The sequence below is a fragment of the Thermobia domestica genome, chromosome 12 (genome assembly GCF_964235325.1).
Source record: "Thermobia domestica chromosome 12, izTheDome1.hap1.1, whole genome shotgun sequence".
Lineage (NCBI taxonomy): Eukaryota > Metazoa > Arthropoda > Insecta > Zygentoma > Lepismatidae > Thermobia > Thermobia domestica.
In genome coordinates this window covers 126030690-126170946 of record NC_137465.1, presented here as the reverse complement: position 1 = coordinate 126170946, position 140257 = coordinate 126030690, and the positions used below count along the sequence as shown (strand labels likewise).

At 36.4% G+C, this 140257-nt stretch overlaps 1 protein-coding gene across 2 annotated transcripts; it reads left to right on the top strand.

Annotated features, from left to right (window-relative positions):
* The first annotated feature begins 21571 nt into the window (after positions 1-21571).
* IntS3 (integrator complex subunit 3) lies at positions 21572-103984 on the top strand. 2 transcript variants are annotated; one of them, XM_081734068.1, is made up of 16 exons: positions 21572-21753; positions 30872-31039; positions 34165-34430; positions 40985-41256; positions 45466-45611; positions 49076-49307; positions 56648-56727; positions 62899-63091; positions 63760-63933; positions 65187-65322; positions 70815-70958; positions 71889-72053; positions 73435-73525; positions 81287-81654; positions 88136-88631; positions 103004-103984. In XM_081734068.1, the coding sequence occupies exons 1-16, from the start codon at positions 21679-21681 to the stop codon at positions 103076-103078; spliced, it is 3081 nt and encodes a 1026-aa protein (XP_081590194.1). In that variant the 5' UTR covers positions 21572-21678; the 3' UTR covers positions 103079-103984. The 2 variants fall into 2 exon arrangements, with proteins under 2 accessions (XP_081590194.1, XP_081590195.1); XM_081734069.1 differs by lacking the exon at positions 21572-21753 and adding an exon at positions 21845-21967.
* The last annotated feature ends 36273 nt before the right edge of the window (positions 103985-140257 follow it).

Here is a 140257-nt window from a genome sequence, read left to right as displayed (position 1 = left end):
TTAAACCACTTCTGGTTTGAATAGAGGGCTAAGCAAGAAGACAGAGCAGTAGTCCCTAGTTCATATCGACTTTGCCCCCATGGTCCCTGGCCCGGGTTCAATGACCTAGGAGTACCTAGGACCACTCCTTCTCCCAAACTTTAAGAGGAGTGCATCAATGTACGTAAGTTCTATGAAAAAGATTTGACCATGACTTAATCATATCACCATATATTATGTAAAGTCACATTTAAGAAGATAAATTGGTCAAAAACCTTCAAATTTTGAACTTTTGGCAATTATTTACCCATAGAAGGAGAAAAACAGAACCACCCAAATTTACATGAGTCCTAGGGAACGTTTACCAACTTTAAGAAGTGGTCCTACGTATACCACCCAAATTTTAAGAAGGAAGCATCAAATTACACATGTCCTCTATAAAAGAAAATAGATTTCTCTACTTAAACATATAATCATATAACGTGCTAAAGCCTCATCAAATAACATAAATTAGGTCAATAACACGAACCGAACACCTTCCACGTGATATGACGTATTGCTTAAGTCTATATTTGACATTTTTTTAATAGATAATCAAGACCCATGAAAATTACAGAACTGTATATTTGAGTCTTAGAAAACATTTACCAAATTTCATTTGATATTTCCGAAATTTGGGAGTGGTGTTCCTAGGTACACCTCTCAAAAATTTAAGAGGGAAGCATGAATGTACTCATGTCTTGAAGAAGATAATGGACCCTATACTCATCCATATAACCAAATAAGATAATAAAGTCCCATCTAAGAAGAAAAAATAGTTCAATAACTGACCACGTGACCGTATTAATATTTGGCAATTATTTACCCACAGAAAGGACCCACAAAGCTGAATCACACAACTTTACAATGGGACGTACAAAAAATTTATCAAATTTTGCTTTTTGACAATTCTCAAATTTAAGAGGTGAGCCAATGTACTCCTCCAAAAATTTAAGAAGAAGCCGCCAATGTACTATATAATCATATAATGTAATAAAGCCCTCATCAAAGTGTCTAAATTAGGTTAAAAAAATCTCCAAATTTTGAATTTTTATTCCCATAAAAGGAACAAAATGGACCTCCCAAATTTACAAGGATATATATTAGTGTCCTAGAGAATATTTACCAATTGTTGTTTTTTGACCATTTCCAAATTTAAGGAGTGGACCTAAGTACTCCTCCCAAATTTTAAGATAGGTATACCAATCTATCCATGCCTTGTGAAAGGTAATATCTCCCTGTACATACCCATATAACAGTATAAGAAAATAATACCTCATTAAAGAGGATAAATTAAGTCAAGGACCTCTGAAATTTATATTTTGGCAATTTTAAACCCATAAAAGGAAACGAAGTGGACCCCTAAAACTTGCAGTGATTCATATCACCTGTTCTATAGTAAGATATTAAATTTTTAAATTTAATAATTTAGAAAATTTAAAGGGGTGGTCCTAGATACCCTTTCCGAAATTTAGGAGGTGAGCCAAGATACCCATATCTTATGAAAGGGAATGGACCCCTGTTCACACCCATATATCCATATAAGGTAATAAGATCTCATTAAAAGGGATAAATTAGGTCAAAAACCTCCGCAATATGAATGTTTAGCAATTTTTTACTCATGAAAGGGAACGAGATGGACTCCAGAACTTACAGAGGTACATACCCTGGTCCTATACTACCATTCCAAATTTTTATATTTGGCAATTTCGAAAATATAACGGGGTGGTCCTGTCCTGGGTACCCCTAGGTCATTGAACCTGGGCCAGCGACTATGGGTCCTGAGGCAGGGACCATGGGGGCAACATCGGGCATAAACCAGGGACTACTATTGATAGAAAGTGCTCTTGGGAAGCTGAGTCGATTGAAAAAAAAAACAGCTTCTCAATATCTATTGCAGTTTTTGTTATGCAAATCAATATTAAAACCGAGAATAACAAATTTCAACCACTTCTGCTTTCGGTAGAGTTGTGATGATACATTCCCTTGAGACCTTAAATCGGTTGCGGAAAACCGCTTGTTACTATCCAAAACCATTTTTGTTCTATGGCGATAGATGTTGAAATTGAAAGTGGTTAATTTGAACCACTTCCGGTTTGAATAAAAGGTTATCGGAGAAGATAGAACTTTCCTTGGGAAGTAGAATCGGTTGCAAAAAACCACCAGTTTGAAAAGAAGATAAACGGAGAAGATGTACTCTATTTTTGATACGCAGAATCAATTAAAAAAAAAACTCATCTCGAAATCTCTTACAGCTTCTTACTATACAGAAATCAATATACCGAAAATAGTAATAAATTTCAATCACTTACAATTTTGGTAGAGTGTTTCGAGTTGTAATTATACGTTCTCTTGAGACCCTACATCGATTTTAGAAAACCGCATTTTGATATCTGTCATTTTTGTTCTATGACCATACGTGATACCAGAAATGAACCACTTATGGTTTCAATAGAGAGTTAATGGCGGAGATGGAATCTATCCAGTGGCGGCGTTTGGACGTTAAAAGTGGGGGGGCAAGATATGATCTGAATATGTGTATATCAATGTTACTGTTTCTGATTGTTTCTAACACTTTGTTTGACGAAAGGTTGTATAACTAATAGGATACTATCTTTTTCAGTTAAAATACCCTATATTGTGTTTCATAGTTAATTAGGTAAATTGACAAGAGCAACGCACATAGGTACTAACCCTTGATACCTTGCTCATGAACATCTTAAAATTCTGTCAGGAAAATTGTGTGATCAAATTATTTAATAACATAACATGTTATTTGTAAAACAAATAAATAGAAAGGATATTATTAATCATACTAATGAATAATCAGGCTTGTTTTGTAGAAGTTATATTGAAACTGGGGATTAATGAACAACTTACATTTTTAGTTCCAGACTTGCCATTAAATGTATGTTATTACTCTTAGAAAAGGAAAGACAGTAAATACTACAAGCACATGTTACGACGCAATTGTAATACTAATTCCTTTGAATTACAATTAAAACTCAATTCCTATAGCTGTCTTAACTCCACGGGAAGACAAATAACCAATACACACTTACGCAACGACAAATATTATATGGTATCATTTTTTTTTCTATGAACCAGTAATATATGCAAAAACTTTACATTTCCAAATAAAAACTATATTTATTAACCTTATAAATTATGGCTTTTTAAAGGTAAATTATTGAAATTCAGTCAATCAGCTACAGCATCATCCCTATTTATCCTAGGATCATGGTTAGAACCTCATTTTCTTCAGAACAGAACAACTTTCAAACGGTTCCATTTACGTTTTCCTATCGTGTCCCTAAGAAGGGGAAATTTTGAGGGAAATTTGGATTTTTTCAAACTTTGATCCCCTCTGGCTGGACCCCCTTTGTTAACCCACAGATCTCAAAATCAACAGAAAAATACGAAGGGGTGCAAGGGCGCCCATGTTGAGGTTTCCAAGGGGGAGGGGGGCAAGTATAAGCGACGTTTCAAAAATAGTTCCAATTTTGCTGTAACTAATGTAAAAATTCTATTCGATTTTCGATATTCTGAAGTACAATTTCCTCTAAGTGGGGGCGAGCACCCCACCTTGCCCCCTGATGGGCGCCCTTGAAGGGGGTGTACTAAATGTGTATAAACAATTTCAAGCTTCTATGTTGAAAACTAAGTGCGGGAAAATGTTTACCAATGAGCTAAGAACATTCCCACAATGCCCCAGATGACCCGGATGTAATATAATTTTTTCCTGAAATATCCCTATTTATCCTATGATCATTGTTCGTACATAGATACTTAATACTTTAGAATATAAAATACTTTCAAACGGTACCACTCACATGTCTCCATCGTGTACGTGAAGTGGGAAAATCATGAAAAAATGGATTATTTGTTTAAAAAATGTTCCTTCTTTGTACCTTTTTGCCCCTCTGTACCCCCTGTTTTAACGCAGAGATCTGAAACAAATCTGAAAAATAGTAAGGGGTGTTCTAAATGTGTGTGCAAAATTTCAATCTTCTAGGTGTAAAAGTAAGCCCGCCAAAAATAATATCTCTACAATACTCCGGATTCCCGTATAGAAAAGGATCTCAGGTAAAAAATTTCCTGAGACATTCCTATTTATACTAAAATCATGGTTCGTACATCATTCTTTTAAGAACAGAACAGTCTTTCAAACGGTATCATTCACATGTCTTCATCATGTATCTGAGGAGGGAAAATCGCGAAAAAGGGGATCTTAGTTAAAAAGATATGGTTTTTTAAATATTTTTGCTCCTCTGGAACCCCCTGTTTTATCGCAGAAATCTGAAAAGAATCTGGAAAATATTAAGGCGTGCACTGAATGTGTGTGCAAAATTTCAATCTTCTAGGTACAAAAGTAAGCAATGCAAAAAGTAATTAAAGTAAATAAAAAGTCATAACATAAAATATTTTTTTAGTTATGACGTCATCACACTCTACGTCTAGAAGCAGAAAGGCGTGAAAGCATATGTAACGTGTTCTACAAAGCCTCCGGGCTTGGGAAAAAAAGAAGTAAAAAGCTTTTTTGGTACTTTTTAAAATCGAATAATGAAGATTCTAGCCTATCACCGAAAAATAAATGATATAATTTAAAAGAGTTAAGTGGTCACTTCAAAAAAGTGGGGGGGCAACTGCCCCCTCTTGCCCCCCCTAATCGCCGCCCATGAATCTATCCTTGAGACATTGAGTCGATTGCAGAAAACCGCAACTCGATATGTCTTACCATTTTTACTCTGTGAAAACTAGGATTAAAACCGGAAAGAAATAGTAAATTTGAACAAGTTTTGGTTTTGGTAGAGTGTTACGAATAGTCATGGTATGTTGTGTTTAGACGCTGAATTGCTTAAAAAAAAAAAAAAAAAAAAAAAAAAAGGCTTGTCGCTAAGTGTTATTGTTTTCGTCTATGACTACAAACGTTGAAACCGGAAATGATTAATTTGAGCTACTTCCAGTTTAAAAAGAGGGCTAACGAAGGAGGCAGAATGTGTTCTTGGGACGCTAAAACGAATGCAAAATCGACATTTCTTACCATTTTCGCTATGTGGAAATCAGTATTGAAACCGGAAATAATAGTAAATTTTGAACAACTTCTGGTTTTAGTAGAGTATTGCAGATAGTCCTAGCATGTTGCCTTGAGACGTTGAATCGTTCATAAAAAACTGCTTCTCGCTTTCTAGGTATTAGTTGCTCGTTCTACGGCGATGAAATTTGAAATCGGAAATGCTTAATTTGAATCACATCCAGTTTGAAAAGAGGATTAACAGAAGAGAATGAACATACTCTTGGAAGGCTTAATCGATTGCAGAAAAAAAGTTTCTCGGTATTTCTTACCGTTTTGCTCTGATATCTGTCGATAGACAGGCGGACGGACAATGCTGTTCAATGAGAAATTAAATCTTTCAGTTTTATGTCCCACGCTTATGCCGTCTAGGCTAAAGAAGACGGTGCCGTTCTAAGACTTTCGACACTTACGTATTGCATAGTTTGAAGTCTAAGAATAATTAGCAGCAGCTGCTGCAGTAGTAGTAGTAGTAGTAGTAGTACCACTGGCCCAAATCCTGGGAGGATGAGAGGGACATGTCCCCTCCAATCTTGGAACTGGGGGGACTGTCCCAACAATAATCCGATTTGAAATGTGTTATTTGGGGGAAAAATGTGATGATTTGTGTCCGATTGCCACAAAGGAAAGTCAGATAAAATTGATGTCCCCCAGAATAAGCCTCAAATCTGCCCACCTCCCGATGTTGAAGACAACTCTGCTTCCTGATCCTCCACAGGACTGTTTTCAACTTCACAATTATTTTGAGCATTAGTTAACAAAAAAAAAAAAAGAAAAAGAAAAAGAAAAAAAGAAAAGAAAAAGAAAAAGAAAGAAAGAAACGGTCTTACCTTCTCCCCCCCCCAATGTTGAAGATAGATTTGCACCGCTGAGTAGTACAGAGTATTTCTTAGCTAAACTTATGTTGGACCCCCCTCCCCGAAAGAAAATCATGCATATGTCCCTGGATGTGACCATCCTGTTTATTACTAGGATGCAGCAAGAGCTATCTTCTCTGTTTAATCCATGAATGCACAATGACTTCACACTATATATCTAACAAAATTCCAAAGTTGTTATTAACATGTTACCAATTTCAAACGGAATTTGTAAAATGTTAATTACAAATTGTTATTAACAATGTCACTGTTCATAATTCGTATGTTTTCAAATTTCCTCATTAGAAGACAAATTTTTTTGTTAGTAACATTGTTATTAACATTTTGTTACTCACATAACATTCTTGTTGTTAACAATGTTTTCCCTATATTTTCGGTATAAATCCACCTTTATTGCGCACTTTTGTTTTCTTGTATATATTTACAAGAAAAATACACATGAGGTCAAAACGCACTTTTTGCTTACATCTGTGGTTTCAAAATCTAAAAGGGTGGGAGATCCGGTTTCGATTCCAGGTAGGAGCTCATATGGTTCGGATCCCACATTAAGCTGTAGATCCACGTCTCATATAGCCTGGCTGCTCAAAGGAACACTAAACTGAAAATCATATTAAAAGCTAAGAGCCTTACAGGCCCTATCGATAATCTACTTGTTAGACTTAAGTCTGATAACGATTTTTCTTGGTCAAGTTTGAAATATTCAGCAAGAAGTATCATTTCTCTATCACCATACAACATCTTTTCCATATCGATCATGTCAGTTGGTAATGTCGACCCATGTAGAACAGAAACTTCATCTACCTTGATAGGGAATCTTGTGAATAAATTATCAATTAAAGCCTGATAAACTGATGATTTCTTATTTGTTTATAAATTTAATTTTTGTAATTACACATGAAGGTTTGATACCATTACCAAGTTCCCTCCCCCGTCTAGAAAGCGAAAGGGAAAGAGGTTCCTGGAAAGTGTTCAGAGGTGAATGGGAATTTCCCTCCTTCTTCAACTTCAATTACCGCACTGCTGTTTGCCATGTGCCAAATTACGATGAATTTCAATTAAATTATCATAGTATAATTATTTCCTTGTTGAATTATCAATACTTTTCAGTGGGAAAAAGGATGAAATTTCAAAGTTCCAAATCAAAGTAAGTAGACCAACGTAAAGGGAGAAAAAGCGTAAAGTTTTCCATACAATTATGCGTACAATCCAAACTTAAAATTTCCGTGTAATTAAACTTACAATATAAATTTTATGCCTATTTTTCTCACAACTTTATGGGTTGATTGCCCTGTGCTGTAAGCGCTCCAAATAATAAACATAAGCTTCAGCAATTATTATAGCAGAAAGCAATGGATATATGAAGCCAAGCACTGTAATTTTTGTTTCTAATTTGTTTTCTTAAATAACATCGATCGTTTTCGATCATTTTTACAAACCAACTCACTACCAATTTTCCATATATAGAAAGTGCCCCCCACCCCATATAAAGGAGAATTTTTAAAAATGCTAGGAGACACTGTTTATTTTCAATAAAGAGTTAATACGCTGAATTTCAGCTACGTAAGTTTAACGGCTTGCGAGACACTCATTTTTTTTTCCGCAAAAATTCTGATCCTCACTACCTCCTTAGGATATTATGCATTATAATAAAAGTAATATAACATCCCAATTTGGATTACGGCCTAGGGACGAGAGGACTGACAAAGAGAGTGAATTGTTATGCATGCAAGAATTTTCAATTGTAACTTTATTTTTCATGTAACTAGGATTGCGTGCTACAGTGAAATTTAGAGCTGTGTCGGTGGTAGTTCACTACCAGAAGGGCCACCCCTACCGAATTGGTCTAAATGGAGTAGCCAGACGAAGAGTGTTGTGGGAGAAGGCAGCAGTTCTCCAGTAGCCAAGTTGGCGGAAATCATAGTGATTGGTACGGCAACTTGGACATTAGTCCCAGGCGTGGTCAGAGTGACTTTAACGGCTGGGATACTGCGGGGTGGAAGGCAACGGGAAACCACCACTCTATTTTCCCTGGTTTGCTGGCAGCAAAAAGAGAACATATGAACAATGGTCTTTCGCAGGTCAAAATGTAGTTCCGGAGGTAAAATATCCCCCCATTCGGATCTCCGGGAGGGGGATGGCTTGGGAAGGACTATTGGACGAGAAAGTAATAATGGGGGGAAGACAAACAGAGAAAGAAAGACAAGGAAGAGCAAAAGGTTTAGGATAGGGACATGGAACGTACGTACTATGTTACAGGGAGGAAAATTAGAAAATCTTAAAGAAGAAATGAAACAAAATAATTTAGATTTGGTAGGAGTTTGTGAAGTTAGATGGGAAGGTAATGGGGTATTGAACAGCGAAGGATATAGAATGTTTTACTCAGGTAATGAAAAGGGTGGTCATAATGGCGTAGGAATAATTCTTGGAAAGCGCTTAAAGGAGAAGGTAGTGAAAGTAGAATTTATTGATGATAGAGTTATGATGTTAAGACTTAAAGGAAAAACGAAGGATCTAGTGGTGATACAGACATATGCACCGACGACTTCGCATGCAAATGAAGAAGTAGAGGAAAATTATGAGAAAATAGAAGAAATTATAGATAGGGAGAAGAAGGGTGCATGCATAATTCTAATGGGAGATTTCAATGCAGTTGTGGGAGAAAAACAGGAAAGTAGTATCGTAGGCAAATATGGTTTAGGCGAAAGAAATGAAAGGGGAGAGGGACTGGTGAATTTCTGTAGACAGAATTCACTAGTAATTGGGAACACTTGGTTCAATCAGCACAAGAGAAGAAGATATACATGGAAATCACCAATAGACGGCGGAAGATATCAGATAGACTATGTTATGATTCAGGACAGGTATCGGAACAGCTTAAAGAACGCGAAGACCCTTCCCGGGGCTGATATTTTCTCTGATCATAATCTTGTGCTGGCCGAAGTAGATATTCAACTGAAAAATGTAGGCAGAAGAAAAGTAGGTAACAAAGTGTTGAATACTGAAAAGTTGAAAAACGAGGAAATAAGAAATATTTTCGCTGGAAAATTCGAAGAAAAATGTTCAAACGAGGAAAGGATAGGCGCAGGTAGTAACGCACGGTGGGAACATATTAAACGTTGCTTACAGCAGGCTGTAGAAGAAGCAGTAGGTTACCGCGAACACAAAACTGCTAAGAAACCATGGGTTACGGAGCAGATGTTGCAGAAAATGAGGGAGAGGAAGATGTGGAAACAGGTTGATACAGAAGAGGGCAGAAAGATGTACAGAAAGTTAAATAATGAATTACAAAGAGAAACAGACAAAGCGAGGGAAGAGTTTTACAAAAGAAAATGCGAGGACATAGAAGAATTAGAAAGAGTTGGGAAATATGAGGAAATGTACAAGGAGGTGAAATCTATGGAATTTCGGAGGAAACAAGGGAGTTTTATAATGACAGTAGAAAATAAGAATGGGAAGGTAGTCAGCGAGAGAAATGAGGTCATAGGAAGGTGGAAAGAATACGTTGAAGACTTATATGAGAGTAGGGATAGACCGTGTAGCCTAACTGTTGAAGTGGAAAATGAAGTAGGCGAGGATGATAAAGGATTTAGTATTCTTCGGGATGAATTTCAAAAGGCTATATCCGAGATTAGGAATGGAAAGGCAACAGGAATAGATAATATTCCAATTGAATTCATTAAAAATATAGGAGACAAGGGAAAGAAAGAATTGTGGCGACTATGCAGTGAAATATATGAAACAGGAGAATGGCCAAGAGACTTTCTGAAAACGATCATGATACCGATGGCTAAGAAATCGAACCCAAAGAGATGTGAGGATTATAGAACTATTAGTCTAATATCTCATGCAGATAAAATTCTGCTCCGAATACTGAACAGAAGGTTATATGGAAGAACAAATAAAGATGTTGAGGAAGAGCAGTTCGGGTTCAGAAGAGGCAAGGGCACAAGAGATGCTATTGGATTATTAAGGGTGATCGGTGAAAGGTTTATAGAAAAAGGGAAAAAGGTGTATGTTGTATTTATTGATCTAGAAAAGGCCTTTGACCGCGTGAATTGGGAATTGTTGTTGGGAGTTCTAACAAAGATAGGGTTGGAATGGAAAGATAGAAGACTCATAAGAAACTTATACATGAACCAACAAGTAAGTGTTAGGATAGGGGAAGAACTGACGGAAGAGAGTGCAATTGGAAGGGGAGTTCGACAAGGATGCTGCCTCTCGCCAACACTATTTAATGTCTATCTAGAAGAAATAGTGAAAAAGAGCCTACATGATGATGATGGCATTTCGGTAGGAGGTAGAATGATTAGATGTATAAGATTTGCAGACGATATGGCGCTTGTTGCAGAATCTGAAAAGAAAATAAATAAAATGTTAGAAAAAATTAGAAAGGGCTTTGAGGAATATGGGATGAAAATAAATGTTAGAAAGACAAAAGCCATGGTGATTGGAACGAAGGGATCTGTGTCAAATATAAAAGTAGGAGGGGAGAAAATAGAACAAGTGAATAGTTTTCGATACCTGGGTAGTGTTCTTAGTAATGACATGAAATGCGAACGTGAAATAAAAGCAAGGATAGGAATGGCGAAAGAAGCCTTTAAAAGAAAGAAAAGTCTGTTTTGTGGGACCTTGAACAAAGAGTTGAGAAAAAGACTCATAAAATGCTTCGTGTGGAGTGTTGTACTGTATGGGGCGGAAACGTGGACATTACGTAAAGGTGACGAAAATCGACTGGAAGCCTTCGAAATGTGGGTGTGGAGAAGAATGAAAAGAATTAGTTGGGTCGAGCGGAAAACGAATGAGAGAGTGTTAGAAATGGTGGGTGAGAAAAGAACACTTTTAGATATTATTAGGAAGAGGAAGAGAAACTGGTTGGGACATTTCCTAAGAAGAGATTGTATCATGAGGGACGTCCTAGAGGGTATGGTGGCGGGAAGGAGAGGGAGGGGCCGAAAGAGACTACAATTAATGGATGATATTAAAACAGAAAGATCATACGTGAAGACGAAAAGGTTAGCGGAGGACCGTGGAGCATGGAAGCTTCTCAGCTGCAGCAAGTGACCTGCCAATAAAGGCAGAATACCTATGATGATGCGTATTTAGACTTCTCAAAAGATGATCTTGTTTTTTGATCGACATTTCGATATGTTTTATATCTCGATTGATTATATTTCGATATCGATTTTCGATATTAAAATTTGGATGTCGCATAGCCCTAGATCAAAACTGTACCGAAAAAAGAAGCAGTTTATGTTGAACTTCATGGGAAACGAAATTTTGTACCTTTCGAGGATTGGATTAATTTTCCCTAGAAGTTCACTATTAGTTGTATCTGGTGCTCTCAACAGGTCGGGTCGGGTCGGGTTGAAGACCGACCCGACCCGACCCGTGATCCGATCCGATTGACCTGACCCGACAACCCGACTCGAGCTGACCCAATTGACCCGACCCGACAACACGACCCGAGCTGACCCGATTTACCCGACCCGACCGATCCGTAACCCGACCCGAGCTGACCTGACCCGAGTCGGGTCAACCCGACCCGTTTAAGAGCACTATGGTCACAACACTGGGTGAACGCCAAAATGCACTCCCATTGGGAATTAAATCCGGACCACGTGTACCGAAGTCTTACACGTTAACCACTAGCTAGATCAAGCGGGGGATTTGTATATGCATCTTAATGAATATTTGGCACTTTTGAGGTTTGGTTATTTCTTTTTATAACTGATACCAGTGTCCGACGTCGGAGAAATTTATTTTTTTCTTGCTTTAGTTCTATGTGACAAAATTTTTATTCAAGGTCAGTGTTCTCACCTGCTCGGACGGCAGGGGTTCTTCTTGGAAGGTAGCAACAAGAGTCTCTTGGCGGAAACAAAAGGAAATCGTTTAACTACAATGATAAGGGTTGAGGAAACGGGAGAACACCTGTGATTTTTCCAACCCTTCAACTTTCATTCCAAAATAGGTTCTTATGATTCCGGTACCCGCGCCACTTTGATTTTTCTTTCTCGGTAATTAAAACGTATTTTACAGTATATATAGTTGCAAGTAAGAAGATATATACTCTGAATTTTGTAAGTTAAAATTTAAAAATACGGTATGATAATTAATTATAAAGTACTAATTTTATTTAATCACTTTCAGCCCAACAAATGAAATTCAAACAATTCGCACCCTGGGTCTTGGTCATCAATACTGCGTCTTATTCTTTGTCTTGCACAGTCAAGTCTTGGTCCTGCATTTCGTAGTCTTGGTGGTCTTTCATGCTATACAAGAGCCAAGAATGCTCGCCTCATCGGTACAAATAAAGACCAAGTGTGATTTTGATTATGGTCTTTCATACTATATGGAAAGAAGAAAATATGCTCATCGCTACTTGGTGATCACCAAAACAAGGCCAAGAGCAAGATTACTATGCACTTCGTCTTGCATATCCAATCTATCTTATTCTTGTATCGATGTTGTTGGGCTTGGTGAAATAAAATGAAATATTCAGTTTAAGGTCCCTCGATTCTGCACCGAGGCTAAGGGATATGGTGACCATGAGAAATGAATGCAATGGTGGAATGAAGAAAGTGGGAGGAAACAGGAGAACCTCGAGAAAACCCACTACACGGCGTTTCTTCACCACAAAGCCCACTTAGCACAAGCTGGGATCGAACCATGGACACCATGCACCAGAGATGAATTCTCTACCACTGAGCTACCGTGGCCCTGCTTGGGCTTGGTCATCCATATCCAATCTTTCTTTTGGCCTTGCTTAAACAACTTCTAGTTTTGTTCTAAATCCAGACTCCATATTGGCGTAGATATTAATATTACAGTCGATTGGTAAAATCAATCTTCCACATTTAAAAATTAAAGTACACACAAGCACAAAAATAAGTATTTACCATAAAAACACTAGCTGCAAGTGTTCAAAATAGATTTATGGCTTCTATAAAACCATTGAAAATTGCTATTTTTAATTAGGCAGCTAGTGAAAAACAGCAGCTTTCGACTCCAGCCGAGTTTAAGCTCAACCTAAACTCAGTTGACCAAAGTGAACTGACCCGATTGACCCGACCCGACAACCCGATCCGAGTTGACCCGGCCCGACCCGTAACCCGACTGACCTGACCCGACCCGTTTGAGAGCACTAGTTGCACCCAAGAGCTTCAAGTTTTTTTTCTTGATTTTTACTTGAATCCATGTCATCATTTTTTTCTCATAGTAAATGGTAACATGAGATAATTAAATGGTCTCAGCCGAAATTTAATATTGAGTGATAAGAGAACCACTGTACAAAGCAAAATATGAGACGAAAAATATGTCACATAACGCATTTCGGTGCATAAAATTCTATTTTGAAGCACTTTATCGTGGGACGATTCAAGAAGTAGGCCGTAGCAGAGATGGAGTGGGTCAGTGGGTCAAGTTTTCTGAGTGGGTCAGTGGGTCGTGGGTCAACAGCATATGACCCACTGTGACCCACCACCCACCGTGACCCACTGCGACCCACCACCCACCATGACCCACTGTGACCCACCACCCACCGTGACCCACTGCGACCCACCACCCACCATGACCCACTGTGACCCACCACCCACCGTGACCCACTGCGACCCACCACCCACCATGACCCACTGCGACCAACCGACTCAGTATGATCTACCGACCATCTCTGCTCACTGCATTGTAGACAGTATCTTCTGAAGACTGGTAAATTTGTCTCCGTTTTACTTTCAAGACCTTCATTTCCCTTCCTTTTCCACTTGTTTCTGTCTACTTACCTGAGGTGAGTATATCTAACCAAGTGAAAAAAGAACTTCAGGCACTTTTGGATATTGATATTTTTAATTGTAATAATAGCAATAGGACTTACACTACAACTTGGCTTTCGAGGCCTGTGAGTTTTTAGAGCTGACTACTGGAAAAATACATTTTTGAATCACTGTAATATATAAATTATTATATAAAAAAATTGAATGTAACTATGTGTGCTGATCATCACGGTCAAATTGCAAAGTCAAATGAAATTACTTTTGGTATATAGTTAGACCTTAATCCAAATTGGGATGTTATATTGCTTTTATTATAATGCATAATATCCTAAGGAGGTAGTGAGTATCCGAATTTTTGCGAAAAAAAAAATGAGTGTCTCGCAAGCCGTTAAACTTACGGAGCTGAAATTCAGTGTATTAACTCTTTATTGAAAATAAACAGAATGTGTCCTAGCATTTTTTTAAAAATTCTCCTTTATGTGGGGGAGGGCACTTTCTATATATGGAAAATTGGTAGTGAGTTGGTTTGTAAAACTGATCGAAAACGATCGATGTTATCGAAAAAATCAGAAACAAAAAATACAGTGCTTGGCTTCATATATAATCATTACTTTCTGCTATAATAATTGCTGAAGCTTATGTTTATTATATGGAGCGCTTACAGCACAGGGCAATCAACCCATAAAGTTGTGAGAAAAATAGGCATAAAATTTGTACTGTAAGCTTAATTACACGGAAATTTTAAGTATGGATTGTACGCATAATTGTATGGAAAATTTTACACTTTTTTCCCTTTACTTTGACTTGGAACTTTCAAATTTCATCCTTTTTTCCACTGAAAAGTATTAATAATTCAACAAGGAAATAATTATACTATGATAATTTAATTCAAATTCATCGTAATTTGGCACATGGCAAACATCAGTGTGGTAATTGAAGTTGAAGAAGGAGGGAAATTCCCATTCACCTCTGAACACTTTCCAGGAACCTCGTTCCCTTTCGCTTTCTAGACGGGGGAGAGAACTTGGTAATGGTATCAAACCTTCATGTGTAAATACAAAAATTAAATTTATAAACAAATAAGAAATCATCAGTTTATCAGGCTTTAATTGATAATTTATTCACAAGATTCCCTATCAAAGGCGTGGTAGATGAAGTTTTTGTTCTACATGGGTTGACATTGCCAACTGACATGGTCGATATGGAAAAGATGTTGTATGGTGATAGAGAGATGATACTTCTTGCTGAGTATTTCAAACCTGACCAAGAAAAATTGTTATCAGACTTAAGTCTAACAAGTAGATTGTCGATGAGAAGTTGCAGAAATCGGGTAGAAGTATTATCAATTTCCATGACAGAGTGGGAATGGGGATTTCCCCTTATGAATTTACAGATGACTGATATTAGAAATAGATTAAGTGCTCAAACATTGTCTAACTTGTTGCTCATCAATGTTAATGGCCCACCGCTAGACAAGCTCAAAGTAGACGAGCTAGTTATTTCTTGGCTGAAGGATGGACATCATTCCACTGCAAATGATTTACCGTCAAAAAGTTACCAACAGGAAATAAATCCGATTTCAGATTTGTTTTAAGGTGGAAAATTACGAGTTACGGAAAATGTATACTTGTATTACTAATGGCTTATTTGTGTTATTCAACTTTGTACCTAATTTTAGTAAGTCTCTTCTTTGCTTTAGGTAAACTACTTTGAATAAATATTCATAATAATTGGAATTATGCATATTTGTAACTTAAATTTAACGTGATGTTTTAGTGATTACACAAATTACAATTATGAGCATACTTTATGGAAATGGTCTCACATAGCGTACCCGAACACCTTTATAACACTATGAGCAACTGATTTTTCAAGTCTTTTGTGAGAAAAATACAGTGAACTGAGAAACTATAACCTTTTCCATATTGTACAGGGGTATTTTCCTGCGAATAGAAGTTTCTTGTGGAATGCGTTCAGAAATTAACACTTGCAAGAATACTCTCTTAGTACAAGTATATTTTAGGCACACACTAATTTCCCCCCACCTCGAAATGTTTCAATTTCCTCACTGACAAACACTTTACCATTTTATATCATAAAGGTCAGATCCACCGTTATTGTAACAGAGTGGTGCTTGAGGGATTGACTAGAAATTCAAACTCCGATTAGTGACAATTTCACAGTCTTGTTTTATTACAAGTGTAAACTCTTGAGTCAGTTCAGAAGAGGCCGTGAATCGTGTTCAGAGTTGATGACGATTGGATTTTAGTGAGTCAGAGTAGGTCAAAGTGGATGAGAGTGGTTCACGGTGGGTGGTGGGTCACCGCGGGTGGTGGGTCAGAGTGGGTCACGGTGGGTGATGGGTCGTGGGTCAGAGTGGGTCATGGTGAGTCGTGGGTCACGGTGGGTGGTGGGTCAGTGGGTCGTAGGTCAAGTTTTCATTGACCCACGCCAACTCTGGGCCGTAGGCATATATATATATATATATATATATATATATATATATATTAACAAAAGAGACACTGACCAAAGCTTAAAACTTTACTTTATTTTAAAGTAAAGTTTTAAGCTTTGGTCAGTGTCTCTTTTGTTAAAACAATTAATCCAAAGCCATGAATAGTCTTAATATATATATATATATATATATATATATATATATATATATATATATATATATATATATATAGTAAACTAGGGAGGTTTGAGACAAGGGAGGAATGAGACAATGGTTATAATTCTGTTCACTTTGCAACACTGAAGTTGTTCTTCCTGCAGGATATAAGGGCCGTCGATAGTCATTTGCTGAGTTGGAATCAAAAGAGGTAGACGCTACAATTTAGAGCGAAGAGTGAAAAAACTGTTTTCAGGTAGGTCGAGTAAATGTAGGCTACTACTTAGTGAATGTATTCAACAAGTATTGAACTGGATTCTGTTTTATTACTATATGTACATTGAAAGACACGAATTCCAATGCTCTTTCGAAACACTCGGAATGTAATTTAAAACGAAGTAATTTACACGAAAAAGGAAAAACTGTGAAATGGCGGGAAAGGGAGAGTTGAGACACCTTTAGGAGGGAGGATTGAGACGTCTCAAGCCTCCCTACCAATGACTGTCCCAATTCTCCCATCATTTGTTGATTGATATGATTGTTATTTATTTTATTTTGCTAATAAGATAGTATTGAATTTAATGCAATCCTAGTAAACAGGGAGAGAAAATAAGAACGTGAGCCTTAGTTAGTAATTTGAAAAGTTCCCATTAGATACGAAAAGATAGAAAACGATTCCTCGTTTTATCATTTTCATAGGTCACTCGAGAGACAGACAACGAACCACCAAACATTGGCAGGTCAAAATTTCAGTTAGGTTATGTCGGGTTAAAGTAGCGAAGGGAAGGTAAGGTAAGGTTAGTTCAAGATAGACTCGTTTAGAAATATAACGTTCGCCTTCTCGGTGTTTTCCGTGTCGGAGTTTCGCTGACTGCTTTTTGAGTGTTTTTGGTTATAGATGTTTTGAACAGCACCCGAGATATTTCCTTTATTTACCGAAGGTGGAATTTCAGTCAAACTTTTGTGTTAACGTAAGTAGGCTAACAGGGCATAACTAGCATACATGTGAAAGCAATTAACAATTTTTGATTTGATGCAGTGAAACTGGGTGATTGGGATTGAAAATCAAGGATCTTTGCTTCATACTGAGCCCAGCACTTACTCATTCATATTATTGCAATATTAAAATTAAAGTCTTAAGTCTCTAATAGTCTTGTTCCAATCTAAAAGTTACAGGAGGGATCCTCAGGAAATTAAAATGATTTGTTTTATTTTCACAAGTTTACAGGGGAACTGGGAAGATATTTTATTCACCTTACTCATAAATCGTTCTCCAAATAGGTTAAAACAATAGTTTTAAAAGTCTTTCTCCATACAGGCTAAACAGTTGTTTAAATTAGTCCTTTAGCCTTAGTCAACGATTTTGACGCAATTTTGTATTTTTTCATTACAGGTAACGGTGTTAGGAACCTACTACAATGTCTTTTCGATGGAAGAAACGAACTGATCGCGTCACAGTCCCAGGACATATCATGGAAGTTGCTTTGCGTGAAGTAATTAATGGCAGAGGTCTACGATCAACCGTAAAAAGATTTGCAGTAGATAAGCAAACTTTTTCTCGTTATGTGAAGAAAGCAAAAGAAAGTGCACCCGATGAAACTATATCTTATGTTCTGAACAGGAAGTGTTCCCAGATTTTTTTTCTGATAGAGAAGAAGCACTTCTTGCTGCAGCAAAGACCCATTACGGACTTTGGTATTGGCTGTGCGTGAGCTGGCTTACGAATATGCTTTAGCTAATCCGAAGAAAATGCCGCCTCAATGGGAAGAAAGACGAAGAGCAGGTTATGGTTAGTATTTAGGGTTTATGCTTAGATATCCCAATCTATTGCTTAGAACTCCTCAAGCCACAAGCTTATCTCGAGCTACTAGCTTCAATAAAGCTAATGATTCATCCTTCTTTACGAATCTACAGCAAGTGTTGATGAAAGAAAAGACTGAGCCTCATCAAATATGGAATGTTGATTAAACTGCAGTTACAACATGCCACAAACCTCCAAAAATAATTGCAAAAAATGAGCTAAAGAAGTTAGTAAATCAACATCAGCTGAAAGAGGTTCACTAGTTACAATGTGTTGCCCAGTGAACGCACAAGAAACATCATTCCTCCGTTTTTTGTTTTCCATCGCGTTCCCTTTAAACGGGATATGTTGTCTGGTTCTCGAGCTGGAAGTTCAGGCGCCGCTAACGTATCTGGTTGGATGACAAAGGAAATTTTTACATATTTTTTGATCATTTCGTTAAACATTCAGGCTGTTCTCAGGAAAGAAAAGTTCTGCTACTATTAGATAACCACAAGAATCATATATCTATAGCTTTCATCCAGAAAGTCACGAATAAATATAAAATATTGCTATCGATTCCTCCACACACAAGTCACAGACTTCAGCCATTGGATGTGTCAGTGAGGAAATTGAAGTAATTCAAATGATGAAATAGAATCTGAAGATAGTGGTGAACACAACTACGGAATGGAAGTGAACTGTATGGATGATATTGAAGTTGGTGACTTCCTTGTCGTAAATTTTACAACTAAGAACACGTGCGTTCATTATGTTGGACATGGTTTCCCATGGTTATCAAGAATGTGAAATAAGTTTCTTACGCCATAAGGGGAGAAGCAAATTCAATTACCCTGATGTGCCAGATTTGGCAAATGCGCCCTTGTATGACATTTTGTATAAGCTGCCCCCTCCCTTGTGTTCTGGAGGAAATAAGAGAATGAAGAAATATGCCATTTTCTCAATTTCTTTCGGAAACGTTAATTTGCGATAATAATGAACATTAAAGACGCCCGTTTATAAGTAGGTCCTTGTACAGCAAGTAAGGTTCGGTTTCTTTCGTAGAATTGAGAATATTTGCGTTTGTTTCTGTGAATCACGTGAAAGCGCACAGATGGTCTCACTTGTGGAATTCATATCGATCCTATAGCTTTTGTCAGTTTTCGATGATTTCTTAAACAGGGCAAGGACCTGACTGGAAGTCGGAGTCTCATTAATGTTTCACATATGGGCTACAGGATTTCTTTTTTATCATTGTTTTTCTAGAATTTTTAATCATAGATATTATAGAGTATATTATCATACAAACATTATAATTTTGCTCTTTCTCTCTCTCACATCTACATTCTCTAACTGAAGATGGTCACATAGTTAATTTTGCATGTATAAAGGTCTAGATTATATTTGGTCTCGAAAGCACGTTCTAGTCCTAGTACAAAGAATTATCTTAATTATATTCTAAATCTAAAATGTTTGTTTTTTAAATGTCTGCTTGTCAATAAAGCCACATAATTTTGTCAATATATGCAAATTTGCTTACTGTCTCAATCCTCCCTTGCGCATGTCTCAGACCTCCCTAACTTAGGGAGTTTTGAGACATTTCGGACAGTGTCAGAAAAATGTGAATAATTTTCTTCGTAACGCAAAACGGAACTCAATAAAATTTACTTATATAGCTGAAACTTCAAACTAACACAAGGCAAAAATTTATGTAAGTATGGCTCATGGTTACAAAGGAAAAAAATCTTATGTGAATTTTGTCTCATACCTCCCTAGTCTCCCCTATATATATATATATATATATATATATATATATATATATATATATATATATATATATACACATTCTGTGGCTTGCATGACTGTTTTGTAGAATAGTCCTAAGTGTTCATTATAGGTAGATCCGGTGTGTGTGTGTGTGTATGTGTGTATCGAGAGAGAGAGATAATTCGATGCTAAGCGAAACGGTAATGATGATAATGAACGGAATGGTGAAATGAAGAAAGCGGGAGAAAACGGAAGAACTCCGAAAATACCAATGCACACAGCGTTTGTCCATCACAAACTCACATGTCCTGAGATCGAACCAGGGACCTCTCGCACTATAGATGGGTATTTTACAACAGTGACGATGCTAGCGTTAATTTCTTCGTAGAAAGCGGAGGAACAAAGAATTCTCTGATGATAGCTATATTTTATACCGAAAATAATAGTTTTTTACTTGACCTATTACAACATATCTGGGAGGGGGGGGGGAGAATACATCCAAGATGTGGGATTGAAATAAGTAGTTTTACATCCAATCAGAATGAAGCTGCAATACAATTTCAGATTTTGTAAAAAGGTGCACCAGATTATGTCCATTGACATCTGGGTTTCAGTTTTTTTTTTTTTATTATTAGTATTCAATTTATTAAAAAGCATGTTTCTCAAAATCTTTCAGTTCAACGTCCCATGTGTTTCTCAAATCAGGGGCAATCGTCTCCCTTTCCCCCTAAATGACGCCTTTGGAATTAAGTATTAAAATGTGTGATTTAGAGGAATACATGAATGTAGCCTTTGGGGTCGCCGTCACCACCCTCCCCGTGGATCCGCCAGTGATCCGGACCCTCAGATGTATAGCTGATGCGCACAATATCGTATGTTCCCTCGTTTGCAAAATACTTCGTATTTTAAGTAATAGCTAGGGAAGTAGGCACCTTTTTTTTTTTATTACCTCTTTACTAAGTAATATGTTCCTTGTTTTATTTATTTTTTAAGTCTATAATTTCATAACATTTGTCATTCAATTTCTAAATCTCTTTCTTTCCTTCACTTTTATCATATTATATTGTGATTAAAAACGTGGTTATGCTTACTCAGCCTTAATAAGTAAAGCTTTCTCATACTTGCACCGCTCATCATAGCTGAAATACAAAGCTCCCTTTGAACAGAATTTACGGGAGGTAAATTTCACACACATATTACCCGTAGAACAGTTCATCGCGGATGAATAGTACTATAAAGTGACTTTGTGGACTTCGTCATCGTCAATAGTTGTCTGCTACAGAATGCTCTCTCCCCTCCAAGCCCTGCCATTCAAACAAAAAAACAAAATAGATTCTCGCAATCTTGATATTGTTCGATGTGTAAATTTTGGAATCGATAAATAAAAATAGTTGTTTGACCACATGAGAATCACACGCAACTACTTTTATATACATTGAACAAATGTTGTCATCACTCATTAGCAATAAAAAAAAAAAAGTCTTCATTGTGTCTCATAGGTACCGTTATTTCCGTTTGTGTTTGATATTGTAAATGTTGCTTAACAATAATTATTGCATATTAAAATAGGTATCACACTATAAAGATGTCATTTGTACTACACTTTCTTTGGGTTTGTGCCAGGTAATGTTGAACTATTTGCTCTCACCGTTTTACACAAAATGTCACATCTTTGTATTCATCCGCTACCTTAGCAAGCATTTCGAGAAGAGGAGGATGCGGGAAAGGATGTGAGCCATTTAAAACTCGTGATTGTGTGAAACTCTTTGTCCCTTTGTAAAGGAATGGAGCAGGTGAAAACAACAAGTTCCAGACTATTTGTTACATCAATTGTTGAGAGTAGGGACGATCAAGATGAGGTAAAATAATCGTATAGTCCTATTGACTTTCAATGTATGGTGGCAGCCATAATGGCTCCGCTATTAGGATATATAGGATAATCGGTAGATGTCACTAGTGGGGTAGATGGAGGATGCTTTAAACTTTTATGGCATATACATGTGCCCATTCGTAACAACGACAGAGCAACTTGGATTGTAACCTTTTTTAGGCGCAAGATGTCGTTTATCAATTGTAAATAGATAAATTGTGAATGTTACAGTGTTTTAATTCAATTGGAAGTGAAATGTTACAAGAAATGCTAATAGTACCGGTTTTGAGTGTAGATTCCTATTGCACGGTGTTACAAATGTTTTTTTATAATAGTGCAAGGGAGTACATCCTTGCACTATTTTAAATATTTGTAACAGGAATATATAAAAACTATAGTTACCATGTTTCTATATTATTTTCGTTTTGAAACTTATATTTCGGGACATTTTCAGAAGTGCAAGGGCGTATTCTTATGGTGTATAAGTAATAATTGTAAGGAACGATAAACATCCGAAAGGGTAGATCATAAAAGAAAAGAGTATTTGAAACTTTATTTAGGTGACTGGAGTTCTTAAGATAGTATTCTACCAAGCGGAGTGTTCATTGGTATAGTGTTGGGCATTTGGATCGCCGAAAACCGAAGAAAGAAAAATACCATATTTCATGTGCAAGTGGTAATACAACACAGAGGAAACCCAGATCGTGTTATATTCACACTCCAATATAAACTGTAAATACAGCCTGATCTGCTTTTCTTCTGTGGTCTGTTACCACTTCTACATGAAATACCATAAATTTTCTACGTAATGCAATAGTAAGAAGTATCCATGTGCACAAGACATGTGATATGCGTTAAATAATAATAATAATAATAATAATAATAATTTTATTGTCCTTGAACCAATTATGGCAATAGACAACGTCAAAATATACATCAAAATTACAATGTTAACTTTCACATTTAATTTGCGTAAAGTATTCATCTAATGAATAAAACGGTCTTTCTATTAGCCAATTATATAATTTATGCTTAAACACATTCATGGGACTTGAAGATAATTCACTTGGCAACCCATTATACAATTTTATGCCTATTACATCATAGTTGTTCTTCGACTTATTGAGTCTCCTATATGGTACATCTATGAGTTTATTGTACCTTGTATTGTACGAATGCAAGTTGTATCTGCACTGTAATTCAGGTAGTCTGTTTTTCACGAACAAAATAGCTGTATATATATACAAATTTATCACAGTTAATATTCTCAAATTTCTAAATAAAGGTTTACAATGCGCTGTTTGATGTGAATTTGTCATAATTCTAATTACTTTTTTCTGTATTAATAGGATATCATTGATACGTGAAGCATTTCCCCAAAAGAGTATACCGTATGAGACAATACTTTGAAAGAATGCAAAATATACAGTTCTTACGTAACCATCCGACACATAGTGTTTCAGTCTTTTCAAAAGGTAGACAACTCTAGATAATTTACTAGCTATATACTGAATATGTGGTTCCCATGATAACCTACTATCGACATAAATACCCAGAAATTTTACACTATTTGTTATGTCAATATTTGGAACTTCTCTCAAGCTGAATAACATGTGTTGTGTTTTACTTCTATTGAGATGAAAACAATTAGCTTCAAACCACTTACTTGCTTCAGTTAGAACGCTATTTGCCAAATGTACAAGGTTATCTACATCGTGGTTTATGTTCACAAAAGTGGAGTCATCAGCATACAATATTGATTGAGCTTGTACACAACTTGGTAAATCATTGATCATTATGGTAAACAACAGTGGACCAAGCACCGACCCTTGAGGAACGCCACACTTTAGACTTTTCATTTGAGACTGTATACCGTTTGTAAAGACAACTTGCTTTCGGTCTTCCAAATATGTTTGAATTAAGGTCAGTCCAGTGCCATTTATACCGTAACTAGTTAATGAATAAAACGGTCTTCCCCACACACATAGTCATAGATAAAGTACAAGGGCACTACACATGCAGATATAAAGTACAAGGGCAAATGTGAGAAATGAAAGGTACGTTCTTTTTTATTTTCGCATCAGTCGATAAGTGAATAAAAGTCGCTTTGTTACCCCCTTTGTAAGTTCGTACATACTCAATGAATAATCCCTAAAAGTATGAGCGTCCTGCTCCTTCGGGAACTGATGCAGCTTCGTGTATACTATATCCAAATACCAAAATGTACTGCATTTGATTATAATACATTACGTTACTTAGGGTAGGTTAGGTTCAATTACAAGTCAGCTACCTTCAAAATAGGGGCATGTAAACTTTCACAATCTGGAATAAAAAATTACTATTTGCGTATAAATACGGTGTTAGTACGTATGGTAAAAACTAGTGTAAAAAGCACAAACCAACCTGTGCTAGGTGGTCACTAAAAAGCACGAATGCTGTCTGGGTCAGGACAGGGCGAAGCTTAATTTTCCGTGCGGGGGTACGTCCGAAGGGAGCAGGCAGTGATACGAGTTTCAATAGCGCTTGTCATGGTCGGTACTAGTAACGTTCCAATTGTTATTAGTACTAAGTGCCTTTCACTCGATTTTAACAACTGACGCTCGTCATTTTTGTGTAATTTCACAAAACTCATACACCGTATGTCACAATCTTGATTATGCTCTTCACTTTCGCACTACCTTTTCCGCCACTAAATCGTAAGTGTTCCTCTCTGCTTCCACATACAGTTCCGCTTACATGAAATACTGTACAACAACAACTTTTTTAACTTCAACCATTGCCCCTCACCTGACTTCTACTCACTCTTCCTCACAAACGAAAATTGGTTCCCCAATTCACCCGGTAAATTTCCACAAATTAGTCCGGCGATACATCACGTAATCCTAATTTTAGAATTTGGGCGGGGGGGGCAGTACTAAGTCAACCTAACCTAATCTAATCTGACCTAATTTGAACCAACAAAAAATATAGAAAATATACCAAGATAGAAATTTTAACTCAAAGAATTCGCCCCCTCCCCTCCCAAATCCAAAAATATGCCGATTTATTTTATTGAAAGTTCCTTTAAAAGAAGTCGAATAAGTTTATTTCTGTAACTTGCTCTTGCTTTTTCCGGTAATGAACTGCGTTTTTAATCAAAGATGTTTGGCTAGAATCAGTGTTTTTTGATGGTTTTCCCTGGATAATAGTATTGCGAAACTATTTAGAGTTGGCAAAAGCCATGGTTTTTATTGAAAAATACAAAAAACCGTTTTTTTTTTAATAATTTGCTCTATGTATTTATATTACATACGTACAAAAGTAAGTTTGTTTCGCCTTGCTGTTATTATGCAGCAACAGGGTTGTGCTGGAAGGGGTCATATAAGCTTAAAGCGGAATCCAAACGGCTTCCCGGCTTACATCCGAGAGAAATTGTTTTCCATTTGAACTCGAAGCCGGGACTATTTGGCCACAAATGCAATGAGTTTGCTGACTCACTCACGAAGGACTCCTGATGAAAATGCGTTGTACTGGTCTTTACATACTTGTTAATATAACTGTCAGAGTCATTTCAGGACAAAAAGATAAATAGTTGCACAAGTGAAACCATCATACAGAATTAATACAAATCGGAAAACTCCTACCTTAGCCATTGATAAAATCCTGTTATTACTTTAAATGCAAAGCAGATCCCGTTATTGCTTTGCATGTAAAATTTTACAGTCAACGTTTCATAATCAGTACTGGGGTATTAAATTCCAAATTTAGTATGTAGATATTCAATAAAATTAAGACGAAGTCCAATCCAAGCTAATGTTGGAAGCTACGTAGGCAGTCGATAAATTTTGCCAATGTCTATCAATATATTTAAGTAACCGTGGATTCTTTATAAAACAACAGACATTCAGGCAAGCAGAAATACACAGTTTGGCTTCGTTTCGTATGTTTACCCTTAACATCTTTATGTAATACCGAGGTTATCAAGAAGACTTTTGCTTTAAAGTGACATCCAAACCGCTACTTGGTTTATACATGAAAGAAGGGTTGTGGTTCAACTGAGAATTGAACATGGGGCACTTTGATTAAAAGGTGAAAAGTAGATAAAACTAATGCAGATGGTTTGATATGTGGAAACGTCACCATGAAGTTCACACAATTTAAAGCATTTTTTATTCTTTTTTCTTTTTGGTTTAAACTTAAAAAAAAAAAGCTGGTTTAAACCAGCCAACCCTGCAAATACCATTTTTATACCACTTACGGTTTGGGCGCGATTTTTCCGGTCGCCAGGTAGCGACCAAATATTTTTGTTTGGCGGTAGGCATTTCGTATTTACTTTTCCTTGAAAGTGGAGAAAAGAAATGGCAATTAAATATTTGTTTGGCCTTTGCTTTATTTACCTTGGAGTTGCAATGAAAAACTTACGATCAAACTGTTCTGGCTACTGGACTCAGACTTGAATTTTCGTGACCTGCCTTAACCCAGTATTTGGCCTTGTTGGTTACAAACAGCATCACTTTGTATTGTTATACGCCCGACGAAAGTTTTAGTAATAGTTTAATTGGCATTATTGCTTTCATACAATATTCACATGCCTGACTTGCGGATCATTGTTTACATAGTTTTAATCTTTGTTGTGTTAACTAATGGGTCATCAGAAGACAGTCAAATTCAGTATAGCAAGAGGTTTCTTGGTATGTTGAAAGATGTTTGGCTAAACTTAGCAATATCACATTTCAGCTGCGCATCAATAAATAGGGCGGATTAGCTTAGAGCTAGGGAAGTTTGTACCCATTTTGTTTAAAATTAATCGAGTGTAACTGCTTGTGTCTGCGTAATGATACCAGCTGTAGCGGGCATCGTAAATTTCACCCGGATATTTTAATGTAATTGCTGTTAATTACTCCATTTGAGAAGTATTCCTAATTATAATTGAGCATATTACGGACAACGTTGCTGACTACCAACACATGATTAGCTATATTAAAACCGATGTTGTTTGGAAATATACATTCTGGGTATTCAAAACCCAGAACCTCTTTAACAATTACGAAAGAAACGAACTAACCAGTTTTTACAGAAATATCTCAATGTTTGCCAATTAAAGGGGTAAATATTACTTTCGATGGGGGTGGTGTATTAGTTCCTGTCCGTTTTCTTACCTTTTCATTCAGTCCTGTAACTACGAGATAGAAAGCCAATAATTCAGTAACTATTGTTCATGAATATCTCGGTGAGCTGCTCGATTAAGTTTTGAAGAAGTCTATTTTTTGTCGTGCATTGATTTTTTTTTTTTTTTTTTTTCTTTCTTTGAAAGATCAAGGGCACTATACAATATCGTACGAGTTCAACCGAGCTCATCAGACATGAATCAAAATTGATATAGCGATACATCTTGACCTGCTCTACAAGCTTGTGAAATATTAAAGGCTTTTGATTCCTGAGTTACAGGCCATCAAAGTCGGTGGTTCATATTTTCAGACGCAAAAACATGAATTCAACCAAATTCATCCCATCTGGATCAAACGTGGCATGGTGGTATACCTTGTATTTTGTTTCGATTTACATATACGCATGCTGGGGTTTGTTTGTTTTATCGTACATACACAAAGGTAACTTCGAATGTAAGTTTTAATAGCTGTTCAATTTCTCTAGGTCTTTCTAAGTCCAAATTTGGATATTTCTGGCCAATTAATTTTTTTTTTTTTTTTTTTTTTCATTTCATTATTTCTGTCATCATTTTTAGTTCCCTATGTGTGTTTCCTTTAATGTATACATCAAAAAGTCTTTGATACGTATTTATGGTAAATAATTAATTTCTTTTTATGCTCTTTAATCAACTTTGAAGCTAAAGTGAGGTTACTTTTCGAATGTCTCAGGAACTTCATATCATAAGACCACCAGGTTTTGTAGGCCTATAAGAATAAATCTATTTTTCATCTTGCTTATTTCCTAGTTTTGTGTTCAGCAGTTGCCTTCAACTCTTATTTACACTACCTTTCTACTTATTTCTACTTGTATTTTTTCTATTTATTTATTTATGGAAATATATTTCAGTGTGTTTGTGATTATCTGAAAACGTAAATTCTTCCTTACATTACCTCAGAAAATCTAATTTCACCCCTTTTTTTCGTTGGTGTAATTCAGAATGACCATTAGGTGTGTTGAAGTAGATATTTTAGCAAGATAATAATAATAATAAAAAAAAATATGTTTGGTAGCAGGAATAAGGCTGTCCAGTGCTGTAGTATTGAAAGAGTGACAACTGGACCGGGAGTCGAACACGGGTCTCCGTATTACCATGCAGTTGCCCCAACCACTATGTTACCCAGTCCGCTTCTTGAACAGTCATACATTCTACCACTTTATTGACTTTTAATGGAAAACATATTCTACTTTTGCTAATGAAGACTGCCGCTAGTTCTTTGTAGCCTAGTTTTTCCTACATGACTCCAAGTACTCATATACGTTGATGAACATGAAGCAAATAATTTGTTTCAAAGATAAATTTTAAAAGCTACACAGAATAGATTAGAAGTACGTACTAACTGTGTATACTCTTCCCCACCCCCCAAAAATGAGCTATTTAAATTATTTCAACCCTCCCTGGAGTCGTCATCGGTAACTTTTTTCTCCGCTGCTGTCTTATTCTTGATAATTAACACACATGGGAGACGTACTTAAACCACCAAAATTAACAATATTAAGAAAAATCCAAAATGTTCGTATAGTTTTTAGAATCTCACACAACTTCGCCTTTAGGCTTTCGTTCTTGAAAAAGAATTATAAATATTCAAAACGCATATATACTATTTACATGGCATGCCCTAAAAACGGTATACATATGTTTTTACACAGGAACTAGAATATTTCTATCAATTTGTCTACGTCTGTAGCTATCTGTGGCTGTTTTTCGAAACTGAAACTATTGCAAGTTGTGTAAAATTTACAATGCTAAGAAGCTATTGCATTATTTAGCCAAATATTTGTACTTATACGAGAAGGTATAAAAAAGTTCGTGCAAACACCTGTAAGAAATCCACTCTTGAGAACTCTTGACACTATGATGGTATTAGTCCCTCTATACGTAGTCACCGTGCCTAATGACATCTTTTTGCCAGAGGTTTTCCACTTTCCGCAAGTCCGTTTTGTCAAAGGCTGCAGTTTGGCTTTGAAACCGCAGTTCAACTTCAGAAATGACGTCATCCTTATTGTCAAAATGGTGTCCTGTGAATGGACACTTCCTCTCTGCAAACAGAAGTAAGTCACTTGGTGCTAGGTCTGATGAGTATGGAGGGTTGGGGACTATTTCATATCCTAATTCCTCTGCCTTCATTATGGATGGATCGGCGAAATGAGCTGTTGCGTTGTCTGCCAAGAAAAAATGAAATGAAATCTTTAAGTTTTACGTCCCACGCTTATGCCAGCTAGGCTAAAGGAGACGATGATGATGATGGGAAATGAAAGAAATGGTGAAATAAATGCAATGGGAAGAAACAAGAGGACCCTGAGGAAACTCACGCACATGGTATATCTGCCAAGAGCAGCACCCCTTTTGTGAACAATCCATGACATTTCTTCTTCAGTTCCTCTCATCGACAGGAGATAGGAGTAATAGGTAGAGGTATTAGTAATACCTCTAGTTCGCACCTGTGGTAGGTAATCTGTCATGATAACCCCGTTACAGTATCAGAAAGCAGAAAGCATCGCCTTAGCGGCAGACTTCTGTACTCGTGCCTTTTTATGATAGCGAGAGGAGGGTTGTTTCCATTGTTTGCTCATTTCCTTTGTTTCCGGGTCATAAAGATAAACCCAATTTTCATCCACCTCACAGCGATGCGACATTTCTCTTGCATCGTCCTCCCGATTTCTCTTCTTGCGAAAGATGTGAGCAGTTCTGACACCCACGGTGTTGACACTTTCTGAAGATGAAGCTGGTTGTGAATGATATTCAGGCAGACCCATACCTATTCCACACATAGCACTTTCAGTAGTTATCCTCCTGTTTTCTATTATGATGTCGGCTTTCTCCATCCAGGCGGCATTAGTGAAAGATGCTTTTCCAGATCTAGAGGCGTTATGGTCGTCATATGTCCAGTTTGGAATTGCCGTTTCCACTTGGATACCATATCTTCATGGATCTGCTTTGTTGATTTCTCCTAAACATGGAGGAACTTAATGACACTCCATGCCTCAAGCTTGTAATCGTCGCACCTAAGAAAAAAATTCTAACGAGTCCGGAATTAGCATCGTTAACATACAAGGACCTAATTATAAAATGCATGTATGCATGTCCGAGGGGGTTTGTAGTTCATTTTCTAGGTAATTGCATGAACTTTTTGATATCTCCTTGTATATTTAATATTATATTAAATTGTTCAGTTCATATCATTTATATTTCTAAGCATATAAGGTTTATTTTCCAGTTTGTTTTGTGCCTCTTGTTGGCGAACATATACTTCAGATATGATGTGGAAGAACTGAACCTGAAATAAACATAGCAAATTTCTCCTGGAGAGAATAAACTTTTACAAATCTCGAACATTTTAGACTGATTTGTTTATAACTCAGTATGTACTTCAATTTCCCTGTTCAACACGAGGTTATATGAGACAAGAACATACGTCATAACATCGGATCCGAACCACATTTTCATAAACTAGCTATCGAACCCAGGTTTTTGTATCAGAGGCGATGACACTAATTTTAATGGCGAAGAAGTTTTTTAAATTTCACTACTTCAGCATTTATTGTTTGGATTGGCATTTATTCAAACTGTTATGTGCAGAGACATGAAGAATATTTTCTGCAGAATTGCCATATAAAATAATAAATAGTATTCTGATACTGTCCACTATTAAGCATGCCAGCGAAGTCAGTTTGAATGTCATAGGCTTAAGTTCCTCAACACTGAAGAGCATATTGTCAATATGTTATAAGTGATGTGCAAAGAATTTAAGTTTTGATATGTAAGAATTTTTATTTATGTATTTTCGTAGTGCGTGCATTGTTAATTAGTGGATCTTAAGTGTCATCATTAATCATAAACAAAAATCAGAAAATGGTGATACTCTATATTTTTTAGTTCCAAATGGCTTAAAATATTAATATTCTTTTCTCTCTATTTACAGAAATATGATAGATGTTACAACACGTTGCAGAATCTCATATCGGGATTGTCAGACAAAGAAGCCCATGATGCTCTTAATAATGCAGTGTGCAAAGATTCTCGCTCCCATGAGGAGATCTCTTTGGGTTTGCTAGTCGTAATTCTTACTGAACCAAATAATGCTGCAAAGGTGAGAAAGATTGCACTATAGTGTATCTTTAAATAATTCAGTAATGTTCAATATACTTTGAAGTAATTCAGTAATGTTCAGTGTTCAATAATTTTCATCTCATGTTGACCATGAAAGTGATAACTAATGTAACTTAACACATAACAACGCTCATCTTATTAGCCAGTCTGCAAAGGGTGACTTTTGTGTTTTGTTTAACAGGCGTCTATGTGTGGAAACTTACAGTCCTAAAACTTTCAGAGTGTACACGCTGTTTTGTGATTATCTATGATTGTCATAAAAGATATAGAAGGCATTTTTTAATGAAAACGCAGGTATTAATTCAATTGAAATATAAAGGATACATTACTGTTTTATAGTCTAAAAGTATTTCATGATATTTTCTTGATGACATTCCTTACTTAAATCACACCTAATAACATAAATAGGTGTAGGTATTATGAAGGAAAAACTCACTCCGAAAAGAAACAGAAAAGCTCGCGCCCGGAGACTTACGGAAATGTCATTCACTGATTTAAATGAAACTTTACATACTTGTAGAACATCGAAAAATAATCGACACGTTTTATTTATTTATTTATTTATTTATTTCGGCAATGGTACTAGTTTAAGGGTAGAAACCACCCTGTGAACGGTAGGGGTGGTTTCCAAGTATAGACAGAAAATCATCATTTAATACATAAGAAAACATACTGCCAGTGGGGTTTTTAGGACAGCTGATTCTGAATTTGACGTCAAAATTACAAAATTCAAAATGGCGGATCCAATATGGTGATTACAATTACTTAAAGTCTTCTAGTTGGAAATGCTCTGCAGTTAGCCAAGAACAAACGTGGTTGGCAGGAGTTACTGCGAGAAGGTTGAAGACCAAATTGAAACCCCTTTCTGTACTTGTTTTAACGGGATGCTTGATTATAGTGAGCCTCTGCACCTCTCACTACTTGGGGTGCTTATTGAAAATGAGTCCCCTCGCCTCTCACTATTCGGGGTACTTAGCCCAGCGTCAATTGCAAAGTCCATTTTGTCATTAGATTCGTGGAGTGGTCAGAATTCATCAACTTTTGAACCTATTTTAAGAAAAAAGAGTACCTCAAAATAGAAATCATTCCTGCAATAACAACTAGTAGGATTCAGCCTCTTCATGTGTTCTTCTTTAGGCCGTGGAAAAACTTCTTGGAGACATTTTTCTGTTTATTCTTCTCTACAACTATAACATAAATTTACATCAACGTAATAATATAATTAAGATCTAATCACTAACTCATAATCAGTTTTCTTCTCCCAGATTTGCAAATCTTATTAGGTATGTGTGGCACAAAAGCGGTTATTTGGAAGAAGAACCACCTGCGTTTGAAAATCCCGTAACATCTTATTTTAAAATTGTGCAGAATTTTGCCATTTGTGCACAATTATGGGTGGTGTGCATGATGTAAATAATGATTATGTATCGCACACACTTTTTTTTACGGAATATCATTGGTAAAACGTTATCTCAATAAATTCATAATTATAACAATTGAGGATATATGAAATTCTGGCATAGTGAGAGATGAGATCACTTTAAATAAGAACCCCGAATGGTGAGAGGCGAGGAGACTTACTTTCAATAAGCACCCCGCATAGTGAGAAATAAGTACAGAAAGCGGTTTCATATCGGTCTGCAACCATCTTGCAATAACCCCTAGCAACTATAGTTGTTCCTGGCTAACTGCAGAGCAATTCAAACCAGAAGACTTTAAGTAATTGTAATGATATTGGATCCGCCATTTTAAATTTCATAATTTTGACGTCAGATTCTGAATCAACTGTACTAACCTCCCCTCCCCCTGGCGGTATGTTTTCTTGTATATTAAATTATTGTTTTCTGTCTATACTTGGAGACCACCCCTAACGTTCAAAGGGCGGTTTCTGTCCTTAAATCTTCACCATTGCCAAAATAAAAAAATACGTGTCGATTATTTTTCGATGTTCTACAAGTATGCAGTTTCATTCAAATCGATGAATGACACTTCTGTAAGTCTCCTTGTTAGAAAAAAAATGGAGTTTTTTCTCATGAAAACCCCTGCTAACCCCTGAAATAACATGCAGGAATATTTGAACACCTGCTGTACCCTCGACTACAGCCCTGGAAACTTATTAGATCAAGTAACTTCAACCTTCTGATAGTTCTCGGGCAATTGATTTTCTAAGTGATCAGTAGAAATTACTAAATGAACTGATGGCATGTATATTTATTAATGAAATACTAAGCTTGAACTCCACTTAAACACCTGTATTATTAATTTATTCTTATACATTTTGATGACCGATGATAATTAGGGAATATTTACATTGATTCGAGGACTAACATAATCTAAAAAACTTACCCGATGTCAAATTACTGTAATAAAATAAAATATGGGATATACTACTTCCGGTTTTATGAGGATAAAACAGTCATCGAAACTAATACGAATAACTCAATAATACGGGTGCTTAAGTGGAGTTGAAGGCTAGTATTTCATTAGTGTTAACTAAGAATTTTTCTTATTTATTACGCAAAATTTATCAACTGTTTTTATCTAATGAGGCTTCATGTTGAAGGCTTTTTACATCGGCACACCCGGTATTTTGTGACACACAAGATGAAATGTGGAGACGGGATCTGAATATAAAAAAATTTAAATTATTTAAAATTGACGTGGAAATTTCTTGTCACAAATTACTTCTCTTCATGGAAAATAACGTGCTTGGCTAGTACCTGCACCGCACAGATGGAAAGTGTAGTGTTCCTCTTAGAATTGTAGCCTGCAAAATTATCTTTCCCAGTTTCTTAATATTATATTCGCTTCTTGTAATTTTAAAAATGTAGTATGCAGTTCCTTTCTTTCTTCGAGTGATTGTTACTCTTGAGGTGCAGAAGAGCAATTTAGATAAGTAGTTTAACAGATAATTCGTTGGACAGTACTTATTTTCTTATTTATTTTTTTTTTTCGTATTAATTACATGCACATTATCTCATTACGTGCTATGCTTAACACTCATTGGAATTCTCTACGTCCGTAAGGACACTATCATTGTAGTAGTTAACTATATTTCTTTTTTTAAATCTACCACTACTAATCTTTTATGCATCTGTTTTCCAGAGTTACCGAGACTTGACATTCATTACCCGGGATGGGTTAAATCTAGTGCTTGTCCATTTGACGCAGCTGATTATGGATAAGTTCTCCAGGATGCTGGATGTGGTTCGACAGCAGTTGTTGTGGCTCGTGCGTGAGATGATACGGAATGCTGTTACAGGGGTAGATGGATTGTGTTGGAATCTTATGAGACATATTGCTGGAGGAAATACATCCGTTAAAAATGTTTCTTTAGCTGAAGCGTTGCTCGATATCTATACGGAAAATAGGTAAGTTGATATGAGATTAAAAGTGTAAGTTATTTTGAAATATATGCGTAACATTCGAGAGACTTTCTCCTTCTCCATTGAAATTTTAAAATGTGTTAAAAATAATTTACCCTTTGTTGTTAACTCAATATTTCATGAAAGATATCGAGATTATTATCACAGTTCTGATCACACTACATCGTATCATTTCCCTTTTTCCATGGTTAGTCTGTATTCTAGGTTGTTAGTCTTTATGAAGTTGTTTGTTCCTCCAGTTTGTTTCCTTACTGAGTGGGCAATGCACGTGGTCCTGAGTTCGATTTCTGGCGTTATGTGTGTGGATGGGAGGAGCACTTAACTCTGATACAAGTCCGAGTAGTGGTTTATAGATCCACTCCGAATAATAAGATCCGTCCCTTATAGCCTTGGTGCTGAAAATGGGACATATTAACCCTTTTAGGATTTATGGTAACTTTTGTTACTATGGCGTAGTATAGTCTTTGACCGCTTATTTAGGTTCTATAACAGGTATTTAAGCTTTTTATTGGTCAAGTCAAGGATTTATCAAAGAACACCCTACATGCGTTTTGGAACCGGATGGTCAACTTCGCGGTGCCAAGTGGGGGCGGAGGGACGTGACTTTTTTCTTAAGACAAATTTCAAGAATTTTTCACGCCTTTAGTTTTCAGGATATCTGATTGAAACTTTGGATACGGATTGTATACCTTTGGGTATTTTTCAAATTTTTTTTGAGATCTCCGGGACCGGGCTAGAGGGGCGCAAGCGTTTCGAGGGGGTGATTTTTCAGGAAAATTTCCGAGTTTTCCCGATTTTTCTGGTTCAGTGTATGGTACATACATGAGAGTTGGAAAGGGTTCGTTGTACTGAAGAAAATAGCGTTTGAACCATGACTCTAAGCTAAATAGTAATGACCGCAGTAAGAGAGAGAGAGAGGCCGGCCTATAGAGTCTAAATTCAGACTTACAACAATGTTGACTTTGTTTTCAAGATACAAGAGTAAAATTTTGCACACGAACAAATATTATGTGCTTGACAACGTATTTCTTAAAAATATCAAATTCTTACGTGAACTCAGGCCTGGGGCAGAGGGGCGCAAAAATTTCGAAAATTGTTTTTTCGAAAAATCTGGTTTTTACATTTTCCCGTTTCTGGTGTATAATACGGAGAAGCAAGTAGTACCGTTGGAAGTATGCTCTATCCTTTAAAAAAAAAGTATGAACCGTAATCCTACAATAAATAGTAAGAAAGCAGCAGTTGTTTGAGTGAAAATAAAAAATATATCTCAAAAAGTGAAAATCTTAAAAGGATTAAACTAAGGTCAGGCAACCGTTTTGTTGAAGATCTTTATATTTGTGCTCCCTAACTACATTGTCATATGATTTTTGTAATGATTGTTTACTGTATTGTGATACATTTTCTATTTACTGTTTTAGAGTAGAAATAAGATCGATTACTGATCGTCCATTCCTAAAACAAGTTTGTTCGAACGTGTTCGATTTTGTGTTGGATTCGCTACTCTAATATTACTTATTAAAAAGAAAGAAAAAGTGTCTCATTAATAATTTCCCATGGTAGTTTATGCGTTTGTTGCTTACGATTGATACGAGACTTCTCCATTTCTTTGGTATCATTCCCAGTCTCCAGACACATCTAATCACCGTTTAGATCAGTGTATACACATTGACTGTGCCACATCATATATATATATATAGGGTGTTTCAAAACAACATCGACAGCATTGGGAGGTGATTCCTGACACCAAGATGAGATAAAAAGTATAGACCAACTTGGGTGCACAAATGCTTCCTTTCGGAGTTATAGGCTTCCGAAAACATGAAAAAATGAATTTTAAAGGTCCATAGCTTCAATAGTATGGGACCTACTGTAGTCTGGTCAAGGCTTCACTTAGGAACTGGTATGTGCCTTATCCAAATATCCAGGTTTCAGAATCCTGCGGTACTTCTGCAACAATTTTTACAGAGGTAGTTGATGTACTTCAGATTTATGCCCGTAGCGAAACTGCTGCGGGAGTTTTGCTAGCTCGTATCTTTTTCGTCCTCTTTTGCAATTTTGATTAGTACAATTTTCACCATAAACAAATGCCAGTTATGACCGAGAATGTCAGTTTCATCGACTTCTTCACAACTTATAAATTCGAACACAGTACTTCATTCAAACCGCATCGATCACAATCACGTAATGTTTCAAGAGTTAATAACAAAAGTACGCCTTTGAATCACTGCTACTTGCAAATTGAGGTGAAAGAACAAATAGTAATGAATAAGTAAGTTATTGTAGCGAATCAGTCATGTATACAATCACTTGAAAAAACTACGTCATTACTTCTCATAATTTCTGACACTGTATATTTTATCTTGCATTAAATGCAAAGTACCAAGGAAACATAAGTTGAGTGGTTTTAACTTTCTTGAATGCATATTTTAAAGTCAGAATGTAAAAGAAAAAAAGTATTGTTCACTGAACTTACCTTACTAAACATTCTTTGTATTTGTATTTATTTATTATTTTCTCTTTTCGAATACACTTCCATTTATCATAATCATTAGTAGGAAATATACACACCAAAGCAGACATCATTTTCCAGTAAGAAGAAATAGGCTTAAGTATTGACACAGTTAAGATATCTTGCTGTAAAACTTCCAAGCAAGAGAATGCAACATAGCAGTCGAGCTGAGCTTCCTTGTAGCCATGTGTTTAGCATATTCAGCGCAGGAAACTCGGGTTCGTTTCCCGGTGAAAGCTCGTGTGGTGCGGATCCTATGTTAAGCTATATGGTCACCTTTCGTGTAACCTTGGTGCTGAAAGGAGTTAAACTCAAAGCCAACCAACATAGTAGCCGATTTATGTCAAGCAAAATTTGATTGCCACTAATGGGACAAGACAGGGAAGTATAGGAGTAACATACAATGAATAGTATATAACAATTTATTTATAGACTTAAGGAAAATGCTTAGAATTAACTTAATTTTAAAAACTCCAATTTATTGTCTGTAGTCCTGTATTATACCAGAGAACACTGAACTGATACATATTTTGTAATATGCAGGTGGAGAGCATTTTGAAAATATTTTCATCTCTCTCTGCCTAGGATGAATATATTCGACGAGTTTTGTCTGTCTTCTTCAGTAGTAATTATTGGAAAGGTGGTTAAAAATAAAAATGCTGCTTAGAGATCTGTTTTAAATACTTTGTGTAGTTGTCTTGTAAAACAATATTAACTATACTAGTTTTTGAAGGTACGCTCTTTTTGCTATTACTGAAGCTCATTGTGTAGTTTCTACTTTTCTTTGAATCTCTATGGTAAACCTCATATGTGAATATCTGTTCCTGACTTTCATCCTTAACCCCATCCTTAGTCCCTCAGATTTTCAATTTAATGTGAATCTGATGACTTTGCAAGCCGGACCATATACAGCAGAATGGTTGAATGTTCCTAAAAATTAGTTCTAATGGATCAGCATTCACAAACAACAGCAGTTACTGTCGACTTTGAAAACGATTTTCGTTGAATAGCCGTGAAACTTGTTTGGGTTTGAATCTTTTTGTGACCACCGTTGTGACAGTTTTGCGTTCACCCGTGTTATGCCATTCCATGTAGACACGTTGGAGAGTCCTCTTTGATACGCCAACAAATCGGGTAAATATATTTACTATGTGTCTATGGGCATGCCCAGACACAACAACCCCTTTCTGCCATTCCGTCACAGCTTTGCTTTAACCCATCTTGACCAGCTGTTTTCATCCAACCGACTGGCATATATTATAATTATCATACGTAATTAGTGATGGGTCATTTAGTCACTTGATACCAGTGAAACGCCATTTATAACGATAGAAACAAATCAGTGCTAGTTCTAGTGGTGTAATGACTTTTGTTCGAGGTATTTATTAATCAGTTTACAGTTTCAAAGATGTTAGTGCTGAGAAACACTTTTTTTTTCTCTCTCTCTTCTTCGAGATGTTAAAAATATCATCTTAACTTCATTCATACAACCTTGATAAAGAACGATTGTGTAATTTCACATATTTTTCAATAAGAGTGGGGAGTGTCCTTCTCCTCGCCAGAAAGCTAAGTAAGTTGAATATGTAGACAACGCTAACGTAAATGTTCCCACCAAAATTTAATAACCTTGATATGATTCGATTCACACAGCGTGAGTTCTGTCTCCTGACCAAAAGTACTTAGACACCATTAAATCGAGGCTGCTTTCTTAAGTATGCACAGTTATATTAGATGCCAAGGTCAGTCTCTGATTGCCCTAGAGCTCTGAAACATAACGGTTATGCGCAAAATGGGTCAAAGATGTAGAATACGTAATACTTTCATGCATCCAATAAGCCGTTACATTGGAAAAACCACATGGAAATTAAATTCCATATATTATTGAACAGAAAAGAGGTTTGCTGTCTCATTTCCAAACAAGTGAGTTCAGTATACAGACAATATTGATATGAAAATGCATGTTTCATGATGGATTTTGGTGCACCTGTACATCACTTGTACCGCAAGATCTAAGGCTACTTCATAAGTGAGGTTCCTCGTGACTATATTATTAGTGTATGCGTCTTCAGCGCGAAGGACTGATTTGATTCCCGGTGGAAGCTCATGTGGTTGGATCCCATAGCCTCGCGGGTGAAAGCAATACCAAACTAATCCAACCAACCCTTTTCATAGGTGAAGGAGAAAGGACAAAACATTGTCAGTGGTGGTTATAACTTAACACTGGATTAGGATTATATTAAAATCATAGGAAAGCATATATCGCCTCATCTCATAAGTCAGGACGCAAAATTTCCTGTCGCTAGGTCACCATTGGCGACTAGAAATTTAGAGCTGGCGACCAGTGTTCAGTAAAAATGGTTTCTGCCTAAACTCAAAGGGCTGCGCAGTTTCTGTTTTGCACGAAAATAACTGTCACTGAGTGAGAAAAAACACGGAATGTGAAGTTTTTCTTTGTCAAACCAAATGCCGGGGGGAGGGGGGGATCTCATAATTTGTACGTGAGAGATATTGGCGACCATCATTTTTGGATTGGCGAGTGCGTCTGACTTTGAAATTCTGAGCCCTGTCATAAGTAATGTCGTATTTTTCATTGTGAGGAAAAGGAAGTTAGTTAGGAAAGTAGTCTCTATCGGACTCTACAACACACTGCCACCTGTCAACCAGTTTTTTAATACCCCGCTGAAGGAAGTCTCCGTTTTGGACACAAGGATCTGGGTTACTGTTCGTTGCAGTCGATCTTCAGCTTGCAGTGTTTTACCGGAAAGGTAATTTTGCATGCTGCAAACGACACTGATTAGTTGATACATGATCTAGTGATAACGCCGGATGAATGCTTTTATCCTTTTGACTCCCTCGCTAACACGAATAGATACTCCTATGAACTTTCCCAGGCTAAAGGTCTGCTCTTGTACCAAGAATGTTTGAAACCCACAAAGTTTTTGGATGATAGTGTTGAATTTGAATTCTAAGCAACCTTAGTTGCGTGTCTCCTTTGTTTCTCGTACCAAAGTATATACTTATATCATATCATTTGAATTTTGCCACTTCTTGATCCCCTTCTTCATCACCATTCGCGACGCCCAAATAAATTTTCCAAGGTTAAAGGATTGCCTTGTGAAAAATCTCTAAAATTAATCAGTTTCTATGTGGTGGTACGTTCGAATTTAGGGCCCCCTCCATCGCGTATTCCCCTTTGTTCACTGCGACATAATAAATATATATAAAGAAACATTCCAAGGGTTAGCCTTGTGTCATAATTGATTGAAATCGAGTAGTTCTACATTCTAGACTCTGTTCTCGAAATTTTATTATAGCATTTTGTTTTGCAGATCTTTCTAAATGTAAAATTCGGGTTGTCATTTCAAATATAAACAGAATCAATTTGGTCTTTAATCATCTCAGACCAAGATAAGAATTCATTCACTGGGCGTCTCGTATTCAGAATTCCACAATGATCTTAGGGTATCTTAATAATATGTGAAAATGTCACATTCTCTCAATAAACGTCCAAAATCTCGTAAAAAAGAAAATGGCAATACGATACAACTTGGTTGTAACAATAATATACTAATAAAAAGCTCAGAACGCAGGTGGGTCCAACCCTGAATTATACCCTGTCCATGATGCGGACATATTATTATCTGCGATGATACATATCGGTTTTATGTGAAACACGCAGTATAAGAGAGGGAAAAGTATAATCAAGAAAGTTATTGGAGAATGAAAATAGTTAAAAATATTGTTCTGATAAGGCCTGTGAAACGCAGCACCTGTGATGAAGTTGCCATATTAACGAGAGATTTAATAATGCTGAATAGTTGACAAAGTTATTTTTGTCTTGAAGCTTACGTAGTTTTTTTTTAAAAAAAAAGAGTATGTATAAATAATTGTGAGGGTGGATTCTTTTAAGTGGGGATTACTATTTTAAAACTTTAGTAACGTTCGCTTTTTTAAAAATATTATTTTTATTTTTAATCACTTCGTATAACAAAATCGTGTACTAAAATTTATTTATTTTTTTATTTTTCAGGAGTTGGTTGGATAAGTTCCAATTCCTAGTTGCATCTGTGGTGTATACTTACCTTCGTCTGATAGAAGATCATGGAGGAGTACAGTTGACTCCTTTAAGGCAAAAGGAAGTGACATTTACAGTGACGTTATTACGTGAAAAATTTTCTGATTGTCTTATAATCGGAAGAGACTTGGTGCGACTGTTACAGAATGTTGCACGAATACCAGAATTCGAACAATTGTGGAAAGACATTCTTACGAATCCCAAGTCGCTGTGCCCTAATTTCAGTGGTATGCATTGTCTTTGGCTAGTTATTCCACAAAAGAATGCAAGAGTAATTCTTTTGAAGTGTAGTTTGCAAGAATAATATTGTGAATAGTGACGTGAAGTGTTCATCTAAATAATATCTTAACTGACGTGTCAGTATATGCGAAGTATTGAATTATTTATTTATTTATTTATTTTTAATTTTCTTAACGAAACTCTTGAGACCCAGATGCAGTTTTGAAGCAAGATATCACCATATGAAGAAATATTTGATATAATGGCCAAGAAAAATTTCTTGATACTGTAGTATGATATGTTTTCGACAGCGAGTAAGCAGAGTATATAGCAGCCTCTGCTATGTAGCTGTAATTGACCTTCCGAAAAATGCGTCTTATGATGCATTTAGGCTACAGACTAACTCTAAAGAAGCATAGGTACACGATCAATCTGGGAGGAAATCTCGTTTACCTTGCATATGTTCATGTGTTGTTCAAAAAATTTCTAATGGCGGTGTGCGGACGATCTCATAACAGATCATTCATCGTCAAGTGCTTTACAGATAATTTTCATGAAGCATAGAACTAGGTCATAGTACTGCAGTTAAACAGTAGTAAAGCCCTTACCTATGAAGTGACGTCTAGAAATCCAATTCCATGTCACATTTTGTAATTAGTAATGGAATATTTCAGTTTCATGGTTTTCTGAGATATTCCAGTTTCTTTTCCACCAATCATTTTACAAATCATTTCATTGTAGCCTTCTCTTACCTTTCATTTTCTCAGCATCTCCTCTATCCTAGCGTACCCAAAATTGAGGGGACACTAAAATGTTGATACTTAATTCAGTTTATTTTAGCCCTTTTGTTATGCCCTATAGGCTGTCGGAAATTTTGAAGTGTATTCATATATGCAAGAGAATAGTTTCCTTTCCCATCCCAACATATACTGCAGCTGTTTTAGGAATTGAGAAGAAAGTGTTCTGTTAAGTGATGAGAAGGTCAAACAGAAGGCACTCATTGTGATAAGATTCGTCTGATATTTTCGCCGATATTCTTTTCGTTCAAAATATATAAAAAGTAAGAGAGAGTGAGTGAGTGAGAAAATTACTACAGCAATCATTACTATCTAACTCACTACGTCGTGTCACTTTTTCGTTGTATGCTGTTCTGGTGCTGTTCTAATCATTCACTTTACATAGTACAAGTAAAGTGATATTACGAAGTAATTTTATTTTCTGTAGGAGTTTAAAGCATTAATTTTGTGCGTGTGTGTGTGTGTTTTAATAATAATAATAATACATATAAAATGAAGTTAGGGCATTACTAATAGTGATGATTTTCAAGAATATATTTCAGTAAATTCATAAATTTGAAAATTATCAGCACGATCCATTATTCCATATTAAGTAACAGATAATCGCTGAATAAGTTTCATTGTTTAAATTGCGTAATTATTTCCTAACGTAGAAACGTAGAGTGGACTATAAAACGTTAGTTCCTGTAATTACTTGATTTAATTTATTGTATAAATTTTTGTGCATATCAACTGAAGAAAATGTTACGTTGATGCTATGAAATGTTCACTTTGACGTCTGGTAAGAAAGTCACCTCAGCAACACAACACACAGCGATGAACTAAGGTTACGCATCTAATGTCACAAACTCAGATCCAGCAAATAAACTGGCGTATTCAATCAGTCAGGAAAGCAATGCGTTGTTGAAAATGTCGTGTGAAAGTGCACAATTGAGAACGCGCATTTCGAGTGTTTCTTTTTTTTAATGAATTTAAATGAGATATTCTGCATAGCAAGCCACAGAAAGCATAACAGTCCATTTGGCAAAGACTGGCGAGTGAACGAACCATTCACCATTGCTTTATCAAATTTAGTTCCGATCAGGGTTGGCAAAAACCATGGTTTTTATTGAAAAAAAACCAAAAAACCAGGTTTTTTGGTTTAAATAATTTACTCTATGTATTTATATTAGATATGAACAGAAATTAGTTTGTTTTGCCTTGGTGTTATTATGCAAAACCAAGATTATGCTGGAAGGGGTCACATAAGCTTAAAGCGGAATCCAAAGCGCTTCTCGGCTTACATCCAAGAGAAATTGTCCATTTGGACAAGAAACCGGGACTAATTGGTTACAAATGCGATTGCCGACTCACTCACGAAGGACTCCTGATAAAAATACGTTGTACTGATCTTTACGTAGGCCTACTTGTTAATATAATTGTCAAGAGTCATTTCAGAAGGACAAAAAGATAAACAGTTACACAAGTAAAAACATTATACAGAATTATATAAATCGGGAAACTCCCGCCTTAGCCATTGGGGGAAAACTCCCGCCTGTTATTACTTTAAATGTATTTGTATGTAAAATTTTAAGGTCAACGTATCATAATCACTACGCTAAAACTGAGGTATTAAATTACAAATTTGGCATGTAGATATCATTCAATAAAATTAAAACGAAGTCAAATCCAAGCTGATGTTGGAAGCTACGTAGGTATTTGATAAATTTTGCCAATTTCCATCAATATATTTCAGCAACCTTGGCTTCCTTATAAAACAACAGGCATTCATTCAAGTAGAAATATATAATTTGGTTTCATTTCATATGTTTAGGCTTAACATTCTTATGAAATACCAAGATTATCACGGAGAAGACTTTCGCTTAGAGGGACACCTCGAATCGCTATTTGGTTTACACTTGGAAAGATGTGTTGTGGTTCGACTGAGAATTGAACACAGGACCCCTTGATTAAAAGGTGAAAAGTAGATAAAGGTAATGCGGATGGTTTGATATGTGGAAACGTCACCATAAAGTTCACACGATTTAAACTTTTTTTTTTTGTTTGTTTGTTTACCAGTTTTTTTTACAGCTGGTTTAAACCAGCCAACCCTGGTTCCGATGTCACAACATTTCGAAAAGACCCTCCTGGGCACCGCCCAACATCATGTTCAGATGAATTCCTCAGGAACACTGTGGAAACAAGACCCCCTTGGAAAAGTGCCTGTGCTACTGCATACGAGTTAAGCATACACCATATCACTGTCGTTCGGCGGTTGCGTGCAATCTGTAAAAGGTTAATATAATGCTGCCACATAATTGATACCAGCCAACAAGAATCGTCGTCTTGGAAATGTGCAGTTCTTTGAGTGTAAGGAGTAACCGGGAAAGTTGCTTGCATGGGATTGCCACTTTTGGTGAAAAATGGATCTGTTATGCCAATCGTAAACGATCAGGACAATGGTTGGATTTTTATCAACATCCAGCATGTTTTACAAAACCTGTTGATGTTGCTGGTATGTTAGTCTATGGTGCCAGTGATCCATTATACCTGTTTCAGTCGAGGTGAAACCATCAATACAGATCGCTATAGTGCTGAACTGCATGAAGTGCACTCTGAACTTGACCGTAAGAAATTTGTTTATTGGATGCAGCAATGGTCAACAGACAATGGAGTTCTCATGTTGCACGACAATAATGTCACATAAAGGACGGTGCAGCGTGTCCATGAGTTGCAATATGAAACCCTTCGTCACCTAACGTATTCCCCCGATATATGTCCCAGTGACTACCATCTTTTCCGGCATCTCTATCACTTCTTTGAAGGAAAGGCCCTCCTTAATGCTTTGGTGATCTTCATCGAATCATTTGAGAAGTAAGAATTAGGTGTCGTACTAATCAAAATTACATAGCTTTTGGAGCAGGTGGCCACTTAATATGGCAGTATGCATTGCCATTGAAATGTAATCTGCTAATGGACTAAACAGATATTTAGATAATTGTTAACATACAATTCTCTGTTGCGCATGTGGCTAATGCGTACATTTGCTTATTACAATCATGACAAAGGAAAGGGACTTCGAAGAAATTTTGACGAGACATACGTACATATGAGAAATATATTTATTTTTCAACTCTTCGAGGTCGATATATAAGAAAGCATTTAGTTTTAATGTAAGGAAACTGGCAAGAAAATTACTTCAGAGTGAATGATGTGACACAAAGTATGTAGTGAACTCTTAAAACTTGGTCTTGCGAGAGGATCATTTCATTACTATACTTTTTCACATTTGTGGACTATGTTTCGAATGACAACCAGAACAGAAATTTATTTATTGGATGCTTAAATGTTTAAATCATACCGTTTATATTGGAACATGTGTGGTTACTTTTGGAACCTTGTATATCATTTATATGTATATCTGAAACTTTTTCCTTTCAGGAGTTCTCCAACTACTACAGACGCGAACATCACGAAGATTCCTCCAATCGCGTGTTACTCCAGACATGGAGAAGAAAATTTATTTCCTAACCGGCCAAGTTCGATTTGGAAATCATAAACGTTATCAAGACTGGTTTCAAAGGCAGGTGAGTCAATGAGCGAACATCTAAGCTCTTCCGACAGTTCAACTAAATACATTTTGAGAAATATTGATTTCTTTCTTTTTCATTTTCTTTGCGATATCAGTGTATTTTGAAGAAAAGATTTCAATATTTTTCGAATGTTCTACTAAGACTTCTAAGACGTTGTTTTAAGATTTCTATGTGTAATTTCGGATATCCTAGTTAGCAGAACATTCGAGTAGAATGATCGAATAAATTACAAGTACAAATAAAAGTAGTAGATAAAAGAAATTAATGTAATACAAGGATACTGCAAGTGATCTCTCTGATTTTGTTCTCATTGTGAACTTTTTTTTTTTTGTATTTGTTTTGGTAGTTTATTTTCTTATTCTCTTCTTTTGTTTGTTTGTTTTTTTCTTTCTGTAATTTTTATCTTTTTTTATGTCGATTAGTTTCAGCCAATTGGCCCTGTGCTGTATCAAACTGTGAATAAATAAATAATCTTACGTTAAGCATATAGTTCGTAGAGCATTGAAACATATAACATGGAAAGAAAACTCGCCAGTTTACAAGTGCACGATATGCTCTCCTGAGACAAGTGCACACATCTACGCTGAGTCCCCTCTTTATTCACTCACGTTCTAACATATGCTGGTCAACTCTACCTACAGCCGCTCTGATCTAATTCTGCAGATCACCAGCATTAGCTAGCAAGGCTGGTTTCCGCAGCAGTTTCCACAGTGTCCGATACGATATACCTCTTCCTCCCTTTACAATCGGGGCCGCGGTGGCTCAGTGCTAGAGCGTTCACCTCTGGTGCTTGGGGTCCCGGGTTCGATCCCAGCCCCCGCCAAGTAAACTTTGTGGTGGACAAACACCGTGTGCGTGGGTTTTCTCGGGGTTCTCCTGTTTCCTCTCACTTTCTTCATTCCACCATTTCATTCATTACTCATCATCACCGTCTCCTTTAGCCTAACCGGCATAACCGTGGGACGTAAAACTCAAAGATTTCATTTTTTTTCCCTTTACAATCGATTTGCTGGGGCTTCACACATGAGCTTCTTTTACGCGCGCCTAGCAGTCAAGTTGGTGTACTAAGGTTTCTTAAAAGATATCTGAAACGAAAGTTGGTGAGTTTTTCTTCTCATGCTGCATGTTTCAGTATTCTGCGTTTATACCCTTAACACAAGATGCGAATGAAATCCTGGAGATCATTTGTAGTAACCCTGTAATGCTCAAACAGTCTAATGCAGCTACTTCAAAGTATTGAAGATATTAATATTTTAGATTACTTTTTGTCATGGCTTAAGTGGCTACTACACTCATCTCCGGGAGTGTGGGGTTTTAAATTCATTCCATGAGGGAGGGGAGGTCCTGTCTCTGTTTACCTTCAGGATGTAACGTATTGCGAAGATGTCGTGTTCAATACAATGAATGATGTGTAATAATACTAATTATAACAAGTTTTAGACATGTGATATATTAGACTATAATTCTGTGAAAACGACAAACATTATATATTTAAAACCATGGGCAGTGAATTCTCATTTTCAGATCGATGTTTAAAATTACATTTTAATTTCTATTTCTTTCAGTGCAGCTTACAGTTCATTTACACGCTCAAACATAAAAGAATTTCTCTATTGTGTTGAATCTTCTTTTATGTATTTCTTAATGAACGAACATGCAGATTTTTCCTTTGTCCACATTCCTAAAGATCACCTTATCTAACGTCAGTTTATACACGTTGCATTTCATCAGCCAACTGTCGATTCATTGAAGTGGGAATTCAATGGCTGGGGCCTTCTAACTAAACCGACAAGAGGAGGACAGGATTATCGGTTGTAAATCCTCAACTTCGTAATTTTGTGTACGTTGTTTCGAGCTACAAGAAGGGGGCGCGGTGGCTCAGTGGTAGAGCGTTCACCTCCGGTGCTTGGGGTCCCTGGTTCGGTCCCAGCTCGCACAGTGTGTGGACTTTGTGATGGACAAACACCGTGCTCGTGGGTTTTCTCGGGGTTCTCCCGTTTCCTCCCACTTTCTTCATTCCACCATTTCACTCATCTCTCATCATCACCGTCTCCTTTAGCCTAACCGGCATAACAGTGGGACGTAAAACTTAATTACATTTCATTTTTTCGAGCTACAAGAACTGATGAGATGAGACTGCACAGTATGATTGCTATAATATAAATCTCTTGAAGAGCAATCTTCTTAATAAACAGAGAAAGTAGACGAAGTCAGCTTACGACAAAAATGTAGAAGAGAACGCTCCGCGACTTTCAATCACGAATTTGAGAACTTACTCTAATTCGAAAGGGTAACGGAGATATTCTTTGTTTAACATCATAATCTATGAGAATTATGTTGATACCAAAAAACATTCGCAATTTGTATCGTATCACAATATAAGTTTATACAGATTTCGTTACTGCCGTGCCGAGCTTCTATTCGAACCGTCTGGCCGCCCATAACTCGGATCCCATGTTCCTGAAGAAGGATTACAGACCATCGGGAGAGTCATCGAGGGAGAAAATCTCTAAGTGTTACGCCCCATGGTTATACCGGCTAGAAGGAGACGGTGATATTGAGAAATCAATGGAATGAAGAAAGTGGGAGGAAACGGGAGAACCCCGAGAAGATCCACGCACACGGTGTTTGTCTGCCACAAAGCTCACTTGGTGCGAGCTGGGATAGAACCAAGAAACCCATGCACCAAAGATGAACGCTTTACCATTGAGCCACCGTGGCCCATCATCGATGGAGAATCGCCGAGAGTCCAGACAAGTGCTATGTAGACTTTACCTACATCCTAAGTTCATCCCTTGCTCTTCCTACCCCTTTTCACACTCTCACATTATAATCTGTTCCAATTAAAAAGCTTTTAGTTTCATTTGAAGCAAACCCAGGTCACGAACCTATTACATCTGCTCTAAAGATTTTAGTTCGCAAACCTGGGACGGCTTGTCGGTTCTAAATCCCCAACTTAAGTTTGTGTACGTTGTTTGAGCTACAAGAACTAAGACTGCACAGTATGACTGCTATAATATGAACCTCTTAAAGAGCAATCTTATTAATAAATTGAAAAGTTGCTTACTCTTCTAAATTGCTACAAATTATCCAAAAAATTGTATTAAACTTCGAATGTTTAGACAATCATTTAATTTCAATACACCTATCCTTACTAAAACTTTTACTACTATGTCTCGATAGTGCTGATAGCATTTGCGAAAATTCGATTTTAATGAAACGTCTTTAAACTTTGGAAGAGATAAGTGAATACCTTTTGAATTTTTTAACTAAATGTGTCTCATAACTACTAATATCATATCGGGGAAATGACATATCACGATTTTCAACTATAATTACTTATTTATGTATAGAAAATTGTCTAATCAGGAAGTATTGGAATATCGGCTGGTAAGGTTTTTTATTAACTAATTCTGACACTCAATAACTATTAATATTTGATTTTGTTTAATCCATAGTATTTGGCAACACCAGAATCACAGTCCTTAAGATGTGATCTGATCAGATTTATAGTTGGTGTGATACATCCTACAAATGAGCTACTTTGCTCCGATATTATTCCCCGGTGGGCCGTGATTGGTTGGCTTATAACAACATGTACATCAAATGTTGCTGTATCGAATGCAAAACTAGCACTGTTTTATGATTGGCTGTTTTTTGACCCAGACAGAGACAATATTATGAATATAGGTAAGTAATATTCTATAAACAAATTGTTAATAAATTGAGTATAATTGCTTCAAACTTTTAACCTTATGTGGTTACTTACATTGAGTGTACCTCTCTTTTGCATTTTCAGCTAAAATTTTCTTTTTAAAATCATGTTCAGTGATATCATAAATGTGTAGTTTATTATATTTTTGCATCTGTTCAGCTGTTTCTGATAATTCACTTGGTCTAATCTACTATTTTTCAAACTAATGATCTGTTTTTCAAGACCATTACAATCTGCATCAAAATTATATGGTTAATTTCGGAATAAACTACGAAAATTCTGATCGCCGGACTCATGGTAAATCGAACCCTCCGATGTTCAGGTTCATTGGTATGTCTTACCATTGGACTAATAGCAACTCTATCAAGTTTCTGCATTTGTTACATGCTACTCCTTAGCCACGGATAACTTATTTTGTTTACTATTCTGTGATAGTTAAGGCTTTTCTGTTTTATTACGTTGGCTGACATAGTAAATGAAAGCCATCACATCCACTGCGTTTATGCTGTTGCATACACAAATAATCATGTCTGTATATTATGAGCAACCCAAACAGTTTCAATAGCACGTGTGAAAAATCATCCATATCCTTAATATAATTTATAAAATGAAAAATAGAAACCGACTGGTATATTTTTCTTAATACATGGTATGATAAATTTTACATTGCCAGTGCATTTATTCCAGCGAAATAATTTCGAGACCTTCTGGTGCTTTCTTGTTAGTTACTCCAACTTCGAAAATCTATGAACGCACTAAAATTACATAGTGATGAGTTCATAACTAACATTAAATAGAACATAATACTACTTACATGTATCGAAAAAAAATATTACAAACACAAAATAAATGGAATAAATACAATTACATGTTTAGTTTTTTTAATATATCAGAGAATGGTAGAATTGTTTGTTGGCTAACATATCATTCTTGACGTTTTTGTAGAGTTTCCTTTATTTAATTGTAGGATTTTGTAAAAACAATGAAAAGTTATTCAGGGGACGGTGATGATTACTACCGTTGTTATTTGTGAATTTTCAACTTCATATACACGAGTATGACTGTATTCAGTGTGCTTGAAATGAATGAAACTTTTATCCATTATTCCTGTGACTTGGACCTTAACTGTCTACTGAAATTTTCCCTGAGATATCTCAATTTATTTTAAACTGAGAATTTTTACGTTAAAATTAACTGTTGTTAGCTATTGAATTTTTCTGGAACATCTTTAGGATTTGAATGTTCTTTGAAGTATATAATAACCATTACATACATCTCTGGTTGATACCTAGAATCAGGGATACTGCAGAAAAAGCAATAATGTTATTTCTGCTTCATTTATAAAAATATACGAGCTCCTGACCATGTCCCAAATCAACACGCAAAACATGGAATGCAGATAGCAAATGAAAACCTGCTTATGAGTTTTTATCTTTTGGTTGATTTTTTTATAGATAGCAAAATCGAACTGTCAGCTTCATGCTAGGCAATTATGAAGAATATTTAGATAATGGATTGTGCAATTGCTTGTCACAAATTATTTGCAATTATTTTTTTCTAAATTTTGATTTACGTTCTCAGGATCAGATTGCTAATGTGTTGTAACATTTGGTTACACTAAAGAAGGTTATAGCAATAGGCTGATTGCATGTACAAGCATGTATAGTCGTGGCCAACCTAAGTTTTCAGTGACGTAATTTCAGTAGCTCCAAATCACTAACCATAAGTAATTCCAAATAATGTTGGAACTGCACTGTTATGAAAGAGTTTCTACAGAACCTCATTTTCCAATAACTTACACTAAAATACAAATGCTGAGCAAAGCAACGTTTATTATAAAATAATAAATGTGACAGTTTCGGATATCTAACATATCCTTCTTCAGACACTATCGAAAATATTTGTTATTTTATTATATTTTATTATTTTATAATAAACGTTACTTTGCTCAGCATTTGTATTTTAGTGTAAGTTATTGCATATAGCAAAGCTAGTATGAATCAGATACTCATTTTTCAGATTTACTTGCACATAGTTAAAATTATTAGCACTTTGAAGTAACAAATAGTTAGTATATACATAATGCATGCTCGCAAATACGCAATGATCTTAAGTTATAGAAACGAACACAAGGGTGCAACATTTTGTGTAACAAACAATGCAGTTTGTCGATGCGAGCAAACAAATAATCCCACATTTTAAAGAAGATTACCCTTTATGTAGAACAAATTGTGCAGTTATAATTTGATAAAAGACCTACAATATATCTGTGAAGTACAATAATCCATATATTTGTATAAAACAGCTTGTTTTCTGCTGTGCAGGTGCAATATGGCGTCCTGTGCAAGGGAAATTCAGTGTGACTGTTTACCTGCGTGTTATTTTCGATCACCTAGAGGTAGCAGTCCATTATATTGCTAAGCAGGGTAAATTGTTTTAAACGTGTATTCATATTTACGATGTGCCGATTACTGTAAGAGTGTGAGCGATGTTACTAGCCTTCGTGCTGATATGACAGGTGATTTTTCGTTGAAAAAGGGATTTTTTGGAAGAGGGGAAAGTGTCAGTACCCGTAAAGACAAGAGATGAGGTGAAAAATGAAAATATACGATTGGAAAAAATGGAGGTTTTTACAAAGCGTGTCATCCGTCAGATAGTGCATTATAGCATGTACAAGCATGTATAGTCGTGGCCAACCTAAGTTTTCAGTGACGTAATTTCAGTAGCTCCAAATCACTAACCATAAGTAATTCCAAATAATGTTGGAACTGCACTGTTATGAAAGAGTTTCTACAGAACCTCATTTTCCAATAACTTACACTAAAATACAAATGCTGAGCAAAGCAACGTTTATTATAAAATAATAAATGTGACAGTTTCGGATATCTAACATATCCTTCTTCAGACACTATCGAAAATATTTGTTATTTTATTATATTTTATTATTTTATAATAAACGTTACTTTGCTCAGCATTTGTATTTTAGTGTAAGTTATTGCATATAGCAAAGCTAGTATGAATCAGATACTCATTTTTCAGATTTACTTGCACATAGTTAAAATTATTAGCACTTTGAAGTAACAAATAGTTAGTATATACATAATGCATGCTCGCAAATACGCAATGATCTTAAGTTATAGAAACGAACACAAGGGTGCAACATTTTGTGTAACAAACAATGCAGTTTGTCGATGCGAGCAAACAAATAATCCCACATTTTAAAGAAGATTACCCTTTATGTAGAACAAATTGTGCAGTTATAATTTGATAAAAGACCTACAATATATCTGTGAAGTACAATAATCCATATATTTGTATAAAACAGCTTGTTTTCTGCTGTGCAGGTGCAATATGGCGTCCTGTGCAAGGGAAATTCAGTGTGACTGTTTACCTGCGTGTTATTTTCGATCACCTAGAGGTAGCAGTCCATTATATTGCTAAGCAGGGTAAATTGTTTTAAACGTGTATTCATATTTACGATGTGCCGATTACTGTAAGAGTGTGAGCGATGTTACTAGCCTTCGTGCTGATATGACAGGTGATTTTTCGTTGAAAAAGGGATTTTTTGGAAGAGGGGAAAGTGTCAGTACCCGTAAAGACAAGAGATGAGGTGAAAAATGAAAATATACGATTGGAAAAAATGGAGGTTTTTACAAAGCGTGTCATCCGTCAGATAGTGCATTAATTTTGGTGCAATGGAAGCAACAAGGCTCCCACGATGAAGGAAATTTTGGCTGAAATCAACAGTGTTTTTGATTTAAAAAAAAAATATTTTAAGTTTTACAATACAATTTGTACCACCTCTTCCTACAAACTTCAATATGAACCATGCGCGCCGACTACGTGGGTGTTCCGGGGCTCCAGCACCCACACAAATAATCTTGTGAGTGCGGCGCACCCACAAGATATTTAATTTGATAGAAACAAAATAAATATTTTTCACTTACCATTATAAAAAATTATAAGCAATTAAAACATTGAGGTGCAATTTAAAATTTCTATTGATTACAGTAACTTAGACTCGGATTTGAACCCGTTTAAATCAGCCGTGTCACCTGGTGCGAGCTCTCCCGGGGTCTATTCCCGGTGGGGGAATTCGGTCGAAAAGTGTGAAACGCTATTCAGGCCAGCCACCCCGAATGAGGTTTTCCTGGGTTTTCCTCATTCACATCAGGCAAATGTCAGAGTGGTACCTAACTTATAGGTCCCAGGCCGCTTTCTTCCCTCTCCCTGGATAGTGTGATCGCCGAGGGACGTCATCCCTCAAACGTGACGGGCTAAATGGCCTTAGATGCCGAAAGCCCAGAAATCTTAATCCTAAATCAGCCGTGTCACCGACTGAGCTATGCCCGAAGAAACTTTCTAGGGGGTCATCTCCATGGTTGCAATATTACATCTGGTATTCCTGGTATTTAATACACGTGGTTTGCTATATTACGTATACGTTTACGTGAACCACGGGGAGGGGCAAGGTCCGCCTTCGGGCGTTCATGAAGGCAGCCTCAACTTATCCTTATAGTGCCGGTATGCACCCACATAAATTTTGGAAAGTCTGCGCCGCTGATGTGAACGACAGAAATAATATAAAACCTACGCGGGCTTTTGAGCTTCTTTGGTTACACGGTTAGCGTAACCGCTTTCAGTGTGGAAGAACCACCTTCGATTCCCTCTGGGAATCCATGTTAAGCTGTAGTATATGCATCATCATTTACCATCAGTGTTGAAAGGAACTCAGATGCAACCAAACAACTACGCATTTTTAAATAAACACAAAGGAGAAGCACAAGAAACAGCACAATGTATTTATTGAGATCCAATTTTCTATTTATAATTCGCATCTTTAAAATGTCCTTATTTACCACGAGGTTTCCCGTAATGTATTAAAGATAGAGGCTTTCATCGCTGGTCGCAATGCAATTTGCTGATCGCAACGCAACATAAAAAGCAATGAACAATTATAACTGCTATGCTTATTATCGCAAATTAAGATGTAATTGTTGCGTTGATGAAAACTCTACTGAATAAGCCCATAGAGACAACGAAAGTTTTTTTTTTTTTTAAGATCTGAGATTTGTAAGCATTTTCATTCCCTTCCATTCTGTATGGGAGCACAGTGTCTCAGTGGTAGAGCGCTTATTTTTGATTGGGGTCAGAAAGTGTATAAACTCTGGTGCAATAGAAGGAACGAGGATCCCACGGATAAAGAAATTGAGGATGTTTCTTTTATACTGTTTGTTAACTGATACTCGAACGTAACAGACTGCTATATGATGGTCAGTCGGAAACTCGGTCTCGATTCCTGCGCATCGCTTCACACACTGGCTGTCAGCTGTAGAAAACTCTCGTGAACAAGCGTATGAATATATAATACTTTTTTTCTGATTGTGATTGGGCCAGTGCTTACGTCACAGCAAGCTCAGATTGGCCACGACTTTAGAAACATGATTTGCCCCATGATATGCTTGAAATATGTGCGACGTATGTGCGAGTGCGCGACGCTAAATTCACTCAACGGATTCCATCACTGAAGCCGAATTTAATAAATCAATAACTATATTTAAATTACTTTGTCACTGTTTCAAATAAAGTGAACCAAATTAGAGTAAAAATTAACATGGCGCCAATTCACATTTCCTGAGGCTGATCAAAATTTATTTAATTCGGTTTTACCTGTCTAGTTCTGAGGGTTAATATTCTTAATACACGCCTAATTAATTAATATTCATAATTTTCCTGATTTATTGACCAGACAAACTTTATTTTATGAAAAATTCCAGTTTCTTAGGCACCTCCGAACATAACATTCAACATCATGTTTAATTTCTCCTTATGCACTACACTCACTCCATCTAGTGGGTTGAATAGCATACTTTCAACACAATCAATTTAAAAACTTAACTATTATAATTTCTAATAGTTAATAATTAAATCATCTTCCCTTATTAAAATAAATTGTATTTCATTTTAGCATTAATTTTACTCCTTCAATTTTCCGAAATAAACTAAATTATTTTGCATTTCGCACGTCGTTTTTTCAATATGGCGGTCAGCGTACCAATGTTTACAAGATTTACTTAAGTAAGTACCCTCTCTACATTTTCAGCTAATAAAGTGAATTGCTGCTGATTTTCTTGATCCGACCCTCTTTAAACGGTTTTGAGAATTTGTAATGCATACTAATATTTATAATGTTATCAATCAATCAAATATAAACACAGAAACTCGATTTATGCATATTCTGACAAGCTTAGCTATAGGGCCTAAGTTTCGTTTACATATGATTGTTTCTCACTTTATTTATTTATTTATTTTTAATTTATAACTTTATTTGTTCTTGGTACTACTCTTGTCCGTAACTGCCTATAATACTCCCAGTAGGCTATCGTACCGTTCGCCATTATTCATATTCATAATGTAATAATGTAAGTACGTATACAACACATTTACAATCATGATCCTGACATGGGCACAACCCTAAACTGTTTCTTACTTATACATAGTATGTTTATATATTTCCATACGAAGAATAGGCGATATTGAGCGTATTAGGAACAAAAATACAACTATCCCACTGATATATACCCTTGTATCAATATTACCGGATCTTGTGCAAAGTTACCTAAGAATCTATAGCTAAAAAAATTCGGGCATTTATTCCGAAGTTAGTCGTCCGCCTAGCTTTTGGCTAAAAGCGTAATATAATTGTTTCTTTTGTGTACTAAAGTTTAATATTTAATTCAGATAGTATTGCCGAGCGAGCGTTAGCGAGTGAAGGCGTGGACCTGTGTTCTAGAAGTAACCAGAACTGTCTATATAAGTAAATGAACACAACTTTCGCTCTCCTTATACAATATCAAGCACACAAACAAGCAAATTATTCACTTTTTCCCGGTAAACTTTCAAAATTTTGCTAGAAACGGACGACCAGCTTTGGAACTTAACCCAATATTCATACAGCTCACGAGCGTTGATTTTGAACTGTTTCGAGTTGCTAAAAAGCAAATCACAACAAACATCTTTAGGATTTGAATGTTTTTTAAAGAATATAATAACAATTACATACCAAAAAATAAGTGTTTCTTAATTTTTGTGTACACGAGTAATTAGGAGTTAGTTAAAATGTATCAAGTGGGTAGGAAATGAAACAATTGTCATTAAATTAACTTGTGTATGCATCTAAATTTCGTAAGTTTCTTCGGTATCTAGAATAATCTAAGGTTTCGTTCAATGTGTATAAAGTTGATACTAAAATAAAAGTTTGTTCCTTCTAAGAAAAAGTTACATTAAATAATCAACTTTTCTTAACACTTTACAGAGCCTGCTATTCTGGTAATGCATCATTCTATGAGATCTCATCCAGTTATTACGGCGAGTTTGTTAGATTTTCTTTGTAGGGTAAGTATTCTCGTTTACGTTGTAATTAGTGTAGTTAATTTTTATTATTTTAATGATCGGTAAGCTTTGAAAGTACGTAGTGCAGTTTTTAGTGTCTTTTTACGTGTTTAGCAGTATTACTCTTTAGCACTTTTGCAAATGAATAATGATGAGTGTGTATTATTTGCAAAGAAATTATGAGCAAGATTGGTTTTCGCTCAAAATTATTTCATGTATTGTGGTTGACACGAAGGAGTCATAGCTTGGACATACGAAAATCAAAATGAAATGCATTTACATGCACGGAAGAACATTGAAGCAACTTAACGTTAACTTTCAAGACTGAGCGTCTCTTTATCAGAGTGTAGAAGTGAAAAACAGTACTAGGAAAGAAATACGATCTTGTTACCATTATCATCCTTCAAAATACAGCAGTCTTTATGACCGACTGAACATACAACGTATCATACTCGATCAGGTGAAGCGTTTAACAGAAATACTTGACATTTTTTCCGTGTTGTGTGATAATGTTTTAGTGTTTTCTGGTAAGTAGTTAGTTCTTTATGCTCATTTCGGTTCTCTGTAGTTCGAATATGATAGATTAAAGCTCTCAAGTGACAGCTCGATTGGTTGAATGTTAAAAATTTAGATTTGATTTGGTCTTTCAAAATGACCAATGTGATAGTCGAAAATAAAAGTGAGATGTGATGGAAATTGTGTCTTATTTTTATCATTGTTAGTAATCACCCAAGATCAGATTGTATGTTAGAGTCACTTAGAATATCTTGGGCAAGGACTCATAAGAAGAATCTGCTCACTTCTCACCTTGAAAGAGCAGAGCTGAAGAAGACGAACGTAATTTGTCGAATAGATTCGTTAGGTGGAATTCTTCTGGCAGAGAGACAAATAGATAAAAATGTTCTCTGCGTGCTAGTTTACATTAATATTTTACAGATATATTTATTACCATTTCATACTTCGGGGTATTGTGAACAATTCAAAACAACACAAATAGTTACAATTTTATGCTGTGGGATATTGAGCAGTGTTTAGTATCCGTCGTCTAATATCACAACTTTTCATACTTTAATTGAAACGTGTATTTCTACTGTTTTTTTTTTTTTTTCCTGTAATGTCTTACTGTTACTGAGTATCTGCAACTACACTAAAATAACAATTTCTCACAATAAAATGTAATACTAACAAGTTGCAAACAAAGGGAAATAATTGCAGTACTGGAAATGCTACAGAAAGTACTGGAAATACGAGTTAATACAGTACGTGGAAGAAGCTTCCATTGAAACATCATTTATACATTTTCAATAACTCTCTTTTTTCCAGGATGCCTTCATATTCTTTTTGTAGCAAATCCCTTGTACATCCATCTACATAGCGTGCATCTGTTGTTAATCTTTCCTTTGAATTCGGATAAGTTTATTATGCTAGTACAAGGTATCCAATCTCTTGCTGTAGGTGTGCCGTATTAAAATTCGGAAAGTGGGAAGACCACTGCTCTTCAATTGGCTTACTTACTGAGATAATTTAATATTTATACAAATGAACACACTAGCAAGCTCACAACAATTGATCCTTCAGCCATAGCTTAGCTGTTGTGGGGGGCCACGGTGGCTCAGTGGTAGAGCGCTTACCTCTGGTGTGTGCGGTCTCTGGTTCGATCCCCAGCCAAGTAAGCTTCTGCTGGTTTTCTCGGGTTACTCCTGTTTCCTCCCACATTCTGAATCCCCCAATTCTCCATTATCATCCACTTGCCTTAATCATTCATTTCCCTTAGCCTAAAGGGGATAATCGTGGGACGATAAACAGAAATATTTCATTCCATTTCATTTCATATGTCTTCGTTGTAAACACTGGGAATGCAAAATCATTATAACAGTTTACGGTACTATATCCTGTATACAGTGTATGAATGGAGGTAATTACTTCAATATTTCGGCAAAAAAAAAAAAAAAAAAAAATGTTGTTCAAGTGAGCGCTATTAATATTCAGTTTTTCCAACTATTGTGCTTAGTTTTAGTATAAATTGGAGTTGTTGAACCTACATTTTATTGATACCTATATTTTATGTAAATTTCTTTAGAAGTTAATTTTGAATTTTTATTTGGATCAATAATGAAATTTCTACGTAAATAGCTTAATTCCTGTTCTATTTCAGCGATCTTCAAAGGTTCCTGTTTTGTTTCTTCTTAACTTGAATTATAAATTAAGTTGATTTTGTGTATCAGCAACAATACTGAAATAAATAAAAAAAAATTAAAAATTATTAATCAAAATAAAGTAGAATTAGCAGTAAAAAGAACCTTTGAAGAATCAGTCCGAGTAAATTAGTAGGACTTGAGCCAACAAAGTTATCGGTGAAACAAGGCAGAAATTACGCTATTCATGTAAAAATTGTATTCTTACACTACCAGAAGTGCCCTTTCTTAACATGAAGAATAAAGTTTAATCAAACAGATTGCTGGAAATTTGAATATTGTAGAAATTGTCCCGTTTCGACCTTTACTGGAGATTTTGAAAACTCTGGAAAATTGTCCCTTGCTTTTAATTAAAAGAGTTCATATACAAAAATTCCAACTTAATTGAATCCTTACATTGGATACTTTTTAAATTAAGAAATGGATATTTGTATAATTAGAAATAACCAAAGACATATTTCAGAGTTTTAGAAAATGATGAAATACATCTTTGGGTATTTTTAATCAGGAGTTTATATGCCAAGTTTCATCTCTAACTTGAATCTGTGAGATACTCTATTCTTAGCAAAAAGTTCGAACTCCCTCCCTCCCTCTTTTGTTACTTATGCATTTCGAAAGATCCTTTCTGTATTTTTTACCAGCGAAGGGAGTATTCTCAAATTTCTCGTTTCTAGCTATGACTTGGGCATTCACAACTGAGTCACTTTTAGTCTTTTATATAATAGCATGGTTTACATAGAATGAGAGTAAAGATGCAAACATCAACGCGCTATAATCCTTTTTCATGTTTTTTGTGGTATGGAGGCTTTTAACTTAACTCTAGCTGATTGTCTTACGCATTGAAATGTCAAAATATCAGAGGCTTCATACATCGAAAGTTTGACACCCCATGTGTTATTAGTACTTCAGTACAGAGGCACACGCACGGGGTGGTCCACCGGGTCCGGACGCCCCACCCATCGCGACTTCTTAACTCGACAGATACACTTTCTTAAGAACACTATCGCTGCTCTAGAAGAGAAATATTTAATGTACTTTAAAAATTTGATCATAAACTACATCTGAACTCTTTCTTTTGTTATAAAAACAATTTAGTTTTATCATTTTGGGGAAAATATAGGTGGCAGTGCTTTAAAATTACTTATCGTTTTATCGAGTGTAGAATAATACCAGTTCAACAACACTATCTAGACATAGTGACTACTACTGGTGGACCCCCTGCCCCCGAAAATAATAATACAGGGTTCATACACTACCTGGAAAACTTTGAAGAACTTGGACATTTCATGGAAATCAATCATATCTAGTAAAAAACCTGGAAATATCAGCAAAGCTCATAGCGAGTCACTTTTTTTTTTATAACTAAAAGTTACTTTTTTTTAATTGGTCACTAAAAGTTACTTTTTTACAAATTTGTCACTAAAAGTTACTTTTTTACAAATTTGTCACTAAAAGTTACTTTTTGGGGAGGTAAAGTGACTTTTTCATATGATTTATGTTTTGTATTGGCAGTTTTCTAAGAAAAATATTATAAAAATAAATGGTAAAAGGCAGAAACTTGTTACTCATTACTCTTCTGAAAGCTTCATTACTTGCTGCCACATGTGAAACAGTCAGCTTTTATTCTTTCTAAAGCACAGTGGGTGGGTGGTGGATGCTTAAGCTCTCAAGGTGGAGTTGAGAACCCTTCTGTGTCGATTCTTTCTTCTATCATAATAGTCTTTTAGTTTTCTCTCGTAATAGTTAACGCTCCGCTCAACGTTGTGTGTGTGTGTTTGTGTGGTTCATTATGTTCGTCTTGTGTTTTGCTTCTTGTTTGTTCTTAAGAGTAGGTGATGAATGGCTTTGAGAATATTTCATGGCTTTGAGAACTCTCAATGCTAAGTTAAATATAATGTCTGGGATGCAGAAATTCGGAAATAGGCCAGAACTGGTTCTACTTCTCAGAAGCTTCTTACATCTGCTAAGTCTGCTTACCGTAACTACAAAGCATACTTAGAATAAGGAAGAAGCTCAAAAAGAAGTAAAGAAGAAAAGATGAAACAAAACAAGAAACAAAGAGAGAGGTGATGGAGAAATTGACATAGGAAAAAAGGGTCATGATGAAATTTTGGCCACTTTTTCCTGTGCTTTTAGTCACTTTATGGTCACTTTTCAACTATTTACAAGAGACCAGACCACTATGAGCCCTGTATCAGGGAAATTGAGTTCAATATTTTTGTATATTTTGAATGTGTTCTAGTATAGAACAAAGTTTTGAATATTTTAAATTTTATTTATTTTCTTGTGATTCAATATTTGCAATCGTTCATTGTAGAGAAGGGTGGCCATTGTTAAATATATAAATATATTATTATTAAAATTTATGTGTTCTCTTACTGTTAGTTTCTTCTACTATACCTGGAAATTGCAAAATTTCTGGAAAACCTGGAAAATTCAGGGAAACTGAGTTCAATATTTTTGTATGAACCGTATAATAAGTTTCTGAGTGCGCGCCTGCTTGAGTGTTATCTCCAGGCTAACAAACATTTGTTAGTACTTGTCAGGTAACCACGGTATTTAGAAATTTCCAGATATAGTATTCAATGAAGTCTTAAAATTGTTTTCATAAAAGTAACAGTAAAATACAAAAATCTGATATTTTCGGGTACTTCACAGTTAACAATAAGAAAGCTTGTAGGTAAATTATTAGCCTCCTTTCTTTCTTTCTTTATTTCTTGCGAGAGACTAAGTTCGATCCCCAGTGAGACTACATGATCCAGAGTCTACAGTTAAACGGAACTAACTTTGGATACATCCTTGACCTTTAAGACCTGAAAGGGACATTTAAGACTTAAGTTGCATTATGTTTGAAAGTCTATAATACAGCAGTGTTTTTCTGTGTAGTTTCGCGCAGCGGTTTAAATAGTTTCCGACCTAAATGGAAAGGGGCAGATAGATTAGTACAATCGGAGTATGTTGTAGTTATCTGTGTGTGTACTCTAGGTGTAATTTGAACATAGTGGTATAAATACTCTTTCTGTTGTTACAGGTTGAAAGAATGATAGCGCAACAAAATATGGAACTGTGGTGAATCCGTTGTCGCTACTGCATTGACTGTTGTTTGATTTCTGAATTGTAGTAGTGGAGCCAGTTTCATCGAGTCACCAAACGGCTAAAAAGCTCGAAGGAATCACGTTCAAAGTGAGCGAACATTGTGCATGAAGCAAGCATACGATGGTGTCTCTGATTGATGTCCAACTCCTTTGGGGTAGCTTTCCCAGTCCTAGTTCCTTTGAACAATGTGATGAATACATTCCAGAGATATCTCTATCTCTGCAATTCTCTTCAGATCAACTCATCCATCTAAGAGCATCACCTCACGCAAAGAATCAACGTTCTTGACGATTACTTAAGTGCTGGATCATCCTGAACGCGCCTCGTCTTCGATCATTTCTCCCTCTCCTTTAGTCAGAAACCTACTTCGTGATTATGCCATGTGGGCTGTGTTCACTCATGCTATCATATACAGTAATTTATCGTTAACGTCTTTGGTATTCGTGCCCTTAGAGAAAATATACTTGATCACTGACCTCTTCTCTTGTCGAGTGTTCTCCATATTTTACTGCGTCATCGCTCACTCAACCTTCAACTATAGAAAGAGTATTTGCACCACTGTGTTCAAATTGCAACTGAAGTACATACAATAATTACGTTATACATACTCCAATTTTACTTATCTATCTGCCCATCTTTCATATTAAGCCTGAAACTTAAACCCCTCTAGTAAAATTAAATGAAATAACCAATCTTCCGTCTATTATGTGCATAATAACTTCCGAAGGTCAGCTCTTAAGTTTTTTTAATAGATTTCCTTACTACGCATCGCCTCGAAAATGTGACATAGTATGAGCAAAAGTGTATATGATGAATCAGCTTGAAATATGTTCATCGATGTGATAACTTGTGTATTTATCATATTACTTTCGTTCTTTTACAGATTATTCCTAATTTTTATCCAGCTGTTGCAGACAAAGTAAGAAATGGAATATTTTCGTCACTTCGCCAAATTCTAGAGAAGAGGGTGTTGCCAACTTTGTGTCCTTTGTTTGACAACCCTAAGTTAGACAGAGAACTAAGAATAATGGTGAAAGAAACATTTAAAGAGTTTTGCTCTCCACCTTTAACAGAAGGTGAGTTACATAACTTATAAATTGAGTAAAATTTCATACTCATATTAACTGATATTTGGTAGAAGAGAGTGGAAAGTGGAAGTATAACATTTGTGTAAGAATGTCACTGACACGAACACTCTTGGCTTGTAACACGTAATAAAAAATTTCCCTTACATGTTTTGAAGGCGGCCTTAACCTCGTGTGTTTCCACAATAATTGTGATAAACTCTAATGTTAATACAACCTTATTTATTTTTAAACTGAACTAACAGGTATAATTGTCTACTTCTTTTCAGTTGGCAATGTGGTGTAATGCAATTTCTTGACTTCCTTTTCTTCTTTAACGTATCTTCTAACCATGTCCCTATACTCTTCGATGATATTCTTTGCTCTGGGATAAAATATAAGCCAATTTTTGTTAACCTATTGTGTTTGCATATGTGTTTTTATAATTAGCATTAGAAGCATATAAAGTATGACCGTTTTGACAATTCAAATGACTTTTGCTTATTAAGTTACAACTAGCTTATTTACTTAAGTAGCCCTATGAGGTATAAGAATGAATGTGTCAAGTGTGATATCTTTACTTCCATAGCGGTAATTAAAAAGTCACTTTTACACTTTTAATGCTTCGTAGCGAAAATCTTCAACATACTTAGATAATATTATTACATTTACATAACCAGGGAAGACTGAGGAATTTCCCGCCCCGCCTCCATTAGTCACACCAACCATTAAGGACGCACCACCGGAGATAACTATATTGGATGGCCAGGCGAATCATTCCACTCCGAATAATCATTTAGGAGAGTCTGAGCCAGCGTTCAGCGACGATGAAGAGGAAGATGACATTCCTTTAGGTGATTTTCATTAAAATACTTTTGAAACCAGTATTAGGAGATTCGAATTTTCTTCTTGTTCAATTTGTTCTATACAATCATTTTCCTTTGTAAGGTTTTCTTTCCTTGTTTTCCCTCCATTCCCTCATCTACCGTGGATATCCTATAACCTCACTTCTCCTTATCTTAAATATCTGTATTTACTACCTTATCCTTTTCCTTACATGTTTTTAGTGGTAGGATTATGCATCAGTTGAAACGTTGAATTCATGATGTATTTTATTTTATTTTTATGTGTTTATTTGTTTATTGAAGAAACCTGGAAAATTACTGTGTTAATTACTGGCTGCAAATTAAGTAGTGTCCTACTTCGGATTGCTTTACAGGATTAGAATTTGTGAAATTTTGATTTGTCTCGAAAACTACTTACGATTTCAGTTGAACCAGACAACTTATTTGCTAACAAAAATTCCTAAATTTTCAGGTACAAGTTAAAAGATGTTCTTGAAGTTTTATTATAGATACTTTTCAGTTGAACCTTTTTACAATTCAAAATATTGGCAGTATGACAATATGGCAATATCAGGCCCTTAATGATTTTTAAGAACCATACTCCACCTATGAAAAAAAAATCTTAGTTTAACGTGTTTTTTAAGCTAAAAGAAACTGATGATTAACGAAAGTGAATGATTGAGCTCTTCCACTGGGAATCGAACACGAGACCATGTGTACCAAAGGCACATGCGCTAGCCACTAGACTACTTAGCGGGGAGGGTATATTCTACTTATTATGCGTATTTTTTTTTTTTTCATGCCTAACGGTATGTTAATGATATTGAAATAGTACAGTTTGAAAGCGCTCCCTTGTGCCTATATGGTTAGTCAAAGGCGCGGGAGACCTGGGTTCGATTCCATGTGGGAGATTAGGGTTTAAGCTGTAGGTCACGTGTCATATAACCTCACTGCTGAAAGGCACACCAAACTCAAATCAAATCAAAATTGCAGTTTTAATAAATAGTGTATAGGATTGTTTAGAATTATGTAACAAGAACAGATTTAATAGTTTTAAAAGTTCAAAGAGTTGTACACATAAATTGCAATTTGTACAGCCGCATGATACACGAAATGCGAGTTGTTTCTGTCAAGATATAATTTTTCGTATCATTGTTCCCAATATTTATAATAGTTCTCGATATAATTATATATATTGATGTTCATACTGTTTATGAATTGCAAAAATTAATGGCTAACGAAATTTTTGTTTCGTTCTGTAGAAAGACTGAAGGGTAAATTACCATTACCTGATCTTAAACGAGAAAATGGGGAAGTTGATCAGTTGCTGGATCAGCTTGATGGTGATATTCGGACTGCAGTAGAATCCTTGTACACAGAAAAGGACAATGAATCAAAGTAAGTACAGATACAAAATACTGGTAGCTGAACAGGATAGTAGTGTTTTTGTTAATGACTTGTCATGGGATTGCAAGTGAGAGCTGTAACCCTTCCATTTTCCAATATGAATGTTTACTTTCTAATGGATTTAGTTCATCTACATATTTTAGAAAGTGAACATACGATAAATTAAAAATAAATAAATAAAATAAAATAAAATACTCAACGCAAAACCACAAAGTGTTGTGTTCGAAACTTTCTATATTCTCATAAAAGAGTCAAATTTAAATTTGAATCAGAAACACATAAGAAACATTGGCACAATGTTATGGTATAAAAAGATATAAACCATAGCAACCAGGATCGCGTGTTGTACACTTATCATCATCTGCCGTTCGACGGCTATTTCGCTTGAGAATGCACACTGGCTAAGTATGCTTACTACTAAAAAGAATAGTGTCTGACACATATACGGCATTATTGTGGAACAGTTTGAAGCGGGACTTATCCTAAAACATGATCATCTGCCACTCTGCACATCAGTGTTGTTGTTCACGAGCTCATTATAGCCTGAAATATTTGCGGTTCCAGACTAATAAAAAGCGATGCAGTCTAGCTTTCTGCAGACACTGCCAATTTAGACATTTTGACATCCATTACCATGCGCTAGCGTCGAATTAACACTGTGAACGATGCTGTACAGTCCATCATGGCCACACAGATAAGATGTCCATTACCCTTGGTGTGGTCACTTGCACGTTCCTATTGCACGATTGTCGCTGTGCCTTATTGCTCTTCTGTCTTTTGCATTCCTGTATCACTGTCGCAGCGGCACGTTTTGTGGTGCGAGTAGTCGCCTTTCCGTAGACCGAGCATGTTAACGCTGTTCGAACTCATTCGTCTATTTATTTCGTATGTTTTGAAATCGACGAGATATAGTGACCCTTGTTGATGCTCCGTTACCTGAGTACTGCAAAAACTGTCCTCGCGGTACTCTCTTGCGTAGTGAGGGTACTGCTTGTCATACGCGTGGGCTATCTCGCTTAAATTATTTATAATAATAGTTCGTAGCCTGCCATACAGATTCTTTGAGTTCGAGTCTTCTTGGTGTTGCAGTTTCCATAAATAAATGTATTTATAAACTGCAGTTGATATAATATTTATCGGCCGTCGAGATTTTCTCGTATATGACTTGTTCGGACAACATGATTTTCTGCTTGACGGGAAGAAGCTTAAGATGTGGAAACAGCAAAACCCTTACAAAATATGAAAGTATTTTATTAATAATTAATACAACAGTTGCTCCCCACTGAAAGATGACATCGTTTTTAACTTTCAAATTATCGATCGAGCAAGGTGAAAAACCTCACCTTATATTTTTGGTGCAGATTCGGAGAGCTGAATGACACATTCATATAAGTTTCAGAGCACTTATAAAATTATAGAAGAGATAGAGGAAATAAATCTGTTTTTCTTTTTACCTTATTTGCTGTAAGTACTAATTAAATGAAAATTCTCAAGAATGAAAACGCTTATTCCAAAAATTATTAAGAATGCTATCGAACCTGTGTTGTCGGGTTACTCTGCCGTAGCGTATTGGTTGGCGCACCAGGACGGTGAGCCAGTATTCTGTCCTCAGTTAACTGGCAGGCTCGGAATTTTCATTGCTGTAAAAATAGTTTCAGTACTAAAAACTGTATATCTGGAAGAGGTTGATTTCGCCTCAATGTTTTTAAGGATTTAGCGAGTGCGCACGGGATTTGTGATACGATGTCTGTCTCGACAGTATCGAGCCAGTGTTAATATGAAAACGATTTGTATGTCCATGATGTCACACGTCAGCCAACGAGAATGTAATGTGCATTCATGAATGAAGATACAGGGTGTCTATCGGTTACGAAAGTCACGAAATCAGAAAACGGTCATGAAAGTCACGAAAACGTCACGAAATTTAGCTTTTGGGTCACGATTTTTTTAAGTGTGCAAATGTAAGTGCAGATTGGAAAATTTTGTTCTACAAAACATCAAAATTCAACACCAAAAATGTCTATGGTCGGCTTTAGACGCTACCAAATCGCAAGCAAAGTACGTTTGTATCGCATGGATCAAAATTCCGCCTAATTCGCACCCAAATTCGCTCTTGAAAATGTTGGGAAATTTTATGATTTGGTAAAGAAAAGGTCACGAAAAAGTCGCGAAATTTCATTGTGGAATTTTAGTAGACACCCTGAGATAGCTTCACTGGCTGCTTCAGTTGGGAGTTAGATGTCGTTGAGTGACATACGTAGTGTGTGATGATCGTATTGAAAATGACCGAGCGACAAGAGCTTCGAATCTGCATCAAAATTTTGTGCTAAATTGGAACATTCGTTCACAGACACTGTTCCCGGTGATTAAGAAAGCTTTCTGGAACAATGCACTGAGTACACCACAAGGAGACACAATACAAACAATTCAAGAATAACCGGGGATCTATTAAAAGTGAACCACTTTCTGTAAGACCAACAACGAGCAGAACACGGGAATTTATTGAAATGAAATTTCTGGTTTCACATCCTACTATTATGCCCTTCAGGCTAAAGAACACGGATGATTAATGAAAGTGAAAGATTACCAAATAATTTGTGAAATGAAAATATGGGAGTAAACGGGAGAACCATGATCACGATGTGTGGAAGAACCCATGACCAGAAAATATGGAATGTATACGAGCTACAAACAACGGAGATCGTCAACTGAGAATTAGATGAGCTGGAGATTCCAAAAATAATATTAATGAAATTTTATCGTAAGACCTTTGGATGAATCTTGTGGCAGAATTTCTTTCGCGGCCACTTTTAACCAGAAGGAACACCGTATTCAGGGTGTCTGTCGGTCACAAAAGTCATGAAAAAGTCATGAAATCAGAAAACGATCATGAAAGTCAAGAAAAAAGTCTCAAAGTTTAGCTTTTGGGTCACGAATTTTTTTTTTAAACAAACATAAGTATAGACTGGAAAATTTTGTTCTATAAAGTGTCAAAATTCACAACCAAAAATGCCTGTAGTCAGCTTTAGACGCTACCTCATCAAAAGCAAAGGACGCTTTTATCGCATGCATGAAAATTCGGCCCAGTTCGCACCCGAATTCGCTCTTGAAAATGGTAACTAAATTTTATGGTTTAGGAAAGAAAAGGTCACGAAATTTCATTTTGGAATTTTAGTAGACAACCTGGTATTGTTTGCTAATGACGTCCTTCAGATTGCTACTAATGAATCAGATTTCTTCAGAAGGGTAACTGAAGATGAAACGTTTGTCTACGACTATGATCGGAAATAAAGACTCAGTTGTTCCAATGGAAGTCTCTTGGTTCACAACCTCCGAAGAAGGTGCAGAAAAGTTTCAGTACTGTTTTTTCAGTTCTGTTTTATTTTGTTTGGGAAAGCGTTGTCTTACGAGTGAGTATGTTCCTCCATGCCAGACAACTGTGGACCTGGTTGCAATAGTAATGTAACCATTATCTACATCTGTTAGATCCACAACATAAATAAAAATTTAATTGCTAAGTAAATCACAACTTCCAGTATAAATCTACAGTGCAGCATAAAATTTGAGTGTTTCATTGTACTAGCTGCCAAAAATAACCTATGTAAAACAGTTTTCAGAAAAGAATGGGAAAATTTAAGTTTGTGTTTGTAATTGTTGGTTAGACCGCTATTGCATCCAAGTCCACAATTACTAAGGACCTCAGTGTTCCTTGCCGGTTGCGAGATGCAATATGACGAGAACGGTCGTAGATTTTTGGGGAGCATACGATAGGCACCTTTACGGCAACATGCCCACCCATTCATAAGATCTCTTGCAGTTCTTGGTGAGACATCAAATCTCATAGGTGACTTAGCCATCCTACAGCCCAGATTTGTCACCCTGCGACTTCAGGCTGTTCGCATATTTAAATCACCTGTAAAAGAGAAGAGATTCAGACCAATACAACGAGGGAGTTATTCACGATAAAGTGGAAACTACACTGGAAGAACTTTGTAGATCCCAAGGTATTGACTTCGACGGGGATTGATGTGGCATTGTCTACGTATAAAGTTTCGTGTATCTTCTACCTTTTTACTAAATATCATGCAAACAGAACTCAGTTTCAACTCATTTTCAGTTATCCAGAGGCAACCGGAGGAAAGAATGACACAGAAAGAGAATATACTGTATATGATGATGATTAAAGTGAAGATGAGATAGATGTTGAAGTAGAGACAGTGTGTGTGACAAACTCATCTGAAGTTTCCGAATTGGTGTAAAATTTAAGATAATTTATTGGTTATCAACCAAATGTTACTAATGACATGTTTCACAGAATAAGTAAAATTAAAGATTTTATTGATCGTGTTGAAACAAACGAAGATCACGAACTTCTGTAAGTGAAAACAGATAATCGAGGTTGTTATTCATGCATGTGGTACTGAAATATGCTTTCCATGGTACAAGTGACTTAATTTTTGTGCATGTAAATGTAGTTTGTTTGTTTGCGATATTATGTTATGCAAATTATATGCTGTCTTAAAAGTAAAATCTGTTTTATATTATTTTTTCACCTGGAGTAGTTTTGTTCCCTTGATTTTTTAGGTTTTTAAAATTGCGATTTTGGATAATTCAAATTTTTTTCTGTCCCTTAGAACTTCGAATTAGAGAGAGTCCGTTGTACATTTTTCTTTTCTTTCTTCACTAATACTGCCCATTATTTTCGGAAAAACCTCTTAGAATTGTCATGAAAATGATATTGTATAGTATTGGGCATCGCGTAGCCGTAAATATTGCTAATGTTAACCTCCTATTTAAAAGAAATTTACTTTTTATTTATTTGGTAAACAACATTATATTCAAATAGTAAAACTTTGTATTTTAAAAATTGATATTGTGATTACAAGGAAAAATAGGATACTTTAGTCCACAGTTATTTGTAGTTTCCATTACACTACACTTGTATGAATTTCACCAGAACCTTTTCTAACGATATGTCGTTCATCATCAGATTATGAGAAGGTTCGAAAATCATCTAAGAAATCAGAATGACTAAATAATTCACTTGGTGAATAAACGTAATAGAAACTTGGAAATACGCACATAATTTCTCTCTTCAGTTTTAAGAAGCTTTAGTACTTATTACAGAATGTGAAGGGTTGATTTGGAAAAGAGCTTGTGTAACATTTTCTTCAAAATTCGTTTTATTGGGTAAATGACTATATTTGAGATGAGCTCATGTTCATCAAAACTTATCGAAGTATAAGACATAATGAGAACAACCTATATCTGTAATAAAAATAAAAAAGTAACAAAGTAAGGAAATAATATCTTAAAAGGTAAGAAAAAAAACCTTAAAAAGAAGCCTCTCGTGGGCGACATAACACTGTCCTGCCCTCCTTTGCTTTAAGTCGTAGTTTCCATAGTTCCTTTGATGTCTGAATGTGTTCAAATCATGTGACATTTTCAAAAGAAATTTAATATAGACATATATTTTGTTTCAGATGTGAAGCAATGGAGCAGTTAGTACAGCTTGTTATTCAAGATTGTGTTGATGGCGATGCTGCCGCAGCGTTAGGTCTTTGTCTTTGTACAATTCTAAAAGAGCAACTAGAAGACAAGGTGTTCCCATCTGAAGTGAATGACGAGTAAGTTCACTAAGTGTATCATAAAACTCGTTAAAGAAGTGTTTCTGATCACTTAACTGTCGGGGCATTGAATATGTTTTCTCACATGGTAAACGGATATTGTAGTCCGACTGCCTTGTGTCTACAGATAAAGAATAAGAAGCCTCATTAAAAAATATATTTCAATTTGGCTTACTTTAAAAAAAAAAAAAAAAAAAATCAAGGGCATATGAAACAGAGTAACATAGTAAGAGAACAAAATCTGTAAAAGATAAGACGAAAATCTAAAAAGAGAAGTCTCTCATAGGTGACATAAGGTTGATAGGAAACACTGTCCTGCTCTGCTTCGCTTTAAGTCGCCATGTGGTTCCTTAAGGCATTCACAATACATATTCAATCTATTGCTCCAATCGAGTGGTCAGAGCCAAGAATTAAACTGACAAACATAAGATGTGCCAGTCGCGGATTGAGTCTTACTGAAGGCATGCCATCTGTCACGAAACCGAATATTTCTCATTGTCATACATTTGACATGAAATGGAATTTGTAGTTTTATGTCCCATGGTTATAACTTTTAGGCTAAAGAGACAAATTATTAATGAAAATGTATATTTATGAAAGAATTGGTGCAATGAGAAATAGGAAATAGAAATTGGTGCAATGGAAAATGTATAGAGAATGCAAGTGCGGGGGGTTTGTAGTTCGTAGGAGGAAACGCGAGAATCGCGTACAAACCCACATACACTATGTCGTCTTCCACACTCACGTGACTGGATCGAACTACAAATACCCCGCACCAAAGACGAACGCTCTACTACTGAGCCTTGTGCCTCCTGAGTCACATTTTTAATAAGGATAAAAATATAAAATGAAAGTGCACGTTTGCTTTATAGATATTTTTCATTCACTTTTATTTCTTTTAACATCATTATTTTATTATGTATTTTGCAGGTCTATTGAGGACAGTATAGGTCGCCCGTTGTTCGTTATGTTTAGGATATTGACGCAAATAGCGGAAGAAGATACTAGTAGACAACCAATATTGTCTGTGATGTCGGAAATGTATAACCGAGAACCTCGTGTAGGGTACCTTCTATTATACTTTCTCAAAGCATGGTAAGTAGATAGCCAACTTCTCTGTCTGTCCATTGTTAAAATAGAATGCACCTTTAGTTTAAGGTTTGAGGTTATGCTCTATAAACTAAAGGGGTATAAAGATAGCGACATGTCTGTAACTTTGACTAACTCCACTCCAGAATTTTTGTTCAAAGTATTAGTGTTTTATAAATTGCCGGCTGCAAATGGTGATATAAATATGTTAAATGTTTTATTAATATACAAGACATTATCACACTGTGTTGTGGCACTACAAAGTTGGTATAAGTGAATAAATAACAACAGAACGAGAGTAACAGAAAAGTTTGACAACTTTTATATTTTATTATAACAGTCCCGTACTAATTGAATTATGGAATTTTATATCATTTACTTATTTTTATCCATACTGGTTAACTTAATTACTTCATTATTTGTTCTTAATTTATTTTCACTTGTACCTTAAGCTAGGAAAAAATCGAAGCAAATAAATTCATTAACTCAATCAATTAAAACGTCATACTTGATCGATGCAGGTCAGTATACCTATTTTGGGCCTATATATATATATATATATATATATATATATATATATATAAATTCAGTGAGCATCAGATGATGGTAGCAAATAACCCTTTTTTTCAGATTTAAAACAACAATAATAATGTTTAACACCTCACGGTTTAATCCTTCAGGCTAAAGGAGGCGGATGATTGATGAAAGTGAACGATTTTGAAATTAAGTTTTTTGTGCTCTTCAACCGGGAATCGAATCCAGAATCATGTGCACTAAAGGCTCACTTACTAGCTACTAGACAAGCGGAAAGGGATTCCAGATTTTAACGATGAACGTAATGGAAAGTGGAAATTACATTTAGAACCACATTTCAGAAAGAAGCTTTTGTATCTATTAATAATTAACCTAAAAAATATAATTTGTATTGTAAAGGTCAAGTATATATTACCAACTGTGCATTGCAGAGGGACTATAATGACGCATATAATGACGCATCCTTCAGATAGGTGGATGAGAATAAATGAAAAAAACAAACTCCGAGAAAACCCACAGACACATTGTTGTCCAACAAGCTCACATGGAATAGGCTCGAATCAAGCACCTTTAACATAAAAGAGGAACTCTACGACTGAGCCACTGTGCTCCTAGTCTTCTTATTGGTTTAACGATAAGAAGTTACGGAATCTATAGTTCAAGCTAAAACGAATATTTGAAATTGTAGAGTTAAATTATCAGCCTTAAACTTAATTTTAGAACAAATAATGATGTAAAAGTTGTCCAACTTCCGACTAAATGTATCAAAAGTAATACAATACCAGTTCTGTAAACAATCCTTATTGTTTTATTTTATTTTATTTTATTTATTTATTTATTTATTTATTTTCAGTAAATTAAGCAACGGAAAAGCTTCGGTGTACAAAGATTTTTGTCAATCTCTGGAAAAGGATTTAGAAAGCTGTTTATTTAATGACTTGAAGGTGAGTGATATACCTCGATTTTTAAATTAATTAATTCGTATTAGTAAAATACTAGTAACAAGTTAGTATTCAGCTACTTATATAATTCACACGATTGTTGAAAGTGATGTAAGGTGGCATCAAATAAGTAGAGATGAAATCAAAATTGATGTAAAGAAAGAAAAACAGACGTACGATAAAAGAAAGATTAGTACAGATACGTTACAGACTAAATGGAATATTACTTTCGTGAAGTACGAAATGGTAGCAAACTAAATATACAATACATTAAATCCGTAAGTGAATCAAAATAATTTGAAAGAAATAAAGAGCTCTGGCTTTGGAATCTTGTAGATCTATACAGTGCATAATGCAAAAAATAAAACCAAAATAAACTCATAAATAAAAGAAGAAAAAAGAAAGTTGCTAATGTATGTCGTCCTTATACTCTGTGCAATATAGTTTAGACATGTTTGGATAATTCATATATATCTATATAGACCGAGTAAAATATTTGAAAACTTTTGTTAATTTGTTTTCCTGTTATAAGTAAAAATTGACAGTTAATTATAAAACTTAATGCTTCATTTGAGATGTTCTTGGTACTAAGGGCGAACTCAGCATCGAGCAGCGATGGGAAATAAGATTTTATAGTTAAGAAGGTTTTTATAAGATTCTCCAGGGAAATTTTCGAATTTTTTCCTACCCTCAAAAGTAAGGTTAGTTAAGGTGCGATTAAACAGTCATTTGTGAAATACAAACAAAATTATAAGGCGTGTCTGAAAAACTTCGACTGAAGAAAACACCCTAAAATACCTGTTGTCGTGTTTTTATATATATATATATATATATATATATATATATATATATATATATATATGAGAAATGATGTATGCAGTATATTTGTACTATTGCCCGAGTTCGTTTTAAGATCGTCGAAAGAAATAATCTCCATCTTTCCTGGATTTCTCCAGGACAAATGAGTTACATCATATTGTCAAACTACTAATGAAATATTATTTATGAAGTGTGGATAAAATTGCTTGACTCGTGTTTTGAGAAAATCGTCCAGGAGGAACTCATCCTCAAGAGTAAACTATTCCTTGGTTTTCCTACTGTAAGGGTAGAAAGGAAATTCGAAACCTCCCCTGGTGAATCTTATGAAAAGGCTTAAGTTGAAAAAATCTTATCTCCTATCGTTGCTCAGAACGCCTCATCGATCGATCCTATTGTTATACACAGGACGATTTTAAGCCGATTGGACTGATTGCTCTCAATCTGACTCCGCGCTAGTGCCGTCTCTTCTATTTTCCAGTGCCGTTTTAACAACATATTAGGCCCCAGAGCAAACAAATGTGTTGCGGTCCCTATGACTAAATTTGTCCTTCTAAATTTGACTAAATTTGTCCGTGTCCTAATACATGCCATTCTGCTCGCGGGGCCGCCGGCCAAGTGGCTATGATACCGTTAAGATAGCTCTGCTACTCTCGGTTGTCAAGTACACACAACATATTGCAATACAGGTACATCCATGGACTCCACAACGAAGAATACGTCCTCTCCCTAACAAGTAAATAAATATTAACAAAAAAATGGCTACTTACCAATGAATCCTCCCTTGAAAAATTTAAAGGTTTTGACGTTTCGAAACTCTCAGCTGGTTCGTTCCTCAGTGGCAAGATAAAAAGGATTAGTACGGAAAGGAGAAAAAAGGAGTAAAACAGGAACACATACCACTATATAAAAGTAATGTACAAAAAAGATCCTGTGATGAATAGAGCAAAATGTAAAAAGAATTAACTGAATGAAAAAGAACGTGGTGTCTGTTAGGCCACTATTGCCAGATCCAAAGTATGCATCAAAGGTAGGTACCCAAGTTCGATCAGTGTTGCCAGTATCAAGGTCAATGCAGGTTTGTATTTGTTGTAAAAAAAAAAAAAATTCTTGACGTAAAACAACAAATATCATCATTTGTAAATGCCAATACCATTTTACTTGCCTCCATAGACGTTGTTGATATCTGTCCGCCCATACCACTGGAACTTACTATCAATGGTACTCGATCCTGGTTATTACAAAATGACGCTTCTACCTATGAAACTAATTTTTTATTACAATTACTTGAGGTTTGTTTAACAACTAATATATTCCAGTTTGAAGATCATTACTTTTCTCAGAATGATGGCTTAGCCATGGGTAACACATTATCCCCAATATTGTCAAATATCGTTTTAAATCAGATTGAAACGTCTGTTTTACGGCAGGACACATTTAAATACGTTAGATATTACCGTTATGCTGATGATATTCTACTACTTGTTCGTGACGAAAATACACTTACACAAATATTTGGACAATTCAACAATCAGCATTCTAGGCTGAAATTCACCCTTGAACGTAAATCTGATAACGGTCTTCTATTTCTAGACCTATTGATTACCCGATCACATAATAAATTTATTACAAAGATATACCGTAAACCCAATGCAAGCACTACTTACATACATCAACAGTCAGCTCATCCGCCAATGTACAAGACCAATATTTGGAAGAACTTCTTTCGTAGAGCATTATTAATTTGTGACCATCAAAAAGATCTCAACGAAGAAATACAGTTTTTATACAAAATAGGACAAGAAAACGGTTATAAGCTGTGTATTTTACAAAAATGGTTTAATCAAACACGTAGATCGCTGCAATCCCCAAAACGGTAACTTCCAAAGAAGCAAAAACTTCGATTGGAATTCCTTATTTTCCACAACGTTCAACAAAAATTCAACATATTCTTGCTAAGCATAACATCTCCTTCAAGTATTCCCTCCCAAAAGTTTACAAAAACATTTCACTGTATTTAAAAGCTATTTTGTCGATCCATTAAATAAGACAGGTATTTACCGCGTCCATTGCGAATGTGATTCCTCATACATTGGCCAAACTAAACGTAATATTAACACGCGTGTGAAACAACATGTTAGACAATCAAAAAAAAGTCACATGAAGAAGGCATGTCAGGTTTAGCGCTTCATCCAAAACAACATTCACATAATATAAAACAGGTTAAGATAATAGGTTCAGCAAATTAAAAAAAAAAAAAAAAAAAAAAAAAAAGGAAATTAAAGAATAGTTCTTTATTCATACAAACCTGCATTGAATCTTGATACTGGCAACATTGATCGAACTTGGGTACCTACCTTTATGCATACTTTGGATCTGGCAATAGTGGCCTAACAGACACCATGTTCTTTTTCATTCAGTTCATTCTTTTCTCATTTTGCTCTATTCATCTCAGGATCTTTTTAGTACGTTACTTTTATATAGTGGTATGTATTCCTGGGTTTACTCCTTTTTTCTCCTGTTCAATCCCAGCCCCCGCCAAGTGAACTTTGTGGTGGACAAACACCGTGTGCGTGGGTTTTCTCGGGGTTCTCCCGTTTCCTTCCACTTTCTTCATTCCACCATTTCATTCATTACTCATCATCACCGTCTCCTTTAGCCTAACTGGCATAATCGTGGGACGTAAAACTCAAAGATTTCATTTCATTTTTCTTTTTTTCTCCTTTCCGTATTAATCCTTTTTACCTTGCCACTGAAAAAGGAACCAGCTGAGAGTTCCGAAACGTCAATACCTTTAAAATTTTCAAGGGAGGATTCATTGGTAACTAGCCAATTTTGAATATCCCCCCATGCGCCCATGTAATTATAAGTAAATGAATAGTTTGTATAAGTTTCCGGGCATAAGCAAATAGTTTCTAAATGTAATGCTGTTTTTGTACGTTCACAACTTTTGTTGTAAAAATAAGTATTACGTCCAGGGAGTCTTCTGCACACCCCAAATTTTCTTACACATACCCCTATGCGTAAAAATATTGTTTTCTGTGAGTTCGTGTAAAAAAGTAAATCATTATTATGGGTGCACACACTGTTTTATTTTGAACACCTCATTAAATAAAAGTTCCTGGCGTTCTTACTGATTATTTCATGTGACACTACTGTGAATACCGAAATGGTATCAAATAAATCAGCCTTAGTGCAACTTTTTTTTTTTTCATATCCTTTCTCTTATTATAGCTATATTCAAAATACAAAACCAGAGGACAAACTTTGTCCTCTCCTGCGAAAAATCCCGTTTTTTAAATCAAGCCAGGAAAACTGAATGTGTACTAGTGCGTACTGAATAGGTGGCTGCTTATGAAGGTTTGTCTTCTAACTCGAATAAATGTCATCCATCTTCATCAGTTCCTTAAGGTTTGTGATCGTCTCATCACCATTTCATTTTGTCTGCAGTCGATAACAATTTCAAGTTGATTGTACCTTTCATAAGTAGCTGCCTACGATGTTTTCAATAGCGTACATTATGTTTTCCTGATTTGAATTCTTTTCAAAAAGATACAGCTCTTAAGAAATCTTCGAACCAACGAATTCATATCAGTGAGCATTTCATTGTCTTACAAATATAAACTTATGGAAACATAGACTTCACCATTGTATTTCTCGTAAAATTCTAGCCTAGTTTGATACGTTACATGGCCCCTTTCCTATTAGAAAGGCGAGCGAGATACAAGATGGACGATTTCAAGATGGCAGCCATGATAAGCATACCCTCAAATAGATGTCTACTTCCTCCCGGTGTCGGTTATTTTTTGAAAAGTATCCTTTACTTGTTTTACAAATAAAATGAAATTTTCAAACTTGGAACACATTGTCATGGCCTATTCTGATCAATCAGGGTTTTGGCCACTGCGGCCGTCTTTATGAACGGAAGCATTTTAAACTTCGTTTACTCGCGTTTCTTGATATTCCACACTTCTCGGCCAAATTTGGTCAAAAAAATAGATTTCGACATCGATAGGTTTACTTATAAGAGAAAAAAAAATATGAAATACTGTACAGAACCTTCTTTAAAAAAATTGCAGGGCACAAGTGTGAAATATGTATTTTAAAGTTCATTCACCGTATGCACCTCCATTTGAGTTATTGCTCTGAAAAATTAGCTGATATAAGCAGTGAACAGGGTGAGCGTTTTCACTAGAACATTTTGCAGATGGAAAAACTTATAAAGGAAAATGGAACCCATCCATGATGAAAGATTACTGTTAGTTCCTCCTGAAAGAGGACTCCACACCATGAAAACGGAAAAATGTTTCGAAACTGTCTTTCCCGTTAATCATTTTTCTTGATCAAGCTTATAAGTAAACAGGCAGGGTGTTCCAGGGATGAACTGACAAATTTATCATGTGTGTTCAGGATCTCAATATAAGAAAAAAAAATTTCTGAAACTGGTTGGAAACGCTTAATTACGAAGAGAGAGTTATTAAAAGTAATTACTGGAATTAGTAATTCATCTTACCCTTTTATTATTCCTACCTTCATAATTAAGTGTTTTCAATCAAAGTTGCAGATTTTTTTCTTGTATTGAGGTTCTGAACACATGCGAAGTTTTTAGCTTTTCCCGGAACACCCTGTACCTAGGTATATAAATACGTATTAACGATATACCCATAAGCTTGTAAATGTGATGTGTTTGCAATGTTTAGTATGACATAGTATCACGTAATGTATTTCTTTCATTAAAACAGAGAATTTATCTTCATAAACACTTTTTATTTTATATCTCAAATTACATTTACTCCTGTCAGCAGTTAATTATCATAGCAGAAAATCTGAGGGTGATGCGAAAAAACTGATTGCATTTTCGTTTTCAGGACGTTTGATTTAGTAAGAATTGCATTGTTTTCTCTGCATATTTTTGTAGATATGAAATTTGTAGATATGTATGTTATCAGTGCCACAAAGTATATTGCAGAAACTGTGTGTAAAAATATGATTCTACAGAAACTCCACATCATACCATCAACCTTAGGCAATTTTTACATTACCCTCAATCAAACCTAAGAGTATTTCCATAATCATTGCCAAGAAGATGTTACACCAAGACTTCGCGGGGATGAACCAACACTTCTTGTCTTGTCTTTTTGAACTAAACCAAATTAATTGTTTAAATAAATCATTTCACAGTCACTAAAACAAGTAGTATTATGACTATGCCCTTTTCAGATATGATATATTAATATTACTAGTTGTAGATTTACATATATAATTTTATATTGAAATGTACCTTATATATGTTTAGTCTGTCAACTTCCACGCACTATTTAAGCGCATGTTTTGATTGTCATCCATTCTGACTGCAAAATCTCCATTAAACTTTTAAAATTAAAAGAAAATGGTATTTTTTAATTTGACGTCCCAAGATTTGTTCTTAGGAGCTGAATGATTAATGAAAGGGAGTGATTATGAAATTAAATTTTGTGTGCTTTCCCACCAGGAATCGGGCTCGAGACTATGTACACTACAGGCGCACGCGCTAACCACTAGACCAACAGGGAGAGTGCAATATATTGCTAAAACCTTAAAAATAGGTTTGCAATCTACCTCAAACGTGACCGGTTTTGTGACGTAAAAGGCAGTTAGAAACTTCTGGAGGCATGTCGAACGGAGACCTCTTGTCTGGGTCGCAAACCCCAAACAATTCTCATACATGAAAACTACTGAATGGCCTTAACATCCACCCAGTTCCTCCAAGAAGTAATTTAAACTAATGCAAGTCTTGGGGGCGTAGATAGCGTAGCTCAGAATTAGAAACATGGGAGTAGAAATTCAAAGATAAAATTCGATAACACAGAAATAATTTAGAATAAGAATTTAATGAACTGATCTTGAATGACTGAATAACTACAGAGCATGATGTGGACTGGTATGACTTAAAGACTAGAGAAGACAATGCATAATCACTTACTTTTGGTAACGATGACGAGCAGAACTTCTGATGGACAGTATGACGGAGTGACAAAAACTAATTATGAATAATTTGACTCGCAGAGTTTCGACGTCAAAATAGAACTTCTCATACCCGGAAGAGAATCCGGTAGTATTTATATGATTTTTCCGTCATGTCAACATTCTTGCACATTCTTTCGGAGTCTTCCTAGTTCTAGAAGTCATCGCCGGTCATTTGCATTGTAGAAGTCAAGGCACTCTAAATTTTCCATTGGATTATGAATCCTAAAGAATATTCAAACTGCCTCCACTTCATACATTGCCTGTTTTATACACATTTTAAAATTCAATTAAATATTATGTTTCTTTACATTGTGGTACACAATAATATGTATATATAGATCTAGGTGCAAGTTAGTTGTAAACTTGGGGCCTCGCAAAATGTTCCCAATCGGGCCCCGCACCACCTAATGCCGGCTCTGACAAAAGTTAACTCTAGTGTAACTGTATTAGTAAGCAATATTTCAAGTATTTTCTATTATATTTGTTATGGAACTAACAGCGGGCAAATCTGGAAAAAAATTAGAGATTCTGAGAAGGAAGTATAGTGGTAGGTCATTAAAGCCGAATTATAATTTAACGAGCAGGCGTATGTGAACGGTTAGTATTCACACATTACAATTTGGAGGCCCCGGTTCGAATTCAGCTTCTTACCATCCTGACTTTAAATATTTTTCTCTTTTTCCTTCCTACTCGCCCAATTTACTTAATGCTTGTACTTTCTTAATTCCAGTAATTAGTATTTATATCGTAATTAATATTTATGCCAAATAAAAAAAGTAATAGTGTAGGTTGTAACCGTTCAGAAGCATTTTCCTTTTAATCTTTCTTCAGTATTTGTTATCTTTTGTTTCACTTCCAGAATAGTATAATTTTAGTGTTGTATGTTTGTTATAATTGAGTATTTCATCATAATTTTGAAACTTACCTTCTCCTGATTTACAGTTGTGCCAAGAGGATGACATCAACCTGTTTTGTTGGTTAGTTCCTGAAGTATATTCCCAATATCCAAACGTCGCTGTGGGTCACGCTGAGCTCCTGAATCTTATAGTTTCAACCATTGATGCGTCACAGTTGCAAGAACTCATATGCCATATCCTTCAGGGTCGCTTAGTGATGTTCCGTCGTGACTCATTTCTAGCCGTCCTTAGTGCCAGTTTAGAGTGGGAGACTTTTGAACAATACTGCCTGTGGCAGCTTGTTGGTGCTCATAATATCCCAGTGGACTATATTCTTCCCATTCTGCCTCGTCTGGAATTTAATAACCACGCAGAAGCACTCACCAGCATTTTGTTGCTCCTTAAGCAAGAAAAGTAAGTGAATACTTAGTATAATTCTACGTTTTCATTTATTTATTTTTTATTTTAATTTTTAAGCAAAAATAAACCATAAACATCTTTTAAAGTGTAAATTATCTTTGGTTCTTAATTATGATGCTACAAGTGTCGGTCCAAATCCATTATTAGGTTCAGTATTACTCCCAAAATTTTGTATATAAAGCTAAATAATGGTAAATTTGTATGTTAGCGTGCTATAGAAATCCACGCCGTTAGACCATTTGAAATTAATTCTGAAACATATTTAATATCTACCTGAAACTATCTTTTATCATGTCACTTTTCTTAAAATGCGTCTCCTAAGGGGGAGGGAGAATTTTTAAAAATCCCAAAAAATAGAGTATATCTGGAGATGAATCTTGGTACATAAACTCATACGAAAAAATAATTGGACCTGTGTCTCAGCGTGTCCCTGGGGTATTTCCATAATATTTCAATTTTTTATTTTGTGACATAAAATGGCAAAACTAAGGGAAAGGTTGAGCCATTTAAGATGAAATTTTGATACAGTTAGCACTCGGACCGACGTGGTTTTTTATCATTACAGTTAAAATGCATATCTTAAAGAGGTTTAATAGTTTCTCCTTCATTTCTAATACACTATATCATTAGTAAGAAGACTTCCGTGATACTATAAAATTGCCTCCTACACCAACAAGGAGCTGCGTACATGTTTTTAAAGGTAGGAAGTAGGCAATCCAGAGCATACGTGCCTTCGAGCTTCTAGCATACATAAACCAAATCTGTTGGTAGAAACAAGGGCAAAAATTACTCATCGGACTATAGTACTTCCCTCCAATCATCTGCCGTGTAGTTGTTTCTTCGACATAATCAGTTTTTTCGACATAATCAGTTTCGCGTTAATACGTTGATGTTGGTGGTCAATGATTTCGAAATCAGCCCGACGCGGATATAAGGTTATACAGCTCCCGTCGGACTGTGGTTGTAGAAAAAGGTCGTTCCATATACCTGGCTGAGGTATGGAGTCAATTGTGCCACATTAACTTTATGGCTGTTTGTGACAATCTTTTCCAGTCTTTGGCAGTCTCTCGTATATTGGCTCCGGTGCTTGGGGTCCCTGGTTCGATCCCAGCTCGCGCCGTTGTGGACTTTGTGGTGGACAAACACCGTGCTCGTGGGTTTTCTCGGGGTTCTTCCGTTTCCTCCCACTTTCTTCATTCCACCATTTCATTCATTTCTCATAATCACCGTCTCCTTTAGTCTAACCGGCATAACCGTGGGACGTAAAACTTAAAGATTTCATTTCATTTTTTTTCTCGTATATTGGCTTGATTTGCTTCCACTATTCTTCTTTGATGATGTGTTGCCGTGGGTTCTGTATGCCGTTAGCACAGTGAATACATTCATAATTTGTCGTCTTCAACAATTACAGATATTGCCCATTTTACACCACAAACGGCTAGCATATTGCACATACAAATCTTGCTATACCTCCTCGCACACTACCCTCTATTGCTCAACATAGCAATAAGACAAGAAAGTCGCAGTTCACGGGAGTTTAGTGGCACACTCACAAAAATAGAGGACATGTACGTGTTGTAGTAGAGGGATGTTTGCGTTATTTTTGATAATTATCTTTATATATTTGTTGAAACCAGGAATTCCTAAGCGGAAGCAGAACATGAATTATCGTAAACTAGTGTAAACAATCCCTATCCTTGTTATAGTGTTACAAGGTTAAGTAGGCGGAGTTTAGTGAAGGAATGTTCTTGACCTGGACGTTTCTCAGCTTTTTCTATGTTCTGGACGTTTGTCAGGTTTTCTCTCCCCCCCTCTCTCTCTCTCTATATATATATATTCTACTTCCTACCACTCTTTTTCTGATTAAACGTCTTAGCGAAAGAGTTTATAGTGTTTCTTAGTGCGAGTGATTGTTTTCACTATTCTCTGATAAGTAACAGTACAAGCATGATAATACGTGGTTGTTCACAATAATGTTTTCACTATTCTCTGATAAGTAACAGTACAAGCATGATAATACGTGGTTGTTCACAAGGATGTTTTCACTAGCAAAGCTCAGGTTTTAGATATGATTATGCAATTACTGTTAAGTGGATTGTGTATATTAACGTATTGACGTGGTGTTTGAATTTCATAAAAATGCACAATACTCTAGTAATTCGAAAATTAACTGGATGTAGGAAACATCAGAGGGGAAACTGGATTGTATTGCAAAGTTACATTCACGCAGTTGGAGTTCTTGCTCATCCTTTATGCAGAGTGGCTCAAAAGTAGGTATACAGTCCCGTATTGATCGGTCATGACATTTTATATCATTTACTTATTGTTGTCTATACAGGTATTGACTTAGTTTCTTCCTTATCTATTCTTAATTTATTTTCACTTATACCTTAACTCGGAACAAACCAAAGCAAATAAACTCATTATCTTAATCAATTAATATGTCATACTTGATCGATGCTGGTCTGAATACCTACCTTTGGGCCACCCTGTATATCGTATACCTCTTAGGCATAGAATATGATTAAAAGTGTGTAATAAAGATTTGAAAGACAGAAAAGTAAGAATTTAATTTCTGAATTGTTAAATTCTGCAGGTCCCTTACGAGTTAAAATGGAACAGAACTCAGAACAAAAAAAAAAAAAAAAAAACCTTCCTCAGACTTTCTTTCCTATTAAGGTTTAACTTTCGCTATATATTTCGTCCTCCTCTGTGGCCAGAAATTCGCGATCTTAAGATGAAGACTAGAAATCACCAGAAAACAATTATCATTGTCCTTATCCTATAACTGAAGAAATGCTCATAGTATCTTTTGAGCACATGTACTCTATAGCAAGCATTAGTAACTATGTAAATGCGATTATTACGGCTCGGATTTTTATGACCTAAAATCTTTGAAAATATACTTGCATTTATGCCCTAAAAATGGGAAAATATGACAGAGTGACCCACGAAACATAAATAAATTCTTAAGAATAGAAATTTCTTAAGAGGTTTGCAAAGTTATTTTATCCTGAATAAGAAAAAACAAAGCTGTGAAGCATAGACATTACATTGCTGATACCATAAGAGAAAAGTTGAATTACCGTCTTCTAATTGCCATTAAATATTTTTCTGATTAATTCGTTTATATCACTATAGGCCCAAAATATGACCTAAAGCTAAAATGTTGGAATATGCATTTGTGTGACCAATATAAATCGTATTTTCGTGTTCACAAGAGCCAGAAATGAGTTTAGATTTAATTAGATACACGGAAAGGTGTCAGGATAAAAATATGACATGTCGTAGAAGTTCAAGTCTTAGTGATTATATATATGAACGATGTTGAATACCTGCACCATCTTTTGATTCTTAGCGAAATTCTAGTTGATTTTTGTGGATTTTTTTCTTTGAAGTGAACTGGAATTTTGATTGATTTTACTGGTTTCGTATCTAGATCTTTTTAAATGTTCCTTCGTGAAAATCAAATTTTGTTTATAATTTTAGTATTTTATAATCAATTTTTTAATTTATGTGATATTATATAATGCAAATTCAACCGGAAAAGTAAGGGAAAATGATCAGAATTAGAGATGCAAGGGCTCGGAAAAAAACCGGCTTTTTTGGAAAAAAACTCGGTTTTTTCTGCTTTGCTTTTTTGCTTCGGAAATTTTGGGCTTTTTTCAAAATACTGCTTTAAATTGATAAAACAGACTTTGTATCGCTTCTCTATAACACAAAAAATCATTTAATTAGTGGTTGATGCTGATAATAATATAAAACATCGAAAATAAACTATGAATTTCGAAAAAATATTTCAAACAATTTTTCTTCAACATATTTACATTATGAATTCCACAGGATTAACCAATGTATATAATAAGAATTTTTTAACCTCGTATATACAAAAGTAAGCAGAGTTGGCAAGAACCGTGGTTGTTTTTGAATATGCCAAAAACCCGTTTTTGGGGGGATGTTTAAACCAGGCTTTTTTGGTTTAAACCAGGCTTTTTTGACTTAGATTTTTTGCTTTATGTATTTATATTACATATTCACAGAAATAGCCTAAGTTTGTTTCGCCTTGATGTTATTATGCAACAGCGGGGTTATGCCGGAAGAACTCCCATAAGCTTAAAGAAGTGCGGTCAGTAAATTTCTTAAGTTGAGAATCTCCCGCCCTAGCCATTGGGAAAATCCCGTCATTACTTGAAACGTAAGACAATAACGGGAAAATCCTGTTATTGCTTTGCATGTAAAATTTAAAGGTCAACGTACCATAATCAGTACGCTAAAACTGAGGTATTAAATTACAAATTTAGTACCGGTACGTAGATATAATTGAAAGTCTAATCCAAGCTAATGTTGGAAGCTACGTAGGCAATCGATAAATTTTGCCAATTTCTATCAATATATTTAAGCAATATTGGCTTCTTTATAAAACAACACGCATTTAGGCATGCAGATATATACAATTTGGTTTCGTTTCGCATGTTTAGGCTTAACATCCTTACGAAATACCGAGGTTATCAAGGAGAAGACTTTCGCTTAAACTGGCATCCGAACCGCTACTTGGGTTACGCATGAAAGAAGGATTGTGGTTCGACCGAGAATTGAACATGGGACACCTTGATTAAAAGGTGAAAGGGAAATAAAACTATTGCAGGTGGTTTGATATCTGGAAACTTTACCATGAAGTTCACACGATTCGCATTTTTCATTCTTTTTATTTTTTTGGTTTAAACCAGTTATTAAAAAAAAAAAAAAAGTTGGTGTAACCTAAAAGTAAACACTTCTTTTTAAAGAATACACAAATAACTAGCAAAATAGTATGTAGTATTTTTACTTCAAAATATTCCATACTCTCTTTTTGAAACAAAATAAAATTAAAATAAAACATAAGAGAAATACTTAGATTTATATGATACACTTAAAGGCTGCACATCTAGAGCTTTTGGTTCTGTATATTCTTGAAATTCTACAGTTAAGTTTTATAGAACCACCATCACAGTTTACCCAATCCTCAAGTTTTCTGAATTTTTAACAAGAGGGATTCAACATATCATTACGGAACTCCCCCCCCCCCCAAAAAAAAAAAAAAAGACTACGGAATATATTTAAGTTAAGCTAAATACAATTGCACAACAAACGTGACTGAGTGATTAGCTTTTGCGCTTCTATCGGGAAGTCCGGGATTCAACCAGCATTCGACCATTCTGACAAAGCTTTTCTTCATTCCATCTGTGAATGTAGAAATAGTGCGTGTACTGTGAGTTGGGCGACATCCTTTTTTATTGTTTTTAAATCGTTATTATTACTAATTACCAGCAGTGACGGTTTTGCGAAGGTTAGGGGGGCGGTCTTTCGGACTGAAGCCCGTTCCCCAAAGTTACGGAATGTCTGCAACAAACGAAATATCTATTATTTATGCCTTTACTCATAAACTTTAAGCTCCCGTCAAATAAAAATTACGAATGTTTAAAAAAACTAAACATTAGTAAGAAACCCTTCCCAAAATACTTTTCTAAATCCGCCACTGATTCTCAGTATAAAATGATTTTTAAAGATGTATCCGGAAGATTATTGCTAAACATATAAACGAAACGAAATATTAGTTATGCCTGTACTCATAAACTTCAAGCACTTCCCAAATAAAATTAGGACTTTTTAGGAAACGAAACAATCAGAAAAAACCCTCCCAAAGTACTTTTCTAAATCCGCTACTGATTATTTGTATAAATTGGTATTCAATATTCCGGTATTGGTTTTATCCGGAAAATTACTGCTAAATCATTGCACAACTACAGTATAACAGAAATATGGAAGTATGGTTTGACGGACATATTGATAAACGTATGCTTTGACGGATATATAGAAAAACGTAAGTTTAACTTTTGCGCTAGAAGCTAGAGTACTAAAAGCTCTTAGAAATGAAACACGGATGACAAACTAGAGAAGAAAAAAGATGTCGATAACTCAAAAGTTAAAATAAAGTTAAATAGCCTCTAAAATTACCCTCAAATACTACATTCTTCATGTTAGCTTTAATTCGTAAAACATGTGCTCCATCCATCTTGATGGTGAATTTCAGAGCGAAATATCACATTCAGATCATGGAATTTTTATCTAACTATAGAATATACTATAAGAAAGCTATTTAGATAGAAAAATCATGAAGTTGAAAAAAGCCAAAATTTCCAAAATTCTCGTTTTTCTCCCAAAAAAGCCGGCTTTTTATGTGAAAAAAACCATTGATTCAAAAAAGCCGGCTTTTTTGCATCTCTAATCAGAATATAAATACTAGGTATTCAACACTCGTAATAGTATAAATGACTACATATCACGAAAACTAATCACGTAGATAGAAACTCAAATGCCACACTTCTGCAGTTAAAATTCTTAGTATGTTGCAGTTATATACGTAAATATGCTCTTTCAATCGTATGTTCTGTGTTCTGTAGGAATATTGGTTAACTTATTATCCTTTTGTTTCCAGACCAACAGCTGATCTGGTTAAACACCTCCTCTCACGAGAGGTAAAGTCTCAGGATGTATTTGTTGTATCAGCACTCAAGTACTGGTCCCAGGAACATGAGGAAAAATTGGGTGAATTGATTGCCAGTCAGTTAACAAAACATACTACGTCCCCTAATAAACGGAAACGTGGCAGTCAGAGTGCCAAGTCAGCAGGCAGTGGGGCGGGTCCCCCAGTTGAACAGGTGCTGGCTCATCTTGATCAACTGCGCCACTGCTGTCGACAGAGTCATTTTTTCAACCTGGACAGCATACAACAGGCTTTGCAACAAGTGCAAAATTCGTGTACAGAAACTCAAAAGAAGAAGTTTAGTGACTTATTTGCTTTGGCGGAAGTGGAAGAAATCGAAGTAAAACAAGTGAATAAATCGGGACGAGGAAGAAAAACGAATAGTGGGAAGGGTGTGAAAGGACGCGTTGTGAAAGAGGTCTCGGAGAGTTCTGAAGACAGTAGTGAGGTGAGTTTTAGTAACGAGTTTTTACTTGTTTGTATATGTGCGTGTAGGAGTGTGTTTAGCACTAGTGACAATTTGTAAGGTAGTTATTTGATTGTGTACTGCAGTTTACATTATAGATTTTCTTTTAAGTGAACACCACAAGTGTATAGTTGTGTATGTGTGTGTGTGTTTTAACGAAGATATTTTATGTTCTATTTCGTAAGTATACACCGTTTTGGTGAAAGTAGTAGTAGAAGATTTACAGTAAAGTATAGTGTTAAATTTCCTTTTTTGCACGCTTTCTTTACTTTGTTCTATAAAACTATAGTTGAGCTAACGTCTTTGGGTGAAATTGATAACATTACTGATTGAACGATCATATACAATAAAATAGTGATGGAAAAATGGAGGCTCGGGTCCGCCCGTGAATAAAAAATATTATAAGGCCGTTGTACTGGACCAATTAATAGAAAAATGTACATTTCATATAGTTACTTTCAATTGCTCCTAGCTCAATCCCTAATTGGCCTAGACACATAACTTGCACAATAGAACAAAGATTCAGAAAATATATTACTTACGTACATTCCGTGAATCGTTGCCTCATGAGGAAAGAAAATATGAAATGGATCCCAAGTATTGTTCTTATTTTGTACGAGCCTACTGTGCGTTGTAAATAGGCCAGCACTAATATAGGGTGAAACCGTGAATAAGGCATGGATTTCGTATACCGTGATGAAAGTCCGTAAATTTCGTTATCAAACCTTGAAAATATAGAAAATTTTTAAATTAATTGAAAAAAAAAAAAAAAAAAAAAAACTTACCAGAAGAAAATAGAAGTCGGAAGAAAATCAGAATTTTTAAGAGTGTTTTCGTTTTGTCTGTATTACAGTTGACATCGTAAGGTTGAACGAAGGCAAGTTTATTATTCCACTTTAACGCATGAAGGAAGTCACATACCAGATTTCATTAAAATCGCATAAATTTTGCGAGAGTTATCCTGGAACAGAAGAACACACAAATGCCGATCGAGTCGAATAATAGAAGCTTCGCTGCGTTCGCTTCAGTTAGAATCTGAACCGTTATTCGGGTTTGTATCTGAGGGATTCAATTCTCAGCAAGGTGTGAACTTACGATTATATACACTAACACTGAGCACTGTAGCCAGTAGTCTAGTAGACGAGAGAACTCAGTTTGGAAGATACGGGTCTAGGTATATAGTTCGATGTCAACACATGCAGTGTGGGTTTCATAATAAAAATATCGGTTTTTGTTGCGTTTTTTTTTTTTTTTTTTTTTTTCATATTTATGTTTGTGCTACATTTATAGTTTATGATAAATTAAAAGATTGTGAACTTCATTTATTTGCCCCTTAACTCATTCCGTACCATGAATAATTTTTGGAAATTCTAGACATTTGTATAGTCACGAAGAAAGTACATACCTTCTCACTTCTCCCTGTGTGCTTTTGACAATAACTTTGAATGAATATACCAGTTTGAATACAGCTTCTTTTAATGTTGAAACGGAAGGAAATTCTCTGAGACTCAAATTTGTCCTCTCATTAATGTCAATTATTAAGTTACTCATTTATAAAAGGTATGCCCTTCATATAATGACTTATGAAATACATACTATCTGGAAGGGGATACAGTGGCTGAGCGGTAGAGGAGTCCTGCTTCGATTTTCGGCCACGCGAGTTGTATATAACATCATATACAGTGGCGGAATTATAATTCTTTTTCAAGTGTGTGTATATCTGTTCAGAAACAGTAAGTCTACTATTGGCAACACCTCAGTTGTCTTTTTTCTCCTATCCTCCTTGGCAAGCACACAAGCGTAGAACGTAGACATGGAGGGAAGAGTGTTATAAGGCACAAAAGTGCACAGAACGGAGATAAAAATGCGCAACGTAGTATTCAAATACATGAACCAAATCTGATACATTATTTAATCAGCCAGTGGTAACTAGTAGGTTTTTAAAGTATGTTTGGACCATTTTTCTCTCAAAATATTACAAAACAATGTTGCTAAAGAGAAATACTATGCTACACTCAATTTGAGCTTAAGAACAATTGTATCTACTAACGTGAACATCTTTTCTTTTTCTGCATTACGAATATATATATATATACAGTGAAACCTCTAGTAACGGACACCTCTATAAAGTGGACACCTCCCGTAACGGACATATTTTGTGATCCCCAAACACTGTAATAGGAAAAAACATATTGGCAAACCTCTCTAAAGCGGACACTCTCTAGTACGGACACGGACAGTCTTTTCTGTCTTTTATAGGTATTATTTACCTCCATACTACGGACACTTTCTCTAGAAACAAGTTGAAAAGTACTGTAAAAGTACATCTTTAGTAATTCATACATATATCAGCAAGGAAGTATTGTGACAACATTTTGCCTCTTCAACTGTCTGCTCAGTAACCCAGACGAAGCTTCTCTGTTTAAAAGTACTCTTATGTTTTTTGCTTGCAATCCACTCCCATCCAAGCTGTTTTAGACACAAAAGTGATTGGCAGTTGCCCGAATTTTGGGATGACACATTATTCTACTGTTCCGCTGGAAGCTCTAACCAAGCAGAAATGTTCATTATTTTTTGCCTGCGAGTATGCATATTGTCTCAAAAAAGACACTAATGTAGTCCAATTAACCCACAAATTAAAGCGACATGCTGAAAACCTAGTAAGTAGTGATAAATATAAAGTGCAGAGAACTATAACATCTTATTTGCATGTTGTGCCTCGAACATAAAGTATTGGATGGCGAAGGATAATGCACGTACAGTAACATTTTGGTAATATTCGTAAATACATGATTCATGCAAAAAATTTTTTTTTTCTAATTGCATATTACCTTATTTACTAATTTACGTAAGAAAATATTGAAACCTCTTTAAGGCGGACACCTCTCTATAGCGGACAATTTTTGATTCCCCACGGCTGTCCGCTTTAGAGGTTTCACTGTATTAAATTTATTGGGAAAGTGATAAGAATCTTGTGTGGATGGATATTTTATTATTTTAAACGAACTCACTCGTGGCTAAGCGCTTAGCATAACGCCTTCAGTGTGAGCGACCCGGGTTCGATTCACGACGGGTGTTCATGTGGTTCGGATCCCACGTTAAGCTATAGTTCCACGTCTCGTATAGCCTTCCTGTTGAAAGGGATGCTAAACTCAAATATGACAAACAAAAATACATGTGTCTGTTTGTGGAGCTCATGTTTTCTATGCGCTTGCTCCCAGAAGTCGACTTATGTTGGGAGATTATTAGTAGGTTCTTTGACTTGAAATGTAGGATCTTTTTTTAGCATCCAATTCGTAAAGCCATCACGCTGCACGTCAAAAATTCCATTAAGTCACAGCCCCAAAACTGTAGACTACCCAAAATGGCTTTTAGTTGAGTGATGTGTGGTCAGCACATCGGCCTCAATGCGATTTTTACAGTTTTTGTAGGTCTGCTAGACAGCTAAATATGTCCTTTGAAAATTAGAAATGTACATTTTACACTATCACCATTTACTCAGTTCACTACACACCGACGTGCTACTCTTCCTTAGATAGTACGATCTTTGCCCTGACGTGCCGCCGTGAGGTTTGTTTGCCACTCTTGTTTTTCCAACTCCAGAAATGAAATGAAATCTTTAAGTTTAACGTCCCACGGTTATGCCGGTTAGACTAAAGGAGACGGTGATAATGAGAGATGAGTGAAATGGTGGAATGAAGAAAGTGGGAGGAAACGGGAGAACCCCGAGAAAACCCACGAGCACGGTGTTTGTCCACCACAAAGTCCACACGGTGCGAGCTGGGATCGAATCAGGGACCCCAAGCACCAGAGGTGAACGCTCTACCACTGAGCCACCGCGCCCCCACTTTCCAACTCCAGATATTTCAATGTAATTGATAAGTATGTGAGCTCGTATATATGTATGTGGCACTAACGAGGAAACCAATTCAAGTGTGACACGAAATTGTGGACGAGTTTGTGCGCAAACGAAGTGTTTTTGTGTACAATTAAACCCATTAGAGGTAAAAACCCTCGATCACAACAGTTCTGGAGATATAAAGGAATAAGGGGAAGGTTGGTGCAACGATATGTTGCGAATTTTCGGGTATGTTGCGAGTGAATATGTTTGAAAATTACATTAAAACATTAAGAAAGATGCACCAAGGTGGAATAAAAGTGGTGTTGAATGTTGAGGTGAGTAGCGTAGCTTTTACCCGGGGCCGGAAAAAGAATGAGCTTTAAGGAATAACAAACACCATTGAAACGAAGAACAAAATTGTATGATATTACATGCTAATATATCATGTCATTAGTTCGTAGGAAATGAGAGAAGGTGATATATAAATGTATTAATTACATTGCCAAAGGAACAGAGACGGTATTGTGTGAACGAAAATACGATGTTATATTCTGTGCAAAATTGCTATAGAAAAACAAATTAAATAATATGAATCATGAACACATATTGTTGCAAATGTAAGTACGATAGTGTGTAGTTGTGTGACATATATTTAAACGCAATGTGTGGATCAATCAGCAAAAATAGTATCTTCAACTTAAAAAACGAAAACCGGTAAGCCTTATAAAACTGTATATCACATACAGTTCCGATAGGTTAATAATTGTTGAAATTATAAATGTTTGGAAAGTTCGGACGGCTACCATTTTATACATTTTTCATCCTGTTTGACTGATTATACTTTTATTCGATTCAGCGTACCAAAAAACCTGAACATAGATATTTGACACACCTATTTCAGGCAACATTGCAACTCCGGTATTTTTTGCCTTCCCAGTCCAAAACCTTTTTCTAGAAATTTTTATGGACTCTTTGGTTTTGTAACCCTCGTGTCAAAGGCGACGTATTACTAGTTTCCTGGATGAAGGAATTATTCATTTCTAAAAGACTCTTTTACTTGTACTAACGCTACATATTCAAAAATTCCAGGGCTCATAGCGAGTCGCTTTTTTAACTAAAAGTTACTTTTTTTCAAGTTGGTCACTAAAAGTTATTTTTTTTCAAATTTGTCACTAAAAGTTACTTTTTTGGGAGGTAAAGTGACTTTTTCGTGTGATTTATGTTTTGTATTGGAAGTTTTCTAAGTAAAATATTATAAAAATAAATAGCAAAAGGCAGAAACTTGTTACTTATTACACTTCTGAAAGCTTCTGTACTTGTTGCCACATGTGAAACAGTCAGCTTTATTCTCACTTCTGCTTGTATGGTTGGTGGATGCTTAAACTCTCAAGGTGGGGTTGAGAATCCTTCTGTGTCTATTCTTTCTTTTATCATAATAGTCTTTTAGTATTCTCACGTAATAGTTAACGCTCCACTCAACGTTGTGTGTGTGTGTTTGTGTGATTCATATCATGTTCATCTTGTGTTATGCTTCTTGTATGTTCTTCTTTAGCGTAGGTGATGAATTTTAATATTTCATGGCTTTGAGAACTCTCAGTGCTAAGTTAAATATAATGTCTGGAATGAAAAAATTCGAAAATAAACCAGAACTGGTTCCACTTACTCAGAAGCTTCTTACATCTGCTAAGTCTGCTTACCGTAACTACAAAGTATGCTTAGAAAACCTAAGAAAGGAGGAAGCTCAAAAAGAAGAAGTAAAGAAGATAAAACAAAACAACATAGAGATGGAGAAATTGTCAAAGAAAAAAAGGGGCATGAGATTTTGGTCAATTTTTTCGTGTGCTTTTGGTCACTTTTTCATGTGTTTTTGGTCACTTTTCAACTATTTACAAGAGACCAGACCACTATGAGCCCTGAAATTTGCAAAATATCGGAGCACCAGCCTTCCTCTTATTCATCTATATCTCCACAACGGTTGAGATGAGGGTTTTTCCCGATCGAGGGTTTTCCCTCTAATGGGTTTAATTGTACACAAAAACACTTCGTTTGAGTATGAGCTCGTCCACAATTTCGTGTCACACTTGAATCGGTTTCCCCGTAAGAGAAATGAAATTAAAGGATCTTTCAAAATAACGTAATGATCTAATATTTCGAATTACGTTCCTGTTGAATGCTAAATTAATTTACAGTTACCTGAGCAAGCATACATAGACATTTGTCTACATATGAGATCGTAGATCGTCTTTGGTTTTTCTGAAAATACTCCTTTGTTAACAATGTAGACGTCGCGTTTGTGTTTTACAGCTTGTTGCGAGATGCGACCATGTCCTGTCACTTCCATCGTGCGCCGAATGAACCGTGTGTGTTGGTTTTCTCTGGGTTCTTCCGTTTCCTCCCACTTACTTCATTCCACTGTTATCATTCATCTCATCTCACTGTCTTCCTTAGTCTCGGTGCATAAATCGTGGAACGTTAAACTTAAAAGAATGACCTGTCGCCGTGAGTCCAAGATGAGTCTTCCACTTCCAAACCGGTAACGGTAGCCATTTATTTACAACTGAGGTATATAATTTCCTGGCAAATGCAGTGGAATCTTCTAAGGGCAGATTTTCGGTATTCTAATAGGTGACCTACCACCCGTCTGGTGACCTGCCGCTCGTGAACCGTAAACCATGATCAGGAGCAAAGAAACTTATACAAAGGTTGTTCAGCCTACGTTTAGCCGATTTCGTTCCTTCCCCCTCCCTGGCAGAATGGACTCACCCGACCTGGCTCGTGGTGTCCTGCAGTGTTGTGCAGTGGCTTCCTGGCAACGGAGTTGTTTTCTTCGCGCGGACGATAATAACGCACAAAACAAGACCAGTGTTGTGTTAAATTTGTTTCCAAGTGTGTGGGTTTCCGCTCTGTGACCAAAATGCCGCCCAAACTAAGCCGGTTTTGGGAAGGCTATGTTGCTGCTCTCTATGACGCCCACTCTAGTGTTTCTGTCTTAGAAACTGGTAGTATTTCTCTAATAGACTGAACAATTTTCGCTCATCTAAATAACCGTGTCGCACATACTACAGAACATTTTCGTCCATAAACCTAGAATTCACTTTTACATGTTGATCTTCAACGTTTACACTGCACAATTGATCTTTGCTTTCTTCTTCCTCTTCTTCCTGATCCATGCAATCTTCGTTGGCTTCCTTTTCAGCTCTCTCTAAAATATCACTGAACTGTTCTTCATCCACATGCTTCTTCAGAAGTTCAAGGCATTTCTTCCTAGTGGCTGGTGTCGGTCTCCACAACTTCTTCTTGAAACCTTCTGGAATCCAAGGTACTTACCACTTTGCGGATCTACCACTTCAAATACATTTTCACCAATTTTCTTCCACAATAAGTACGGACCACAGTACACTTTACACAGTTTAGCTATGCATTTGTCCACTAAACTACTGACGTAAGAAAACTAAATCACCTTCACACAAAGTTCTTCTCTCTGTCTGAGAAGCGTTTAACTTTTCATTGCGTTTCTGAATAATTTTCTTTCATCGTAAATCAGCCATGATCAATTTTCCGTTCCAATCTATGCCTTTTTCGTCAGTCACTTCGTTATTCTGCACAATACCAAAATGCGATAATGTAAATTCTTCTTGTTTGATGTTAAGATGTAACTCTGCTGGCGCTATCCCCAAACTGGCACTAATAACAACAAATATGCTTGCACAATATATTCTGGCCATGAAGAATGAGAATCGCGACACAACACACGCAAAATTCTTTCTAAGTCAGCGTGGAATCTTTCGATAACATTTCCTTGAGCGTGGTAAGGTGTGGTATAATGTATCTTGACATTGTACGCTTCCATGGCTTGCACAAATTCTTTGCCGATAAACTGTGGTCTATTATCTACCAAGATGTTCATGAAAATACCGAGATGAAGCATGTATGATTCAGTAAGACATTTCGCTACACGTGCACTTGTTGCACGACGAAGCGGATATGCCACCAAGTAGCGAGAATACACATCACACAGTTAACAAGTAAGTTTCACCATGTTTACCTCAAGGAAGAGAGCCCACTAAGTCTGCTGAAACTAGATAACGAACGTTTCTCGCTGGCACAGCTTGCATTAAACACTTCACAGGGTGATGATCGGCCTTTGTTCTCATGCAGACTTCCACAATCGAGAATGTACGACTTGATGTCAATACTTTCGTGAATCCAAAGTGACCGTAATGATCATGGTAGCCAATTAGAATATTTTTCACTAAACATGGAGGTACGCACAATTTCAATCTGTCTGGGAAATTAAAATCTCTCACCATCAAAATACCGTTTTCCAAAGTGTAATTTTGTTTCCAATTTCTAGCACTACTACGGAAAGAACTTTTATTTGCACTACTTTCACTTTCACTTGCGTTTCCTCGTAGGTAACTAATAATAGGACGGTATTCGTCACATTCCCACTGTAATTTCGCAATTGTAGACGGATCTAAGTCGAACACTTCTGATTGAACAACCTGTATGGGATTCACACTCACCATTAGATCTTCCTGAGTTGGTAACATACGAGATAAACAGTCACTTAACGTGTTAGATTTGCCATTGATGAATTCAGTTTCGTAATTATAAGACTGGAGTTCAAGGGACCACCGCATAAGTATAGCATTTAAATTACGCATGCGTCTTAACTCTACCAAACCTTTATGATCTGTTCGTATGTATATTTACAATCTCTTTAGCCAAACGTGCCACTTACGAATACACCACACGAACGCAAGACACTGAAGTCCAATAATAGCATAGTTTCGTTCGTGTTTGTTACGGGTACGGCTCGCGTATTCTAACACACTCTTTTCACCATCTATAATTTGGTAACACACACAGACCAACCCAAGTTTGCTTGCATCACTTTCGAGGTAGAAGGGCTTATCGAACTGAGGATGGTGTAATTTCACGTCTTTCACTAATTCAACCTTTAATAACTCAAATGCTTTTTGATGTTCTTCCCATTCCCATTTCTTTTCTTTCTTTAAAAGTTCGTAAAGGGGTTATGCGATAACGGCATGACCTTTGATCGTTTTCGAATGCCACTGAACGGCACCAAGAAATGAACGTAACATCTTTAAGTTTTTCGGCACTGGTAACTCGATCGCTTCAGCTGATTTCGGATCCTTTCGTTTACACCAAAGATACACTTGGATAAATTTAGCGTCATATTCGCATCACTCAACAAACTAAGCACTTCATCCAGCTGCTGTAAGAACTCAGAAACTGTTTTGCAAATAAGCGCTACGTCGTCCATATACCTGAATAATTTCTCTTGTAATGGCAATGGGAACACTTTATTCAGGCACAATTGTAATACAGATGATCCGTTTTTCACTCCGAAAATCATACGTGTGTATTCATATAATGTCCCTTCAAACAAGGAAGCTAAATACTGCATGGAATCTTCCTTAATACCACACTGTTGATACGAACTGATAAAATCAAGAGTTCCTAGCACACGTTTACGACTAAATTTAACAGAAGTCTGATAACTTTTCTACACGAAAAAATGGATTCTTAATGTGCACATTCAAAACTCTACAATCTGTTAGTATTCTCAGTGCTCCACTCTTCTTTAACACTATGCGCAACGGTAACAGATGACACGATGAACTAGGTCTAATCACACCCCACTTTAACAATCTTCGGATCTCTTCACGCACTCCTTCCTTGTATTTGTGCGGAATATCGTAAGGACGAGCAACAATGTGTTCACTTGTATCTACTTCTAATCGGTACTGAAATTTATTACACAGGCCAGGAAAACGAGCGAACCCTTCTGTGTTTCAATAATAACTGAAATAATTCCTCTTTCTCGTTCTCATTAAACAGCGTAGCGCGAGTAACTGCATCCTTTTATTTCATCTACAGTAAAGTATAAATCTGGTGGGAAGTCCTCCATTTGGTCACTAGCTTCATTTTCCTTTACAGTTTCGGTGCACCCACTGCGAAACATATTCGCTGTTTTCGCGTAAAACTCACTAAGGGTCCGTTATTTCGGAGAACACAACAATAGGGGCTACCTCACACTTAATTTCACTAACATTAGTTACAGCGACACTTTACGACCCGCTCGGGAGAGTAATACTCCCGGAAGTTCGTTTTCCGGCGCGCTACTCTAGACAGCTGTTTTACGCGCTATCCTAGCCAGTTGTTTTAAGTTGGTCACAAAATTTATATCATGAAGTAGAAGGGGAACAAAACGACCCTATATCATGGAGTACAAGGGCATAAGTACTACAACTACTTATCTGCATAAAAATAAATAAATCACTTTTTTAAGTATTATTTTCATATTATTTTAATTTAATGTGTTATAAAAATGTAAAAAAAAATAAAATAAAATAAATCTTTCCTCGGGCGGGATTTGAACTCGCGCCAAAAGAGGATTTTATTACTAGCATGTAGCGCTAGCCCACTCGGCCACTGAGGCCGACAACAGCAAGCGTTTGTTGTCTGCTATTTGAATGCAACGTGGCAAGAAGTGGATAACGCCAACCAATCAGAACTGTGTTTCTCGTTTCTACTTTCGGGAGCATTACTCTCCCGACCTAGTCCTGACACTTTCACTATTTTTCTGTATCAACAGCACTTCACCACTAATTCCTTGAAATTCAACACGCAAGTTACTTCGCTCAAAATCTATAACACACTAATTTCTCAAGGAAATTCTCACCAAGTATCACGTCTTCGTGCAGTTCTGGAACTACGAGAAAGTCAGCTGGCACATCTACATTTTCAATTCGTACCAGTAAGATAACTTTTCCTTTCACATTTTTCTTCTTTCTCCCAAGAAAATCACACAAAACAGTATGCTCTCCTTTTTGTAAATGCACATTTGTTACGCATTTAGTCACTTCTCGAAATATGTTACATCGTAACAAGCATAACTCTGATCCACTATCTAATAAACATTTTGGGTTGTTCTTTTAGCAAAATTTTCACACTCATAGTATTACGACCTAATTTACACTTAATTACTTTCTCTTCATTAATGTTGTCTACGTCATCATCCGCTTGCATGTCTTCTTCGTTACACATGTGTGGAAAAGTAATCCTGTTTACACTATTGAAATCCCTCCCCTTTGCAACCAAGTGGAGGGCGCTACTAGTTTAAAGGCATAGGGCTCTGCGGATAAAATCCACCTTGTTCGTACGTAAACTGTCATCGTTGATTGTTAGCGTTGTTCACATTAGGACCTCTGTTAAACGTAGGAAACCGTTCTGATTTGAAGTAGACGGTTTTGCGCACTACCCTGGTTTTCTTGTGCGTTTCACTTCTGTTTTCATTTGCACTTACGTTCTGTTGCGTATTACCCTGTGAATAATTACCTCCGTTCGCATTATGGTTTCTTTTAAAATTACCACGTTTATAAAATTTCTTTTTCCAACCTTGTTTGAAATTCGGGCGCGAATTCTGATCACTACTCACTTCACCGTTCCCTTCTGCCTTCACATTATTTACACTAACACTGGCATCACCTTGCTGTTTCTGTTTATTACGCTGATTGTCGTACATATTCGTTATACCCGACAATCCTTCAATAGACTGCACACTTGCAAGGAACTGATTAATGTTATCCGGTATGGAACCAATCATAGCTTATTGGTACCGCTTGGGCAGGAGAGTTATGATGTGTGACAACGTAATGGTTGAATTTTCATATTCTTTCAAAGCTTGAATTTGGCTAAAGCGCTCTGTCACAGAATTAACAACAATACTATAACACTTTGGATCGAACGGAATAGAACGTAAGTTTCGCAGGCGCGTAGCTTTCACCAACGGACTTTCAAAAGCATTCTGAAACTCTATCACAAATTCTTGGAAAGTTTGGCACTTCTTACCGTGCAAATCATACCACTTCAATGCACCATCTTTGAGAATCAACGGCATAATCGTTAAATATTCACTTTGCGGCACTCCGTCAAACATTTCTCTACCAAAATTTTCTAGAAATGCACTTACACTCTTTTTCATCGTATTACCTGAAAATGTAGAGAGTTGCTTAATGTCCGCTAATCGCAACGAACAACGCCTTGCATTGACTTCATTATTTCTTGCGCGCTTAGTATACGGGCTTTCTCTTTCGGTTTTGATTCTTGACACTGTCTTCCGTATTACATCACTTTCCACTTCAGTATCGGACGCCGTTTGAGACTCGCTGCTCGATTTCCTTTCACGTTTCATACTTTGAACTGAGCCGATATTTCTTTGTGACCTATCACTTCCTGCGACTTGGCGCTTATTAACTAATTCTATACGGTACACTCGCTATGTTAATCTATCAATATCTTGTTTGACCTGTTCACTCAATTCACTAGCAGCAAACAAGTTTCGAAACACTGGTGGCTAAATTTCCTTTGCTCATTACACGCTTGAATACATTCTTGTGCTGTCACATATTCAATTTGCCCTGTTTCGCACTTCTGTAATCTACTTTCGCGGAAGTTATCCAAACTTTCAACCAAACGCAATCTCTTTTCGTAATCACTCACTTTGTTATGACACTCGTTCAGTTGCCGTGTGGCGCGTGCTTTCTTCAACTGTGTTTCGTACATCCTGTATCGTTTCGGCTAATTCTTTGACGCTTCTACGCACTTCTTCACTTGTATTGAGGCATTTCAACTCCACTGCCTTAATTTGTTCCGTCAGTTCCTGACGCACTGCTGAAATACACTCACTCAATTTCACTTTGCTTTACATTATTCACCTTGTTAAGTTCATCAGTTAGGCCCTCTTTACATTGGTAAATATTTTCGCGGCACTCACTACGTAATTCCTTAAGATCTTCTGCCATTTTCTCTTGATTCTCGCTTATCGTCACAACACTTTCACCAACACGTTTTAACTCACTATCTTCACGTTTTTGATTATCTTTCAGCTCATTTTGATTTTCCTTAATTTCGTTGATTGACGCGGTCAATTCTCGCTGCATAGCGAGGATGATCATTCTAAGATCGCGTTCAGCCATGACGACGCAAATACAACAAATTTGCTAACACAAACAATTTAACTAATTCGTTGAAAAATCTAAGGTTGCTAATAATAAAGAAATTCTCTAAATTTAGAAAGGACTTTTAGCTTTCTTAAACTTAGAATGAAGGTGATGGATCTGGATATCGCCACGAAATTTTCATGCACCTCACAACACGTCAAGATGGCGGCAAATATTACGCAGCAATTTTGGATCATCTAGAATACATAGGCCTACGTCAGTTAACACAAAAACTGAGAATTTACGAAAAAGAAAAAGGTTGCTGATTCGACACATATCCCGACACCATTTTTGTGATGTTTACTCCATAGGATGATAATCCAGGTAGAGCAAACATTACATTAGATAGTCATTAATCGAACCTTTCACCCGAGCGTTAACGACGAAACAAGTTATTACAAAAGAATAGCTTCTTTCACCGCTAACTAGATATAGGCAAAAATTCAAATAACAACCTTAAACTTACAAATATGACAATTTCAGCATCATTTAATCCGAAAAACACTGACCACAATAATTTGCTAACATTAATATGTATTTTGTACCATGCATGACCAATTGGCAAACATGAGGCAGCAATATCTGGGTCAGAATAACGTCAATGATATGCATAAAGTAAGTTTATATTTGATTCTAAGCTCAATCCTTACATATTCGTAGATGATAGGTATAAATTTCATCAATATAGAATGTAGATGTTGTCTTATTTTAAAAATACACATTTTAGATTAATTCATGACAGCAGTGCTTGCAGTATGCTTTCCTTCAACGAGTCTCCGGGCGCCGAATGAAGGCTACGTCACGCGTTTTCTCTTTGTTCTCGCTGTTTATGCGAGTCCCATCTACCAAAGTGACGTAAGCACAGGTAGGACTGTGATTGGCTGCCGTTGGTTGCCAAGGCCACTGGCTACTTCGTCTGCTCGTTACTGCTCTTCCGTACAAGAATGCACAATGCTTAGATACACTGTTTGTTTAAAGGTAGCAGCCTTTTAAAATAAAAAGGATTAAATTGTCTGAGCCGGGTACACCAAAAATAATGCACAAATAAGTTTATGACCGAGTCAACTGGAGTCTGTCTGTCCCACGATAACTCGTGTATAATGTATCCGATTTTAATTAACCTTGGTATGAGTTGATCAAGGAAAATAACTTTAAAAAAAATAAAGTCTCAGATTAAAGAAATGCTCGGTTCTATTATGCACAGCATCACTATTTATTGAAAACAAAAGAAGGTGCAATTATGTGAATTCTGGGTTCTTGCCTTCGCTGTATTACGCAGAAGGCGATAACCCGTCGTGTGCAACAAAAGTGCTTGTAGTATTTAGTGATAATTCTGATGTTCAATATTATCCAAAGAAACCAAAAGATAGTTTTCTGAATGTTATTACAATATAGTAAACCTCAAATTTTGTTCTTTTGTTTCTTCTATCTGTCGAACTTCTAGGTGTTTAAAATTTATATTATTTCTTGTACTGTTTCAGGAGGAAGAAATAGTAAAACCAAAGCAAGCAAAGAAGAGGAAAAAGCCTAACCCTGTAGGATCAGATAGTGATTGACATGTTTTAGAGTGCTTAATAAGGTGCAGACTGTGGCCAAGACCTTGTTGTTTTATATTTTTAACTGTCAAAACAAGTCAAATACATTATGATGAAAAGTACAAGTGTAAAGAAAGAAATAGAAAAAAATGTGTGACTGCGTTGTTTTTAGATGGCATTGAATGACTGACCAAAGTGACCACAATAGATTAGAAAAATCGCATTACCTTCTTTTGAGGAACCTTGTTAACAAAACAGAAAAAAATAATGTAACTGTTTCCCAGTTGTTATACAGAGTAAACAAAAAAGTAAGAAATCGAAACGGTTATTTTATCCGAAATCGTTCTGTATTAAAAAAAAGTAGACACGAAACCAGATCAATCGGAGAATTGAATTCTCAGATCCGTATTTTTTTTTCTTAAATTCCTCCCACATTGGGAGGTAACGGAACGTTTTTTGCCTTGAGCGTTATAATGATTTGTTTACGTATATGAGCGTTGGTATGTGTGAATAAATAGATGACTATTTTTGTTCGTATAAAGTGCGTGTATGTATTCGTGTGTGTTGTTTATGAACGTGTGAGAGGAAAAGCCAAGAGAGAAAGAGAGATTGAATGTATGTATAGTATTTGTAGGTGTGCTTGTGTTGTATGAGAGAAAGAGAGAATGGAAGCTGTTGTATAAGGTAAAACTAATAATTAATAATAAAACCAAACGCTCATGTGTTTGACTGTTGGATCAACTTGTGTGTGATAATTTGTACTGTGAATACAGTAAAAAAGAAGTCTTAATTGATTCCCAACAATTTTGTATTGTGTTGAGAATTTTTCTGAACATATGTGGGTAATAATGAGCCATTTACAAAGATTTCATATACTTGTACACAGTTCTTGTAAATAAAAATGCACAGACATTTTCTTATTTAAAATATTATTTCACTATATTGTGACATTTCGGTTTTGCCTTTGTTTGTGAATAGTTGATTCTTTTTCGTAGCGCCTGCCGTAGAAAATGTATTTGCATTGATTGATGAGGAAAAGTATGCGCTGGTATACCTATCGTACTTGGTTTCTAGATTAAAGAGCATCTGTTAAAAAATAACTACCATGTCAGCACTTTTTTCAGTAAGCTTCTTCTCTACTTTTTTTTTTTTTTTCCAAGTCACTAAATTTGAAGTCGCACAGAAAGAAAGGGGGGAAGGCAAAGAACATGCATACTACAGAACCATGAACAGGCACACGTATGGTAAAGAGACTCATATGGTAACAAAATATTTTCATTAAACTTGAAAGATTTTACAACTGGTATTTTAATTTTGCAGTTGGACACTCAGTTTTCAGTATTATGAAATCTGTTTGAGAGTATTAACTAGATAGATTAAAGTGAAGAGCATTCAGAAATCCGGAAGTTAATAGCATCCCTCCGGTCTCCGTACAGGGAAGTTATTTTATCTCCACTTAGCCATAAAGTAAAATGCGTAAATAGACTACCTGGATATTGCTGCCAAGTAAATATCTAATTAGCATATAGAAAATGGTCATGGCATATATCATTGAAGCCTGTTGTGGGCGCAGGATATCATGAGTGTCCTGGGTTGTGTAGGCATGTATTCCATAATTTTAACTATTGATGAAAGACTTCGAGCTACCTATGACCACCCTTTACGTAACGGTGAAGGAGTCTTCGACTTTTGCTATTTCTAAGCCATAAACTGTAAAGCAAGGAAGTGACCTATACTTCTCCAGTAAGCTCTTAGTTCTGGGTCACTCTTCAGCAAATGAGGCATGTACATTTACGAATATGTTCAGATCACGAGCTATAACTTCTTGTTTCCTGACTCCACATCCTCGATTACGCGCCACAACTATTTTCCCGATATTGTGGCTTTTTGCGCTGCGCGGTTTACCATGTCTGGGACGGTCTTTAATGATTTTTGTGTCACAGTATCTGTTGATGGTCCCATGGACGACCATTCTCCTAATCTTAGTTTGAAATCTTCCGTACCCTGAGAAAGCTTATTATTTTCCCATCTTTTGCAGCGCTATAACCGCTACACAGCTTTCTAAACACACCATTCCAGTTTACCCGTTGCGCAGTTCACATGTTCTTTAGCAGAGTCCAACACAGTAACACGTTCTACTGTAGTATCAAGGGTAACCTTCAAGACCAGTGTTTCAATCCCTGTCTAGAGTTGACAACAACAATTTATGATCGTATATAAAGTACGGGAAAAAACAGACCAGAATTGTCATTAGTTTTAATGGCGTTTTTGGTCGTTTATTTTTGAAATAATAAACACTTCTGACCAGAGTATATACACTTGTTTATTAAAAACTACATTACAGTGTAACGGTTTCGACAGCTTAACGTTGTCTTCATCAGACACTAACTGAAAAAGAGATCTTAGAGCGTAGATATTTATACTAAAAGTGAAAGTACTCAAATTCCTTGTGTGCATGGGAAGCCTCCTGAGTCGTTCTTCCCCAGGCGTCATCTGTCAGCCACCTGCCCTGACTTAATTACCCTCCCACCTGTGTTATCTTTACCAGACATCTGTAACACACCTGTTAATTATACTTCATCAATTGCCTTAAAAAAAAAAAAAAAACTTATGCAAATTACATATAAATATGTTCAATCTTGTTCTTTTACTTCAATTTGTTCCAATAATTTATCCCATAGATCATGTATTAACAATCCACTTGTCCAGTTCATTAATTTGTCACTTTTCTCTTTCTTTATCCTTTGTGCTTCCTTTTATTTCCTTATCATTGGTCTGTTCTCCCTTTCTAGCCCATTTACACCTTCCCAATCTATATCATGCCCCGTTTCTGTAACATATTTATATATGGCATTATTTTCTCTCTCAAGTCTCACATCATCCCTATGCTGTTTAATTCTCTCCTTAAGTTTTTTTCCGTGTTTCCCCTATGTATATCATATCTCAATCCTTACACGTCACTTTATACACTAGATCTTCATCTTTCTCTCATATTTCCTTCGTTCTAGTTTTCGCTTTCTTAATCACTTCTAAAATTCTTCTTCCTTCTTTTCTGTACGTCTTCGCACCACCTCTTCTAAGTAAGTTCTTTAGTACTTCTGTCTTCTCCCCGATGGTCTCTATCCCGTGCAATTTGTTATCCTCTTCCTTTCTCTCCTTTCTCCTTCCTTTCCTTCTTTCCTCTTCAATTTTGTTCTTCCTTAACTTCTCTTTGTCGTACCCTTCTGCTCTAGTAGGTTGTGGAACTTCTCTGTCTTCCTTCTTTTTCCCTTCTTCAGTATCCATTTCTTTTATTCTTCTCTCCATATTCCTTATGAAGTTTCTTTTGGTGCTGTAATCCACATCACTCCTTTCGTGACAGTAAACCCCTGCCGCACATTCTTTCCTATACATCTTGTTGTAAATCGTCCATCTTTTCTCTCTATAGTCATGTCAAGGAAGCTTATAATGTTGTTCTCCAATTCCATTTCCAGTCTTAGTCCTTTTTCTTCATTTTTGACCTTCTTTACGAATTTTTCCAGTTGTCTTTTTGTTCCTCTCCATACCCCCAAACAGTCATCCACGTATCTGCAAAACAATATTAGGTTGTTTCCACCTTCTTCTATCACTTTCTGCTCCCATCTGTTCATCACCAGTTCTGACAACACTGGACTTAATCTTGAACCTATACTCAGTCCTTCCTTAAGGTTCCTGTGAACTCCCCCTTGTCCGAGCACTTCGCCTTTTCGCCACCAGATGCTCACTTTTTCATTTAGCAATCACTACTGGCACCTCTATTGGGAAGAACTGAAAGATCGTACCGCTCAGTATGAATGTGTCCAGGATATCCACGCTTGAAGTGGGCGGGGAGAGGAATCCAACAGTTTTTTTTTTTTCTTTTTTTCGTGCACCTGCAGTCAGTCAGAGTCTATTTATACAAGCCCTGTTGTTCAGCCGCAGGGCAAAACCTCAACTATTGATGAGTAACATAAATCATTTCGTTTTGCAGGTAGGAATAGAGTTTTTGTACGAAAAAATGGGAATTGGGTTGCAGAGAAAGTCATTCACATCGCGTTGACAAATTATCTTTCGTCCGTTTATCACATGAAACTTTTTTTTTTTTTAATTATTATTACCAGAATATGAGATAAAAAAAACTAAATGGTTCTTTGTATACAGAAAACAAACAAACAATACTATTTTCTTACATATCAGTATTATATGATTTTTTTTTCTGAAGTGTATGATGCATGAAAAATGGACAAAATGAATTTTGACTTTTCTATTTGTCCCTATCCTTCTGAGTAGAGAGAATGATGTGGCGCAACTAAAGGGCCTGCAGGGCCCGCAACATTGAGAGGCCCAGAACAGAAAGAGGCCCATTTCAGTTTCGAAGTTAAACTTTATAATGTTAAGATGTTAAAAATTATGTGATGTTCCAACTATATCTCATTTTTACCTATGAAGACGGTAACACCTGAGCGATTATTTAGTAAATTAAATGCCAACAAAACTTTTACTGACCAGCGAAACATTATGACCACTCGCTACTCTTTGAACGAAATCATCGGGCTGAGATAAGAGCTACAAGGCATAACACAACCGCGCGCCAAACACGACAAGAATCTCACTCGCAGGGTGCGAATTGGCGGGGGGGATGCCAGGGATTTCCCACCCTGGAGAAGAAAAATTTTATCCCTGGCAGGGATAACTTTTTCCTCCTCTGGAGTATTTTTAAATGGACATAAAGATAAGATAGAAAAAGGGAACAATTCTTACTTTGCGTAGCTAACCTAAATATTACTTGAGTGAAAATTTATGAAAGATCTCACATCTCAACTGTTTTGTACTTGTTAGTATATATATATATATATATATATAAATATGGGGGGAGGACTGGGTGCGCATATGGGTGAAATTCATCCCCCCCCTGGGAAAATTTTTCAATTCGCACACTGCTCACTCGATTAGTCAGTGTGATGCTTGTGCCTTGAATGGGGAAGGACGACGATATATCAGGGTGACTAAATAGCTGGGAGCTTCATTTCGGAAACAACGCGACTTGTCGAGTTTTCGCGATCTGCCGTGCTTATGTATTTCAAAGATGGGAAAAGAACAGTGAAACCAGTATCGAACCAAACAACAAAAAGTGGGACGACCACACCTCATTAAAAATGTCGGATGTCGTAGACTCTCGAATTTGGTATAGCAGAATAGACGAAAACTATCGCACAATATATATTATTAATAATAATAATAATAATAATAATAATGTGCAATTTTTTTTTTTTTTTATATATATATGAGCAAGTTGTGATTTACTAGATAGAACATAGTAAGTCAAAACTGTTCTCTGTAAATTTTACGTGACTCATGAATGTGGAAAGAGGGGGTCCGTTTAACATTTTTGCGGGGAGGCCCATTCGTTCTTACTTACGCTACTGAGAGAATGTAAGGTAAAATAATAACACCAATATATATATATATATATATATATATATATATATATATATATATATATATATATAATCCTGGCGCAACAGTCCCTTGTGATCTGAGCCTGCAGCGGGCTTATGTTAGTAGTAAGCACAACCACAGCCAACGTCGCCGGCTGTCTAGATTGAAGTCCGCTATATTTTAGTTTCCCAACTTTTCTCTCGATATTTGGTCAACACCGAAATGTTTGAGTGCCACACCGGGAATTAATCCCTGGACGATGCACACCGTATCACTTTCGCTAATCATTTGGTAAAATTCTGGTTAGGGTGGTACTGAATTAATTTTGGAATATGCCATTTCTCATAAGGTAAAGTTCAAAAGTATTGTGACATAATTAAAAAGCTCATTATCAACCACGTATTCTTGCCTCTAATATCTCTAAAAGTTTTCGAGTTATGTGTCAAAAATGGTTGAAACACTTAAAGTTAGTTTAGTAACTTGAAGAAGATAGTGGACTTATACATACATGATTAGAATTGCTCCAATTTTTATTTTTATTCTTCTTTCTCGTAAAGAAATACAAAATCATAATTTCAACCATTTTGGTACATTTTTCATACGAGGGCTATCCAGAAAGTAGATTACGTTTTGGAATAAAAAATCAACAAAGTATAGGAAACAAATTTTATTATATACAGATGAAAGCCACACACAAATACTACTTTTCGACATAGTCACCATTCAAATTAAGGCATTTATCGTAGCGATGTACGAGCTTGGAAATTCCTTCGTCGAAAAATTCGGCCGCCTGCGACTTCAACCACTTCGTTACCTCTTCTTGCAGCTGTTCGTCGTCATCAAAACGCTGCATAGCCAGCCACTTCTTCATTGCTGGGAATAGGTGGAAGTCGCTCGGTGCCAGGTCGGGACTGTACGGCGGATGAGGAAACAACTCCCACTGAAAAGATTCAAGAACTTCACGCGTGACATTTGCCGTGTGGGGCCGGGCGTTGTCGTGAATCAACAAGATCTTAGAGCTCAACATTCCTCTGCGCTTGTTTTGAATTGCTCTTCTGAGGTTTTGCAGAGTTTGGCAATACCTTTGAGCGTTTATTGTAGTGCCTCTTTCCAGGAAGTCCACCAAAATCACACCTTTTCTGTCCCAAAAAACAGTCGCCATCATCTTCCTTGCCGACATTGTTTGCATGCATTTCTTGGGTTTTTGGGGAGAACCTGTGTGCCCCCACTGCATTGATTGCAATTTCGTTTCACAGTTCACGTGTTTCACCCATGTTTCGTCACCAGTAACGATGCGATCGAGTAAAGAGTCACCATCCTTATTGTAGGCGTCCAAAAAGTGCAACGCTGCAGCCATTCGCTGATTTTTGTGGTCCTCTGTCAAGATTTTTGGAATCCATCTTGCACAAAACTTGTGGTAACCAAGCTTTTCGCTGATGATTTCGTGCAACAAACTTCGCGAAATTTGTGGAAAACTCAAAGAAAGTTCCGTTATTGTGAACTTTCGATTTTCACGGACTTTAACATCGACTTTTTCGACAAGTTCGGCAGTCACTTTGCTGGGTCTCCCACTTCGATCTTCGTCGTGAACATTGGTTCGGCCATTTTTAAATCTTATGACCCACTGTCGCACTCCACCTTCAGTGATAATGTTGTCCCCATACACTTCACACAGCTGCCGATAGATTTCTATCGGTTTACAGTTTTTTGCTGTCAGAAACCTTATTACTGCACGCACCTCGCAGCTCGCGGGATTTTCAATTAACGCAGACATTTCAAACCGTCACAGTATCTTAACGGAGCACAGCACGAACCTCTCACTAGCACGGCTAGATGCCGACTGAGCTGCGCAACGCTCTGACCCCAAGATGGCCGCGCTAGCCCCGCCCCTAGCGGACACAGACGAAAACGTAATCTACTTTCTGGATAGCCCTCGTAATTTGAAGCGCGAACAGCCGGTTTCTTTCCTTACGTTTTGAACTTGGGATTTATATTCTCCTTGTCACTTATCGTGAAAGTCATATAATAACATGGGTCCCAAAGCTAGAATATCTTATGCGACAGAGGTAATGACAATTTTTGTCATTTCATCTCTCAAGATCTGTTAAATTTGACATTTATTGAATGATATCGGTTTTATAATACGAATAAATTTTTCGCAATAAGGTGCGTATAGTGGTCGTAAGAAATGACAAAAGCTACCACTGACCTTTATAGTTTGACTCATGCTTTTTCGATCATGGTATTCTCCTTAAATTTTGTAAAGGACAGTATCATTTTAATTATCTTAACCGAATTTCCTAAAGCATCTCATTCGTACGCTAAAAGAAAGATTTTTATTTTTTATGTATAAGAATTCAGGGGATGCAAATTTATTCAAAATTCCTTTACAATTAAAGCCGCCTAAACAGATATTCCTTCGAGATTTCTGTATTTTGAAAACAATTCACGATTTCACTTCTTTGTATTTACTTGTTTCCATGTTTTTTATATCAATGCTGTATGATCAGTTTCCAGAATTATTTTAGTTCCCCGGTAAATCCATTTATAACAAGCTCCAAATACTGCTACAATTTTAATGTGGTTTCAGGAGAATCTGCATATCTCATCCTTTTGTTACTCTCTATATATCCATGTACTACGTAAACAAACATCAGTGAAAGAAAGAGGCTGAGAGCTAACATGTGCTCCGTGGGGAACGTTGTCATACCTTGCACTGATATATCTATAGAGTCTAGTGTTGCCACGAGACAATACGAGACTTCTGGCTGTGTCGTCTCGTCTAGAAAAGATGTGCCCGTCTAGTCTCGTATCGAATGGTTCTGTCTCGTCTCGTGGCAACACCAGAAGGGCTGAGGCCCACAAAAGAGCTGTTAAACCAAGTGGTTAAAATTATAACTTTTAACCAAGTTTGGTTAACAGAGCACAACACACAACATGACTGCAATCTTCCAGCAACGACTGCTTAGTTTCGACTGAACCCGTAATTACTTCGATAGGAACATTTGTCAATACCGTCAGTACAGACGAAAGGCAAGATTTCCCCATTTATTCTGATATCCTTTTTTCAGAACCCCTGGCGCCACTTCAACAAATAAGGAGGCCTATGTAACTTTCCCATTTAAAAAATGGTTTATCTTCGAATAACATCATAAAAGGATAAAAAACATAAATTTTATTGTCAAATCAGAATCTTTTCAAAACTCAGTATCGAGAAAGGCTGACACGTTTCTGTCTTGGTTCGGAACGAGAAAGACCATGAAACAATAGTTAGTTACTGATAAAATTGCCACTTCTACACATACTTGTACTTCTATTAAATGATTTTTATACGTAGATATCTCCACCACCCCCCGGAATAAAATCTTCTGAAACACTGATCTCAGTGAACGCTTTACATTGTATTTGAATCTGGAGCACTATCACAAAATAATTAAACTTGAATCGATTGAAAAATGGAAGTGAAAGCTGTTTGTAAGAATCATTTTTAAAAAGTGCTTTAGGTATTCCCTGTTCTTTGTAGGATTTGAAAAAATGAAATGAAATCTTTAAGTTTTACGTCCCACGGTTATGCCGGTTAGGCTAAAGGAGATGGTGATGATGATAGATGAATGAAATGGTGGAATGAAGAAAGTGGGAGGAAACGGGAGAACCCCGAGAAAACCCACGAGCACGGTGTTTGTCCACCACAAAGTTCACTTGGCGGGGGCTGGGATCGAACCCGGGACCCCAAGCACCAGAGGTGAACGCTCTACCACTGAGCCACCGCGCCCCCCTTTGTAGGATTTGAAACATTAAATCATTTGGATCATTTGAAATAATAAAACATGGTATACATTTCGAAGGCAAATAATTTATTCCGGTTAATAAATTTTTATTGTGTTTTTCAGATGTAAAGCATCACGGGCAGTAGCCAATGCTGTGCGATATTCCGCGCGGTGTTGCCGGATTTCGGACTCCCCTTTCCCTTCTCGCTCTTCCTCTAGTTGAGATTATTACACATACATTGGCAACATTATTCACAATGTAAATATACTATTCCAGCAAAGTCAAAGATTTTGGCTGTGTATCCTAGAAGTATATATAGCAACTGAATAACATACCTATTAACTTATTCCAGTGAACTGCTAAACGTTCGTCTTCAACACTACTTTCACTATTGTCTATGTCAATTAATATTTCGCCATTGTCTGAATCTGACTCTTGTAAATTTTTTATTATGAGTTCCAAAAATTGTAAACACAAAAAATAATTCTTCGAGCTTCACTTCATAGCACTTTTTTTTTTTTTAAAGAAAATTCCGCACTTGTACTCGGTTTCCTTAAAGACATTGTTAACTATAATTTTGGAGAACAAATGAACTACCACGAAAGAAAGCAACCTAGACACTGATGAATTCTGTTTATGCTAGAAGAAGTTGCGTTCCTACACACACAATCAGCTCCTTTGCTTCCATGTTTGTTCCTATAATAACATACTCTCATACTTGATGTAGGTCTCACAACAACAATCCATCTGATTCGTAAGCAACACGATATGGTCGAGTTTGTTTTGGGTTACAATAATTTATGACACCACTCAGACGCCTGGTGCTTTTGCATCCCTGCTAGAGGAGTAAAGAAGGAGTACGTAATTGGCCACACATACGTAAGATATTGAAACGAAGAAAAAAAAATCACACTGCGTTTCTTCTGTCGAATAAGGAAGAATCTTGCATGAAGGCAATTTCAAAACAATATTACGAATGTCCCATACCTTCTGTTTTTCCACATGAGCTCCCGCCGGGAATCGAATATATATATATATATATATGAATCAAATTGCAGAGGCTTGTTATTTAATTCGATCGCTTACTATTCTCAAGGGTGTAGAAACGGGGGAAAAAGAGGGCCTTGACTTTCCAAACTATTTCCAGCCCCGAAATGAGGTTCATCTAGTATATGTTTAGTAAACTTATTTAATAGTTAATGCAAATTAGGAACGTTTATAATAAAATACGATTTTTAAAAAAAGAAAAAAGAAAACATCATCAATACAGTTTCTGTACCTAATTACAAGGACGCTGATTTCTCTGTAAATTGGCGGGGGGTGCATTCAGATGCAGAAAGCATATATGATTATTTTAAGACAAATTGCATTCAAATTATGCCTAATATTGCAAATTTACAAATAATATGAGGGGGGGCCATATGAGTTTTGGGGGGCCCTGGCCCCCTCCGTCCCCCAGGATCTACGCCCTTGCCTAATTAAAATAACTAACATTAATTATATGCTTTATATTCTTATTTCCCTAACTGGACGCTCACCGTGTGAACTCACTACTATATTATTGCATAATAATATCTGAGTTGATATTTTTTCGAGTTTTTTTCCCCTTTAGTATTTTAATCTACATTAACACAAAGTCAGATAAACAGACTGCTAGAAACAGCATTTGTTTTCTTATGAATAGCTTATTGATTTATCTCTTACAATCCGCTTTTCAACTTCAGTACTGTCAAGATTCGTCTTTTGTTAAGGTAGCATCGAGAAAACATAATATGTGTATAGTATACATGGTGAGTTAAAATGCTTTCATATTCTGAAAGAGGTCATTTGTTCTGTTTTTAATGTGTGAAAAGCTTTCCTCCCCCTGAAAGTAATGTTCCCCTAGAACAACCTGTTGGTTACACCCCTGATTATCCTTTAATAAAAGTTGAGTTCCATTTCCAAATCGAAGAAAAATCCACTGGAAATTAGATTGGACTCAACGCTCGTTTTACTAATTGTTTTATATGGAAACCTTTCAAAGCGTGTATCATGACAACCAGTTGTCATAAAAAGATGTAGTTTTCACGTATGTGTTCGTAATTCTTTTCTCTACTTCGTAAAGTGAGCAGTTAATGTGCTAATACAATATTTCTAATAAGCGCCTCTGCTATTGTCAAGATTCGCAGTAGCGCGAGAAGTCAGCGTGCAGAACTGCTTGTCGCGAATTGTCAACACCGCTCAAAGCCAATTGGACGCCGCGTAAAGCCAACTCAAGGCCATGCCGCTTCTCATCTGAAATCTGCTGTAAGCAAATTCAGAAACTGTGTTTGTATTTTTCGAGACACGAGACGAGACGTTTCACAAAACGTTTCGTATTGTATCGTGTCTCACTTCAGAGTCCTGTCTCGTCTCGTTGCAACACTAAGAGAGTCTTACGCATTCTCTTTCCAAGAAAATTAGCTAGAAACTTCAAAAGCACATTCAGTCAATTGTTATCATAGAATATACTATGGGCATAGCCACTGATATGTAGAAGGTGACACAGGCGGAATTTGTTTTTGGCGAGTTGGAGCCGTGGGGCTCTATTGTTTGGATTGGAAACATTGGTTCAAAAATATTTTACATTCAGCATACATATACACATATCATACATACACACACACACACACGTACATGTGTGTTACAAATACTTTAATTAATATGTGGACCTAAGGACAAGGTCCGGTTCGCCCACCCAAAAACCGCCTCTGGGAGGTGGATTGGAAGTGCACCCCTGAAACATAGAATTATGCTTATCGTAATCTTCTGAGATAGACAACCCCCCGAGGAATAAGTAAATAAATAAATAAATAAAAATAGTTTCTTAATGTTTATCTTCCGTATACGAGTAATTGAAAAATTTTAGTGTCTCAACAATGAGAGCCGTATACAGGTGATCCAGCGTTCCTGGCGGAACTTCCCTAGTTGCGGACAAAATTACTCTTTCGGCTCTCTCCCCCACGTTTTTTTTTTTTTTTTTCATCTACTCCCTTGGAATAATTGTTGCTCTGTGTTTTCACGGGCTTGCAACCGTCAGAATGAATATCTTGGCTGCCTTCCCAGCTACCCATTCAGCATGCAATAGATACAGTGAGTGTAAAAAGTATTCATACAGGCAATATTTTTTTAAAGAATGAGGTTTTATTCCGCTTCCATGATATGTAGGTCCAATTCACTGGGTGATTAAGAAAAGGTGTTCCGAAAGGAAGACTTGGGGGAAGTATAAACAACAAATGCTATTCCGATCTTGGTTTACAGAGACAAAAATGGAAAATGTATGATAATCCATGCGCAGAAAGTATTCATACAGTACCAGAACTCTCACATGAATAGTTTACTCTCCGTGTACAGAAACGAATGACGGGCATGTGAAGGCACTCTAGTTTGCTCTACATTCCCGTGCAATGCATTCAGGTTACAACGTTACCGCGGAGTTTGAGAGTGCGGCAGTATGGGGCATAAAGGTCCTAAAATTGCAGAAGAGGAACGATGAATCATAATTCGTCTGCATAACTAGTGTAAATTACTTTCATAAATTGCAAGCATTGTTGGTAGTCCTAGAGGGACTATTCAAAGTGTTACTGATAGAACGGACAGAGAAAAAACGTAGAAAAGCGCACCTAGAACAGGTCGGCAGTGCAATTGAATACGCATTGTAGGTCATTGATGGTTCGAAAAATAAAAAAAGCATCCACGTCTGAGTGTGCCAGGGCTTGCAAGTGAGCTTTATAAAGAACTTAAAGTGCATGTCTCACATTCGCAATTACGTGAGAAAGCGCTTCTTTCATGTTGGGTAGCCCAAAGAAAATATTTTGTGAGTGAAGTCAATAGGAGAAAAACATTGACATTTGCCAAAGCGCACTGAAATATACCACAAGAATTCTGGAACCGTGTGATATTTACGGATGAAAGAAAATTCAACATATTTGCATCGGATGGACGAACCATTGTGTGGAGGCGAAAGAATCCAGAGTTTCAAAAACAAAATCTGGCACTCACAGTGAAATGTGGTGGTGGTTCTATTATGGTTTGGGGGTGTATGAGTGCCTCAGGTGTAAAGTCCTTGTATTTTATAGATGGTACGATGAACCATCATCCGTACATTCACATTTTAAAATTGTACCCTATTTATCTGCTGAACAAATGGGCTTTAGACATAACTTCATATTAATGCAGAACAATGATCCAAAGCATTCCACTTTAAACACACGCCTTCGGATCTTGTGCAATGTGCCAAAGTAGATGCCAACACCTCCCCAATCCATCAACATTTATACAATTGAGTATCTATTGGACCAAGTTGACAAAACATATTAGAAAACGACCGATTTCCAATAAACAAGACTTGCAAAATGCTCTGCAAGAGGAATGGCATGAAATTCCCTCATCAAAGACCAAAGATTTGGCAGCATCAAAGTCAAAGCGTATTAAAGCTATTATAGCAGCAAAAGGATATCCTATAAACTACTAAAATAGCCCAATCTGACGAAAACAAAGACATTAAGTAAAATGTATGAATACTTTTTGTTGATTGATATTTCTTTCTTTTCAATACCATTTTGAATTAACTGCACGAATATTAGCTTCTTTGTTTGCTACAGTCCCAATTTGTTTCATATCAGTGAATTTTTGTGTTATATTTCCTACACTTGAAGAAATAAAATACAAATTTTCAATTCAACCGGTGTTTGTTCACCGTGATATGTTACATGTTACCATTTCCCAAGGTGTATGAATACTTTTTACATTCACTGTACATGCAATAACAATCAAATCCCACACAAACTACTCTACCCATCAAATATTTTAACATGGAAAGTTCTTTTACGCAACGTATTTCGTTTGTTTAAAATGGAATAGACCTGAATGTATTTTATTTTAAATGATGTTCTGGAGATTCGATAGCGAGACCGCTCACATCAAAAAATGAGAGAATTAGTGCTCTGACAATCTGGTAGAAATACAACATGCCATATGTACATTACTGTGATTACATTGCTATTTATTCAATGATTATTTTGCTTAGATTTTTCTTACTCTCCAGGGTACTTTTCAAGGGTATACAATTACTCTTCACTTATGCCGCGAAAAAATATTCAGCTTGCAAATTTATTTCGAGAACTTCTCATTCCCTAATACATGTTTATTCTCTCAATTTGTACGTACAACCGACAAACACACAGAATCTCAACAGAGTTCAAATGTGAGGTGTCTGCTGTGAAACACAGGTCAGTTATATGGGAGGGGCTTTTAGAGTGCAGTTCTAGGAACACTGTGAGCTTTTAGAGTGTAATTCTAGGAACGCTGTAGGGGGCCATCACGCTCCACCTGAGACCTAAAAAAAAAAAAAAAAAATGAAAGAATGAAAAGAAATCTGGCGGCACACAACTAATTCACACTGGTTACAAAGCAGGCACAACAAAGTTCTGAATGAAATATGTTTATTTTTTTTTTTTTGCACTATTCCATTTTCCGAACAATAACAATTACCGATGACTTGTTAGCCCCTCCACCACAGCCACCATGGAAACAAATTCAATCGGAATTTGGCCAGCTCGTTTGATCACGAATAATTATCGTTTGATCTCAACGCATAATGACGTACTACACACAATTTGGCTAGGGCTTGTTAGCCCTTGATAATCGACATGTACTATTCCATAGACATTTCAATCGTAAATAGGCAAGCAAAGTTTCGTTAGTATCTGGTAGAAAGTTTGACAGATAAAGTTGATTGTTTATTTAACAATGGTGGCCTCTAACAATGAAACTAACAACAACAACTGAAATCGACAAGTACCATTTCATAGATATCTCAGTGGTAATCCGATGGGTGTGCCAAGTTTGGTCAGTTTCTGGTACAAAATATAGCAAAGTTGATTCTTTGTTTAACAATAGTGGCCTTCAACAATGAAACTAACAACAATATGTGGAATCCACACGTACCATTCCCTAGATATCTCAATCTTAAATGGGTGTGCAAAGTTTCTTCACGTTATGGTAGAAAGTACGGCAGATAAAGTTGATTGTTTACTTAACAATGGTGGCCTCTAACAATGAAACTAACAACAATAGATGAAATCGGCACGAACCATTCCATTGATATCTCAATCGTAAATGAGTGTGCCAAGTTTGGTTAGTTTGTGGCAGAAAATATGACAGATAAAGTTGACTGTATATTTAATAATGGAGAAATCCAACGGTTGTGTATTTAACAATGGTGGTCTTCAACAATGAAACTAACAACAATATGTGGAATCCACACGTACCATTCCCTAGATATTTCAATCTTAAATGGGTGTGCCAAGTTTGGCCAGTTTGTGGTAGAAAGTATGGCAGATAAAGTTGATTGCTCATTTAACAATGGTGGCCTCTAACAATGAAAGTAACGACAATAAGTGAAATCAACACGTACTATTCCATAGATATCTCAATCGTAAATGAGTGTGCCAAGTTTGGTTAGTTTGTGCTAGAAAATATGGCAGATAAAGTTGACTGCATATTTAATAATGGAGAAATCCAACCATTGTTTATTTAACAATGGTGGCCTTCAATAATGAAACTAACAACAATATGTGAAATCGACACATAGCATTCCCTAGATATTTCAACTTTAAATGGGTGTGCAAAGTTTGGTCAGTTTGTGGTAGAACGTATGACCGTAAAGTTGTTTGTTTATTTAACAATGGTGGCCTCTAACAATGAAACTATCAACAATATGTGAAATCGACCCGTATTGTTCCATAGATATCTTAATCTTAAATGAGTCTGCAAATTTTGGTTAGGTTGTTGTAGAAAGTGTGGCAGAAAAACTTGATTGTTTCTTCAACAATGAAACTAACAACAATATGTGAAATCGACACATACCATTCCCTAGATATTTCAACCTTAAATGGGTGTGCAAAGTTTGGTCAGTTTCTGTTAGAAAGTGTGGCACATAAAGTTGATTTTTTTTATTTAACACTGGTGGCCTCTAACAATGAAACTAACAAAAATAAGTGAAATCGATACGTACCGTTCCATAGATATCTCAATCGTAAATGAGTGCGCCAAATTTGATTAGTCTGTCGTAGAAAGAGTGTAAGATAAAGTTGATTGTTTATGTAACAATTTTAGAAATCCAACGATTGTTTATTTAGCAATGGTGGCCTTCAACAATGAAACTAACAACAATATGTGAAATCGACACATACCATTCCCTAGATATTTCAATCTTAAATGGGTGTGCAAAGTTTGGTCAGTTTCTGTTAGGAAGTGTGGCACATAAAGTTGATTTTTTTTATTTAACAATGGTGGCCTCTAACAATGAAACTAACAAAAATAAGTGAAATTGATACGTACCGCTCCATAGATATCTCAATCGTAAATGAGTGCGCCAAATTTGATTAGTTTGTGGTAGAAAGAGTGTAAGATAAAGTTGATTGTTTATGTAACAATTTAGAAATCCAACGATTGTTTATTTAACAATGGTGGTCTTCAACAATGAAAGAACAACAATATGTGAAATCGACACATACCATTCCATAGATATTTCAATCGTTCATGAGTGTGCAAAGTTTGCTTAGTTTGTGGTAGAAAGTATGGCAGATAAAGTTAATCGTTTATTTAACAATGGAGAAATCCAACGAATGTTTATTTAACAATGGTGATCTTCAACAATGAAACTAACAACAATATGAGAAAACGACACATATCTTTCCCTAGATATTTTAATCTTAAATGTGTGTGCAAGGTTTGGCCAGTTTCTGGTAGGAAGTATGGCAGATAAAGTTGATTGTTCATTTAACAATGGCGGCCTCTAACAATGAAAGTAACAACAATAGATGAAATCGACACGTATCATTCCATTGATATCTCAATCGTAAATGAGTGTGCCAAGCTAGGTTAGTTTGTAATAGAAAGTATGGCAGATAAAGTTGATTGTTTATTTAACAATGGAGAAATCCAACGATTGTTTATTTAACAATGGTGGCCTCGAACAATGAAACTAACAACAATATGTGAAATCGACTGGTACCATTCAGTAGATATCTCTGTGCTAATCCGATGGGTGTGCCAAGTTTGGTCAGTTTGTGGTAGAAAGTGTGGCAGATAAAGTTGATTGTTTATTTAACAATGGTGGCCTCTAACAATGAAACTAAAAACAATATGTGGAATCCACACGTACCATTCCCTAGATATTTCAATCTTAAATGGGTGTGCAAAGTTTGGTCAGTTTCTGGTAGAAAGTACGGCAGATAAAGTTGATTGTTTACTTAACAATGGTGGCCTCTAACAATGAAACTAATAACAATATATGAAATTGACACGTACCATTCCCTAGATTTTGTAGCGTCCATTAACCAGATTATATCCCTTTTTGCTTAATTTTTGAATTGTTTATTTTATTTTTGATTGTTTTAATTTTATTAGTTGTATATGTTAACATTGGTGACGGTGGCGCCATCTATCGTTTTAGACACAAACTGTTTGGACGTTATGAATAACCTTAATCTTGACTAGTTTGTTCCCTATTGTACATAAACTATTGTCCCATATTACTCTCAAGGCTTTCAATACTTTCTCTTTTTTTCAGTCTCATTTCTTTCCCTTTCACCTCTTCTATGACTTTCACTACGTAATCCCTCTTTATACTCAGAAACATTGATTTAACGTCAATACTAAACATAATTGTTTTCTCCTTCTTATTTCCTATACGTTCTAACATTCTTTTCACTTCCACCGTATTCTTTGACTCGTATCCATATCTCTTCTGCTATTTTTCTTAATTCCTCTTCTGATGGTTCTAGATAGTTTCCTCTACAGTCAATACTGGCCTTAGCTTAATCTCTTCCTTGTGAATCTTAGGAAATCCTATTATTTCTTTAGTGAGTTCCAGAGTCGTGATGGATAGAGTTGCACGTTTATTTTTGCCCCGTACTTATGTATATCTAGTTGTTTCCAAAGCTAAACCAAGTTTCCTTATCAGCAGTAAAACTGTCCAAAGGTTATTAGCGGCCACGTGCGGTTTGTCAATCAGTTGGATGTTGCTGAAAAACTTAGCCGTTCTCCCTGTCGCCAGGGTAAACAATGAAGATGAACTATTCTCCGTACTCAATGTTGCAAACCAATAAGCAGATAAATAAAACAAGAGTAACCACAGGTAATTTTGTCTCCTATCAATATAATAATAATAATATGATCCGAGCCGTTTCGGGCTCATGTGCATTTTCGGTAATGCTCGGGAAATAGAATCAATCCTGGACCGCCGGTTGAACCGATATTGTATTTTTACCCGTATGAATCGGGTTTGCCTGATTGACCCTTATGAATCGAGTTGGCCCGTTTGACCCTATTAATAGGGTTGGCCTGATAACCCCGTTTTTATGAAAACAAGCTTAGTCTGCCATTATTGTAAATGGTGTGTTTCACTTTATTATTATAACTCAAATTGTTCTATTTATCATGTACGAACTCATAACGAGTCTATCGGGTCAAACGGTCCAAACAGACTAAACGGGTTTATCAGGTCTAACGGTCGAATAAACCAAGTGCAGTGGGTATCGGACGGGTACCTGTTTACCCGAAAAGTTCAAGCACTAATTATAGGTTAAAATCATAATTAAGAGTTCTGATCGTTTGCATTCACTTTATTTTATTTTATTTATTTATTTATTTATTTATTACTTAGCCAACCAACAAACTTGCGGTTACGTAAATTAAAATGCTCAAATCTAAATTATTGCACATTATTATTATTATTATTATTATTATTATTATTATTATTATTATTATTACATTGAGCATGAACGTGATTTAATAAGTTAGCTTATTAGAAGTTAGCGTGATGCACTAAGTTATTCTTTTATAAATAGCATTATTATTATTATTATTATTATTATTATTATTATTATTATTATTATTATTATTATTATTATTATTATTATTATTTCTTGTTTATTCTCTTGATGCAATTTAGAATCAATCTCATATAAAGCACTATATCAGATCTGATTGAATATTATTTTGAAAATTCTCACACAAATAAATAAAATTCAATAGATAAAATAATTGGAACTTACCACACGAGTTTAAAACATGTTCTTGTTTTCGTTTTTCTCACTTTCTGAGGACGATTGATCCATCTCGATGAAAACATTGTCCTTGTCTCCACCAAAAACATTTTGCAAAACACGATAACTTTGTTCAATGTCCTCGACATGTCTTATATATTTTCTTCATTTTTCAGGAGTAACAGAGTTCGCTGCATTTTTCAAAACTGAAATAATTTCTGATGCTGGACGACCTTTTAAATTGCAAGATGCAACACGCTTTTTTATTTCTGACCAAACTTGCTCTATAGGGTTGAGCACGCAATGGTAAGGTGGTAATCTTAAAACAACGTGGCCATGCGAAAGAGCAAGTTCATCTATTACGATTTTTTTCTGCTCTCTAGGTGACTTCTAGGTGACACGTCAGATGTATGGGTTGGCAGTGGTATCGTGGCGCCCGCAGCGCCGGACCGCTGGTGGTGGTGTGTTAGGTCGGTCTCCATACTACGTCAGGCGCAGTGGAACAGCAGTGTCCAGTGGCTGCAGTAGACGGAGGTAGTGTAAAATGGGAGACACCTCAGATTTTCAAAGAGGGCAAATTATTGGTGCGTGGTTATGTGGAGTGAGTGTGACGGCAGTGGCTACTGTGTTAGGTGTGTCGCGTGGGACAGTGTCGAAAATGATGACGGCCTACAGAACACACGGGAAAACCACATCGGGGAAGCGGAACAGTGGGCGGAAGAAAATCATGAGTGACAGGTCACGCCGGGTATTAAAACGCATTGTCACGCAGAACCGTCGTGCCACTGCGGAGCAAGTGACGGAGGAACTCAATCAGCACTTCCCCCACCCTGTTTCGACAATCACAGTCCGCCGCGAATTACATGACATGAACTTACGGGGTCGTGGTGCACGGGTCAAACCGCTCATCAGGGACCATAACGCTTTCGCACGTCGCAAATGGTGCCGCGACCATGCAACTTGGACCGTTGAGGACTGGAAACGTGTGATATGGTCGGATGAGTCATCCTTCACCCTATTCCCAACTTCGGGCCGTGTTTGTGTGTGGAGAACGCCCAAAGAAGCTTATGATCTGCAGTGTCTCCGCCCAACTGTGAAACATGGCGGCGGCTCGGTGATGCTGTGGGCCGCCATATCATGGTTCTTATTGGGTCCTGTGGTCACACTTAGCGGACGAATTACTGCCAACGATTATGTCGCAATTTTAGGAGACCACTTGCATCCTATAGTCCGGATGTTGTTCCCGGACAATGACACCATCTTCCAGGATGATAATGCACCCATCCACACAGCTGGCGTTGTTGCAGCGTGGTTTGAGAAACATCGGGATGAAGTTCAACACCTCCCCTGGCCCGCCCAATCCCCAGATCTCAACATAATTGAACATCTGTGGTCCGTCTTGGAAACACGACTCCGGCGACGATTTCCACCTCCACCCTCTCTCACAGAACTGGCCGATGCCCTGCATGAGGAATGGTGTAAAATTCCACTTCCTACCATTCACGACCTCTATGCCTACATCCCACGTCGCATCAAGGCTGTTCTGAAGGCGAAAGGTAGCCCGACACCATATTAATCTGGTAAGTTGCAATTTCGTTCAGGTGTTTCCATTTTTCTGATCACCATCTGTACATTAATTCCATGTACTGAATTATTTTTTTCTTTTGGCCACGACATATTAGTAATTAGATTGAGAATTTGCGAGTGGCATCTGGCATTGACCATCACCATAACTGGTGGCTCTTCCAATCGCTTTAACACAGAATTAACAAACCATTCCTCGAAAACCTGTGAGGTCATTGTGCCATAGTAGTCGGCTGGGACATTTAACATGCTTCGATGTGTTACTAGAAGAGCGTCTTGAAGAAAGCCATTTCGCCCACCACAGTGCATAATTACAATTCCTTCTCCTTTAGACGCTGGTATTGCAACTGTGCAATTGTCTGTGTCGTCACTCCAGTTTTTCATCTTGTACGTGTTAGTATCGAACCACGATTCGTCCAAATATGATGAAATATCCTGAATCGCGGAAATTTTCCTCACTGTGGTTATATTAACACCAGTTGCGTCTGCTGTAATTTTATTTATGCTTTTACTTGAGAATATACCCCTATATCATGCACATACTCGCATACATTTCTCACAATACACACACTCTGTTTTCTCATTTTTGGACAGCTCCCGATCGAATATTCTTCTTGGTGTTCGCTCATTCTAATGGCGGGACCTGGAAATTATTTTTTTGTTCTGGCAAGGAATTCTTTTGCAACCACGGACGGAAATATTCAGAGATCTCGACAGATCACAGTACACTCACTTTGTACATCGAAAACTAGCTACACAGAGACAAACAAACATCGCCACCTAAAGAGAGCCAAAGTAGGGACACGCCTAAGGGATTCTCTGATGTTCCAACGAGACGACATAGCCAAATTGACAATTTGGCTGACTTCTGTGTAGCCTTTGAAGAAGCGGGAAATTTATATTACTATATGTAAATTCGCAACTCCATTCTAACTCGTATGTTAAGTTTCTAACTGAAACTGATTATACTAAAGTTACATCTGATCATTATATATCCATGAAAAAACAAAACTTCCATAATTACGTTAATATTTGTTTAATTATTTTAACTAATAAAGTACAAAGATCCTCATATTTATTAATGTATGAAGGTTAATATCTGAGTAATAAAGCTATCATTATTATTTTCCTGTGTGTAGTATCCCGATTTGCAGTTAGTCCAGTTTTTATACACGTAATGAATCACATTAGAACTGACCAATTATTGACCTACCTAACTACCTAGTCGTACCATAAATACTAACACAACATTCGAAGTGAATTATTATGAAAGTGTTAAACATACTGTATTATCCTTAATGTATAGGTTACTTACAAGTCGAATGAACATATAGCACCAATTACGTTTCAAATTTGTCACCTTTGGGCTTCACACAGTCCTTAAGTCTCTGCGTCCACTCATCTATAGAATTACACACTGTCTTTATAGGGAAATCCGCCACTGCCTTCACCAGGGAAAGTTTCAGAGTGTCAATGTTGGCCTGCATCTTCTTAAAGATCATGCCCTCAATCACTAACCACAACTTGTAGTCCAACGGGTTGAGGTCAGGGCTGATAGCAGGCCAATCATCTGAAGCAATGAAGTCCGGGACATTTCTCCTCAGCCATTCCGGTGTAGAGTGTGAACTGCGGGCTGGTGCGGAATCCTGTTGGGAGGTCCAATATTGGTTCCTGAATAAAATGTCACTCAAAGGCATCACAACAGAGTTCAGAACAGAATTTTCGTACACTTTGGCTGACGTTTTCATCCCTTTTTCACAAAAATACTGCTTGGTGGTGCCATCATACGCCACTCCCCACCAAACCTTGACTGAGGCCAGATGATGACCCCTATGGATCTTTTGGGTTTTTCCCCCGAGTTTCCTGGGAAGTTCAAGCTTACACATGGTCATTTTGTCGATTGCAAGCTTCCTGAATGTTGAATATCTTCATCTGTGAGAAGACTACTTCTGTGTCCATTGCTTGCGCAATGCTGCAATAGGCGTTTTGCTTTTATCGCCCTCTGCTCTTTTTGATGTGCATTGAGGAAGTGACCTTTACTTCGCCGGCAAGCCTTCAACCCCAAGTTACTTCTTAACACACGAGACATAGACATTTTGGAAATTTTCTGCTCACGAGAAAGCACTGACTGATTTCGTACAGGATTTCTCTGAATACGGGCTGTCATTGGTTGCACTAAATTTTTGGTTCTTACACTGCGTGGGCGGCCTTGTCTTGGGCGATCGTCAACTGTTCCAGTCTCCGTGAATCGCTTGATGGTCCGATACACGAGAGATTTGCTGATATTTTAACTTTTCAAGGGTTGTGAATTCACGGGGGCTAATTTGCACAATTTATGAAAAGCTATTCCTGCAATCGTCCTGAAAAGCTATTTTTGCAATCGTCCCACTCCATAGCTACACTTTCTCTATGACAGTTCAACTCGCAATGATCCACTCCACTCTCTTGCACAGACTGGTTGACTGCGACCTTAAAAACTGGATGTACACCTTGCCTCAAAACTTGTGTCAATATTTATGATATGATTAGGTATATCATAAAGTGAGAAATATCGTACTTACGAGCAGTGCAAACAAATAGGTAGAATCTGTATTAAGCCTACTGCTAATATTATTATTATTAGCAATAATGATAACGATAACTAAATCCCTGGCACAACAGCCCTTAGGAGGTCTGGACTTTTGGCACTCATTTCTATGGAGTGATGTGTTGTTAGCAGATCGGCTACCCTCGCCGTTAATGCTGGCTTTCTAGACTGCAGTTCTCTACTTTTTTCTTTCAGGTAGCTTCCCAATTGTCCTCACGACGCTGGGTAGACGCGCAACGCCAACACCGTCGTGGTCTGGTGGCCATGAATGGTCACACCTATCTTTCCTCTGACTAGACTCGGCACTGCTTAACTTTCTCTGGTCTCACGGGGAGTGATATTCCCGTGTAGCTAGGGCGTTGGTAATAAAATAATAAATGCATATTGAAATAGAGAGGAAATTAACTAGGAAATATAGATAAGTACTAAACTGACTCCTTGGAGTTACGGTCCATGTACATGTGCCGAATCACGTGATGATGATTCTGAAATGAGGGGCGTCTCGGGAATACCTTGGGGACAACTTCAGAATTTTAAATGAAAACTGGGATTAATTCCCCCCCCCCATTAAAACAATAGCTAAATTTTGAATAACTTCGAGAGGAAACACTTTGAAGTATCTTACCTTTTGGCAGCTACACGAACTCATTAATAGATAAATACGAGGGATTCCACATGCTGCAACTCAATGGGAATAGTAAATAATAAACTAAATCAAAGTACAAAAGTACATATGCAGAAACAAGTGGTGCAATGTTCGAAAACAGCGACGTCTCGGGAATACCTCTATTGGGGGACAGGGAAATTTAGAATGTCGAATAGAAACAAGGGCTGATTTTGCTTGCGTTGAAAGGATTAAATATTTAACCACTTTCACAAGCAATAGTTCATGACAGTTGGTATGTATAACTGCTACAGATACTTAGTTGGTAGGCAAAACGTCGAAATGGGATTTACGATGCTAGAACAAAACGAAAGAGGAAGCAATCGGTCGGAACGAAGTAAAAAGCGAATTTGCAGTCCCCAAAGGATTGAGCAAAACCTGGGGGCATAAACCTGATTATTTGCAATAGAGCAATTTACTTTCTGCGGAGTGTAATCGATGCACTTGTGGCTTCACAAATGCTCAAAGAGATGATCACAAACAATAATACAACGATTTACTCACTGTACATAATTGTGACCACCAGCTTCAACCTGGGCCACGTTTGTTCCATTATACGTACACTTTAAGAGACTGCGTGACACCCGTATGTCACGTCACATCGGTTGAAAACCACTGTTCTGGACAGCCATCTAATTGAAGACACATCATCTGACGTATATGGAGAGGTACATTTTCCAATAGTAGCTGTAGGTGGTGTTACAAGAAATCACGAAATCACAAAAAACCATCGCCCCATGATATGAGTCCCAAGAATGACGCCCCGCATTAATGTTCCAACATCGCTGGCGATTGACTTCTTTCATCCAGTGCGAATTCTCCGCTGACCATAAACGTGTATTATAGAGATTCATGTTGCCATCATTGCAGAATGTAGCTTCACCAGTCCATAAAATGAAGACTACGAAATTCGGATGTTCTTGCAATTGAGTGACTATCCAGTTGCAGAACAGAAGTCGTAAATTGCAGTCAACATCACTTAGTTTCTGATGCCGAAAGAGATTGTAGGGTGAAAATTGTATTTCCACAGAACTCACAGTACACTACCTTGATCCACACACTCTCATGCGATCTGCCGCGTAGATATATGTGGATTCACTGGAACAGCTACAAGTACACTATCTGGCCATTCGTCACCGGACACCCCTAACTAGTACGTTAATCCGGTTTCAGTAGTCCATCAGTAACGTATGGAGCCACCTTTCGCCGCAATTACGTCCGCAACCCTTTGAGGAAGACTTTCCACCAACTTACGATAGGTTTCGACGAGAATCTTGCTCCATTCCTCTTGCAAAGCGGCGAACAACTCTCTAGTGTTTTTTGGGCGGCATGGCCTGGTTCTCAAGCGGCGCTCCAACTCGTCCCAAAGATGCTCAATAGGGTTGATATCAGGACTTTGGGCTGGCCAATCAAGTGTTTGCGCATCCATGTCCTCGAACCACCTGTTTATAACACCTGCAATATGACATGAAGCAGTCTTGCTGAAACAGATATGGACCAATACCGAATTGTGCCCACAGTGTCGGTAGCGCATAATTGTCCAGGACCGTTTGGTATGCATCGGCATTCATGTTTCCCGGCACTAAAACAAGAGGACCAAGCCCGTACCACGAGAAGCACGACCACGCCACCTCCGCTGAATTTCACTGTGAGTATGATACACTCTTGTAAATATCTCTCTCCGGGCATACGCCACACCCACACATATCCATCGGACCGCCACATCTGGTAGCGCGATTCATCACCCCAAGGACGGATTTCCATTGTTCAAGAGTCCAATGGCGGCGTTCCTTGCACCACTGTAAACGACGAGTCGCATTGTGGGCTGTGATAAGCGGCTTGTAAACTGAAGCACGACCATGGAAACCAAGTGCGATGATCTCCCGGCGGACAGTACGATCACTTGCAACACTACCGGAAGCCGATCGAGACTCCTGTGCCACCATCTGTAGCGACGCCTTCCGATTTGACTTCACCACACGTTTTAAGCTTCGAGAGTCACCATCTGTTAATATTGTCGGTTTAGTTGGTCTGGGTCGGCATGACCCCCTCCTACTTCCACTTCACCATAGCATCGCTCATTGTCGATCGGGGTATCTGAAATTTGTTGGAAATCTCACGGGTCGAATGCCCAAACCTGTGGGTTCCAATGATCATTCCTCTTTCCGCTTCTCCAAGTTCGCGTCGTCTGTCCATATTGGCTGCTGTAGCTAATGTGAGTATATTCTCCAGTGGCAACTCCTTTTATATCTAGTGTCACGTGCACAGACGATCTCAAGAACTTTTGGAGGGGTGTCCGGTGGCGAATGGCCAGATAGTATACATCAATGACAACTTTTCATTTCGTACGACTCCTCTCCGGACATCATAACTTTGACGCATGTTTCCTGTCTGTCGAACTGCTAATCTCCGCAGAAGATTGTAGGAAATAGCTTGTCGATCTGGATAGCGTGCAGCGTATAATAGAGCTGCAGCTCTATAATTTTTCCAGCAGTCCCTTAAAATCATTAGCATTTAGAATTCCTCCAAACTCATATACAATATAAATGTTATTATTTACCACTGACACTAACGTTATGATATCATTTTTTTCGAATTATGATGAAACATTGAGTCAAACACTGATATTTAAACGTTGTGAAGTCACTTGATATATATAATCTGAATTGTAATAAATTTTCACTTTCATACAGTACGTGTTGAAGGTTTTTTCTGTGTTCGAGGTTAAGAGTTGCATTTTTAAAAGTGATTAATTTTGGATTACTGTTTTGTCCTCGTTTTTTGTTCAGGTTTTGAGTTCAACTTTCCTTGATGTTTTTCAAGCTTTTAAAATTAGCACTTCTTGTTGATCTAGTGACTAGCGTACAGTCACGAAAGAAAGTATTCTTCAGTTGACAAAATTTCTTTTCCTAATAACTCAAGAATAAATTAATCTATTAGAGTACCGAGTTTGGCAAGTTATCCAATTATAACTATTCCAAGGATAACCACAAAAAATCCAGATTAATTCATTTGTTCCCGAGTTATTGGGAAAAATAAAATTTGTTAACTGAAGAATAATTTCTTTTCCGTGTGTGCCTCTGATGTATTTTGTTCCAACCATATTATAGTTCATTTGCAAGCCTACCATGAACATTTTAGAGGGGGCAGTAAAAATTTAGATAGACTCAAAATTTATAAGGTATTTGTTTAATATATTACTGGATCTAGATACTTTTAGACTATACTTGAAATTTGAAAGGGGTGCATTAACTAATTCAACACGCTCGTTCTTGTACTAAATAATAGGTTTACATTACAGCTTATAATCCTAAGTTATTAACATTACTCATTCCCATTTCGTTTCGACTATAGTTGAAATATGAAAGATGTCTTAAATTTGGTAAGGATACATATGGCTCACCCTAAATTTGGGAATTGATAAATAAATAAACATTGATAAATATTGAGAGCTCATTCTATTTTCATAGGACATGGGTATCTTGATGCACTGCTCTTAATTTTAACAAGGGTACATATATGGCCCACCCTAAATTTGGGAACTGTTAAAAATAAAAATTGGCAAATGTTGAGGGTTTATTCTTTATAAAGGACATGGATACTTTGATGAACCCTCTTAAATTAAAAAAAGTACTTAATGACTCACCTAAATTTAGGAATTGTCAAAATAGAAATTGGTAAATATTGGTGGTTCATTATCTTCCATAAAATATGGGTATCAAGGTGCTCCTCTCTAAAAGCTTGGCGTACATACTAACATTATAAGAAATACCGCGCGAATTCGTTATCAAATTATATTCCTATAACATATTTACAGACATGCGACAATAATTTTGGACATGAGTGTACATAACTCACCTTTGAATTCGGTAATTGTCCAGAATAAATATTGGTGAATGTTGGCATTCACTTTCTTTCATGGGGGACACGGTGGCCCCGTAGTAGAGTGCTTACCTTTCGTGCATGGGGACATTAGATCTAATCCTGGATAAGTAAGTTTATGGTGAATATCATGTCTATAGGTTTTCTCAGGTACTCTCGTTTCCTCCCTCATTCTCGTTCCACCAACTCTTCCATCATCATTTACTTGCCTTTAATCGTCCATCTCAGCCTAAAGGGCATAATAATGGGACATTAAACTGAAAGATTTTATTTCTTTCGTGCGGTATGTGTACTTGATGAACCCCTCTTAAATTTCACAGAGGTACCCTCAATTTAGGAATTGTTAAAAAAGATTGCTGAATCTTAGGGTTGAATCGTTCTCTTTCCAAGGTCACGGATATCATGATGCTCTCCTCTTAAGTTTGACAGCGCAGTGGTACGTACATCGTCCACCCTAAAATTATGAATTGTTAAAATAAAAAATGGTGAATATTGAGAGGTCATTTTCTTATATGACATGGGTACCTTGACGATACGTACATCAAACCCAGTCTAAATTTAGAACTTGTCAAAAATAAAAGTTGGTAAATACTGAATGTTCATATTTCATATTATGACAAGGAAATCATAATACATCAGTTTGAAATTTGACAGGAGTACATATATTAGCAAACCCTAAATTTGGGAATTGCTTAAAAATAAAAATGGTAAATATGTAGGGATATATAAATAGTTTCATAGGATATAGGTACCATGATACGTCCCTTTAAAATTTGACAAAAGTATAAGTACTGGTCCACCCATAAATTTGGGGATTTATTAAAAGTAAAAATTTATAAACATTAGGGTTCATTTTCTTTATAAGACATGATTACCTAGATGCAATTCTCTTTTTGACAGAATACATACGTGAATACCCTAAAGGGCCTATCCGGATGCAATGATGTGAACAGACTTTGGGAAAGATGGCTAAAATTCAGTTCAAATGTAGAAGGAACATAGTTAAGAAAAGCACGAAACATTAACATTATTGTCAATGGAAAATCAATGAAAAACAATTCTTCAAAAATCAAAAGAGCGAAATGGCTGAAGTTCAGCTGAAATGTAGAAGAGACTGTTGATTCTATATTCCAAGAGCAAATTGTCCTAAGGTGGATGGAACACAGTAACAAATCACGAAACATGAACATTAACATCAATTAAAAATCAATGGAAATATGAAATTGTCCACATATCTCAAAAACTATAATAACATGATGGGTAATTAAAAGCTTATTGCAAAGACATACTGAGGAGCTTAAAAGCGATGTATAGCACGTAAGGTAAATATGGAAATATGGATAGAACATTGTCAAGTTGTTTGAGTAAAACCAATGATAAAGTATATGCATCTTCTGCGAATTACCAAGGGCGCCCCACGCGGAGGTTACGTGCTTGAAATGTCTCACATCTGGATTTGGAATCTCCAACTCGATTTAGCGCTAACGGGATTTTTGACATCACATGACACAGTCTGGTCCTTATAACAAACCGGACAAATTTGGAAATTGTCAAAATATTTTTAAGTATTAATAGTTCATTCTTTTTCATAGAATATGGGAACCATAATGCACCTCTTTAAAATCTGACAAAGGCACGGCCTACAAAGCTTACCCAAAATTTAAGGATTTGTTAAAAAGTAAAAATTGATAAATATTACGACCCATTTTCTTTATAAGATATGGGCACATTGATGCACCTCTGTTATTTGTCAGGGATACAAACATGACTCACCTTATCTTTTAGAATTGTTTAAAAATAGCAATTGGTAAATGTTAGGAGCTTCCTATCTTTCATAGGACACAGGTGCCATGATACACCTCTTCGAAATTTGACAGATACAATACTTGACCCATCCTAAATTTGGAAATTGTCAATAAAAATTGTAAATGTTATTGGCTTATTATCTTTCCTAGGACGTGATAACCATAATGCAGCTCTTTGAAATTTGACAGGGATACATATATTGGCACACCCGAAAAATTTGGATTGTCAAAAAGTTAAGTGTTGGGGATTCTTCGTTTTTCATAGGACACAGGTACCTTAACGCATCCCTCATAAATTTTGACAGGAGGTGTGTATATCGGTCCCCTCTAAATTTTGGAATTGACAAAAAATTGCCAATTGTTTTATAAAACATTGAATATATTTAACAGTTTACTTTTCAAAAATTCAATTGTCTTAGTTGAAATTTGAGTCTGAGACATAATTCAATTTTGATCAAATTTCTAGTTTACTAATAATACAACGTAAATAATAGTTTACTAATTTGGGCATTTTACTTTTTTCTCATTGTACAAAAATTCAACACTGTTAAATTTCCTTTAAATTTATTATTCCCGTTCATTTTTTTCCTTTTGCATTTACTTGTCATGACCATATCGCGTTTCACTGCTCAGATCGAGGTGGTTCGTCACTAAAGACGCTTTAAACATTGAGAGACGTATGCTCAAAGTCCAGTTCAGTACACCACCAGTAGGAATCAATATTGTCAACTGGGTCCACAACAACTTCCACGCTGTGTTGGATCATTTATTGGAGAATGTCAGCGATAGTAGTAGGCCCCGGCGTATATGCAACTGAGTCAGCAAAAATTTTTGTGACGTCATAGGTCAAAGGTCAATGACCTTGGCCCGGGGTCAATGACCTAGGGGTACCTAGGACCACCCCCTCTAAATTTTGGCAGGGGTACCTTGGCCCACCCCCTAAATTTTGGCAGGGGTACATAGGACCACCCCCCTTAAATTTTGGAAATTGCCAAATCTAAAAATTTGGTGTGGTAGCCTAGGACCACAGTATGTACCTCTATCAGTATTGGGGGGTCTATGTCGTTCCCTTTCATGGGTAAAAAATTGCCAAAAATTCAAATTTCGGAGGTTTTTGACCTAATTTATCCCCTTGGATGAGGTGTTTTTACCCTATATGGTTATATGGGCGTATACAGGGGTCCATTACCTTTCATAAGACATGGGTATATTAATGCACCCTTTGAAAAATTTGGGAGGGGTACCTTGGCCCACCCCTTAAATTTTGGAAATTGCCCAATTTAAACATTGGGTATTATAGTACAGGACCCTAATATGTATCATGATAAATTTGGGTGGTCCACCTCGTCCCCTTTTAGGGGTACAAAATTGCCAAAAATATAAACGTAAGCAATACGTTATACCACGTGTTTGGTTTTCGGCCTAATTTATCTCCTTGGATGAGGTCCTATTACCTTATATAGTTATATGGGCGTATACAGGGGTCCATTCCCTTTCATAAGACATGGGTATATTAATCGAACAAAAATTTTCAAACAAAAAATTTCAAACGAAAAATTTTTCAAACAAAAAATTTCAAACGAAAAAATCTCAAACAAAATTCTAAAACAAAAAAATTTGGAAACGAAAAAATTTTCAAACAAAAAGTTTCAAGCAAAAAAATTTCAAACTAAAAAAATTTTACGTTTCACGGTTAACCGTCAAACTTTATCCGGTTTTTAACTATTCGATTAACAAATAAACGGTTTTGATCATATTTATCAGTGAGTGCAAAATGTTGAACGAAACCAAGATTTTTAAATGTTAAACAAAACTTAAAACTGAATACAGCAAAGATTTGAAAATCATCAACCAATCAGATTGCAGGAAAGATAGTGATCATCCAATCAAATTGCATTAACAATAACTTTGCTAGTGTCAGATTACATCACCTTATGATTAAATTTTAAACTGTTGTAGCATGTATTGCCTTTCGTCTATGAGTCATAAGATTCCATAAGGTTAGCTATCAGATTTCAAATCAATCACCACCAATGATCTTAGACTATGAGCTGTGACTAAAGTTCAATGTATTGTTTCAAATTTCGCACCTTATGTTAAAATTCTGTTTATCACCATTCCCAAATTTAAAGAATACTTCTCTTGATATACCTAAGTCTTAGAGTTAATCATATCATTATATGTTCAATAAGGTCAATAATGTCCGTCAATTGTTTACCTGAGTAGAACCAACTGTTTTCTAGAAGTGTGTGTGTACTCAAACTTAAGAAGTACCACAACAAAGGAAATGAATCCCTGTACACTACCTCATCAAGGACAATCACGTGGTACAACGTCTTGCTTACGTTTATATTTGGCGGGAATAATCAAAACCAATGACGCATTATCAAATTATCCTACAAAGTTTCAATGTACCAATGTCCTGGACTCCTAATCCCATCATAGGTCAATAACCGATCACGTGATCATAATGATTTACCCAATGAATGAGATACTATCCAATTTTAAGAACAATTACCAATTATTGATATGACAATAAGAAATGTACCCCTTCCAAAATTTAAGATTGGTACACAAATACACCTGTGTCTTATGAAAAAAGTAATAAATCCTGTACTTATTCAATAATAAAGCCGGTCAATAACCTTTAAATTTTGAATATTTGGCCATAAGAGGAATACCAATGGGTCCTAGAAAACGTTTACCGAATTTTGTTATTTGATAATTCCCAAATTTAAAAGGAAACATAAACATATAAAGGTAATAAACCTCTGTACATATCCATATAACATGCTAAATAGGGGTCAATAACCTCCGAAATTTGATTTTTGGTAGTTCTTTACCTATGAAAAGGGAACGATGTGGACCATCCAAATTTATAGTGGTACATATTGGAGACCTGTACTATGATACCAAATGCTTATATTAAACAATTTCTAAAACCGAGTGGATTAGCCAAGATACCCCTCCAAATTTTTAAAGGATGCATCAATGTACCCATATCTTATGATAGGAAATGAACCTATATACATGACCATATAACCATATAAGGTAATAAAACCTCATCAAAGGGGAGAAATTGGGCCAAAAACCAAACACATGGTACAACATATTGCTTATGTTTATATTTTAGCAATTTTGTACCCCTAAAAGAGAACGATGTGGACCACCCAAATTTATCATGATACATGTTGAGTCATGTACTATGATACCGAATCCCCTCCCGGGGTGCATCAATGAACCTATGTCTTATGATAGGGAATGAACACCTATACATTACCATATAAGGTAATAGGACCTCATCCAAAGGAATAAATTAGGTCAAAAACCAAACATGTGGTACAACGTAATGCTTACGTTTATATTTTGTCAATTTTGTACCCCTAAAAGGGAACGAGGTGGACCACCCAAATTTATCATAATACATATTAGGGTATTGTACTATAATACCCAACGTTTAAATTGGGCAATTTCCAAAATTTAAGGGGTGGGCCAAAGTACCCCTCCCAAATTTTTAAATGAGTGCACAAATATACCCATATCTTATGAAAGGTAATGGACCCCTGTATACGTCCATATAACTATATAGGGTAATAACACCTCATCAAAGGGGATAAATTAGGTCAAAAACCTCCGAAATTTGAATTTTTGGCAATTTTTTACCCATGAAAGGGAACGAGGTGAACCAACCAAATTTATCATAATACATGTTAGGGTCCTATACTATAATACCAAATGTTTAAATTGAGCAATTTCCAAAATTAAAGGGGTGGGCCAAGGTACCCCTCCCGGGGGTGCACAAATGTACCTATGTCTTATGATAGGAAATTGACCCCTATATATGACGATATAACCATATAAGGTAATAGGACCTCATCCAAGGGAATAAATTAGGTCAAAAACGAAACATGTGGTTGAACTAAAAATTTGGCAATTTTGTACCCATGAAAGGGAACGAGGTGGACCAAAAAAATTATAGTAATATATATTAGGGTCCTATACTATTATACCAAATGTGTAAAATAGGCAATTTCTAAAATTTAAGGGGTGGACCAAGGTACCCCTCCCAAATTTTAAAGGGGGTGCACAAATGTACCTATGTCTTATGATAGGAAATAGACCCCTATACATAACCATATAACCATATAAGGTAATAGGACCTCATCCAAAGAAATAAAATGGGCCAAAAGAACAAACACGTGGTACAACGTATTGCTTACGTTTATATTTTGGCAATTTTGTACCCTAGAAGGGAACGAGGTGGACCACCCAAATTTATTATAATACATGTTAGGGTCCAGTACTATAATACCAAATATATAAAATGAGCAATTTCCAAATTTTAAGGGGTGGGCCAAAGTACCCCTCCCAAATTTTTAAAGGGGTGCACAAATATACCCATATCTTATGAAAGGTAATGGACCCCTATACATGACCATATAACTATATATGATAATAACACCTCATCAAAGGGGATAAAATCGACCAAAAACCAAACACGTGGTACATCGTATTGCTTACGTTTATATTTGGCAATTTTGTACCCCTAAAAGGGAACGAGGTGGACCATCCAAATTTATCATGATACATATTAGGGTCCTGTACTATAATACCCAATGTTTAAATTGGGCAATTTCCAAAATTTAAGGGTGGGCCAAGGTACCCCTCCCAAATTTTTCAAGGGGTGCATTAATATACCCATGTCTTATGAAAGGGAATGGACCCCTGTATACGCCCATATAACTATATAAGGTAATAGGACCTCATCCAAGGAGATAAATTAGGCCGAAAACCAAACACGTGGTATAACGTATTGCTTACGTTTATATTTTTGGCAATTTTGTACCCCTAAAAGGGGACGAGGTGGACCACCCAAATTTATCATGATACATATTAGGGTCCTGTACTATAATACCCAATGTTTAAATTGGGCAATTTCCAAAATTTAAGGGGTGGGCCAAGGTACCCCTCCCAAATTTTTCAAAGGGTGCATTAATATACCCATGTCTTATGAAAGGTAATGGACCCCTGTATACGCCCATATAACCATATAGGGTAAAAACACCTCATCCAAGGGGATAAATTAGGTCAAAAACCTCCGAAATTTGAATTTTTGGCAATTTTTTACCCATGAAAGGGAACGACATAGACCCCCCAATACTGATAGAGGTACATACTGTGGTCCTAGGCTACCACACCAAATTTTTAGATTTGGCAATTTCCAAAATTTAAGGGGGGTGGTCCTATGTACCCCTGCCAAAATTTAGGGGGTGGGCCAAGGTACCCCTGCCAAAATTTAGAGGGGGTGGTCCTAGGTACCCCTAGGTCATTGACCCCGGGCCAAGGTCATTGACCTTTGACCTATGACGTCACAAAAATTTTTGCTGACTCAGTTGCATATACGCCGGGGCCTACTACTGCGATGATGCTATGATTAGATTTTCTATTATAGCTCTTCGCAATACTAATAAACCGATCTGAATGAGCTTTCGCCAGGCCCGTAACCTGACACTTAGTCCTAGGGCTGACAATACTTCTGTATGCAAGTCCGTGTATGGAGGAAATTATTACTGAAATATATTCTTGTATCCATAAGGAAGTAAAAAAGTAGGGTGTTTGGCCCTCACGCTCCACACTTTTTTGCAATATCGGCTTCAAGATGGCGACCATGGAAAATCACCTGTAGCAATTTTAACACCTTGTAACTTGTTAATAAATAAAAATTGAAAGCCCGTTTTAAGCCTGATGAAGGAAAATGGGCATAAAATTATTTTTAACTAAAATTTGTTATCATGTGTAGCCGCCATGTTTAATAATAGCGCCCTAAATGGCAAAAAAAAAAAAATACTGTTTCGTTAATGCATTTTTTGTGTTCAGCATTAAATAATATAGCATGTTACCAAGATATTGAACATTTGTGAAGTATACAAAAGAGTTTACATTAAGAGCTTTAGAACGGTATCAGAATCATTGTTCTATCTTTAAAAAATAACAAAAATATTCCACTTTGTATGGAGCAAAGCGCAGAGGCTTGTGACCTGTCAATGGCTGTAATTGGCGCAGCACTCGAATGAATTGAAAATTCCTTAGCATTTTATTTTCATACCTGTATGTAAGTAAACGAACTTTGTAAGGCATGTTTATTCCTCTACCACTTTTTGTAATATAATAAAAGTTAATAATAATAATAATAATAATAATAATAATAATAATAATAATAATAATAATAATAATAATAATAATAATAATAATAATAATAATAATAATAATAATACCGTTTATTGCTTAGTTTCCTTGTTGTTAATTTAGTCTCGAGCTAAAATATAACTTACAACAGTATTAACTCGAAATAATTTAGGTATATGGATTTTTACAATTTTGTATTTGCGACACTTCTGCACTTACAGAACAAGCAGCACTCGATTTCTGACTTCCGACACAAATAGGCACATGTACACCCATGTCCAAAATGATTGTCGCATATCTATAACTGTCTTCTTGTAAGAATATAATTTGATTATGGTTTTGCAGGGTACTTTTAATACTGATACTATGTGTATAATCGGGAAATGTATATTTGTGGTAAATTTCATAGGAAAAGAATTATAAATACGAAAATTAGAATGAGTAAAACAAAATGTTGCTAAATGGACAAGAAATTTTTATTTTTGTTTTATTGTTAATTATTTACTGCTCTTTTGACATGAAATTTGCCACATACATGTCTTTGCCGATTATGCACATACTAACATTTAAAGAAATACCAGGCAAATTTGTTATCAAATTATATTCCTACAGACATACGACAATAATTTTGGACATGAGTGTACATTTTTTACAATTACATAGTTGAATTAAATCCAGTGGGAAAATATTGAAGCGTTTTGTGGGCATAATAGCTCCATTGCTCAGTTCAAATCCAAACCTTAGAGGGTATAAATGTACCCAGTGTTCATCCAACAGTGTATTTGCATATGGGTATGGACAAAAGCCCTTTTCAAGTGCTTAGGAGCGCTGTTGCTTGTAGGAGGGAGATCCTGAAAAGATATTTTTTCCGCGTGTATACAGCCATAGTCTGAGTTCATCAAGTGTCTTGCAAGTCGGACCATTCTTTAACACCTGAACAAGATATTCCTCAGCACACTGTAAAACTTCGTGAAGTGGTTCACATGTAATTCCAAATTCTATCAAATACGCCGTAGAGTTACAATCTAAAGTTGCTTTCTTCGTACCAAATTTACTGTAGTCTGCACCAGATAAAGCGTGAACAGCAGGTAGAACGGAAGAATATTCATGGCCCAAGGAAGTTGCTATATAATGAATGGGAACCATTCTCGTAGAATCTCCAATACCGGCACGGATCCATATTTCTTTTACGCCCATGTTTTTAAGTTTTTCAAA

Excerpts from the sequence above, each read along its gene's own strand:
- IntS3 (XM_081734068.1), top strand. The coding sequence starts at position 21,679 with ATGGAGCAGGTGAAAACAACAAGTTCCAGACTATTTGTTACATCAATT. Across the intron at positions 63,934-65,186 it reads GGAAGATGACATTCCTTTAG|AAAGACTGAAGGGTAAATTA; the intron begins GTGATTTTCATT and ends TTCGTTCTGTAG. Across the intron at positions 70,959-71,888 it reads CCATCTGAAGTGAATGACGA|GTCTATTGAGGACAGTATAG; the intron begins GTAAGTTCACTA and ends TGTATTTTGCAG.